The following is a 144,179-nucleotide window of genomic DNA, read 5'->3' on the forward strand; positions in this document are numbered from 1 at the left end:
TAAAGATTCAGCCCACCAAATAAAAATCAAATCTTGACCAGTATAATGAAAATGTTCAAGTTCTGCAACTGAATATACCTCACGGATATCGGCTGTATCGACGGACCAGGGACCGTAAACCCCTTGATAAACTGTGGGTGGTTCCAGTAAACTATCATCTCCAGCAGCCTGACACTTGATCCCAAATGAAGTTGCTCTGTGTTTATGGGTTTGGGATGAGATAGAAAGCCTAAAAATATTGTTTCTGTAGTAATTGGAAGTTGGTTTTTGATAGCTAAAAGGAGAAAGTTTGGAATTAGGGAAACAAGTAGAAGATAATGATGATGAACAGACAGTAACCATAGCCATTGTTTGGGGGTTTAAGTTTGGGTGGACACTACTGTTATAGTTAGTTGCAAAAATTACCCAATTGTATCAAATTTTTTTCCAAATCGTTTTTTTTTTAGGGATGTCGCAATATACTTGCCATAAAGTATTCTAAATGATTTTTAGAAAATTATTGAAAACCTTTATTTTTATGTCTATATAATATCTTATTACTTGTTATATTTGGGTAATTAGGATTTCATGAGCCTTGTGTCATTTTTCATCTCACACTTACGTTCTTTTCTCATCTCATTTAGGAGATGGTGTAGCAAATGGTATCACGTGATATCATGTTTCTATTTCTCCCCATTCCTTCCACTTAGAAAAAAAAAGTCTTTTGTTTCCTATAACATTTCATACCACCACATCACGCGATGCGACACATCAACGTCACCTTAACAACATACATAGCACCTAATAACCACATTATATCCGTAATAATAAAAACATACTATATTAAAAATATTTTTTTTAAAAAAAAAGAGCGACTTAACCTCACCGTGAACTCATTCAATTTGTAACTTCCACACCAAATTCACTTTGAAGGTGTAATGATATCACACCATGTCGTCAAGCTCATAACTTCCACCGTGTCCACACCATACCCAATTACAAATGTTCCAAGTCTTAAGTCATAAATCATAAAGGAGAAAAATATATTATATACTAAAATTCCCGAGGTAGATATTATTTTAAGCCTAAGAAAAAATTGATGATATTTTTTGTTTCCTCACAACATCTTCGAAATAACATTTTATTTTAAGCGTAAAGAAAACTTCCTATAATATATCATCATTCATATTTGTGTTTTTTAGTCCAGTAAACTTCGTAGTAGCACTACAAATTTCAAAGTTTCCTCAAAAAGAAAAAAGAGCTTTTATTTGATGTCCAACAATGGTTGGAATCTACTCATAATTGCAATGAGGACATATTCATATATCTCTGTAAATGATAAACGATAGTCCCGTTTGAAGATTGGAACTTTAATGATTGAGTCGGCCATTTTGGGAGTATGATCATAATAAGTTTCTTCAATATTGGCTGATATCGAACAACGTCAAAAGAGGCTATCTATGGGTATATTCGTTATAACTATCTCGAATAATAATATATGCTAGAAGAGACTTAAAAAATATCTATTGACCTAAACATGTAGCCCCATTGTTCCACCATATATATATCTTTTAACTTTTGTAAAAATACGTGTGTGGAATTGAGCATTTTTACCTTTTGTAAATAAATATAAGAGAATGCTCAAGTTATTATAAAAAGTTTTTTCATCAAAGAATAATTCCAATGGTTAAACCTCAAAAAAAGTCTTTTAATTATTTTTAAATATGAAATAGTGAAGAGAGAGAGAGAGTGTGTCATGTTCTTGTAATCATTTAAACTTTTTTATGCTGTGTTCTTGAGTTTTTTGTTGAAGAGAAATGAAGAGAATATGAAGGATTTTTAAAATATTCGTGTTCTTGAGTTTTATTAAAGAGAAAAGAAAAGAAAGGAGTTGGAAGGAGAAATTAATACACTTTGGTTATAATTTTTTCCTTCCACTTTTGGGATGATTTGGAAGGAAGGAAAATTCACTCCTTCTCTTCCATTCACCTCTCTTCTCTTTTTTCCCCTTCCTTTAAAAAAAAAACTCAAGAACATAGCATTAGGCTAGTGGGAAAAAGTTTTTCATTTCAATGGCATAAAACTTTTGCAAAAAGCTTTTTCAAATAGTAAAAAGATTTATAAAAAACTTTACAAAAACTCCATTGGAGATGCCCTAAATAAGAACGGGTCAGATATAAATAAGTGAAATTATATCCGTAATCGATTTATTATGTATCTTCCATATATGTTTACTTTCACTCCATCCATCTATGCTCCCTTATAATACAAATTAAGTATTTTATTTTTAGAATCTCTTAATCTCTTAAAACATTTATAGCATACATCTTTTATTTACTAAATTACCTTCATTAAATCCTTAAATAACATAATTATTTTACATCAATTATCTATTTTACTCGCCGTCGTTGCCACTACAAGTCGCCACCGCCACCACCGACACATCGTCGCCCACACCACCACATTGCGCGGGTATTCCTCTAATCTATCTATATCTATATAATTGTTGGAGTAATAGTTTATCATTAATAAAAATTCAAATCAGGTATTCGTTGATTAAACTCTTACGACGTGTACTCTAAAAAGGGTACACTTATAATTATAGGGGTACACTTATAATTATAGATGACAACGGATCGGGTTGAGCACTTAGCACATTTGCATCTATTTAATCTCAAATTGTTTATCCATATCAACATCCATGATTTGAGATACATAATGGATATGTGTTATTAGTATTATTACATATCAAAGAAAACGATCACAAGGCTTCAACGTTTATATTAAATTGATACATAGTCGTGATATAGACACAACATAACGCTAAACTTGTTTTTAAATGATCAAAAGTTCAAAACTTTGGTGATTGAAAAACTAATACTACCATCATTTCGAAACAATACGTATATAAACTCAACAAGGAATTACCCGCTCCTAAATCTGTATCTATATCTAGTATATTTCAAAGTTGAGATTTCTTGTAAAGATGTTCGGATTTTAACCATTAAACTACTTTAGAAATAGTCACCTTGTATATTTAAATGTGTATATCTATCTTAAGATTGATTTTGGTGACAAGTAATGAGTAATCTATAATTTTGTAGATCTGAATCAATCATCCCCAATATATGACCGTGATAAGTCAATTAAGATAAACTGCTTGAAATTACTAGAAAATCAAGATCTTTCTACCACAACTTAAAAATATATGTTAGAAATGTTGAATGTTCTTTCGTTAGTTTGTTTCATTTACCCACTACCCTAGTATTTTCTTGTCTATCCAACCATATATGTTTTCTATGGAATGTAACCAAAATATATTTTCCATCTTACCTTGGTTCTTTCCTTTCAATAGAGACGATATATCTACCTTTGCTTTGATACATAGATAAATCACATTATTGTATTGTTGGTTTACATTAGACGGATAGTCTCAAAATATATTAATTAAAGCTTGAAAAAATTAGAATTCAATTTTATTAAATAGATAATGTAAAAAAATAGAATACGTAAAAATCTAACACAAAACGATTCAAAGTATGAACTATTCAAAGTAAACGACATATTTGAAGATTAAATTGTCACAGCTTTTGAAGAACTTCTTTGTAAACGACGTTGATTGTACGATTGGTTGGACGTCCATTTTCATAACAAATAGATTAGCCAAGTCATATAAACTCAATTAAAACGAAACATACGAAAATTAACTTCATATATATGTTGATTCCAGTGTACCCCTTTTTTTCCAACTATTTAGATTAGCCAAGTCATATAAAACTCAATTAAAACGAAAACTAAAAACGAAACGTACGAAAATTAACTTCATATATATATTGATTCTAGTTTACCCTTTTTTTCAAACTTTAGTTAAATACAAATTGACAGTTTCATATATTCTATAAAAGTGTAAACAATATAATTTGAAAAAATACATACCAATTCATCAACAAAGACCATCTCGAACGTTTTGATTTTCTTCGGGTTGTTCCACTCCGGAACAGTCCATACATGCACAACACGGAGGCGTAGATGATGGTTAACATGTGTTGGTTTAAGCTCTTCAAGATGAACTAATGTGGTTTTATTTTTTGTTGTTAACGAACCTATAATGGACAACAAACTAAGTTAAAATTAGTAATAGTAACAATAATAATTATTAATATGAAGAAATCTTTATATAAATTATATGAACAAAAAGTCGGATGTAACTTATAAGTTGAAGAAAAAAGCATAAAAAGACTCAAGTTCATAATATTGATTAATATGAAATTATAATATGTATTAAAGAAACCATGGTAGTCCAACCTATAAAGTCGAACTTCCATATAAACTTACAAAAAACCATACCAATACTCAAGTTTATAATAATGATTATGAAATTATAATATGAATTAGAAAAACCATGGTAGTCCAACTTACCTTGATAGAAGAACAATAGTTGAATGCTTTTTTCTTCTGAACGAAAAAAAATTAGAACGTAAATTTCTTTTTGTGCGATAGCTATTTGGGGTTTTTTGGGTTTATATGTATTTATAGATATAGATAAAAATAATAAAGTTTTTTTAATTAAAAATAATAAAAGGGGTCGGTCATATATAGATAATAGATTAAATATATTAAAAAAAATAGAGGATTAATGAGAAGAGAGTATTAGGCTCAAAGAGGAAGATTATGGGTGCCAAGTTTACCCCAACCCCCTCTTTTAGTTATATTATAGATAAACAAAAAATAGTACGAGTAATATATTCCTTCCTTAAAAACCTTTCATGTACAAAAATAAATTGCTATATTGCATATGAAAATGAGAATATTCTTTCCACGTAAATCTTTCCAAAACTGCTCTTAAATGAAAACTCTCTATATATCGATAAGAAATCTAATTAAAATACAATACAATTAGTATTATAAATAAATAAAAATAATAGATTTATATTTACTAAAAATCATCGTGTACCATGAAAATTATTGTGCATCAATATATATACTTGTGCTTTGTGAATCTTCGTGCATCAAATTTATCACGATCTAAAGGTCAAGATCCTATCCTATTTATATTACTTTAATACTTGTTTTATAGTAACCATATTAATATATCATGGTTTTATAACATATAAAATATAAGAAAATGCTAACTCCAATTATCGGGCGAAAGAGTTATTTGGCGTGAACTCAGTTAAGAAGGTGTTTGAGATTGCGTTATAAAGTGATTATCTGCTAACGTTTGTAAAACGCAAATAATCTAAATAAGTGTTTGTATGGAAAAATGATTTTTGGCTATTAAAACGCAGTTTTGAAAACGCATAATCTATTTTGAAAACGCAAATTTTGTTTTGTAATTGCAATACCAAACACCCCCTAAGCCAACATAGGCTAGCCCCATCTGCACCTGTAAAAAAAATTAGCAACTTAACGTGTATAATAAATTGTATATTTTCATATCAAAAAGTATTTTTTTTAGTTTTATGATAAAATCATAAAAGTATAACTATTTTATTAAATGTTTTACACAGCTTACCTTATTTAATGAAATTGTATCTTTCATATCAAAATTCACATTTAATTTTATGGTATTTATATAATTATTTAATTCATTTTAATTATAGTTCTTATGTTTTATTTAACAAAACCTTTATTATACTATACTATTACCCACTATATATCTCTTCTTTTTATTCACCAACAAATCTATAAAAACTTTAATAAAACTATTGACAACATTCACATCCTTTAATTATTAAAATATTTATATTACCCTATTTTAAATCAATTATTTTTACATTAATAATCATATTGTTATTATCATCATTACCATCACCACTGCGAGCGTGTTTTATGTATTAATAATGTGACTAGTTATCCTAATCCTAGTAATCATAGAGTGTCCTCTTATAATCAAAACAAAACGGCCCCTAAAAATTCGAATAATATATAACACAGAACTTTAGAAGACAAAATTATAGAGACATATTCCCGGTAACTACGCAAAAGGCAACCAACCAATTTCTTCTATTTTTCAATTGCCGCCGTCTGCATCTCCACCGCCGAGCGGCAAAAATAAAACCCCCTCCCTCCTAAAATTCCGACCGACTTTATTCAATAATAATTTATGGCGGCGACCCTGCTCTTCATCTCCTTCTCAGGTATTCATCATTCATTCAATTTATATATTCTTCATAGTTTTAAAATTTTCAATTTAATCTATTATTTATGTAAACATCTGCGTAATAGTCAAACTGTAATTGTGAATTTAGTTTATTATCATTTAGCTGTTTAAAATTCTGGTTTTGTTATAAAATTGGGTTTTTTTTTTTTTTTTAGCATAAGGTTGGTTATATTATATCTGAGGAGATGGAAGAGCCAGGGCAACTTAAAAGGGCTTTTATTGATGCTACGGCTGGTTCGATTTCGGGTGCAATTTCTCGGACTATTACGTCCCCCTTAGATGTTATTAAAATTCGCTTTCAGGTGATAATTTCTTCACTTGTTGTTTTTATACATTAGCATTGTTTTAGGGAATAAATTTCGATACTTTATCACTGTCTTTGTATTGTTGTAATGCGAATATGAATCTTGTTCACAGTGGTTATAGTAAAGTTCCTAACTTTGGGATACCAATCGACATATTGAATGGTTAATGCCGGTTTATTATTGTGTGTTTTGTGATTAAAATATATAATTACGGTTGTGCATACTTGGTGAGATTATTAGACAAAGTTTAAGCGACTTAGTAGCAAGACACTTGGTAGGGCAAGCAATATGTTGCTTCAAAATCGAAGTGTGTTTGATGTGGGCTTATGGCTTTATGTGTTTGTTTGGACTTTTATTTGTCTTTTTTGGAGGCCTTCCGTAAAGGAAATGGGTGCCTGTTATTTTGTTTACTAAATTAGAGTTTTACATGTGGTTGGGTTGATGATAAAGGGGTATTCTTGCTGCTTTGTATATGAAAGGAGTTTCAATCTGTTTAGTTACAAATTTTGTAATGCAATTATGCAGAGGTTCCTTGATTTCATTACATTAAGGCATTAAGCTTAGAAGTATTGATGCGTAGTGGCAATCGCTGGATGCTCAAAATATAGTGCATGAGGCCGGTTAAGTTTAATAAAAGATTGAAAGAAAACTGTTTTAAGTTATCTTTGGTAATGATGGATTTGAGGTTTCAACTGTATCACACATTTTCTGGTTGTTCTTATCATCAGCGACTAATATTTAGCATTATCTACGTTGATGGTTGCTTTTTGCACTTCATTAAAATGTGTAATTGTTTATGTATGCTAATTTTGGTTGTTTGTTAAACGTGTAGTTATAGCCAGGATTAAATAATTGTTTGTTATATTTTCAGGTTCAACTGGAACCCACTACTTCGTTTGCTTTGCTTAGCAAAAATTTATATGGGACCTCAAAGTATACTGGAATGGTTCAAGCATCCAAAGATATCTTTAGAGAAGAAGGCCTTTCTGTATGTTTCTATCAAGTACTTTGAATTGAAATAGTCTGGTTTCACTTGAGTTTTTAGAAAGTAATCGCCAGTGTGCATATCATTTAGTTTGATGGGGCTAGTTGGTCATGATTTTTTAGTGTTTTTTTTTATGCCAGAGTTATATACGATACATTGAGAACCTTTTTTCTGCTACTAATTTCATGCTCTATTTCACAATTGATGGGAGCACTTCATATTTCTAGGTTTGTTTCGGGTTTGCTGCTTCTCTTTTAGAGTTGAAAATTTGCACTTTTAGGACACGCATCATCTCTTTGAACCCTAATATACAGTGATCTTTGAAATTCATACTTCTCCTATATTGGTTTAAGGTTCCAATTATACTTGTTGGCTTTGTATTTTTAGGTCAGGATGTGTCTGTCAACTTATTCGTTATCAGCTAAATTAGTCAACATCCAGTTATACTAATCAACATATATGCATCTATACTCGAAGTACATTCTTCCTTGACCTTGCTTAACATAGTTATTTTCCCATATCAGGGGTTTTGGCGTGGTAATGTCCCAGCTCTTCTCATGGTCATGCCATACACTGCTATACAGTTTATGGTGCTGCATAAAGTGAAGACTTATGCCTCTGGCTCTTCCAAGGCGGGTATGTTGAATATGAACCTCCATAATAAGACTATAAGAGAATCTTTGTTGGTTTGTAATTGTATGAGATATGACTCTTGCTTTAGGATATAGAGTTTCATTTGTTTCATCTATTTGCTGGACAGTATTAGATTTTCTTATAAATGCATCTGGATCATTATTGTATTATCTTGTCTTTTAGTTACTGTATTCTATTACAGCTCTCAAACATGGATTTTTCTGATTTGCAGAAGATCACATTCATTTAAGTCCATACTTGTCCTTCATGAGTGGTGCACTGGCTGGGTGTGCTGCTACAGTTGGGTCCTACCCCTTTGATCTACTACGAACTATATTAGCTTCGCAAGGCGAGCCAAAGGTATGCTCATTGTAACATAGGAATTTTATTGCATCTACTTGTTGCAGTCCAAAGTTCAAAGCTGCATATGCCTTGTTTTGTCTCTTTGGACCTATTGTACATGCTAAAGGTGCAAGCTATAGAGGGCGGTACTATTTGAGATTCTGCATATGCGATATAAAGGGGCTTAATGGGTATATTATTACATGTATGTTGTAGTGATATGACATCTATAAGGTTCCTGTTGCTTTGATTGTTTCACTGGTTAGCAATACAAATGTTCATGTTCCGTGAGCATGGTTATGGTGCAGGTGCATTAACATTGATTATGTAGATCAAGCGTGGTATGATTTCTCAACTCTAAGGAACTCAAATGGAGTAATTTAGGTCCTGAATAATATATCTTCGTACATTATAAAAAGTCAACGAAGCAATTGGTGGTTCATAAAACCTTAGTCATTAGTCAAACTCTTATTACTGGTTCCTAACACCTTATCTATGTCAATGCTATCATCTGTCCTTCATCTGTGGTTCGTCATGTGTTTAAGACTTCCTCCATGTGTTCTGTTTCCCACGAATCTTGGACCATATAATAAATGATCTAATATTATTCAAAAAAGGTTTAGCTGTCACAGTGCCTTCTAATTTTTCTCTCTAAATATATCTTTTATTTATGTAGATATATCCGAATATGAGGTCTGCATTTGTTGACATTATGAACACCCGTGGTTTCCGTGGGTTGTATGCTGGATTGACACCTACCCTTGTTGAGATTATTCCTTATGCTGGCTTGCAGTTTGGTACTTATGACACCTTTAAACGTTGGACCATGGTACTACATTATTTCTCTCTCTATTACGTTATAAGTTTGTAAAACGACTTATCTCGCTATGGCATAACATATTTGGATGTGAAATTTCAAATGTATCTCATTTTCTCATCATTTGAGTTTTGACAAGTTCACTTATCTGGTAACTCTCCTATCTGATTGTTTAATTTAGGCGTGGAATGCACGCTTGTCTTTGGATCCAACACCATCCGAAGAATCTTTATCAAGCTTTCAGCTTTTTCTTTGTGGCATTGCTGCTGGATCATGTGCCAAGGCTGTTTGTCATCCCCTTGATGTGGTAAAGAAGCGATTTCAGGTAGAACTCTTGGTTATGTTCTATAACGTGTTCAATGGGCAAAAAAAAAAAAAAAAAAATAGCTTACAAACGAGAGGGTCAAAAGTTGCTTAACTCTTCTTGTTAAGGCAAAAAGCAATTTGGCTCCTTCCTAATTTTGCTAAAAAATGTTAGCTTTGGGTAAAAAGCAATTTGGCTCCTTCCTACTTGACCTGTGTTGATTCCATTTGTTTTGACCTGTTCCCAAGCTACCTCATCTGTCAATTTTGTCACTGTCACATCTATGCTTAGTATCTTATGTGGGAACCCTTTTTACTATATTGACCTTTTTATCAAATGTTAAGGGTTTATCTTATAAAATGAATTTGTTGGATTTTTTTTCTTTCCTGATAACAGATTGAAGGATTGCAAAGACATCCGAGATATGGAGCTCGAGTTGAGACCCATGCTTACAGAAACATGTATGATGCACTTCGGCGGATCATGCAGAAGGAGGGGTGGGCTGGATTATACAAGGGGATAGTGCCATCAATAGTGAAGGCTGCACCAGCTGGTGCTGTAACATTTGTTGCTTATGAGTATACGTCGGATTGGGTGGAGTCTGTCTTGACTTGATTTTTTGATAGTTTTTTCCATATAATTTTTTTTTTGTAGCAGCGGAATGAACCTATCTTAAATAGGTTTAGTCTCAATAAACTTCAATGTGATTCATCCCACCCCAGAAATTGTAATTTCAGGAAAAGCATAATCGCGATCATTTCTTGAAACAATCGACCTTGAATATGGTAGATAAATATACAAATTTATACCTATGTTATTCATGTGTGATCATTGTTTGTCATCTGTTTCATGTGTGCTTTTTGCGCCGAGTCTCTCACAACCTATTAGATACCGCTCTTCTTGACTGCAGCCTGACTAGATTCAGCAAAATCAAGACAACACTTTTCCTTTTTCTTCTTATACTCATGGGTCATCAAATCTGTCATAGTTTCTTTTCTCGAAAAACATTCATCTTTGTTGTACGTTTTGATTGTTGTATATTATGTACATAGTATTCATATCTGAACCAGCATTCATGACTTTCTATGTCGTCAAGTTCTCAACAAGTCACCGTAATTGCAATTCTGATTAGCGTTGGGGTTTCACTTTCCAAACAATCTCTTCTTGATGGAGTGATTATTACAAGACACTCTGGTTACTTTAACTATATTTTTACAACTACTGTAATATTAGTTTTATATTATATTACAACTGATCGATACCTTTAAAAGTTGGTTATATAAACGTTAATGTTGGCAGATAGTTTTAAAGTTTTGCTACGTATCTTGGGCTTTTGATGCCTTGGAAGAGATGTTGATGCATCGTCGATTTGTGCCAAAGGAGCCAACTATCCACCATTATTACGTACGTTGTGGATCTCTTGCTTCTGGTACACCTTTGAATCCAGCTCTTGGCATGTAATCTTAGATCTTTTAAGGGGGTCTTCATTTGATAATTAACATTAGTTTCATTTCTTTTTTAGTAGAATTGTTGATACACTAGTAAACATGCTGAAGGATGGGCGGTTGAGAATGTTAGTGCATGATTATGTGTATAGTACGTAATAATGTTGTAGCCTAGATACATTATAGACTGTATTTAGGTTATCGCCCAAATTAAAGGGAAACTTAAAAAGAAAGAAACTGAACCCTTTGACGTTTTTAAGAAAGGGGATAGTAGGCGTCTTTTGATGGAGTAATGGTAATTTTCGTTTTGGGGGGCTAGACCCAAAATCATTGGTCATGGGCTAAATAAAATCTATTGCAATCGGGTCTCTTGTAGCATGTAGGGAGCCTTGCAAAGTTGCACCCCCCTATAGCCCCTCTTTCAGTTCCCCCTTGCTTGGTTCGGTTGAAACCTAAGGAATGAAAACGTTATCGACAAAAAATAAGATATTCGTTAAATAAAAAGAATCGAACCAAAAAACGAGAATTTAGTTTTGGTTTATCCTAGAAAGCCTATTCGGTTTATTATGAGAAAACCGATGGATAAAACAAACCGAACCCAAAATATATTATTTTATATTTTTTTTAATACTTATTGTATTTAAATTTAGAAGTTTTCACAAATTATATATATATACTAAAAACTAAAGTTGGAATGTGAGAGGAGTTACTGTAGCTAAAAGTACTCCCATTTAGCATAAGGTACAAGCCTTTAAAGCATCCAACATAATTAACAGACTTAACGACGGTTAGGTAACAGACTTAACGACTGTTAGGTGACGGACTTAACGACCCTTATTTTCTTTTTTTTTACTACATAACTTTTACTTTTTAAACTTTCCACCAATTTTTTTTTTTTTACATTTCCCCTTTTACCTTTCGTCACATAACTCTTGCTTTTTAAACTTTCAACATACAAACTTTGTTTTTAGGTATAAAGTTTATTAACTTTTGTACTTTTTTTCATATAACTTTGTTTTTAAACTTTGCTCTGAAAGTTTCTTTTATTTTATTTTACGATATAACTTTTGATTTCTAAATTTTATTACCAAAATTTCATTTTCTTTACTTTGAACCACAACTTTTATTTTCTTAACTTTTGTCACGCAAATTTTGTTTTTTGGCTTAATGTTTTTGTAACTTTTATCACCAGAGTTATGTTTTTCTTCCGAGGCAACGCCCAGGTAAAAATACTAGTTTTTTACAAAAAAGAAATATTACAAACAAGGAACTTTTATCTTGTAGAAATAGTAAACTTTTAAGTTATATATTAGATAACGTATTTACATTTACATGTAAAATATAATAAAAGGGGAATGATATTGCTACACAACATTTAGCCATCTACAATAACAGTTGCATTATACAATTTTATACTGTAAAATGGAATTTATACCTTTGTTATAGATACTTAACTTATGTCGTAACAATATTACCACCCACAATAAAAGATCTTATAATATCTTTTGTTTTTAAAAGACATGTACATTAGGTACTATTTGATCTTTCACCTGTGTACCATTTGAATATAACTAGAATATAACTAGAGATAGACGAAAAATCTTAAATAAAAACAATATGATAAACCTGTAAAAATGTTTGACATATTAAATATAACTTTTTTTTAAAAAAAACGTTAAGCAGGCTAGAATGTAAATACGTAGCTACCTGTCAGCCTGTTTCACTGTTCATCAGTTTCACTGTTCATAATTCGTTACCTCTTAATAGAGGTATATAATATTTTATATTTTCATGTATGTGATACATTCTATTTTTAAGGTGTGGCTAATTTGCTCGGAATAGGAGATCTAGTTTACGTTGTCTTAACCTGGTCCGCATAAAGAACCCTCTTACCCTCAATAACTAGTAGGAGGGGAAACCTCTAACTAAACCCATGAAGACACGATATTTAATTGAGATAAAATATACCTCTTCTACAGGACTCAAAATATTTATGAATTATTAAAAAAATTTTTCTCATGTATTGAATTCTAGACTTCAAAACATATAAAATTGATACTCAATTACTGAGCTTTGTGATATATAATTTTAATTTCTCGCATGATCTTTAGTATGTGAAGAAAAATTCCAAAACTGTTGAAGTAACAGGCCTGTTCTGATGATGAGTTGTAAGAAAGGCAAAAAGGTCAAAAGGACATTATGCATTGTCAGCAGCCGCAATGTTTGAATCTAAATTCTTCTTCTTCTAGTAGTTGCCGAAAGTCATCCAGCTATTATTATTATTTCCTTCCCCTCTCCCTCTTTGATTTTATTTTTTATAGTAATTACTTTTTGCTTTTGCCATATGATGCTGTGCTTTTGACTGAGTTTATACAACTATATGTGCAACAAATATTTCATTTTAATTTTCAAGCAAGCGAAAAAAAAGAAAAGAAAAAGAACATAGTTTGAAATGTCTAGTTAAAGATAAAAGATTGATTTTATAAGTGTAAACAACACTAAACAATCTAGCTAAATAAACTTAATGTATGTCCCGCACGATGCAATGTTAATTATGGTATGGCTATTAATGTAAAATTAATTGGTGTATAAGAGAGTTGTGTAATAATTTTAAGGGGTTGAAAAATCTATTAGTACAAATATATTAATTGGAATTATTTAAAATTGTTAAATAAATAAGACAGATGAATTAATTAGATTGGATGAATTTCGTAGGGAAAAAAAAATGGTTGGGGACTCTTTAGTTATGGACAATGGAGTATAGATATGCATTTAAGTTAGATTTTATTACAAAGAAAAGTGATGTCTTTCTTCTTAGTTAGAGTATATAATAATTATATTAGGAGAAAAGTGAATATAAGGTTGTTCGGTACCTAAACTTAGGTGTGGAACTTTTCACATATTAATTTTTTAATATTTGTTGAATTTTAAATAAATCACATGGCCCGTATGAATTTTATAAATTAAAAAAACAATATGCATGTGTTTCATACCTATTTTAAATACCTACAGACTTGTATTCCAATCCCCTTCTATTAAACATGCATGCATTGTTGTTTATGGGTAAACGATAGATATTGTGAGGATATCATTTTTTATTTTAAATGTTCAGATATATAAAATGCGAATAAAATACGATTATATGATCTAAGCTTAAAAAAACTTGTTTTAACGGTGAGCATCAGTTGGCTCAACCAGATGTCATTGGCACGACAACATCGGTGAGTTGATTTGGTGAAGCGACGAATGAGTGATGACGAGTGGGTTTCGAATTTCAAAACAAGTTTCGTTTAACATGCATGTCTTCTTAATTAAAAAAATTAGATGATAAGAAAAAGATGATAACGGAAGTGATAAGTTGTTGTTAAGGATTAATTGGCATGTTAGTTTATAGATGTCGACATGAGATGAATAGATGATAAAACATAAACGAAGTGATCGATGTCCATCATCCCCAATGTACGGGTGATGGCCTTTTCTTTCTATGGACATGGAACTGGACTCGACCTCCATCATCCCCATTCGTGAACTGTTCGAACTCCACAATGACCTGAGCATCAACCACTACTTGAGGAAACCCATCAGCTTAATCATCCTCACATATGTATGGGTAATTTGGAAATCCAGAAATGATCGCATTTTCTCAAACAAATCATCATCTTTGCGCTTTTTGGTAAAGGAACTCAAGTCACCTAGCTTCCTATGGTTATCGCATAGAGGCTCAAAACCTGGAATTAATTGGCAAAAATGGTGTAGCTTTAACTTTTGATCCTATATTTTTCCTAAGTGTATGTTTTTATTTTGATCTTTTGTACCCTAGTTTTTCGCTTGTTTTTATCTTAATAAAATTTTTTGAATGTTAAAAAAAAATAAAAAATTGATCGATGTCCGATTTTCGGAAAGAAGAATAAGGATCGAAACGAAAGTATCCCACGAACTTAAAAGTTGAAGATTTCATAGGTCACCTTTTTTCTCCAATAATTAGTGATATGTGGTTGATGCAACCCCTAATCTGACTGCCTACTTTAATAAAGCACATGGGACTACTACTAGGCCACGCTCAATATATCAAGCATGCATTGGACAGATTTGATGTTATCTTTGATATGATGTAACAAAAGCTTAGTTACTCTCAAGTTGCCACATGCCACTAAATTACTCTATAAGTTTGTTAGTCTTTGATTCGATATTATATATTTGGGGATGGGAATATAATATAAGGCTGTCGGGTATCTAAGCTTAGATGTGGAACACTCACATATTATTTTTTTAATCCATAAAAATCATGAGGTCCATGCATTTATTTATTAAACAAGAAATAATAAAATATTAGTATGTGAGGGGTTCTACACCTAAACTTAGGTGTCGGACAACCTTACATTCCCTTTTCCCTTATATATTTCACAAAGGAAATATATATATAGCTATATCACCATATATTCGATCCTACTCGTCCTTTTTATTTAACAAACAACATGTTTCACCTGTCTCAAATATCATTGATTCATTAAATATACATAGCGAGTCCATACAATGGAACGACGTGATAATAAAAATAATTGACGTAAAAATAATTAGTGTAGTTGTTCTAAAATTTTAATAATTTCATTAAATATATTAATTATAAATATATTAAATGAAAGTATTTAAATTACTGAATAAAAAAAGACATTTCAATGATCAACCTCCTAAATGAAAAAAGAAAGAAATAAGTTAATACTTTATAATGTAAAATACATAAGAACGTACCATTGAAGGAAAGAAGTATATATATTTAGACAGTGAAAAACGTAACTGTAAATGTCTAAACGAACTATATACTTTTGAAATGTCACCAAGGAAAAGGTTCATGTGAGAATCAATTAAATTGAAAGAACCATGAAAATCTTTAATTTATAATTTGATGTTCATATGTTAATTGTATATGTGAACAAATTCATTCACATATAAACTGATCAAATGTACTTAATATACCTATGTTAATATGTGAATGATTCTCACGTGAACCTTACCCATGTCATCAACACAATAAATAAAGTCGCAATACAAAAGTAGCAATTTGGTTCAAGTTGCAACCTATAAGGATATCTCCAATAGATAACCTCATACCCCATGTTGGTTTAGAAATTGGCGGGCAAACCGGGTTTTAGTTTGTTGACATTAGAGTGTCGGTTTGTTCGCAGTTGTATGTTCTGGAAGCAAACAATATATGTGGAGCCACTTTTCAATTTGTTTTTTAGTTAACGTAATGTGCATTTTAATTAATACGAATGACGACGTTGTTTTTGAATAAATTGAGTTTCCATTGTATTAGGTGGGAGGGAAAATAAGTTCAGTTTATTAATTCTTTGTGCTTGAACAGTTCGATATTGTTGAGGTGGTTAATATGCTTCGACAAATTGATGAATCAAATGAAGATAGCCTTAAACTTAGTTTGCAAATGCCTTGGTCCAAATAACCCATGGCAAGTATTGACATGTTGGCTCCTTTGCACCTTTTTCATTGGCAATAATGGGCAAGTAGCACGGACAACTCCAATAGGCCATATCTAGCCGATTTTGGTAAGTATTAGCATCTTTTTTGGCTCGTAAATGCAAGCTTGTGATCCTTTCTGTGTGTGTGTTTGACAAGTTTTGGCATTTTGGCACACTCTTCAATCTGGTAAGATTTTGACAAAAGTTGGCAAAATTCTAGCTACTAAACACATGGTGTTATACTATTGGTGGAAAACATTACAAAAAATTGTCAAATTACCAAATTTTGACGGTGTATCCTTGTCCCTTAATTAGTCATTACACCTTTATTACATATAATTTGTGTGGGGTAGAGCAAATAAATTTCTCATCTGGCGCATATATATATATATAAGCAAATATTTTTTATGAACATTAACTAACAAATACTGGAACAAATTAAAACAATTCAAATTAAATTAATTTCCACCCATATCTCTGCATGCATGGCATACGTTGCGCAGCTGGCCGTAATGGACTCGATCACTTAATTAGCTTGCTTAATTAATTGAGGGTTAATTAACTACTTAATGCATATGCAAGCAGCTAGCTAAATTAAGACAATATATTGTAGTAGCTAGCTAGCTAGTACGTACAGTAGTCATATATTTGTCATAACTCAATATATTCAAGATCAATTTCTCCTGTTGGGATGATCATACGTAGTGTAATCCTGCTTCCAATGTAATTGCTGATCCCACCCCGACTCTGATGAAAAGGTACTAGGAATATTATCACTCAAGTAGTTTTGCTGATAAGACGATGTTCCGGAAATCATCGATGATGAAGAAGATTGTTGCGAACCGTAATCAGCATAACTACTGTTGTTATCATTTGGATTGAAAGTAGTACTACCCGGCGAGCTGGTGAAATAGTTGGCTAATTGGGCTTCATTATTATTATTATTATTATTATTATTATTATTATTATTATCGTTGTTGGAAAGGAGTTGGGCATACTGGAGAAGGTCAGGGTAATTGATGGCTTGCTGCTGTAACATTATTCTAGGATTATTAGTGGCAGCTGCAGGTGGGCGTCGCGAAGAAGTGGTTGTGGTGATGTAACGTAGCTGGGATTGGCCTTGCACACAACGTTCCGGAAAATTGAGTTTGGCTTTGGATCCTTTGAATCGAAGGGCAGCCTGATCGTAAGCAAGAGCCGCACCCTCTGCTGTTTCAAAGGTGCCTAACCAAACGCGGGCGCCTTTGTTGGGATCTCGGATCTCCGCTGCCCATTTTCCCCATGGTCTCTGCCTTACTCCTCTGTAATGTCTTTTTACTACTACTGTCGTCGATTCTTCGATCATCAAATATATACATACATGCGCGCATACAAAAATAAATCAAACTATCATAATTAGTCGATGACAATTATTCTTCAAATATATACATACATGCAACATATATATATATATATATATATATATATATATATATATATAGTATAAACAAACTTTAATTTTAAACACTTGGCTTGTAAGTATGCAGCATGTTTTTGTCTTGCAACAATATGTGGAGTTAAATACTCTTAATTTTTATTTGGGTTTGCTAAATACAGCCTTTAGGATTATGTTTAAGGTGCATAAATTGTTTGTATATTTACCATGAAAATCAGAGGATGGACTTTTAATATGGAAGGTACAAGTTTTTTTATGCACGTTAAATATAGCCCTTTTAGCATTTCCCATTTTTATTTATTAGTAATTAATACGCATGTTGTCAAACGTACGATTTAACTTCAAATTTTGTGTAAAAGAGTGTTAAAAAGAAACATGTCAAACGATATAACTTCGATCGAGTTAGTTTGTTTCCGTTACATGTTTGAATTTTATCATCAATAAATATATATATATATTTTGAGAGTGGTCAACGAAATGATTGTCACAATTAAGCAAAAACTAACAATCTCAACTAGCTAGGCTGATATATCTAATAAAAGATAAAATATACTCGTAATAGTTTGCCATTTATGAGAAATTCAAACAAAACCTCGCCCAAAAAGTAAAATATAATGGTTTGTCATTCATGAAAAGGCTAATTTTTAAATTAAATGAACACGAATAAAAAAATTAATGGCTTTTCATGTATCTTTAAAAACTAAACTACTCATGTCTTATAAGTAAGGTATACATGGTGCATTGCATCCCATGCATCCAATTTTTGGGGTAAAAAAATAGCAAATAATAAGTTACAAAACTTAGAAGATTTTGAATGACCGGAAAAGATATGTGAAAGATTTACCAAATAATCAAGATACTAATATTAAATGGTTCAAAAGTTAAAGGTTAACCTTTTGTTTTGTTTTTGTATAGGGGTAAACGTGGCATGTATCGAGTCATCATAAGTACTAATATTGAGAAAAGCCAGAAGAGGGGTGGATCAAAAGGTGAGGCTGTCCACCGATAGAAAATGACTAAATAAGGTAATGTTGGAGATTTGATGCATGGTGATCAAATGAAAGAATAATGGGTGGGTGGGATGTATATATTTATTGTCATTCAAACCCAAATTCTTTGTCATTCTGAATCCCCATGTGGCACCAATAGTGCGCGCATAAGTACATTGCATGCTCTAGATAGCTACAAACAAATGTAGATATACACATATATAATTATATAAGTTAGATATGCATAAATAGATATTTATATACACACTTACAAACTTTTGTTTATATATAATATTTATATAAGTCTAGCGTTTCCCTCAAACTACACTAAACTTATAGAGGGCCAAAATTATATATACTGGCATAATTCACAAGCATACAATAACTGTGTAAATCTAGATATATTTTATTAATTAAACAATTAATGCAAATTCACCACTACTTGTACGAAATATTCTAGAGAAGGACAAAAGAAAGTTGGGCAAATATTCATATAATAGCATATCTAAAGATATGTTCAAATAAAAAAAAAAAACATAGATCTAAGATCAAATATTAAAAAGCTCACATCAGATACATTTTCCCCCACCAACTATCAATATTAGTATTTGGGAGAATTGAATATGTGACTTTAAAATTTTGAAGCGGGGAAAATGCTTTAAAAAAAATGAAAATTGGGATTTTCCAAAATTAGATTTCTTCTAAAATTACAGTTTGAATAAATGAAAAGAAATGTAGCTAATTAAGTTTAAATTTACTTTAGAAAAAGATACATTTTAATTTCTCTTCAAATTCAATATGTATATATTTGTAAAAATAGTGAGAATACTTAATAAGGCGGTTCACGGACACCGGACACCCACTTGAGTGTTCCCGGAGCACATACGTTGTGATGTGAAGCTGTTGAATTGACTAAGAAATTTGATAAATCTAAGTGAGAGTGATTGAAAAATGATATGCTCCATATTAGATACTCCATATACATATTTTTGTCATGTCATGACGCGCAAGTGTGTGTTGTGATAAACATGCGGGCAAATGAGAGAGGCAAAAGGGTAGTTGTACACGGAAAGTAAAAACATAATAATATCAAATGCATTGAACCTGTCTTATAAATCCAGCTTGCAGCATTTTGCCAATGGATAAGTCCTTTCCGTTAACGTAATATAATTATGCTTTCACCTATATGAAACTAGCTAGCTAGTTCTAGAAACAACATCTTTCACCATATATATAAAATTAAACACATTATTAATTTGCATTATATATCATTTCATTAATTAATTTCTAATAAATCTATAGAACTCTAGCTAGCTTGTTATTACATACTCACATTTTTCACTTATATATGTATGGCTAGAAATAGCTAAAACTCTAATTAAAAGGGTGAAGACATGCAGCATAAGAATAGGAAAATAGGAAAATGCTAACTAAAGCCTTAAGTGCACGAATTGTCTATTAAAATATTATAAAAGTTCACGCTTAAATTTTTTAACATAAGTACATTTGTACATTAACGGCAATCCTCTGTCACTAACAAAACCTAAAACCCAGAAAAATTAAATAAATTGTTGAATATAAGTGGTTAAATAATACCACAATAATTTATATTTATATATGTTCTCGGTTTTATCTTTTTTAAAGACAGTAACGGATAAATAACTAACAACATATTTATTTTCACAAACAAATTGGGAAACAAAATATCTAGGGTTAGTAAGTTAAAGATGGATCTACACATCACTATTTTTTTTTTTTAAAGGATCTACACATCATCTTAATTAATATAAATCTAACATATACAATAACAAAACAAGTGTTTATTAGTTGCTAGAAGTAGACGTACAATAGGGAGCTAATATATTAAAGAAGTAAATATATACTCGTATTAATTAAGAGTACCTTGTTGACTATGATGATCATCAGCTGGTGGTGGTGGTGGTGGTGCAATTATCATATGTTGATTTTGAAATTGATCAGGTATTATCATCAATGAAGAAGGTGGCGGTATGCTGCTGCTCGAATACTGAGGGATATTAAAACCGGCATACGGCATATAACTATTATCTATCGTCGACGTTGTTCCAGTCATCATCATCTGATTATGATGTTGTTGAAGATGATCATCAAGGCTGCAGTTAGCAGACCACTGGTTACTGCTACTTTGACTTTCTTGATTACTATTATTATTATTATTATTATGATCACGATCTTCTTCTTCTTCTTCCTCCTCCTCCTCTTGCTTATTGAATCTTTCAGTACTATCCATGTTAATTTGCAATTCTTATTAGCTATATATATAGATCGAATGAATTAATGATTAACTTAATTTATGTGATTATACACACATATACATGTATGTATGTCTATATATATATACAAGTTGAAGAGAATGAGTTAGATATTAGTAAAAATCTGTGATATTCCAGTTGTTGCAAGTTGCAACATCACACGAGATGCATATATATATGCACACACTAAAAAACACAGTAGGTTCTTTTTCATGAAGGTGTGGTGTGTGAATAGTGATAACTTAAAGCTAGGGTAGCCTAACTAGGTCCTCATTTACCACCTTCCTATCACCTTCCTAATCTTAATTTTTATTATATATAAAAAAAAAACTTAATTTTTATCCCAAAAAGATATAGGGCATATTGGGAAGCTTTTAAAAGCTTTCGGAGAAGTTTAGCTTTTAATTTTGAATAAAAAGTTTTAATTATGTCAAAAGTTTTGTTTGGAAGCAACTAACTTTAACTTTTATTTGAAAAAAAAGCTCTAAGATGAAATGCTACTTAAAAAAACGTTTCAAGAGCTTTATCTTTTTGGTAAAGCTTTTAATCTTTAAAAGTTACACAAATACCTTTTGAAGTTGTAGCTACAGCTACTATACCAAACATTTCTAAAAAATAAAAGCTCTAGCTAACAACTTTCCGTAGAAAGCTACAACTACAAGATACAACTATCAGCTACAGCTACTTTTATTAAAAATATCCATACTCGTATCAAATTTAATGTAATATTTTTAAAAAAAAAAGTAAATAGATAAAGTTTATTTTTTTAGTATAAAAAAATAAAATAACTTTTATCTTAAAACAAGCTTATATATATACTCAAAATGTTCAAAACAATAATACTTCATTCAAAATTTCTCGATTAAAGAGTCAAATTTAGTGGTTAAAGAAAGAAATTAATATTATTTTATTTTAGCTACTTTATATATATATTTTTTTTATTTTATTTTTTGTGCATATATCACATCTTTTCCCAAGTAAAAGATTTTCAATACATAAATATGATATTTCTAAAGCATGTTCATTTGCAGAATATAGTTGTGATATATGTACATTTGACAAAAGCTTTTAGAAGAGTTTTATGAGAGATTTAGGGGGGTTTGGTTCGCAAAATTCTCTAGAATCTGATGAAATTGGAATCTGAATTCCATTTCATATCCATAAGGTGTTTGGTTCATAAAGAAATGGAATTGATATCCTTTGAATTCCATTAAATGAAGGAATTCAATATTCCTTAGCAAAATGGATGGAATGTTCGAAATTCCAAATGAATTCAAATTATGATAAAAATTAACTTTTTTTGTAATTGTTATTTAATTATATATTTGTTATAATTATTATTACTATGATTTTTGAGACTATATTTATCAATTATTATAATAATTATTATTATTATTAATTAGATTTTTTTTTAATTTTATTAATTATTAATCAGAAATAATTACAAACATATAAAAAATTATTGTTTTTTTATAAAAGTTATTTAATTTAAATAACAAAAAATATTTTATTTTGTAAAATATTAATTTTAGTTTATAAAATACTAATATTTTATAAAACTAGAAAGAATTACAAATTTACAAAAAAGTGTTGTTGTTTTATAAAATTTATTTAAGTTAAATTATAAGAAACATTTTATTTTATAAAAATATTTTATTTTATAAAAATATTAATTTTACTTTATAATATACTATAAATTTTTAAGAATATATTATCTTAAAAATTAATATTATTTTATAAAATAAAATAATTTAAAATATTATTTTAAAAAATAATATTAATTTGTAAAAAATAAATTTTAAAAATTTTTCTATAATTTTTTTATTTTGTAAACACATTTATATTATCATTAATTAAAATATATATATGTTTATTTAATATATATATATATATGTTTATTATGAATTCCATTACATTCCAATCAAACAAACACATATAGATTATAATTTATTCAAATTTCAATTCCATCAAAAACCCTCTGCGAACCTAACGTCCCCTTAGTTTTTAATGTTAAACAATAAACTTTTATGGTGTTAAAAGTTTTGTTTGGACGTAAGTTGATTTAGTTTTTATTTAAAAAAAAAGCTCAAATTTGAAACGCTACTTGAAGTATAGTCAAAAATTCTTATTTTGGATAAAACTTTTAATTTAAAAAGATTGATTGAGATCATCTAAAGTTACAATGAACTTTATAGGTAAAGTTGATGTATATGGACCATTGGATTAAAATCAATGAATAATATTTAAAAATTATTTTTAAATCTTAACCTTTGATTTTAAACTAAAGGTCAAGATTATCCTAACTTCACCTATACAGTTATAATAACTTTAGAGGATCTCAATCCTAAAAAAATTATACAAATAGTCAAATAACTCTTGAAGTTGTATCTACAACCACCATACCAAACACTTGCAAATAATAAAAGCTCTAGTTTACAGTTTTACATAAAATTTATAGCTTACCATTACAACTAAAAGCTAGAGCTACAGACTATATAAGTATCCGCTTTTGTTACTTTCGATAAACGAGAAGGTTACCCGCGCAATGCGACGGCAGCGACATATAGCGTTGGTGTTGATGACCTAGCAATTTGTTTATTAATTTAAAAATAATTATTTAATTGGGTAATGTAATAGTAATTAATCTTATTAAAAGTATTATACATAGGTATATTAGGTAGAGATATTTAAATTAGTTAATAAAAGAAAGCGGTAATTTAGGTATTTTAAAGACTGAAAGTTTAAAAATGAGAAAATGATGATTTTCTTTATAAGGAAGTATAAATATACTCTATGTGTTAAAATATTATGTTCCTTTCAATAAAGAAATCATGTAAGATTGTTAATTTTTTTACATAATTTTCCTTAATTAAAAAATTGTCTTTAAGACTCAATTAATTAATAAAGTTTAACTTTTCGGTAGAAGCTTAATTTATAGCTAATGAGGCTGATAGTTTATTGGTTAATATTTTGACATTTTAAAAATTCACATGGGTTTGAATTTCAATCTCCACATTTGTGAATGTGGATTATTGAAATTTTTTTGAATCTCCTAAATTGAATCCTAGCTAGGCATTCATGTAGTGTAGAAATATGAATAAAATAGATTGTCGTTATAAGTTAAAGAAAAGTTTTTACAATTTTATAAATTTAGTTTAAGTGGATTTTTATCCAATAAATCTATAAAGTATAATAAATTCAGTGTAAACTTAATTTTTCAAAAATTGGACTATCCTAACTCAAAAACATCTATAACTTTATTGATTTAACTATCTTTATTATTATTATTATTATTATATATAATAAAAAAGGATTGTTTTTTAAACTATTTTTAAAAACAATTATGATGTGACATGTCTACAAATTTTTTTATTTTATTTATGATGTCATATCTAATTAATAAAATTTTAAAGATAAATAGCCCATTAAATATTTTTAAAATGTTTTATTTTATTTATGATGTGTACAAATTTATTTATTTTATTAGAAACAAAATAAATTCTTTTTTATATAATATCATAAATGTCTTTTTATGTTTTATTAATGCAATAGGTACTAATATATATAAATTGTTGTGTTAATCAATTTAATATCTTCAAGCCGAGTTATAATATATCAATAACAAAATTTATATACATTTTTTTAGATTTTTATGCTTTTAAAATTTTAGTAAAAATGTACGGGTTGAAGTCGGGCTGATTGACTGGTTATAAATTAAAACAAGTTTTATTTGATATAAAACCATTAATATTTAACTCTTAAATATGATATCTGATTAAAAAATAGAAAATTTGTAAAATTTGAGGGATAAAAACAAATTCTAGATATTTTAACACTTTTATCTCAACTTAAATATCTATACACGAGACTAGAATTGAATCTAAGGGAGCAATACCTATGTAGGATAGTTCGACCAGATCATGAGCCTTTAATTATATGTGCAATGAGAGAACTAGGATCGAATACAATATATTTTTAAGAAATAATACACATATAGTAGCGATAAAGACTGAAGTGGGAAAGAGAATGAAAAACTGATTATTGTAAACAAGACCTTAATATAAAGCCAGAATCGAAGGCATTGTCATGGGGAAGTGAAAAGTACGTGGCATGGAAATAGAACCAGATTCTTAGAAACAAATTGTCTTGAATTCATTTCATGTGACGGGTAGCACAAGTTTTTTGGCACTAACCTCGTATATGAAAAAAAGACTGTGTACAACTCATGATGGTACACCTTGCCTGAGATACGAAGCATGCTACGAAGGCTATATGTAGCGAAGGTCACGCAGGAGATAAAAGGGATAAGAATCGTTTCCCTATAAAACCGGGATTTGTTCTTATCAAAAAGGCCAGTAATTATGGGAATTACACTCATAGCTTCTATCATGAAAACCCCAGATTTTGGCTTATTCTCCAAGCCGGAGCCCTCCCTATAAAAGGAGACTCATAAGACTTCACGAAGGCATTATCATCATTATTCATTCTTTATACACGATCAATCAGATCTAAAAACTCATTCAAATAGCACGATCATGATCGGCTAACATTACATACATACGATTGGCGTAAAGAGATTCACTCTACCTTCGGGGAATCGCCAACAAACAACCAAAAATAACCATCACCCATTTTCTTAACCTAACCTCGGTTTGGTGTACAAACAGCTCACCTCTTCCATACCCCGCTTAAAGATTAGGTACAGTTGTTGTTGTTGCTGCTGCTCGTATATGAAAAAAAGAAAAGAAAACCAATAAGTGTTAAGAGTGTTATGATTCTCAACCATTTTTAATTGTTTATTTAGTTAATTACTTGTGACCCGAGCGAGCCTACCTTTAATCCCCGTTCCAGCTGCAGTATGCCAAAATATGAACCAAAGAACATAAAATGTACGTTGGTTTAATTGCTGTCCAAATTTTATTAGAATACGTAATCGTTTTGGAATTATTATCACATGAAGATCGATTTTTTAATTTAATTTCAAGATAACTACAAAAATGTCACCTTCTTTAAATTCTTTGAGTGAATATCTGAAATTCCTCCCCAACATATTCCTTTAAGAACATTAATTAATATACTTTTTAGAAGAAAAACAATATAATCGCGTGGCTAGTTTAAAAGCAAAAAGTCATATAACTTTGACACTAAGCGATCCTTTCCATCCTTGCTGAATACATCGATATGTAATATGTTAGCCCGTTGGTCTAATACCGGAACTTTGAACAAATGTCAACACTGCTTCTTTTCTTATGCAAACAAGCCTACTATAATGACAAGGAATACCTTAATTTCTTCTTATTCCTACTCTCGGAATGCTCTCTCTCATCAAAGTACAACTCAGATACTCCATATTGTAGTAAGAACCAACCCACTCCATCACTCCGATCGACCAATGTTCTTGGTGGTGTTGCACCATTCTAAAACCAGATGTATGTTCTCTCACGGCGGCGAAAAAAATACCATTTAATTTTCACACACTCTTAAATATATATTACGACACCCTTCTAAATTAAGTCAATGTGACATCACCTGTATGCTACTTCTGAGAGTCGTAAGGCTTCTATTTTTTGGTCAATATTCTAGAAAATGGTATTTTTTCTAGAGAAGTCATGGATGTTAGATATTTATCTGCAAGTAGATATATTCCAACTTATGTTTGTTTTTTTTTTTTTTTTGGACCAAAAGATAGTTATTTATGTCATTGAATTTAGCTAATTAAATCTCTAGCTAAAGATCGATAATTAGACGTAGTTACTTTTATTAGCTAAATCATGGTTTGGTACGTAGTATTGTTCTCAACCGTAAAATGGGATATTTATATTGGGCATTAGAACGTATTTGATTAATAATCTTGCTTCAGAGTTCAGACTATATATGAATTATCCATAAATCTTCCGACACTAAAATAGTAAAATGTCACATTGGTTCTTCTGTTTGTTCGCTACAACACTTGATTTTCCACCCGATGATTCCTTGGTCTCTTCTGGGATCGCTCTTGAATATATGATTCTTATATGTTTAGCCTCTTTTTCTACTTTTAGATTATCCTGTCTTCTTCTACAAGCAGACTAGTGCGGAATATAAGCTTACTGTATAAGTCTACAACCATCTATCTTCCGTTTCCAAAAAGGGGTAATTTAATTGTATAAGGAGATACATATGACCAAAACGAAAGCTTCTAGCTTTTCTACTTTTTACTTGTAGTTGGACATATATGTATACAGTATACACAGATATGCATGATATTTGACGTTGAGCGAATACTACTCAAAGCCGGTTACAGCAATTTCTAAAGGTGAAATTGTCATCTTTTTAGGTTCAAAAAAGAAGTAAATAGAAGATAATATAACTTGGTATAGAAATTTACTTATTGACGAGCAGTCAAGGATGATATCTAAAAGTCACTGCAAAAGTTGGGTTGCAATTCTTACAAGAAGCTTTGCTCCAACATCTCATTTTTGATAGAAGTAAAAAGCAAGAGAAAGATGACATAAAAAATGGTTTTAATAACTCTTTCAAGATAACCCATGTCGAGTTCCTATTATTGGTATTGAGGTTCCTTGAGATCGAACGTACTACAATCTTAGCCACCACAATATTAGTCCATGAGTTTTTGGATCGTCAAAGGGAGCCTCAAAAACATAAAATCTATCGGATTGGGTCCTAAGGAGAGCTACTGATTTCTTCTTTCATGGATTCTGGACGAGGCGAGTTATTCACCAAATCTTAATCACTGATTAAAAAATACCACGCTAAGGAACGTTTTATCATATAAGCATAATCAAGATCGACCAAGTTAAAATTTGAAACAAATCAGCCGGAACCTATTTGCCCTGTAGTTAATTTGCAGGCGTCAGTATGCCAAATGTGTATACAATATGACAAATAGCCTCTGCTCGAAATCACCCTTGTTTAGGTGCCAACTGCCAAACGAATATTACTGCATACTTCCATAGCTCCATGTTATACATTTTCAATTATTTTGTACCAAATATAATCTCAATCCTTCCATATCTATCAAGGACCTACTTGCCCTCCTATCTCTCTCTGACTCATTTTTATTCAAAAGCAAGCATGGTTACTTTTTATTTTCATACTGAGGGCGTTTGTAGAGGCAGATGGATTTTGTCATTGATGGAAGAATATATTTTATTCGAACATAAGTTGAGTAAAGCAAACCCATCTTTGTTAATGCAAAATGAACTTTAAGAAAACCAGTCTTCTAAATGATTCTTGAAAATAAGCCTATGGTCTATGGTTTCTTGGAATTGATTCTTTTTATCGTTTAACCAAAACCATAATCCATTTTCCATGAGCAATATTTTCCTTGAATTTGACAATTTGAACCACAAATCTTATTTGTGCCTTTCAATTTTAGTAGTTTAAAAAATCGAATGCCGGATTCCCAAAACACTTGCAGTTTGGGCACGTCAGGCTCGCCACCATCACGAGTCACCACACAGCCAACTTAATCCACAATCCATACCCTTCTCCCCAACTAGTTGTCTCTCCGGTCTCCACCTTTTTTCCAATTCTGAAAATCTAGACCAACATTTTTTAACTTGAAATGTTTAAGTTGTGATGTGTGTATTTGTCAGCAGTGTGGGTATAGCCCTCACATCATGGTTGGGCGGTGGAGGTGGAGGTGGTGGGTTACTTGAACTAATTCTAAGCGATTGTTTAGAGCCAATATCACTCCCCAAAATTTAACCAAGATTTTCAAGGTTTGACAGCAAAATCATGCTCGTTAGCTCTCCGGTAAAGTAATGCCGATGCTTCCACCCTGTTATATTAAGAACATTTAAAAACACAAGAACAAAAGCAATAACTTCTCTTGAAGGCGAAATTATTTTTCATACCAGCCAGGATGCACCACAGGTCTACCAGTAGCAAGGGCCCAATTGACCTGATACAAATGCAAAGAAATCCACATTCAATAGGCAATTAGTATGTTGTGTTGATGGGAATTACATTACATCAGGTGAGCATATACCATAAGACATGATACCTTATCAGTGCCAAGAGAATTGGCAACCACATGGGTGACTTGTTCATCTATTTGATTAGTACATACAGCACCAAACTGTTCAGCAGTCTGCCACAATGGATGCAAGTGAGGACTGGCATCACCAACAGGAAACACCCTGCTGAATACAATTCGGCAGCCGCCTAAAATCTTCCTCTGCTCAGAGGCTAGTATGTTCCTAACATCGGCGTCATCCAAAGATTTCTCCGAGAAAAAGTTTCGATGTATTTTCTCAATAACCTGCATTTCAACCACCAATACTATTATGAGCAGGCATAATAGGCTATGAAAATTCTCACAGCGCATCAAGGTGTTCACCGCCAAAGAAGATGCCAAAGTCCCGTCTTCTGGCCTCTCATCATGATCAATTTCAAGAAGTGAAGGGCCCGGAAGTCCAAACTGTCGCCTACTACATGGAAAATATATGTATCTGAAAAACAAACAAGAATAAAAGTTAATCTACTGAAAGTGATATAAGATAAAATAAAAACTACACTTTGAATCGAGGCTGTTTGTACCTCTCTACAACTATCAAGTTAAGCTTGTTATGAGGCCAGACTCTTATAGAATCGTCTATGATTACCACTGACGACTCCATACCCAAAACACCTTCCAAGTCCTTGCTCTTGGGATCTCCATCAACATTATCGCCATCATCACCTCTTGATATAACTCTCCCATTGAAAAGAACTCCTTTAGGATCAAGCACTTTTGCCATCTCTGTAGCGTATAATTTGTTTCCCATTGTGTAAAGATGCAGCTCAAAGAGCTTACTGGCCTAAGGTTCAGGAAAATCAATAAATTAGAACTTTTGATTCCGGTATCACCAGATTTGACTTTCAAATTTTAAGGGACAAAGCGGTTACCTTTTCTAAAAAGTTCCAGATCCCAGGTCGCAGTTTTGTCCACATACACATGTGAGGAAACTTAAAGAGATGTCTATATGGCTTATCACGGTCTTGTTCTTCTTTCTTTTTCAACATCTCAATATGTCCCGGTTCAATTTCAGAATACTGGGAGCATTTACATAAGCAATTAAGCACATATATCTCCACAAACTAGACTATAGATTCAGAATATAGAAAAGAGCACTACCTTAGCTGAATTAAGAAGGGTGTGATCAAGATCTAAAACAAGGCATAGCTTGCGGTCAGCAAACATTTTTTTCTGCTCTTCCATTCTTTTTGACCTCTCCCTTTGAATAGCAGCCCGTTGTTGGTCATCAAACTTTCCAAAATATTGTTCAACATTTTCCCAATTGTTCTGTGATTGAGTGGTGCCTGAAGCAGCTTGTTCAGATGTTTCTCCGGCCTCATTCTGAAAGGCGGCTGACTGTGATGGTGGAGCTTTCATATTTACAAAACTTGAATGGACTTGTGCTGGTTGTGATGAAGGCTGGACAGATGTACTCACTGTTGTAGACACAAGATCAGCAATATTTTTCAAATTCTTGGTGAACTGTTGAGTGATATCTGGTGCTGAGATAGGTTGGGATAATACTCTTGGATCTGCTTTCTTTAAGTTACCCTTGGTACCCTCAGCAGTAAACGAACTGTTGATTGGTTCTGGCTTTTGCAACGACTTACTGTGCAAAGCACGACGAGGATCACGAGGTTTCATTCGTACTTTTCCAAAATCATCCTGAAAAACATCAAAATGATAGACCGCTTAGTCAAAATACATCGTTAAACATCATATGGCAATAGCTTAGTACAGGAAACAAGGCCTTATTCACAAAAGAATGTGAAATAAAAAAACGTTGTCCAAAAGTCCAACAAAGTTTTTCAAAACCACACATGAAAGATTTGAAGGCATTTAAAAAAACAAAAGAAAGGAATCTTTGGCACATATAGAGCCTATAGAATGCTAACCGCTGAAGCTGTCTGAGGTATTGGAATCTCAGCTGTTGATCTCTGCCCGACCACCAATGGTTGAGACGCAGATGAAGTCATTGGCATAGAACCCAACACAGATGTTTGGTTTGGAGATTGTGTCACATACTTTACAGGATCAACCGACTTATGTTGTTCCATGCTAATCAAATTCATCAATTGTGCAGGATTCACTACAAGATCCTTCAGAAAAGATTGTAAGGAAGCTGAAGTGGCATTGACAGCTGTTGCGGGGATATGCATACTCACACTAGTAGTGGTGGGCAAACCAGAGGTTGTTACTGCACTTTCTAAGCCTCTAGTTTGTGAGATAGTCCCAACGTTGCTAGGACCAACAGATTCTGCGAGATTGTTTTTTAGCCTTTTTGGTGCAGGACCATCTACAAGAACGGGCTCATCAAAAGTCTTCTGTTTCCTTACACCTGATGACCTATCAAGTGGTTCGATTGCAGGTTGTTTACTAGATGTTTGTAAGTTGCCATGGTTGGTATCTAGGGAGTTATCAGATTTGGCTAATCGGAGTCTAGGGTCCCTTGTTTTGTTTGATACCCTCGTCACAGAGCTAGATGTGGAGTACACCGGAGCAGCACTCCTGGGATTTGCAAATAATTGCAAATTGGGTCTCTCATTGCCAGAGGGGTTTCTTTTTTCTGAAGCAGACGATGAGGACACAGGAGCAGAACTCCTAGCAGTTGCATATATTTGCACGTTAGGCCTTTCAGGATCTGTATTGCCAAAAAAATCTCTTTTTTCTGAAGTGGATGTGGAGTTCATGGGAACAGAACTCACAGCAGTTGCAAAAAACTGTACATTGGGGCTTTCAACATCAGAAATGCTAAAACTATTTGTTTTATCAGAAGTAGCCTCAGTTACACAGCTCAAATTCTGGGCTGTTGAGAAACTAGAAACCTCCCCACCACAGTCCCCACCTACATCACCATCACTTCCTTCTGACGGGGTTGGACTTGGGAGATCACTCGAAAAGAATGAATGTCCCCCGAATTTTTGTTGATAGGTAGAGACCGCTTTAAGAGCATCAGTATCATAGCGACGCACTACTGCACGAGGAGTAGGCCACTCTGGTCTTATTGATGCATCCTCGCCAAACAGTCCCCTGCCTAAAGGTAAAACATTTGAGGTTTCCCGTGTTGGTGATGGAAGACTATCCATGTCATGATCTTTATGAAGATCAAGCAGAGGAAGCACTGCCCTATTTTTGGGATTAGATGTTTGTACTTTCAAAGCTTCAAACTTTTTAGGGTTTTGATCAAAAGTTTCAAAGGGCGTGGAATCTAAAACAGGTTTCTCAGTTGAAGAAATCACTTCCTGACTCAAAGAGGTCGGTTCCTGTGTCACAATAACATCCCGATCCTCTTCATTGTCCTTGGAACTCGAAGAAACAAAATTCAAATTACATGACTGAAACATAATCTCTACCTATTGAGACAAAAGACATACAAAAATCAATATTCCATCACTAAGACATACTCAGCTGCAAAAGATGTCTATGTTTCAAAGCAAACCTCTTTCAAATGTTCAGTGGAGAATATAGCAGGCGCACAGCTTTTCACCTTAGTCAGAAACCTGTAAACCATATAGATCACATAAGTTATAGTAGCCATGTCATACAACAAAAGAGCATGCAATACAAAATATGCAGATAAAAACCTGGATATCACATCCCTGCTCTGCTCCTTTTCGTTCTGGCCCATGGATGAAAAAACCTAAATCAAACACACATTACCCCTCTTGTCCAAGACTAAAAAGTTTTACTAAAACAAAATGCAGTTTGGATACAGCCATTCAACTAACCAATGCAACAGTCCTTTAGCGAAAATCTTACCGAATATACAAGCTGAACAGCACAATAGGCCAACTGAACCAAATCATCTTTATTAGACACAGAATTCTCCGAAAGCAACGTTTTCAAGCTTTCAATCAACTCCTCAAGCCTTGTACACACGCCATCAAACGATCTACACAAAACCAATCAATCAAGGAAATTTAACAAACGACTTTTCATAAATGCCAATATAATTAAGTGTCTAGACTAGACTAGACTAGATGTACTTACTTATTAGCATCATTCAAAGTTATACCCTGCAACCCGATTCGGATAACATCAATCAACTTTTCAACATCATTACTACCCTCCTCTTCTTGTTTACTCTTATTATTCATATCAACATCGGTATCGATATCTAAATCAATCTCACCTTCTTCAATTTCCCCTTCTTCTTTCTCACTACCATCACCACTTAAATCCATCACAACAATCTTATCATTATCATCATCATCATCATCAACAACAACATTAACTTCCTTATTAGCATTATTATTATTCATATTAGTCAAATAATCATCAAGTGGTTTATTCTGCACAGCTTGTGCCCAAGCAAAATTATACAATCCGGGCGCATAATTTCTAGACATCTGATACTTGTTTTGATACTTGACCAGATCCTCCATTGTCCACACTTGTTGTTGCCGTGGCTTTGACCGGTCAACGTTTTTGTTCGGTTTACTCTCCGGTTTATTCGCTGATTGAGATTTATTATTACTATTATTATTATTATTAGCTGATACAAAAACCTCTTCAGTTATCTCTTCTATAGATCCAGAATCCGATATCTCACCTTCTTCTGCCAATTTATTATTATTTTCTCCTTCTTTTCCCATTATATATGTATATATATAGATACAGATTTATTGTATGTATAGATTAGCAAATTAGACTTAGTATCGGATTATAATTGAATTAAAAAAAAAAATACAAACAACGGAAAATCCGGAATATATGTAACGAATTTGAATTCGAATAGTTAGGGTTTTGGAATGTATTAATGGTATTTATTATTTATTTATTTACTTTCGTATATATCAAACCCTAATTTAAATTGTTCGTAAAATTGAAATTAAAATTAGAGATTTGAATCAAAAAAAAAGTTGAGATTTTATTTGACTTGATTTAATTTGGAATCGAATAGAGAAAGGAATCTGAAGATTGAAAGGAAAGGAGAGAATTGGGGGAAGGAGGGGGGTCGGGAGAAAAATAGCAACGTATTTACTAGAGTAGATCTATGATGAGGGTGAAGGGAATTTAAATTGGATCTTGGCCGTACACGTAAGAGATTACATACGCAGACACCATATGGGGGGGTTGAATCTAGGAAAGTCTGTGACAGGCTAGGCTGCTGTTTTTTTTATGTGTGTGGGTATTGGTAAGAATTTACAATCATAGACCTGTGTCTTTTTAGTTTTTCTCGTATACACCCTGAAGGTAGTTTCTGCTTTGGCTTTTTATTGAGAATTTTTAGAGTAAGAGTGGCGAATGGCGATTAGAAGTAGGTCAAATGGCCAATGTTTACAAGATAACACAATAACAATACTCTATTCAACTTGGAATAGATTTGAAAAAACTGGGTTACGATTATAAAATATCGATTTGCAAACCCGAATAATTTATATGCTAATTTTTTCAAAAATATATTTTAGAAAAATTGTTGAAGAAATATGGCATAATTTATTATATTTAAGAAAAGTGTGTGTGAGGCTGTTATGCACCCAACTTGGTGAAAAACCCCTCACATACCAATATTTTAATATTTTAAATAAATATTTGGCCCCCATGATTTTTATGGTTTAAAAAAAGGTATGTAAGGGGTTTTTCATTCAACTTAGGTGTCTAACAACCTTATATTTTCTTCCCCTATTTGGTTATATTGTATTAAATATAATGTGGTTGTCATGTTACATGTACGAGCATAGTGTCCGCGCATTGCAGCGGCTAGAAAGTGATGACAATATAAAAGGGAGGCGGTGGTGGAGAGCGAGGTAGGCGGTTGATAAGGAGAGCAGCGGCGGAAGAGGGTGATAGAAAGTCGATGAGAGTGTGTAATGATTAGAGAGAATGGGGAAAGGATGGTATATAAGGGTATTATGTTTAAGTAGGGATATTTTGGGAAGAAAAAAATGTTGAATTTAAGAAATTCAATACTCTTTATAAGGGAGTATAAATATGTCAATTTAAGTTTTTATAAAGCCATCATCTAGTTCAAAACAGATAACCTTAAACTCATTGAATTCAAAATTCATCTCATTTGACCTGAAACTAGCCTATGTGACCTAGGGCCAACCGGCCAACCCACTAGGCTATCGAGGGTTATGCGATAAGTTAAAGGCTCAAATTAACCAGAGCTTAAATTTACAAATGATAAAATAAAGGGAATATAAAAAGAGTATAAGACTCCAAATAAGAGTAAGTAACTAAATCACATCGAAAGGGAAATTGAACTCATGACCTCCCTATGATTGAAGTCATTAAGTACCTCACAACAACCATTTAAATTAAAATATTATTTATTCTTTCAATAAGTATGTAAATTTAGGTGGTTTAACTACTCAAGACTCAATAATTTCATCTTGTAAGCCGTATTGACAAACTGATATAATTTCTTTCTATTTTTTCTACTAAAAAGCATATACATTTTTTCTCTTTGTAGATATTTTTGGTTGGCATGATTTTTATATGCAATGGAGTTATTTTTAGCTAAGTTTTCAAAAGCTACCTTTATTGTTGCCTCAATGATGAAAGGCGAGTAAAACACTCTTGATATGATGACAAAAATACCCGTACTCGATAGGAAACCTGATACTCGCACCCGATTTGACCGGGAAATCCCCGAGTTGACCGGGGATGGGGATGGGTATGGGGATGTAAATTTAATCCCCGATGGAATTGGGGACGGAGATGGGAAACCGTAAATCCCCGATCCCCATACCCGAACCCGAAAATACTATATATATTTATTAGAATCACTTTAAGTCTTTATCTATATTCTAAAATCAATTTTAAGTTTAGAGCTTTTATTTAATAATTTTTATGTGTTATACTTTATTAATCATTTACTTAACATATACATTAGTTTATACATAGAAAGAAAATGTCGAAATACTCATTCTCCTACGTATTTTTTATCAAGACGGGTATGAGGATGTAATTTAATTCCCCGACGCGGATGGGGATTACAAGTGAAAATCGAGTACGGAGATGGGGATTAAGATCCCCGATAATCCCCGCCCCATTGTCATCCCTACGCACAAGGTTTGTCAAATGTAATCTCAGAATTTCATGTCGGGCTCTACCATTTATAAGTTTTTTAGTTTGACGATCATAAGCCTGGATAAATGTAGGTTTTGTTAGAAATGTTAAAAAAATGATTCCTAAAATTGTCACGTATGAATCGACTAAAAAATTAAGCCCGCCCCAATATGACTTCAAATTAACCCTCTAACCCGCCATGTCGTTTTAACATAGTAATAAAATTCGTTTAGTCAAAGTTAAAAGTTTTATAATAGAATTTTTGATGATTTATAATATAGTTATATATTTATGCATCAAATTCAAAGTAACCTGTATTTCTCATTATAGCTCAATGGTTGAGTACCAACTTTACATGTTGGAGATCTCGAGTTCGAGACATGAAAAAAGACATTTAAAAGGATTTTCACAAAAAGTCCTTCAGTGAAACAGATTTGAGTCCTGTAGAGGGGGGAGAGTTTTACCCCAATTAAATGTCGTGCCTTCGGGCGGTTTAGTTGAGGGTTTATTCTCCTACTAGGTATTGAGGGTGAGTGGGCTCTTTAGCGCGGACTCGGTTAAAACAACGTAAACTAGATCCCCTGTGGCGAGCAAATGATCTACACCATTCAAAAAAAATAAATTATTTTGTGTTTTTTTGTATACAAAGTGCCTATCTATCAATACAAATATTTGAGATCGAATAATTGTAAAAAGAAAGTTTTCTCCCTTTCTCTTACTATTTTATAAATACATATAATTCAAACATCACCTCTTAAGATTACAAGATATCCAACTTGACTCAAATTGTTGATGACAACGTAAATGCTCATATTTGAGTACAATAACGGGGGTATTTATACCAAAAATTAGGTATATAATATTCACATACTCACTTTGCTCATATTATATATATATATATATATATATATATACTAGTTAATCAATCCGAGCTCAACCCGGATATGTTAATTAAAATTTTAAATTATAAACTATAAACAAAATTATGTAATGTTTTTCTTAAAACATTATAACTTGATATAAATCTAATCACTTAACTAACACAATAATGATATAGTTAATAAATCAACTAAATAAAAAGACATTTTATTTTGTAATATTGTATAAGAGATATTTTTTATTCTTTAAATAAATGATTAATATATTTATAAAACATGTAAAGAGCTATTTCTATTTTATTTATATATGACATCATAATTAAAAAAAACTTTTTTAAGATGAAATATGAATTTGTCACATCAAAAAAACTTTTTAAGAATACTTGTAAAAAACAATCTTATTTTATTATATATAGAGATAGAGATATATATAAAATAATCGATCATTTAATCGAAGTTGAAGTTAAACTTGAAATTTAAGACCGATATACATTAATTAACTACTAAAACTTGACAATGAAGGCTATATGGATAGACCATAAACTTGAAAACGAGCTATAAACACATTAACTGCAAACCTAAGCCATGTGGGTTTTTTTCCTTCTGCATCGTTGCTCGATTCGTGGTAAGAGACCCGGTTTAAATAACCGACTACTCGTTCTCGAGTTATGAGTTCACCTTTTGATGGTGCGATAGTTTGTTTGTATTCAAAAGTCACATATAGAAAAGAAGGAAAATGGTAAATCTTATTAAAGAATAGCCTAAACATCCTCCTAAAACTATAAGAATATGACATGTGTTATCCACTAATTTTCTTTGCTAATCTTGCCTCCTGATTTTTCTACATGTCATCATCCCGTGATTAGAAAGATTTTTAGGCTATTTAATTATGAGGATTAATCATTTTTCAAAAAAAAAAGAATGTAAACTCAACCCACTAAACCATTAAAAACTTGAACCATTCAATATGACTAACGCACAACACAATAACACAAATCTCACAAACCATTAATCACATGAAACAACTTAACCACAAGTCACATAAACCAATAAAACAAACTCAAGTCAACCACAAGCCACATACCCGAATGACAAACTACTAATTAACCACAAATACCAAGGCTAACACATTAAACCTAAGAAATCGACCGAAAAGACAGTAAGTATGAACTGAACCAAGAGCTCACTAAAAGTCACAAAGGGTTATGTCAACAACTTACCAAAATGACAACTCAACCAAAACAATAAAGATAAAATTAAAACAACCGAAGTTTGGTACATCAATAAAAAATCTAACATTGAATGCATATTTTACTTGGTTATTGCTTTAGAACAATTATCATGATTCATAATAGATGGTTTGGCATCAAGAAAATTTATTAAATCACCTGAAAATGTTTATATGATAATTACAGATTTGTATGAGCTAGTTTAATTTAGTACCCAACAAGTTTATTAACATAAAGTAATCCACAGAAAGAGTACCAGTCTAATACCTAATTAACCATGTAATAGTATATCCAATTTGACTGCCTAAGGGGGAGAGAAGTACTGGTGTAATGATTTTTTCCAACCCTCTCAAATCTTACCAATCAAATACCTCCAACTCAATTTTTCTTTTCAACCCTCCCAATCATTTTCAATGGCATTCATCACCTTCTCAACCATCCGGATTTTTTTTTCTTTTTAATTTAATTTAATCAAACAATTTTTAAACAAAACAATATAAATAAAACATAAACCATACATACTAAAATTAAACAAAGTTCATTACACACTTAGATAAATAAAAATTAAAATGTTCGGCACATGAAAATAAACAATAGATTAAAAACATAAAAATCACTCATTAAACTCCCATCCATACTTCGCCGCATTAGCCCGTTTTTGCTCAATCGCCCACACTCTACTTTTTGGATCGGAGTTCGCATGTGGAGTGTTGAAAAACTTGCAATAACTCCTCTGACTCTTGTTACTTTGATGCTCGAGTTGTAAGTCCAGCAATATTTGCTTCTTCATATTGGCTTCCTCCATATGTTGTTTTTTCTTCTCTGCATACTCCTCCGTAAAAGCTGGAAAAAGGCTGTAACCTTTCATTTGTCTCTTTGATCCCCAAAGTTGATTCTCCCCTTTTGATTTCAGATTATCGGCCCATCAGTTTGGTGGGAACGTTGTATAAAATTATATCAAAGATCTTAGCTAGTCGTATGTCAAAGATCATTCAGCATATTATCTCTCCTACCCAGTCTGCTTTTGTGAAGAATCGTCAAATTCTCGATGGCCCTTTAATGCTTAATGAGGTGATAGACTGGTACAAGAGAAAAAACAAGAAACTTCTTCTTTTTAAAATCGACTTTGAAAAGGCATATGACTCGTTATCTTGGAATTTTCTCTTTAAAGTTATGGAGGCTATGGGATTTAGTCAGAAATGGATTGGTTGGATAAATGGTTGTTTATCATCGGCTCGCACTTCTATTCTCATCAACGGCAGTCCTACGAAGGAGTTTGATATTCAGGGGGGGCTCAGACAAGGCGACCCTATGGCACCATTTTTATTTATTATTGCTTTGGAGGGATTTAATGTTGCATTGAACCGACTTGTTAACAATGGTTTGCTCTCTTGTGCTTTGATTGAAGGTATCTCAATCTCTCATCTATTTTATGCGGATGATGCAATAATTTTATGTGACTGGTCTTCCTTAAATCTGGATGTCATTTGTACGGCCCTCAAAACTCTCTATCTGGTTTCGGGTTTAAGAATTAGTAACAACAAATCGTCTATCATTGGGGTGAATGTATTAAAAGAAGATGTTGATTCAATGGCTGCAATGTTTGGGTGTAAAGTTGAATCCTTACCAATCAACTACCTTGGTATTCCTGTCGGTGAAAGAATGACGAGAATTAATGGGTGGAGACCCATTATAGATAAGCTTAATAAACGACTTTCTAGGTAGAATGCGAGCCTTCTCTCTATTGGAGGACGAGCCACTCTCCTTACTTCTGTTCTTGGTTCACTTGGTACCTATTATTGTTCTCTGTTTAAAATGCCTCGTTTTGTGATCAACAAACTCGAATCAATTTGAATGAATTTTTTTTGGGGCGGCAACAAAGATAATAAGAAGATGGCTTGGGTCAAATAGACAACAGTTTTATCCAGCAAAACAGTTGGAGGCCTTGGTTTTGGTAGCTTAGAGGCACTAAACCTTGCACTTATTTACAAGTGGAGATGGCGTGCCCGTGCTCATCCAGAGCTTCCTTGGGTTAAACTCATTAGTGCTATTCATGGTCCTACTGTGTGGGATGATTTCAAGTGTGAGGGTAACGGCATGTGGGCTCAACTTTGTAAAACATTCACTCATGTTCATGAGCTTACTTCTGTTTCTCGTGATATTATTACAAAACAGGTCTGTAATGGTTCCAACACGAGTTTTTGGACAGACCCTTGGCTTGATGGTGACATTCTTGCAGTTCGGTTTCCTCGTCTTTTTGCTTTAGAAACAAATAAAGGGTGCAACATTGCTAGTAAACGTGTTGGCCTGAACTGGTTGTGGTCTTGGAGAAGAATGGTGAGGTCGGGAAGAGAACAGGAAGAATTTGATGCTTTGTTAACGGTAGTTGGCGATTTTCAGTTGTCTTCAGGTAGCGATATTTGGGTATGGAACTATCGTGGAGAAAAACTTTTTCAAGTTTCAAATTTCCGCCATGCTCTAGATACTTTCATACTACCTACTCTTAACTCTTCTACTGTTTGGAACTCTTGGATTCCTAAGAAGGTTAACATCTTTTCATGGCGATTACTTCGTGATTGTCTTCCTTCTCAAATTAACTTGGCTTTACGTGGGATCCCGTTCATGCCCTTGGTCTGCCCCATATGCTTTTCGGGTCTAGATATGATCGTTCATACCTTCGTTTATTGCGAGACTGCTCGCAAAACGAGGGCATACCTTACTTCTTGGTTGCAGATTGATATTCCTCCATGCAACCCCACTGAGTTGTCTTATTGGGTTGAGACTCTACATTGTGCTTCTCCCTACAAGAAGGTCATTCATGGTATCCTCTCAGTTTGGTGGTGGTTACTATGGAAGAACAGAAACGAAGCGGCATTCTCATCCAAGCACGAAACTAGCGAGGCCATTTTCCAATCTACTTTGTCGCTTTCATTTTTATGGTTATCACCTCGTTGTAATAAATTTAGCTTCGTGTGGCCAATGTGGAAAATTAGTCCATCTTATTTGATGTAATATCCCCCATCTTTGGCACCTTGCCAAAGTTTATATTGAATAATAAACTTACTGTTCAAAAAAAAAGCTGGAAAAAAAAACCATTTTGTTTTTTCAACCCGCCACCTCTTCTTCCATATGTTACTTCTCCGCCACCTCTTCTTCTTGCATCCGTTTTGTTTATTCAGCCAGCCTTGGAAATTTCTTTTTTGGTACAACTTCTTCTACTAATACATAAACAACAATTGAACGTAATAAATAAATATATATATACATATATACACATGTATATGTATTTATAATAAACGTATAATAATAACATATAACTAAAAAACAAACGTAATAAACATATATAAAGTATAGGAATAATAACATGTAACTACTAAAAAAACGTAAACATATATAAAGTATATTAATAAACATATATATATATATATATATATATATATATATAAAGTCTAGAAACAAAGTTTTATACCTATTTGAACTTCTTGTGTATTGGGAATGGCCTCAACCTCATCGTCGGTGGGGAGGGGAGTCGGTGCTCGTGAGATTTCAAACGGATCAAAGGACTCCAAATCAATCTCGATCATTTGATACCACTCATACTCTTGGCCGTGGGTAGGGGGAGGAGGATGCATTGTGCGAGAGGGAGGAGGATTCATTGCGCGAGGGGGGAGGAGGATGCATTGCGCGAGGGGGGGGATCGAGGAAAATACGTTGTATGAGATTGTGAGGCGTAATGATATTGAGGTTGAGTAGTCGGTGGTGGGTCGTGAATATAGTATTGTGAGGGGTTGACTTGTTGAGGTTGATATTGAGTCCGTTCTACTCTTCGTGGTAGATGAAAGTTGTCTCATGTCGGTGCTCGTGGCCTGGTAACATTTTCCCCCTCCTTGGATCCATGGTTGATTGTGAAAGTAGAAAATATGTTTGGTGTATGAAGAGGTATAGTTTTTTTGTTGTGGTTGTTTGAAGAATAAAGGAGAATGTACTTATAGATAAAATGAGGTATTTATTTTATTTTTTTTTTAGTTCCTAACGACTATTTGGTCAAAGGGGTATTAAATTTTATTTTATTTTTTAATCCTAAAACGTTCCTGGCCCCACGCTCTAACATCTCTTTTTCCTCCAAGCCGTGCAGGGCTTAAAGCCCGTCCAACTCCATGCTGTTGGCATGCCACAGAGATAGCGGTGATGTGCAGTCAGCGGCTTGGCCAACCCGCCAGCCATACAACTATCACTCCTCTCCCCCTAAGTATCAATCCAGAGTTCGAGACAACTAGTAAACACAAAGAAAAAGTCAGTATGATGTTTTGGTCATAAAAGAAAAACGATACAAACTAGAAACACAATTCACATGGACAATACAAGTATATAATTCACAACATATCAACTTTTTATGATTAAAACCTACATTATATCACTACGTACGGTTGGCAATTTGGCATTACACAATCATTGATATACCTTTTATGTCTGCCATATAACATTACATCCATAAACTTATGATATAAAATACACATACACATTATGCAACAGTACTTTTGTGGATAATAATACAAAAAGTATACTTAAATATTCTTGTTCTTTTACATAGATCCAACTCGACCTTACATCTTTTGCTTAAATCGAATCAATTGTAAGTGGAAGCATGTGTTAAGTGTTGATTATTTTCAAAATGTGTATTTTGCATTTCAAGTTATATACATTTATGAAAAAGTGCATCTAATGCTCATTTTCAAAATCTCACTACAAATGTTTGGTAGCCGAGTAATATTTAAGAATATCAATAGTTCTTGTTAATGACACCCTAAATTATCAGTTGAAATTATTTAGATTCATTAAAATTTATATTTTGTTTATGAATATTTACGAGAATGGTTTTTATATATGAAGTATTAGTTTTTATGCATATAATAATTAAGGTACTAATGACAACCTCTTAAACCATGTTACTCGTTTGCCTCTAATAAGGAAGTTGTACATTACATGTATAATGTATTGATGATTCATTTTCATTACACCAAGTAAATCCAGAGCCAGAGGTTGACATTGTTTCAAGAAGAAGAAAAGAGGATGCCTTTGTATCTACAGACAGCACATGTTATATATCAAAAAAATGTGTCTAATCAAAAATGGAAAATCTTCCAAAAGAGACGTCAATGGTACAATGATATCACTATAAATCAACATAATATCATATTCTACACACATATAATTTATCAATAAATACTGAACTTTACCAGTAATCGCCACAAGAGCAGACACCATCTTCAAAGTGATGAAACCTATTTATATCTCTCATTATAATTTCGCGTTGCACAATCTTTGATATAAACTTGAAGACGTCATGGCAGTCCAAACATATTCTAAGATTTTTCATAATACGAATTGGGGATCCTGACGGTGTACTAACTAAAGCAAACGCTAGAGCTAACCTTTCACCGTGTACCCACAACAAACGTGCCTTTTCATCGTCTTCAACATCAAGTAATATGACATCATGGTTAGAAACATAGCCAGACCTATTGCTTTTCAAATTTAACCACTCCAACATACCATGGATTAGTCTGATGTCACGATGCGAAGAATCACCGACTGTAAAATAATGAACTATTCCCTGATTTTCAATCCAACTGAGGCCAGGCTCCTTTTTCACTCTTTTTTTCTTCATATATCTTCTAACCAAAGCTACATTATCCCATCTTTTTGCATTTGCATATATGTTTGATAATAGCACATACGTAGACTCGTCTTGTGGTTCCAACTCAAGAACACGTTTAGCAGATAATTCACCGAGCTCAACATCTTTATGAATTACACAAGCTCCAAGTAAAGCACGCCATACCATTACACTAGGTTCACCAGGAATTTGATCAATTACCTTCACAGCCTTGACTAGTTGACCCAGTTTCCCAAAAAGTGATACCATACAAGTATAATGTTCCATACAAGGTTCAATATCATAATCTTTCGTCATGGAGGCAAAATAGGCTTCACCTTCATCTAATAAACCTATGTTGCTGCATGCCGAAAGGACACCAACAAATGTTAATTGATCAGGTTTAATATCCGTCTTATTCATCATTTTAAACATACCCAGGGCTTCTTGACCAAGACCGTGCATGGAATATCCTGAAATCATTGCATTCCATGACACCACATCTTTATGGTTAATCATGTTGAAGACCAAACGGGCCATCTTAATGCTGCCACATTTGGCATACATATCTAATAGAGAATTGGCAACAACTAAATCGTTTACATAAAGGGTTTTGATCGTCAAACAATGTATTTGAATGCCAGCCTCCAAGATTGTCAAGCTAGCACAAGCACGGAGAACACTAGAGTATGTCACCTCTGTAAACTGAATCCGATCTTTCAGCATATCAGAGAACAGAGTCAGTGCCTTATTCCAGTTGCCAAATAGCACATAATTAACAATTAGTGTGTTCCAAGAGACCTCATTTCTTGTTTTTGAGTCTTTAAACAGTTTGACTGAGTCATCTATTAATCCACATTTAGCGTAAACATCCATAAGGGCATTAGATACATATACAATAAGATCAAGACCAACCTTCAGTACATGGCAATGAATTTGCTTCCCTAAGGATAAGTTCTCCATTGTTGAACATGCTTGCAGCACACTAGCAAAAGTGAACTGGTTAGGAACTGCGGGTCCTTGTCTCATCCTACAGAATAGTTTCACAGCCTCTTCACATCGGTCACTCTGGGAATATCGTGCAATCATAAAACTCCATGGAATCACATCTTTCTTAGGAATCTCTTCAAAGACTAGCCGTGCATCTTGAATGTTCCCAGACTTGGTGTACAAGTCAAGCAACGAAACACTAACATAAGAGTCAATATCATAGCAAGATTTTATAGCAGACCCGTGAACACTTCTACCCACTTCAATAGCCTCGAGGCCAAGACACGCCTTTAGCATGCTAGCAAGTGTGAAGTTATTAGGATTAAACCCTAGCATACGCATTCGAGAAAATAAGTGAAAAGCTTCATTGAAATAATCATTCTCAGCATAACAAGTAATCATCCCTGTCCATGAGACCATATCTTTGCAAGAAATACAATCAAAAACTTCCTTCGCCATATCTACAAACCCACTCGACGAATAAGCATCAAGAAGTGCAGTGCCAACAAAGGCATTAGAATCATGACCCAATTTATAAATCGACCCATGAACATATCTAGCCAATTCACCACATTCCGTGTTCACAAGCAGCTTCAAAACAGAAGTGAAAACAAAGGCATTAAGCTCATGGCCTTCTCTATGTAACCTAATAAACAATCTTACAGATTCAATATTCGGAAGCAACTCCGAAAACCCTTGAATTAATGTAACGAACGAAACTGTATTTCTGTCAGGCATTTCATCAAACACTTTACGTGCATCCGACAAAAGCTCAGACTTAACATACAAATTCAAAAGTATATTCCATCCAAACAAGTCCAAGTTACCACCTTTTTTCAAGATTTGACAATGAAGAGTCTTTCCGGATGCTAAATTACCGGTGACGATGCAATCTTGGAGAAAACGAGCACTTATATGAGCGTCGAAATCGGGGTTTGGTGTTATATAGTTTACATGTTCTTGGGGGAATTTGGTGTTGGTGGATAGAGATACAGAGAAGCCACATTGTGTGTAAGGATGATTCAGAAACTGGGTTAATAGCAAATTGGTCAGTGGCCGTTTTCTGTAACGATAACATAATTTTATCATGAGTTTGAGTTAGAGAAAGAGAACGCGGCAAATTCATGAATTTGAAACAAGATTTAGCGTCTTGTTACAGAATATAAGTTTGACTCCAATAACAGTACGAGATTCGTTTATATTGCCATAATCGTAAGCTATTCGAATTGTTTGACTCCAGTCGAGCATGGTTCATGGCGAGTTTCAAAATAGTTTAGATACTAGATTGACTCTTGTCCATCACTGGACATTAGACTTCTCGTTGGACACGAGCCGTATACATTTAACTCATACGTAATACGAAGTATTAGATATACACTGGACACTGTCGTTATTAGCTAACACATGAAATTTATATTGGTTTGGATTTGAATTCAATGAAGATAATGATATGGAGTTTATATTGTGTATTTTCCTCATATTAAATATTGATTATTTATCTTTATGGTTGATAATTATCTAATCTAATATTATAGAGTATAGACATTGGACAAGGAATGGATTTATTTTAAATATACCATGAACAATAATTATGTACTCGACATTTATACCTATAATTATGTTTTGATTACGTAAGAATTATCTAAGCGATAGAAGTAGTCGACATCAAAAATATATTTATCTATATCTATATGATAAAAGTCAATAAAAGTCAAAATTAAAAAATTGAAAAAATCAAGAACTGTGATTGGTCAATAAGCTATTAGAGCAACTGTATTTTAGTATAATAAAAGATGATCATATGGGTAATGATCACTTACTTTTAGTCGTACATTATGTTTTAAAGTATTGTATAGTAAAACACCCTAAAGTACGTTTTATGATGTACGATTAAAAATATAAAAGTTCACGACTCAAATTCAAATGTATAAAAAAATATATATAATAATAATTAACTATACAAACAAATTTATTTTATAAAATAACAACAATAAACAAAAGAGAAAAATGATAAATATAGCCTTAAAGGCTAAAGAATTGTATCTTTTATATCAAAACCTCCATTTAAATTTTCATAATAAATATACAAATATTAAATGCACATTAAATATAAACTTAAAGGTTTTGTCTAACAAAATCCAACAATTAATATTCTTGGTATCTCTTTAAAATATAGGCCAGTAATAAGAGTTGAGTTTGTTCCTCTTCAAAGTCATCTAACAAAGTAAAATTTGAATGATTATGTATGATTGTATATATCTTTGTTATATTGCGTTTTACCTGAAACTTTCATACAGTCATTTGGTCGCAGATTAAAATCTAAGGAAATTCAATGGCTCAGGTTTCCATTGACACTGAAGGATGTTTTACCTTATAAGAGGGGAGTAGAGCTGGCAATTCTCGACACAGACCTGTTAGCATGACACGACCTGGTTTTTTCGTGTTTCATGTTTGGCCTTAACGTGTTTCGTGTCTTAATAGGTCCGAGCCTGTTAAGACACGAATAATTGTCGTGTCCACGATAAGACAAGTAGTATATATATGGACATGTTAAAGACACGTTAAAGACCTGTTAAAGACATGTTAAAGACATGTTAAAGACACTTTAAGGACACGTTAAAACACGATAAGATACGTTTTCAGGTCCCTTAACAGGTCCCTTATCGTGTAACTTTTAACAAGTCTCATAACAGGTCTCTTATCGTGTAACCTGTTAAAAATCGTGTCGTGTTCGTGTTTGGAAAAACTGACACGATTAGTTATCGTGTCGTGTTCGTGTTTAACCCTATCGTGTTCGTGTCTTATCGTGTCATGTCAGACACGATATGCCAGCTCTAGAGGGGAGGGAGTGGTCAAGGGGAAGGGGTTTCCCGCTAGCGGGCCGCGCAGGCACGCTGGCGCCGACGGTTACCCGCAGGAGGGAGAGAGAGAGAGTTTTTTGGTGAAGAACCCCGATGGGGAGAAGAAAAGAGAGAGAGAGTTTTTTGGTGAAGAACCCCGATGGGGAAGAAGAGAGAGGGAGGAGGAAGAGAGAGAGAATTGAGAGAGAAAAATGCGGAGTGGTGTGATTGGTTGAGAATTTTAATAAGGGACCCATGCTCTTTTTTTTACCAGTTCCTAATTTTTTAAAGAAAAAAAAATTATTTCTTAACATGTCTGCAAAAATCACCTTTTTAACACAAATACTACCATTTCTTCAACAAATTTATAAAAATGGATCAAAAAAATAAATAAAAGAAGTCCCTTCTTTAAAAAAAAAATCAAGATTGTTTGTTTAATTAATTTCGGTTTCTTTTTTCTTTTCTTTTTTTCTTTTTTTAGGAAATGTGTTTTTATTAATAGTTTTTAATGAATGTTTAATGTTTTAGTTTATATAGTATTTGAAATTATATAGGATTAAAAATAAATGGAAAAGAAACGATGAGGTGGAGATTGGAGAAAGTGAGAGAAAGTGACACCAATGATTTGGAGAAGGTGGAGAAAATTGAGAAAAATTGAGGTGAAAGATTTTAATTGGTTAGTGTTGGGTAAGCTGGGTGACCACTCCCTCCCCAAAAGAATGAACTTGACCAAGTTTGCAAAAAAGACCCATATCACCTTGCAAGAATCTTAGATCATGATTAAACAACTTTAAGAGCCGTAGTTTGTTTGAATGTTTGACAAGGCTTTACACTGGTCTTATGGGAATATATAGATATAGATAACAAGTAAAATAAGAAGAATAAAGAATTAAAATACGCAACTTCATGTCTTCTATAAAAGGCAACTTTTTGGTTGCGATTTTCGGAGCTCTAATTTATGCAAGTAGATAAGTATGTAAGGTGTGGCCTTGGGGTGCTTGTGGAGTACCCGATTTCATTTCTCGTGTAAAATTTGTTTAAAATTTCTATTTTTTCTAATCTACAATTAAACAAATTTTTTTGAGTAATTGTCATAATGGTCACCGTGGTTGGTAAGATTTGAGTTTTAATCCATGTCCACAATGAAGCTTAACCCAAAACATATAGCTTCATAGGTCATCACCACAAATTAGTTGATTAGCCGCAATGATGTTGCTAGTTAACATGGTTTCACAAAAGCTTAATTCGCACCAATTGGCTCGGTGACAAGTTTTTAAGTCATTAGGTAGCTTTGTAACATTCTTCATAACATGCGTTGTGCTTTGTGCAAAGTGACATCTTTACTTCTAAAATCACTTGGGGCAGTTATGTAAAAGTTCAATTCAAGATGAAGTTACGGATTTGACAAACATCATGTATATTTGTGTTTAATTGGAAGAATTCAAGAGATGAATGTCACAAAAATATTCACATATTTTGACATCACTCCACAAGCTGGTTTTGTTTCCTTCATAAAATATCAGATCAGCTAACAATACATTTAAAGTAAATTACTACAAGATTGAAGCACATCAAATATCATAAAAAATAAATAAATTAACAAATATAAATTTAAATATGAATTGTCACGTTTGCGTCGGTCAAATTAGTTGTTCCCTTGACACGCTTATTTAAACGGCAATAATTAAAACAACGTGGTCATAATATTCATATGTAATGTTGTTGACCAACAAAAAGTCCACCTAATAAGAATAAAAAACATACTGGTATATATCTAAACTTGGCCTAATTTCACCAAATGCCCATGTGAAATTGTGAATATGTGATGCTGCCTAATAATAGAATAAAAATCAAATTAAGTCTTGTGTATATTCATATCATGGCTGGAATTCCGATACGTATTTCTTCATTGCTAACATTCGCTTCCTTGTGAACACGCGTATGGATTTATGGTCACCTGCCTGCAAATTTGAACAAATTTTGAATTAGTTTTCAATTGTCATTGTCATATAGTACAATAAAAGGTTTTTGTTGGTTTCGCCTTTTTTGTTGGATAGTGATTTAGTTTTATGAATTTATTTTGATGTTCACATTCTAAAAAAATGATGTTGATGAATTTAGTTCTAAAAAACACAGAGTTTTATTTTTGAATTATATTAATTACAGTTATAGTTATTGACTATGAAACTTGCTCTAATGTTAACTAACATAAAAGTACGCCATAAACCTACCACGAGTATACGGATTCATTCACAACAAACAATTCAATTTGTTGTTGAAAATAGCAACTGTATAAACGCCATAAAAGTACGTACGCCATATACCACGCACAATTAATGGAAAAAGTAGAAGATAATTATGTGCAACAGAAAATAAAAGGTTGCTACGTCTATAGTATTTTTGTATATGTATAAACTAATTTAAAAGGTTTTTTTTTTTTTTAAAAGTTAGTTTCAATTCAGACGTGTTGGAGACAATTACCCCCTTATAAAAATTACCTTGGATGAGAAATCGAGACCTTGAGGAAAACTCACCTCCAGGACCCACAACAACGGAGTATTATCGTTAGGAAAAAACTATTCACTTTTCATTAACTTAGTTTTTAGTTTTGAACTATATATAGCTCTCTGATTTAGTTAGGAAAAAATTATAATCATACAACTAGTTACAATTTCTTTGATTTAGTTTTTAGTTTTGAACTATATATAGCTCTCTGATTATTTGTTATTACTCTTTATTAAGTTTTGAAATCTAACATGCATAAATTACAATTTCTTTCATACGACTAATAAATAAATATGAAAATATAAATAATAATAATAATAATACTGCTAAAAAAGGAAAGAAAACGAACCTTTCTTTACGCTTTTCCAAAAATCGTCTCAAAGATTTCTTCCTTAACATCGGAAGATCTGAACGGCCAGCCAGCACTCCACCTAATAATTCCTCCCCATTATTATCATTATCATTAATACTATTATTCTGATGATTATTATTAACTACTTCACCACCATCAGTCTTAGAACCCGGGCTTGCATTTTCAGCAAGTTTCATAATTTTGTCCGCCTGATCAGCAGAGACATCAAAAACCGAAACCGACCCGTTATAGAATATGGTCAATGGAGCAACATTATTATGACTTTTAACATTATTATTATTATTATTATTATTATTATTATTTCCACAATAATCCTGCTTATTATTATTATACACCGGCAGAGTTTGAAGAAGAAGATGATGAGGAGGATGCCAGCTACTAGTTGAGTTCTGCTTCACGAAATGAGTAGTTGTCTTCTGTTTCTTAGCAGACGCGGATGCAATGGCGGTTTTCAATAGCTCCGGGTTGATCTTTGATATCACTCCTTGTATATCTACAAAAATAAATAAATTATTAACATACCAACAAATTATATATGGCCAAATCCACAAACAAGAAATTAATAATTAATGCGAATTAATTAATCAATGGAAATATACCTCTACTACTACTAGTAGTAGTACTACGGTGGTCAGCAAGCTTCTTATTGTGGGATGATGATTCTTCGTCTTTGAGACGAAAGAAATCGATTTCAACAGCTGTTGGGGAGCCTGACATGATTAATGATTTATTAAGAAAAAAAAAATACACAAACGAACAATGGTGTTTGATTAATGAGATGAGAGGGAGGGAGGGAGAAGTAAAGGAAGTTGAGAAATTAAGAATGATATTGTTTGAGAAATTAAGAATGATAAATACTAGAATATAGTTAATGCGCACGAGATAAATGTGAGATCATATAGATATAGGTGTTGTCGTGAATTCCGTGATAGTTTGTTTGTTGGAGTATTTCAAATTTCCCCACACACGCTTTCCTATTTGCTTTTCCTTTTATTATTATTATTATATTATTACTCGTATTATTTTTTTTTTCTAATAGGAGGTAAGGAAGAGTCAAAGAAAGAGTTGAAGGGTGGTGGTGATTCATTCGTATTTTTCGGTTACAATAATGGGACTCTAAACTGATTTAAACTAATTTTTAAATATATAAACACATGGGTTATACTTTTTTTAATCATTTTTAGTACTCGAGTAGTGTATATTCCTATTCCTATTATTTTTAAACACAAATCTTCAATCATAACTAATTATCCGCAACATAATCAACCCATTTCCTCAGCTACGGCTTCTTTTTGTTTATGGGATTAATGTTTGGTATACACACGTTATTAAACAAAACTACATTTACACTCCTATCAAATATACAAAATATTTATGACTTTTAAAATATAATGAATAATCAAATATAAGTAACAAAAATAATCTTGTAATAATTCAAATGTAAAACTATATGCAAAAATGAACTGGTAATTTTTAAGTGTAAAAAAATTAATAAAAGATGTAATACTAAAACATTGAATTGGTATGTATGATAATATTTGACATTTAGTGATGTATGTATGTAATTTTTTAAATTTGGCTGGATAAATATGTAATATTGGTGTTTAATTAACTATACTATAATTAACTCACCCTATGATTAATAAATACATTTTTTGTTTAGGTAATAATTACTATACTAAATATTTTAAAATAAACTTTATGATAATATTATATTATTATTTTTGATTTATATATCCACTTAAGTTAGTAACACGCGGTTTCAATATTTTATGAAAAATATAAAAAAATTGTTAAAAGTATGTTGAAAAATAGTTATCATATTAAATGGTGAAAATTCTTTTTTTTACTCAAGTTGAATATTAGAAAATGTAATAATTGTATTTAAATCAAGTACTGAGATAAAAATAATATTTTTTAACCAATTAAGTTTTTTTTTTAATGAAGTTGACGCTAACAAAATAATAGTTATATTTAAATTAAGTATTTAATAAGACCTTTTCGTTTATAAAAAACTTAAAAATGTAATTTAATGATAAAAAAATACTATAATTTAGTGAGAAATTTTCTATACAAATATATATAATAATTTTTGTGTGAGTCCATAGTTTTTTATTTTAATTATAAATTATGACATAAAAAAGGTTTTAGTTGATAAAATAAAACATTATGATTGGTTAATAAGTTTTAATAAAGATAAACAAATAAAAATTATGGCATATATAAAACTAATTTTAAGTTCATTATGGCATATATAAAACTAATTTTAAGTAAATTAATTAATTAAGCATTCGGATTAATCAATAAAAATTATGGCATATATAAAACTAATTTTAAATAAACAGTTACTAGACGGATGTCCGTGCGATGCAGCGATGATGGTGGTAGCGACGAAGGTGACAGTGGTGGCGTCGGTGACGGTGGTGGTGGCGTGGTAGTGAATGTAAACTAATTGATGTAAGAGGGTTTAATATGTTTTTTAAGGGTTAGAGGATATGTTGTTATTTATTTTATTAAGGGTATTATAAGTAAATAGGTAAAAATGTTTAAATTAATGAATAAAAAGGAAGGATAATATTGTTATTTCAAAATCTTAATTACTAAAGGGGGATGAGATAGTTTGTTTTATAGAGTAGTATAGATAAATAATTATGAGATGAGATCATTCAGAATGGGCTAAGAGAGTGAATTTGGACATGTCTTTTTTTTAGTCATTAAGTGTTGAAGATATTAAGTGTCTGAATGTATAAATAATGTTTGTATGTATCAAGTAAAAAAATAGGTAATTTATAGTTATGTTTTTTTTTTTAAATTAAAAAAATATAAAATTTGACTGAATACATTAAGTTTTTAATTATTAAGTTTATTAAGTAAAAAAAACAAAAAACAAGACCTTAATCTATATAAAAAATAAATTAAATATACATGGATGCACTAACACATTAATTAATTAACTTTTCAAGCATTTCGATTGTATAATATAATATAAATTATTGAAAAATGTTAATATTAATATTACAGACAAATAATCTAGTAAAAAGAAACTAAAATTACAAACAAATAAATTAACTTACCATATCCATGATTATCTATGAGCATGGTATTCGTGTAATGCGGCGGCGGTGGTGGGGAAAGCGGTCTAATGGTGTCGGTGATGGTATTATTAGTTGTAGTGGCGGTGTCAAGTGGTGTAGGTTGATGTAATTGTGATAGTAGAAATTTTTAGAATATAAGGACTTAAAGTGTTAATTATTTAAATAAAAGTTCAGAGTGTAAATTATAATTTATTAAGGGCAAAACATGAAAAGTCAAGGGTAATTTTGATCATTCAAAGGTAAAATTATCTAAAATAAAAAGAGGTTATCTATAATATAATTAAAAGAGGGGGTTGAGGGTACACTTGGCACCCTTAATCCCTCTCCTTTAGCATAATATTTCTTCCTAATTAATCCACACCTATTTTCTATATTTTAAATTTTTTTGGCCGCCTATTTAATTTTCTTAATGTTTTTATTTTTTTTAATTCTTAAATCTCTCCAAAAAATAACTATATATACAACCTAAATTTTATTAATCATTCTATTATCTTTAAAAAACCCTCACGGTTCTTAAGAAAAAAAAAGGTTTTTTTAATTTGATATTTTGATTTTTTATGCATGTTTTGGATGTAGGGACAATTCATGATACAATCAGGTAAAATCTTTATCTAAATTTTTATCGGATTTTTCTTTTGCATGGCTGATTTTTATTATTAAATGTACGGATGATTCATGATAATGTAGAATTTTTTTACGTTTTATTACTTGGGAATGTGGGGTATTGTTTGAGAAATCACTACTATTTATTTATGTCTTTTATTCTTATATTCAAGTCAAAAGTTTGGATTTTTAAGATGCAGGGAGAGATTTGTTATGAATGTGTAATGTTTAGTCATATTTAAGTGTTTTTTTATTTGAAATTGAATATCCCATTGATTATTTGATGTTCTCTTTTGCTGGGCTCTGTCTTTGCCTACATGACACTCGGTGTCATTCTTTGATGTGCCGAAGTGAATTTTCTAATCGTGCTTTTAATTTTAGAGCAAAACTTTTTGTAAAATTTGTATTCTATGTTACCTTTTTTTTTAAACCATTTTCTTGAATCTATGGACCTTTATACTTGGTTTATTAATTTTAGTTAATGTTAGTTGTTTTCAGTAAAGTACATCTTTTTCAATAAGAAGAACAATATATATTAGAATAAGCAAATGCTACTTTTGGTATGTCTTGGAGTTCCTGCAACAAATATGTTTATTGCTAATAAAGTCAAAGCACGATGGTGGAAAAGGTCAATCTCTGGTTGTTTTTTTTGGATTTGCAGGCAAATGCTACTTCAGGAATCGGTGTTTGCTGACCACTATAAAGACGCGTTCTAGGAACTGCAACCTTATTTTGTTGACGTTGGATAATCCTTCGGATGGGTATATGTCAATCTCATTCTCCGTATTCTTTTTCACTTTATTTAAACTTTCTATAAAGTTTGCTTGCAACAAAGTGTATATAGGTATGGTTGGCTCTTTTCCTTTTTTTGGATGGTGCTGAAATCAAAACTTCTTTTGAGATGGTCTTTGCTGATAAATTGGTATGTATTTTTCAAATTATATATTTCGTTGCAAATTTTTTATTTAACTGAAGTTGGGAAAGAAAAAAGGGTAAAATAAAATCACTATTTATATAGAGTTAATTTTCATATGTTTCTTCTTTAGCTTTCGTATTGATTAAACTAAAGTTGAAACAAAAAGGTAAACTAGAATCACTATTTATATGGGGTTCTTTTCATTTGTTTTTTCTTTAGCTTTCGTATTGATTAAACTAAAGTTGAATAAAAAGGTAAACTGAAATCACAATTTTAGGGAGTTTATTTTCATATGTTTCCTTTTTAGATTTCGTATTGATTAAACTAAAGTTGAAAACAAAAGGGTAAACTAGATACACTATTTATATGGAGTTAATTTTCATATGTTTCTTTTTTAGTTTTCGTATTGATTAAGTTGTGATATTGTTCATATTAATGGTTTGCTCGAATCATTTTGAAAATACCTGAAAACTAATTTCTTTTATAAAGGAGTAAACAAAATAAAGATAAATACTATATAAAATGTAAAAGAAAACCAAAACAATGATAAGAGAACAAATTTCATTTAACAACATAGTGAGAAGGAAATAAATGAATCACTAAAAAGAATAAAACGACATAGTGGTAAACTAGTCATTTGTGTAATCTACAAATATTGAAATTGAAATTAAAATAGGAAAGCACCCCAATAACCAATATGAAGGAAGTTTTATTGTAACAGGGCGCGGATATAAAAGGCATAGATGTCGACTAAGCGGTCGTTTTCTATCAATTCTTCGGTCGCGTCTTGTTAACAAAATTTGATGAAATTGAAATTGAATTTCATTTCTTAACGCGGTTGGTTAAAGAAGGGTGAATCTCATTCCGTAGAATGTAAACATTCCATCATTTGATAGAATATTTATTCCTTAGGGATGAATGAAGGAATTTCATTTCTTCCATCATTTGAATTTTTATAAAATCAAAATAATTCCGTCAAATTACATTCATTCGAATTTCAATTCAGTTGAAAGATTTCATTCATTCCAAAAACATTATGTGAACCAAACGCACCCATAGAAAGACGTGACAATTTAACATTCAACCTTTCGCCTAATTTATGCTCCCTAATTGTCAAACAATCTTTTTAGGAAAAAAAGTAAATTGAAATGCTTCGTTTTTCATTGGGTTTAATTAAAATATAAAGTGATAATATATGAGTATAAATTAAAGTATGGACGTAAAAAAAAGCCAATATAAGTAACGTACATTTAATACAATTTTGTTTTAATATATAGGTACTAGCTAATTAACCCGGATTCAACCCGGGCTTATTAAAAAAATGATGTTGTCATAACAATTGTCTTTTATATAATGTACACGGACTGGCTGATAATAATAAGACGAAAAGAGATGATAATACTATTTTTAAAAATGGACATATAGTCGTTTCAAGAAAAAAAAACTAAATAGTCACATTTAACTTAAATAAGACTTAGGCTAAAAAAGAAATAAATCATAAATTAAATAGAAAATAATTAAAATTTAAATATGATGATGTCATAAATCATAGAAAATAATTAATATGAAAAAGTCTTATAATGACAAATAAACATTCATTAGAAAATAATGATGTCATAAAATTTTGTTTTATTTATATAAGAGATGATGACATCATCAAAAATTAATTTGATAGAATAAAAAGTTGTGATTGGTTAATAAGCTATTAGCTTAGTTGTCTTTTAAGATATATAAAGATAGAGATAAAGATAAAGATAGATATATAGGTTTTAGGTAAAATAAAACAAGTATTATAGTAAAACAAATAAAATAATAGGTTTTTATTCAGTGATAATCACCGTGCATCATGAAAATCATCATACATCAATTTAACCATGATCTAAAGGTCAAGATCGTGTCTTATTTGTTTTACTTTAATATTTGTTTTACAATATTCAACCCCTAGATATATAAATATAGAGATTATTTAATTAAATATATATTAGTTATTATATTATTGGATAAATATTAGCTATTATTTTATTCTATTGGATTAATATTAGCTATTATTTTAATCGATATATATTAGTTACTATTATTGATTTATTATATTAAAATTATTGGGTAGAAAGTGTAAATTTGTGATGGAAAAGAAAAAACTGTAAATTAAAGTCAAAATTAAAACAAAAGTCAACATTAAGAAATCAAGAGCCATGATTGGTCAATAAGTTATTAGAGAAACTGTGTTTTAGTGTAATAAAAGATCGAACTCCAAATAATACCAATGTAAGTAAATAACTTTTTCCAATTTTGTTCAAATGTCAAATAAGAAATGTTTACATGACTAGCTACCTCTATGAATTGTCTCACTGTTATAATAGACAACTGTTGGGTTTGTAACGGTGCAACAACTGGTGATGGCGGTGACGGCTGGTGGTGATGGTAGTGATGTGAGTATTAATGTAAAATTGATTGATGTAAAAAGGAGTGATATAGTTATTTTAAAGGTTGAGAAATGTTAGTATATACTTATTAAGAGTATTATAAGTATATCATGTGAAACGTTTAAATTAGTGAACAAAAGAAAGAAGTATATTTTGAGATTATCAATTACTTAGTTGAAAAAATTGAAAGAAAAAAATACTTTATATAATGTTGTAGAAATAAACAAATATTATATGTTGAAATTGGTACAAATTTAAAAATACGCACATCATTAGTGTTTTTCAGAATTCATTACATATTTTGGAACAAAAATGAAATATAAATATAGTCAATTTAATTTAGAGTTTAAATCATTTCTGATTTTCATACTCATAACTTAATCACATTACTAACTACAAGTAGTTTATATATATATATATATACACACACGAGAGTAAGTACCCGCGCGTTGCGGTGGTGAGATGGTGGGGGTGATAGCTAGGTCAAAGAGTGTGATAGTCAAATGCCTACGACCTACGGCATCCGCCCTCGGATTTAAAAATTCGTCGAAAGTATATCGAATGACATCTCTAATGAAAGAGCATGAAATTTTAAGAACACCCATACAATTTTTATAATTTATTGACGTATGATTTTTGAGATAAAAGATTTTGAATGAATTAAAGGAATAAATGATTTATGGAGGAGAGAGAAAAAAGATGATTGGTTGAGATTTGAAGAGAGAGAAAGGGTATTATGGTTATTTTAGATAAATATAGAATAGATGAGAGGAGTATTTTGGGGATATACTTAAAATCAATATTGAAAATTTCAATTTAATTTTGAAAATCTGGAAAGAATTTACTTTATAATATAGTATAGATATATATTTTTAATCGTTTTGAGTTAACAACTTAGTATGATATTTGTTGGTTGGTTAATTAAACATTAAATTACAACGTGGTATATTTTATAAATGAAACGAATAAACTGAAGAAGTTGATTCATGTTTTCAAAGAAAATCAGTATTCAACTCGGATGTATGTTTCACTAAACCTGCTATGCGTGGTTCCGGAGGAGTTTACTCAAAGGTCTTGAGTTTGAGCCTTGATAGGTTTTCCTCGACGGTATTTTTCAATTAAGGAGGTGGTATGGTGAGAAAGACTATTTATGATCCGCTTAGTGCGAGACCCTTTCGTTGTGCGATTAGCACACATCATACACGTTTGAGGTAAATTTCACTTTGATGTATGTTATTGAACATAGGTATGTCCGCTTTTATACCTTCCAGCTATGATGCACCGAAACTCGAAATAGGTAGGCATACCCATTTCGGAAACTCCATGGGAACGAAAACACGTACGAAACGTGTACGGAATGTTTCCTGGAAGTTTCCATATATACTGAAACGTTTATGTGAAACCTCCATACCGTATCTAATTAATGTTAAGGTTTCAATGAGCTTTTCTATTCCAAAAATGACTGTTGTCTTGCGATCATGTATACCCCCAAACATAAACCAATTACATTATACAATTGAGATCACCATCACGTTTAATCTATTCCAAAAATGATTAGTAAAAATTTAATCCGTGATCACCGGTCACCATCAAGTATATGTTATAAAATTATACATATATAATTCTACATAATCTCAACTTTCAAGTCTATCTCTATATAAAATCAATATATTTTTATTTTTTATATTTTTTATTGTCGTACCGTATCCTAAAATATTTAATTTTGTCATTCCTCGTTCCCGTGCTTATTTGTCGTATCCGTTTCGGTGCTACATATCCTTCCAGATTATTTAATCGGATTCGAAGCTAAAACCTTCTATAAAGATAACAAGATCTTAAATTACCAATATACCTTCAAGTGGTTGTTATTTCTTTTAAAACAAAGAAATTTTCTTTCCCATTTCAGAAACGTGGTCGGTGTTTGGAACTATATTTGCGTCTCCGCGAAAACGAAGGCCCAAACGTGCCCGGCTTGTAAATTTCCATGAAAGTGCTATGTGGAAAATAAAGTATTAAACTATTAGGCATTAGCACGTCTCTTTACTCGTCACTTTCTATTTACATATAATGATAAGATAATAATATAGATATACATAACGCAAGTATATAGCGACAGAGTTTAATTTAGCTATATTAAAAACGTGTACGCTTATATGTTTGGTTCATTCTTTAGTTTCTCAATTATCTTCACCGACTGCAAATGTAAAAAGTAGAGTAACGTATCTCCAGCATTGAATCCAGTTTGCTCTACATTTTTTTTTGTTGTTGTCATGGTATAATCTTTATATATACTAAAAGAAAACTGACATAATAACTTATTAACCAATCAGATCTTTCAATTTTTCCAAATTAAATCATGCTTATGTCATCATTATTTTTACAATTTAAATTTTAATTATAGATAACTAATTAAATATAAAAATATTATTATATATCCACTCATCATGCTAATATCCAAAAAATATTACGAGTAATTATTATATTAAATTACCAATCAAATTAAACTAAAAAACTATATAAACCTTTCCTTTAGAGGCTTGGAGCGTCGGTCCTTCAACGCGAATTTTCAATGTCAAATTATACTTCTTCTAGCTAGCAGTATGTTAATAATTTGGTTATTCGTTTGTTTTATTTTTCCTCTTTTCCTTATTATTATTTGTTACCTTTTACATGTTTGAAGTTCAAAATTTTAAACGATAATCAATGTTCATCCGGTCAATAATGCACGCCAAAATTTATTTTGGTTTCTTATACGTAGTAAAATTTAATTTGTTGTTTATATATCGTAAGAGGGCTTTTAGAAACAGGCTTTAACTTTTCTGTTAAAATAGAGGTATCATCGATATATGAATATTAGTTAATTTTATAGGTACGTTCGTAGGCAGTTGACTTTAATGAGTTTTGACATTCATGACATGCAATAAGAACAACTTTTTTAACTGTTTTTGTTTGTTGTATTTTTAACTTTAAAAAAATTAGTGAATTGTTAAACTATAATTATATAGAAGTTTTTTAACTGTTTTTGTTTGTTGTACCTTTAACTTGATAAAAAATCGTTAACAGTTGAATTATAACTATATAAAAGTTTTCTTTCTTCAATTCTATGCAATAGGAACAACTTTTTTAAATGTTTTTGTTTGTTGTATTTTTAACTTTAAAAAAATTAGTGAACTGTTAAATTATAATTATATAGAAGTTTTTTAACTGTTTTTGTTTGTTGTACCTTTAACTTGATAAAAAATCGTTAACAGTTGAATTATAATTATATAAAAGTTTTCTTTCTTCAACTCTGTTTAGTTAAGTTGCAATTTAGCCGAAAATTATAGCTTTATGTATATAGAATTTAATATAAAAAAAGAAATTCAAAAACATTTTAGGGTTAGGTACATCTTGATATATTACTCTTATATATTATCTTTTAGATATTTTACATTCATTCATGTGTCTATCTATACTTATGTCATGAAGTTATTTAAGTTTTATTTACCATGTAGAACTTTTATATAAACCCGTATATTTATACGGGTCTAAAATCTAGTAAATTAACAAACTGAAACATTTTTCACATCCAAATTAATTACACATTAGTTTTCGGTTTGTTAGTACAAGTTATAGCTAATATTAAAATTAAAATACATTATCTATATCTATACTACCTATATAAACAAACTATCTCCTACCCCATTCAACTATCTACCTTTGAATTACCTAATATAACCTCTACATTTAAACTACCTCCACACACTTAATCCATGAAATTCTGAAATTACCCTTAATAAAAAAACCCCACAATTACCTAAAACCCATATTGTTATAAAATTCTCATTAACTCTAAAATTATTGTTGAAGATAATGTTACGAATAAGAAAAAAATCTTAATTATCATAGATTATATTACAAAATGTTTAAACAATAATTACATTTTCATAACTCACGAAATTACGAACCAATTATGTCCTTTGTATATTCGTATTAAATTTTAATCTTTGACTATTTATTTTTTTAATTGTCTTGGTCTCCTCCCCTACAATTGTAAGTGATTATTTTTTATGGTTAGTGTTTGCACTTCATTATTTTTTGCACCTAATACGCGACTTATTTTTAGAATGATATATATGGTTAAATCATGCATTGACACATCTCATGAAAGTAAACTGAACGTTATAAACTGTTACGGTGTCTAGAGCGTTATAGACCGTCGCCGCTGTAATGCGCGGGCACCACTCTAGTATTAAATAAAACACAAACACATCTCATTAATAATAAATTTTACAAATATATTAATTAAAAATAATAAAATAAAAAACTTAAACCAATAAAACATAAAATAAAATAAAATAAAACATATGCCTAATTTTAATATATCTATATCTATACTCTCAAGCAAACAGGCTTTAAAGAGTAGGAATCTGATATTACTAAAATGTCCTTCAACTTACTATATCTATACTCTCATATCTACCCGTTTAGACTAAACTACCCTTGATATTAAAAAAAAAAACTGTCTCGATCCCTTCTCTTTCAGAAACATACACAAAAAATAAACCTTAACAATGTATTCTTGAGTTTTTATTAAAATAAAAGAAAAAAGAAGATTGGATAGGGGAAGAAAGGATAAATGATTACATAACAAAGAGGCATTCTCGAGTTGAAAGAAAAGAAAAGAAAGTTGATAGTTAAATGTATTCTTGAGTTAGAAGGGAAGGAAAAGAAAGGATAAAAAATACAATTTTACATTTATAGCCTTGTAGTAATTAAAACCTTTATATAGTTTGAGGGGCATAATAATAATTTCACCACTTTTCCTTCCAAATCTTGCCAAAAGTGGCAAGAAAGTTTTGGGATCAAAACATCCTATTTTTCTCTTTCTTTCCTTTCCCTTTCTTTAAAAAAAAAACTCAAAAATACAAAAACTAAGGGTGCGTTTAGTTCAAAAAAACTCCCATGTTTTCCATTTTCATTTTTCAAAAAAACATAGAAAACAAGAAACGCGTTCAAATTGTATTTTTTCTAGAAAAGTTTTCATAGAAAATGAAAATTCCCCTTTCCAACTTTTGCACTAAAATTAGAAAACTGTTTTTTTCAGTTTTTGTTTTCACTTTTCTATTTTCCAAACCTTTTATAAACCTAAAATTAGAAAACAAGTGAATTTGAACATGTTTTCTAGTTTTCTAAAATGGAAAAATGAAAACTCCATCTTTTATTTTGAACGCATTTTCAAAATTTTCAAGGGTTTTTTAGAAATGAAAAACCTTTTCATTTTCTAAAAAACTAGAAATGAAAAACTTGAAAACATTTTCTCGAACTAAACGCGCCCTAAAAGTTTCTTACCCTTTCTTTTCTCATCTCTTCAAAATAAAACCCAAGAATGCACTCTAAATTGATCGACCCCTTCCCCATGTTTCTCCCTAAATTGATCCAGCAAATGATTTTCCATACTGCAGATTTCGTCGAAACCATTCATCGATTCGTGATCAGTCCATTTTTACACCCCGAAATCTCTATCTGACACACACAAAGAAAAAACCTTTCTTTGTTGATCGCTTAAAAACCCTTTCTCAGGCGTACCCATGTATCCACTGCCATCGCATCTCAACCCCCCAAAAATTCGATCCAATGGCGATTGATTACAAAAATTGCGGTCAGATCCATCCATCACACCGCCATCTATCGCCACCACTCACAGATCTTGATTATAAAGGTATTAGGGATGTTGTTTTTTTCCTCCTTTTTTGCTCAAATTGGATGATGCATATTATAAAAACTAGGATATTGTGCTATACGTATGATATTGTGATTCATATTTTTTTTTGCTTAAGTTTTTCATTTTCGTCACAGTAATTAGTTTAACAACATAAGGCTCTTAAAGAATTGAGTGTGCATCCCTAATTGTTAAAGATTTGTATAGATGATGGTTTGAGGTTTGATTTGCAAGAATTATGCAAGATGTTAACAAAATTTACTTCTTGATTGTTTTTGCAGTGATGAACTTCTCGAGGACTGCAGTTTTCAATGTTAACAACGTACAGGAAAGTAATCAAGGATGATTATCGAGTATGGATGTTTAGGTAAATTACTTTATTTTACGAGTATATAATTGTAACTAGAGGTCTCTATTTCGACTGTTTGCTTATGAATGGAATGATTCGAGTAGTGTTTTCTCTTTAATGGGTCAAGCCTTTTAAAAAAGTAGATCGCTTTCACTGTAAAATTGTAACTAGACATATCAGTTTCGGCCCGTTTGCTTATGAATGGGACCACTCGAGTACGTAATGTTCTGCCGTCAATGGGTCAGACTTAGACTCAGACATGTTACAAAATGAACTAAAAGGAAAAGACTCATATGGACTAAACCTCTTACGTCCATTAATTTAAAAGATAAAGTTTTTCGATAAAAGGTGGTTCGGGTCAACCTGGCTTATCTGTTTTGACGCATACCAAAATTCACATGTTACATAACCCGCCCGACCCGCTCATCTTGACAACTCCATATGTAGCATATGCATTATAGAGATCTAAAAACTATAGGGATCTCATGTTATAACAAAGTGGTGACACATATTCGGTTATACCGGGTACTGTCACTTGGACTTCATTGAGCTAGTCAAACTCATTCTCATGGTTAAGACACCATGATACTCGAGAGTTGAGAGGCCAGGTTCCAAATTAAGATGCTTAAATCTTGATTAAGAAGTTTTGTTTTTTCTTAACTATAAATGCAGTTTTAAGTGGCTAATATGTGTCCAGACTAACATGTTGGAGGATCCGAGGATGGACTGGAGTGTATCAGGGACTAGGCTTTGCTGTGGTCCTAGGAAAAGGTCATTAAGTCTTCTCGAGCAGGATAAGCGTGTAACGTGTTTGTTTGAATATTTTTTATACTTTTTCATGCTTAATATTGGTGAATGCTAGCGTTTTTAATTTACAATGGTAGGTTGGAGCGGTTATGATTGGAATTGACAGTATATAAATTACTACAACTACAGTAGCATATCATAATACCAGAGTAACATATCCTACCTGATCTACTCATAGTTACTATTTAAGTGATTTTTGCTTGAGCTTGAAATACTCACAAATTGAACTTGTGAAAAATGTGTTATCATGCATGGAACTCTTTGCATTCGTGACAATCCAAGAGGCAATTTTTATAACTACAAACCATGGTGCAATTGGTAATTTGACTGATGTGCAAGCATGACCTGGGCAGGGTGTATGGTTGCCGCGGTTTGTGGGGCAACAACAAAAAGAGCCTATTATAGATGGAAAATCATCAGTAAATAGTTGTTCTTCTTTTCGTGGGTCAGCTGGCAATATCGGTTTTCTTTTTCCTCCGACATAAACTTAGTTTTGTGTTATGTATTTGCTACCATTGTTTTATACTACATTGTTTAGATTGTGAATTTGTTTTTGTATGATTTCGTTACATCACGTGTGTATCATGTTACATACAATCCATGAATTTGTTCGTAAATTCACGCAACAAAAGGTACCGCCACATTTAATTACAAGCATTTTTAGAAACACCACTGCAACGCGTGGGTACTCTTCTAGTATAATATATTAAAACTGAAAGTACGTAGCTCCGTGCAATTGGTGCAAAGAGCCAAAGATAGTAACAGATTGGCTGATTCACCATTTCACCTTATTAATTTCTGGGCTTGCCATATCCATTTCTTTTGGGCCTATGCAAACATTAATTTCAGTTTTCATTTTAATACATAAAAAAACATGCAAAAATCTAAAACATTTCTTTTGGTTGGATTAGTTAAGTGCAAATGTTAGTGGTTGAAAGGACCTGCCTTATTCAAAAGAGGTCTTATATTCAAAATAATAAGAAATCTTATTACAATGGCTTGACCGAACAGGCTATTAATCGTTGTGCCTTTGGGTAGATTTGTAAGGGGTTTTTCACCCATCGGTGATTAGAACTAGACATTTCGAATTCGCGGGAGCTCTCTAACGTGAACCTGGTTAAGACAACGTATGTTACACCTCCCGTTGTCGAGTCGCAACACGAAGTTTTTAGCGAAATTCATCTTTTCAAAAAAAAAAGTTAAGTGACATTTCTTTATTGCTTCTTCCATGTCAGTGTTGCGAGTTTGAATCTTGCTGTTTTTTTTTATTGATTAACTCTTTTCTTTTTAGCCATTTTTACTTAATAATTTATCTTTTTTCATTTGAATAACTTATTCTTTTTGAAATCATATATATAATATTTTCTTGTTTTAACTCTTTTACCACCAGCGAAAAAAGGTTATATGTTGCCAATAAACTTTCCCCAGGTGGCAAAGAGACCAACCCTTGGAACATACTACAATCTACAGCCCTAGGTGGCGAAGAGCGGATATCGAGGTGCAAAACCTTCCCGTTGATGTGAACTTACCAAAGTAAAGTTTGATATAAACGACCAGGATCACAATTTACACCAGAAGAAGCTACAACCCAATTATGAAGTACATCAACAGATGTTACAATATTACGTAGATGACTGATGTTACAATATTACGTAGATGGCTTTTGGCTGGTACAAGCACTTGATTATCCACTTTGACTAAACGTAATTGACCTAATTCTTTAGTGCTTTTTAAAAAAAATTTTTGTTGTTATTTACACAAAAATTTTTAATCTTAGACATTTTTACAACTGAGTTTTATTTTAAATTGTAAAGACAAAGGAATCGTTTTCACTTTCAAACAAAAGTTCTAATTTTTATTTTTTAAAATGACACCATATGTTATTTCTAGTTTTAACTCTTACGTACAATTCTCTAATCCCCCTACATTGCTCGAGTGATGTTACTCAAATTGTTTGCAGACATAATGATCAGAGCACCAAATCATATCCTCTACAAGCTTCGTTCTTAATTTTATGCGTGAATTTGACTTTCTCACCCTCTATAGAATGATGTAGCTTCAACAGCAGCTCTGTCTCAAGATATTTCAATGCAACTCCACTGTTAAAAGTAAAAATTGTTTTGCATTCCCCTATTGATCTTACATGCATGTATTCAGAAATTTAGACGTACTATGTCTTATCTTATTCAGTTTTCTTGTAATATCACAGTATTCTTCTTAAACTGAATAACATGTTTTTCCTATTCGAAAATGCAACCCATAAGTGTGGAGACAAAGAATTAACTGTATATCTTTAAACTTCAAGCTGCATAGATTTGAATTGAACCCAACAAAATATCATTGTCCAATCGGTTAATTTAATAACTTCATGGAATGAGTAAATATCATACATGTCTTTACTATCTCTATTTTTGTATTCTCATGTCTCGATCTGGAATTAAATTTTGTTAGCCAAGTTGTAAGATGACAATATATGTTTGTTTTATACTCGTATATCTTTAAGAAACAGTATTCTGAGAGTCAAAAGAATAATAACAACACAATTAGTTTTGATGCTTCTGTCTACTCTGCAGTATCATTAATTCATAGAAATTGGAATATGTTTGAACAGGTAAATAATGAATCCTATGACATTAACTGTTTGTAAATGCAAAAGTTAATACGCTACGACCGCGATTCACTGAAGCTAATCAACCACTACCAGTTTCTCGTACTCCTCCTCTGAAATGGCTTTGTCCATCACGTCCTCGGGGTTTATGGTTTTAGTCTCTACTTGTTCCTTGACATTCTCATCAGGGTTTATCTCTTTTTCTTGGTCCACCTTGACATCCTCCTCAAGGTTTAAGTCTCCCTCTTCCAGAAACAACTTCAACAGATTCTTTGAAAACCCGCTAACAAGGGCCACCCCTTTCTCCTGCGCTGTCACCGGAGTACTCTGTGTGTCTCTAAGATTCCAAAACACTATCTCTGGCACCGCTCCTCCGTATCCTTTCTCTGTAAACTTCCTTTTAATTGCTTGATAATCTGTCTCCCAAGGATTTAGTGAAGCTTGGTCAAATTCCATGTCACTAAATACAAACACCCTCTTGATCATCTGACTTTCTGTTAATCCTGCGTTCGTTGCCACTTCAAGAATCAGATCAAACACCTTCTGGAAATCAGTGTTAAGATCCCAGGCCATGTTTTTCACGAACTTAACCTTTGATCTTAGATCATCTCCTTCCACCATCTGCAGCTCCGGTTTTTCACTAAACGTGATAAGCTTCCCTTTCCATGGCTCCTCGCTTAGTTCAGAAACAAGTACTCCAAGAGCCACAGAAACTTGAATAGCAACCCCTTTATTCCAACTCATGCTCCCCGAAACATCACATATCGCCAAGCAGTTGTTCAACTTTCCTTTCTTTGCCATATCGTCCACCATACTTTTCCACTGAAGCTCTGCCACCCGACCACCATCGCGATGGTTCAAACCTGAAATGATCTTGTGTGGTAGCAGTGTACCAGCTTTCATCTTGGCCTTACCCAAACTCACATTATCAAGATACTCTTCAAACCTCAATTTATCGTGCTCTAGAAACTTGTTCTTGTAGAGCTCCGTTGCTAGTGAAGCTACTCTATTATATGGGATCAAGTCCCATTGATTCTTTTGCATGTAAACCTCTGGTAGCTCCAATGCTTTTCGAAGAGGCACCAAAACTTGCTTCCTTATCCGGTCACGAACACGATAAGCATAATGTTCTTCTTCCACACCCTCATATTCTGGGTACTCTTCCCGTGGGAACACTTTCTTTGCGATGCTTTCGCATAGCAAAGTTGATCTGTCGTACGCTGAGTTTACGGATGGACACCACTTGGCAGCAAAACTTATTTCTCTCAACCTCCCTTCTGCCAACAACTTGATATCAGATCGCATACGCTCAGCAAAAAGATCTGAAACACGCTCGTGTAACATCTTGTAATCCGGATCACTGTGATACCGTTCTATAGCTTTCGTAGCCATCGTCACCCTCTTCTCTTTTCTAAGCTTGCTTGCATTTGACTTAACCATCTCCATCTTCTTCATCTCTTCCATAATCCTCATTTCTCTTGGCACATTTTTCTTATTTGCATCTGAATCATCCCTGCTTTTGGTTCGATATTTTAAGCGTCTCAGTCGAGCTTCTGTTTTTCTCTTATGCTCCTTCGATTCCTTTTCCCGAACGTCAAGTCCTTCTAGAAGTCGAAATAGTATCTCTGGCAAGTCTTTAAAATACCCAAATTTCGCCAAAGAAGCCACATTGCAGGCAAGAGTTTGGGGATGGTTTTTATGAAGCCATAAAGCCGAGGTATAATACCCTTCTTTATCTGATTTTCCCGTCCCTCGAACCCCACGAAGATTGCAGATTAGTTTCAAAGTTTTCAACGGGTCGTGGTCCCATGATCGTTTCAGGCGTTGGGAACTGTCGGGGACAACATGGAAAAAGAAATCGAGACAAGGGTTGGCGGTTGTGAGATAGGTAGGAGACATGTTTTCGGTGTAACCCATCATGGGCGGTGGTGGATTTTGGATGCTAGTGGAGTTAAAGCTTGAGACCATTGCATCAATGAATGGGTTGCAGTGGGAGGGAGAAGGCGGTGGGGGAATGATGTCATGAGTTTTGGGTCAGAAAAGGTAGATCTCCGGTGGACCAAGGAGAGTCGATGAGGTAGCCACTGATGATGATATGGAGTAACTTCTTTTGGGTCTTATGAATTTCCAAGGCCTGTGCCTAAATAAAGTATAAGCCCTAGTAGGAAATTAAGCCATACAAGAAAACTCACAATCCGAATATGTATATATCCAATCCAGAACATATATAGATTGTTATAAGTGGAGTAAAAAGTAACAACTATATATATGCACATATAGGGTTGTTGGTTCATCTCACAAAGTTCACACAATTAATATTTACTGTGAAATCAAATAAACAAATGTTCCAACACAATTGAAGGATCCAAACAGAGTACAAAGCATAATTAAGTAACTGATGAATGACATTAATTGTACCTGGCTGATTGTACTGATGATTTCGCAGATAATAAGTAGAATGCCATTAATCCCCCTTTCTTGCTTCTTTTGATATTTTACAAAATCACGTACTGCTTATTAGCTTCTGGATCAGTACCCCGAAACATAGTATAAATTTTTGGATAGGCCTTTCCAGGATTCTGGCCCCCCATATTTATTTATTTATTTTTTTAATTTTATTTTTAATAATTACTTGGGGAATACGTTTAAGTTTTTATCTCAATATATTATCTTAGTCTGAATTGCAGCAACGGTCCCTGTGGTTTGGTCGTTTGCACCAACAGTCCTGACTTTTTAAAAAATATGAATTAGTGGTTGCCAAACTTTGACTGTTACAGAACCTACTCTCCATGAAGCTCTTTGACCAACTCAATGAGCTAGCCCAAGAGATCATCTTACAAGCCACTTCGCAGTCTACGGAACATGTTGAAAGCGGTGTTATCTAACCTGGTATGGTTGTGATATTCAAACCATCCTGCCCACCAAATTTAAGTCGGTTGACCAGGAGGCCCGTTGGAATTAAGCACTACATTGTGAAAGTGTTTTGATTAATGTCACAAACCTTATTGTCAAGGATCACAAGTGTACGTGGTCATGTTTCATTCAACTACAAAGATGACATTGCTACAGTTTCTTCGAATCATAGGTCATTATCACAAACCATCCGGGCCAGAGACTGGAGATGATTATGCTCCAGTTCTTGACTGTCACTCAACCCACATTGCTATCAAGTTTAGAGAGATTTTGAGGCAAGGAACTAGAGAAGGAACCCGACCAGGTTATTATAATTGGATAATGGTGATGATGGCAGGTTAAGATTAGAGGTGGTAAGATGTATGGATCGAATCGGGTTGGACGGTGGGTCAAAACGGGTCCATGTCAAAATGGTTTCTGGTCAACATGTGTAAATTTTGAAAACAGGTCAAAAGGATCCAAGTCAAAACGAGCATTCAAGATATTTACAAAATGATTTAAATTTAATGCTATATTTTAATAAAAAAGCAGAAAACAATAGTAAATTCCTAATCACATTTTGAAATTTGAATAGAGCTTGTCTTGGGTTCTAAATGAACAAGCAGAAGACTTGGAGCATTGGAGGTAACTATTCAGCTCAACCTATATACTTGAAATCTGAATCAAACCATGGTAGATAGTTAGATATGTTTGTTGTGGACATGTGTTAGGAATATAGTTTTCCTATTAATATGCTGGAACAGAAGTGCAAATATCAGTCCAAAATACATACCTTTGGTCAATTCATACATCTTTATAACTCACTGAGTGAAGGAATATAGCTTTGCAACAAGTTGGTATTACCTTGTGATAATGGTGCTTTCTTATGGCTTTAAAAGTTTTGTACCTGCATTTGTAATTATCATGAAATGGGTTGATGTTGTATGGTTTACCCAATGCATACTTAGCCATCTGTTTATTTTATGGTCAGCTATGAAATTTTGACTTTCCACCAAGATACACTTGCTAGATACCTTGCAAAAATTTTTAAATGTGCTTACTGTAAAACTCAAAGACTATATTTAACGTCTGTTTTTTAACATGTGAATACAAGATTAATGGTCATGGAATTCCAAGTGTTTGGGATGACATTGTTGAATGGTTTGTTCACACTAGTTACCAAGTGTCCCAAGACTGTATGGAATGTTGCTTAAAGATTATGGTTGGCTGTAATGTTTACTTGTTCAAAGGTTAACGTTGTCCTAATGATGTATGGAATAGCAGACTTTTCAAACATATTAGTACACCAAGGAGAAACTAAGGGACAAGATTCTAGAAACTATAAAGCTTAAACCGCGCTTAAAGTGAAGTCTAATCATTGCAAAGCCGATCAAGAGTTAAAAATAAAAAGGGAGATGGAATAAATGAATAATGTATGCAATGTGATCAGATGCAAGTGACTTGAAGATACCAGAATGCTGATGAAGATTATTTGTTGCAGCTACGTTGTGTATTTTGTATTAGTTGTCAATATTCGTTCATAGGTTAACACTAGTAGGGATGGGATTTGTCTGTGCCCCGAGTTAACTTGTATACATGTAATAATCTATGTTTACTTAACCTGTGCCCTCGAAGCACATGGTAGTGTATATTTAATATATATCGAGTTAAATGATTGTATACTAACATTTGACTAGAGATAGTTGTCTGTTTTCAAAAAAAGAAAAGAAAAGTGGGTGTTGATCCCCCCAAACCTGAGAACTGAAAATAATGTACGTACCTCCATGGGCCATGGCCAGTTAGTTGTTGTCAAGATCGACTTTTGTACCATAAAATGTGATATCATGTTAAACCTGGCCCAACCCGCTTTGACCTGTAGACTCATTTTCCTGAAATGACCCGTTTTCACCATACACGTTTAGACCCGCACCCATTACCCATAGCCGCCCATTTTGCCAGGCCTATTAATCATGGTCACGTAGGCGACAAAGGAGGGGTTGGTGGTGCCATGCCCAGTCAAAGATTTTCTGAGGTTTATATAATATGGCACTATGACCCTTCCAATGAGACAAAAAAAATTCGCTCCGCCACCTCATCGCCAGTTCATTAAGATCAACTTTTGTAGCATACAATGTGATATTATGGTACTACGTTAGGGATAATCATAATCAACACCCACATTTCTCTCTTTGTTCATCTGTTGGCCTCTCCGTGTCTGGCTAGACCTATGGCCAGTGACAAGCTACCCCCTCTACCTACAAACATGTAGAATTTTACCATGTCTGCTTTCACATAATAAATAATCTTTTTTTAAAAAACTGCATACCAACCATTTGATACTTTGCCCATTAGAACTTGCAACCCATAATGTGCAGAGCCATTTTGATTTTGGAGTGAACTCGAAGAGACCTACCTATTTTACAATTGCATGCTTTCACATACTGTACATAATATCAGATACAATCTGTCATTCAAATAATTATGTTGGTTCTTATTATATATGTGAGCCCAAATAATAAAACTTGTATATTAGCATGTTGATCGTGCATTAGACAATTTTGTTCCTTGTTATTGTACATGACCTCTTTCGTTATTATTTTTACATCTCTTGTTCTTACGGATCAGGAATTGTTGTATTGCAAGGATAACTAATGCTGCAGTCTTGTTAGGACACTTCAAATAAGCCTCTTATATAGAGGCAGATGCTTGTTGTTATGATGGGAACTATTGCATACTTTAGTTGATTCCAATGTATGTTAATACCATTATATATGCATATTCTACTAATCCATGTAACATTTCACACGAATCAGGATATATATTGGATATATCAGCAAAGAAACAAAAAAACACACAGACATGGTTTTTATAATTATAGTTCATTCATACTTAATCTGCTGATTATAATACAATTACTAGATCAATACATATACATTAATCAACCACCACCAGTTTCTGGTACTCCTTCCCGGAAATAGCACTGTCCATGACACCCTCAGGGTTCAAGTTCCTTGCTCCTTCCATGAACAAGGTCATCAGATTCTTTGAAAACCCGCTGACAAGCGTCACCCCTTCCTGCTTCCTTGTCACCGGAGTACTATGTGAGTCTCTAAGATTCCAAAACACTATCTCTGGCACCGCTCCTCCATACCCTTTCTGTGTAAACTTCCTCTGAATCGCTTGATAATCCGTTTCCCAAGGAGTCCGTGAAGCTTGGTCAAATTCCATGTCACTAAATACAAACAACCTCTTGATCATCTCATCTTCCCTTAATTTTCCTTTCGACGCCACTTCAAGAATCAGATCAAACACCTTCTGGAAATTAGTGTTCATCCCCCATTCCATCCTTTTCACGAATGCAACCTTGGATCTCAGATCATCTCCTTCCACCATCTGCAGCTCTGGGTTTGCACTAAATGTAATAAGCTTTCCTTTCCACGGCTCCTCGCTTAATTCAGAAACAAGAATTCCAAGAGCCACAGAAACCTGCATGGGAATCCCAGACATGCTACCCGAAACATCACATATGGCCATGCAGTTGTTCAACTTTCCTTTCTTTGCCATATCGTCCACCATTCTTTTCCATTGAAGCTCTGCCACCTCACCACCGTCGCCATCTTCCAGAGACTCTATGATGTCGTATGGTAGCAATGCACCCGCTGTGATCTTGGCCTTACCCGACCTCACATTCTCAAGGAACTCTTCAAACCTTGGTCCATCGTGCTTTCGAAACTGCTCTTTGCGCCACTTCATGGCTACTGACGCTACTCTGTTATATGGGATCGAGCTCCATTGATTCTTTCCTATGTAAACCTCCGGAAGCTCCAGAGCTTTTCGTAGAGGCACCAAAATTTGCTTCCTTAGCCTATCACGGACACGATAAGCATAATGTGCTTCTTCTACGCCCTCATATTCCGAGTACTCTTGTCTAGGGAAGACTTTTTTTGCAATGCTTTCGCATAACAAAGTTGACTTGTCAAAAGATGAATCTATTAAAGGACACCATTTGGCAGCAAGACTGATTTTTCTCAAATTTCCTTCTTCCAAAAACTTGATGTCAGATCTCAGAAGTCCAGCGAATAGATCCGAGACACGGTCGTGTAAGAACTTGAAATCTGGGTCAGCGTTATACCGTCGGATAAGCTTTGTAGCCATCTTGATCTTCTTGTCTTTTCTGATCTTGCTTGCTGTTGACTTCTGGGTCTCCACTTTCATCATCTCCTGCATAATCCTTACCTCTTGTGGCACTCTCCTCTTTGCACTCCGATACTTATTCGCTATTTTGTGATACCTTGGACGGCGCGGTTTTGATGAGGTTCTCAGCCCACTACGTATTCTTATTTGATACCTGGGGCGGCGCCAATGTACCCCTCGTCTAGTACGTTTTTGCTCCCGCGGATCTACCCATTTATTTCGTTTTAGATGCCTCCTCCGATTTTCGGATCGTTGCATACGTTCCTCTTTTGCTTTTTGTCGAACATCAGCTCCTTCTAAAAGTCGATACAGTATCTCTGGCAAGTCCTTAAAATACCCAAACTCCGCCAAAGAATCCACATTGCAGGCGAGAGTTTTTGGATGGTTTTTATGGAGCCACAAAGCCGAGGTATAGTACCCTTCTTTATCTGATTTTCCCGTCCCTCGAACCCCGCGAAGATTGCAAATCAGTTTCAAAGTTTTCAACGGGTCGTGGTCCCATGATTCTTTCAGGCGTTGGGTTATAGATTCGGGTGGAGTGTCGGGGACAACATGGAAGAAGAAATCGAGACAAGGGTTGCCGGTTGAGAGATACGTAGCAGACATGTTTTCGGTGTAACCCATCATGGGCGGCGGTGTATTGGGGGAGTAGGTGGCGATGGAGTTGAAGTTGGAGACCATGGCATCGATGAATGGATGGGAAACGACGGTTGAAGGCGGTGGGACGGAGGTTTTGGATTGGGAATGGTAGATTTCCGGTGGACCAATGAGGGTTGGGGTATTAGCGGGTGCCATATTGTGGGGTTTCGAATGGCTACACCTTGAGACGAATGGGTTTTATTTACAGAGTGTTAATACTTGGGCATCACGTATACTTGGGGAATTCGGAGTAATTTTTATTATAGAAATTGGAGACATAAAGTAGTTTTCGAAATCCTTATACAAACGGAAGTTTGTTTTTTTGTTTAAACACATGTTCGAAAATGTATGATAGTGTACAAATGTAAAATATATATGTTTAATTGAAAAAAAATGTGGCAAAACGAGGAAAAAAAAAGAATGAAAACATACTAAAACTATACTATTATATGTGAAATATGATAAGAAATGGAATATATCATATAAATCAATGGAATATAACATACTAAAACATACTAAAAATTTTTGAACACTAAAACTGTAATTTATGAAAGTTAGGAATTAAACCTACAAGCTTGGTATTACATCAGGGACGATTTTTAAAATTAACTCTTAATTGTAAAAAAGCTAGCTAGTACTTTATATATCAAAAAATACTCTATGAATTTTCACTTAGCAAAATACAAATTTTAACACACTCATATAGTTTATGCTAACAAGCTTTAGGAATGTCGTGAAGAAAACCCTTATTTGCTATGATAAATATGAAATGGATGTTCACAAATAATTTAGTAGACATTTTAGAGATCACAAAATTTTGTTAGAAGATTACTTTATTGAGGAATGCTCAATTGTTGTAACTATATATATATCTATTATGAGATGAAATAGATGAACTCTTCATTCTCTGTTTATATTCTTGTTATTTTTAATGTTTATTGTATATAGTAGTTTTTGGAGTTTGAGTTCAATTGTTTTATAGATAGCTTATATATAAATATTAGTTATTAGGAAAATTTTAATGAGAAGCTTAAAGGTTATCATTAGTAACTCTCTAATTATATAAAAGTTAGTACTTTATACATAAAAACTTATTTATGAAATTCCACTTAACAAAAAATGTTAATACACCTAAATAGCTTGGTAACAATATCACCAACAAAAACTTTATTATTATTGTGCTTGTAATTAATGGAATTATAGTTGTACTCAAATTGTTTGAATAAATGTCCAATTTAAACAAAACAGAAAAACTTCAGTACGCATATTATGAGCGGTTAAAAAAAAGTTAAATGAAACTCTTAAACTTCAAGTAACGTGCAAAAAAAATAATATATTTTTATATCAAAAATTCATCCTTCAATTGTATGATAAATGTACAAATATTTAATGCACATTAAAAAAAACAGCTGCTTCGCTTATTGAACCCCAAACAAATAATAATTAGGAGCTGTTAAAAAAGATTTATGAATCTTTATTTTGAAAATGGAAATAATTAATCCTTAACAAAATAGCTTAAATATTCTGACATGTGGAAAAATCAGGGGCTTAAATATTCTGACATGTGGAAAAATCAGGGGTATGATTGGAAAAGAGAATTAATAGATAGCTTAACATTGTTTTAGGAAAATTAGGGGTTTGCTAAATACAGCCCTTAGAATTGTTTATAAGGTGTATAAATTATTTGTACAATTACCATGAAAATCAGGGATGGACTTTTAATATAGAATGTTAATATATTTTTTTATACACGTTAGCATTTTCCGGAAAATTAATACATTGAGTACCTGTGTTGGTATAACGTCATGCTGCCAGCATTCTTTCCAACTCACCGCATGATTAACAAAGAAAAAGTTCAAAAATAGCTAGAAGCAGCATCATGCGCATGTAAGTCATTCTCTATAAGAAAGATTTTGATCATTTTCTTGATTTTGTTACCAGGTCAAACATGAGGACGTTGATTAAAAACCGTTGAAGAAAGGTAATTATGCATTGTTGTCAATTACTTCCCCTCCCTCTGAAACCAAAAACTATTAATTGTCGTTTCAGTACCCATGAATTCCTTACCAATTAGTTTAGTTGTTGTCAATGCGAAATTTTGTAGCGTACAAAGTGAAACATGCGCAATTTAGATCATGTCTTTTTTTTTTTCAAAATTAAAACTGCATACCAACTGTTTGATACTTTGCCCCTCAGGAAATGCAACCTAAAGCCCAATATTATTATACTGCAAGCTGCAGTGTTTTTGGAGTGAACCCAAAGAAACCTACCTATTTACAATTCCATGCTCCTACATACTAACATACATCATATCGGGTACATTCTGTCAATCAAATAATTTTAATTTGTTGCTTCATTTTTATGATACTCTACGAGCCTCTCTTCTCTTTTTTCTTTCTTTTATGTGTGTGTTCTTTTGGATATAAAATTTTGTTTTCTTTAGTTAATACTAGGTATGTTGCAAGACAAGAATAACAATGTTTTGTTATGATGGGAACCATTGCATACCATGAGTTAAAAGTGTGATAATAATACAATTAGTTTTGATGCCTCTGTATCTAATGTCTATCTCTTGCAGTAGCATTCTATAAAATTGGAATATGTCTCAACAGGTAGATAGAAATATCATATGACATTAACCGTTTGCAATCATCACATTGTAAATGCAAAACTCATAACGCTTCGATTCTTTTTTATACACAATTCATTAAACATTAATCAACCACCACCAGTTTCTGGTACTCCTCCCCTGAAATAGCACTGTCCATGACATCCTCAGGGTTCAAACTTCCTCCTCCTTCCATGAACAAGGTCATCAAATTCTTTGAAAACCCGCTGACAAGTGCCACCCCTTTCTGCTTCCTTGTCACTGGAGTACTATGTGAGTCTCTAAGATTCCAAAACACTATTTCTGGCACTACTCCTCCGTATCCTTTCTCTGTAAACTTCCTCTGAATAGCTTGATAATCCGTCTCCCAAGGAGTCCGTGAAGCTTGGTCAAATTCCATGTCACTAAATACAAACACCCTCTTGATCATCTCATCTTCCCTTAAATTTCCTTTTGACGCCACTTCAAGAATCAGATCAAACACTTTCTGGAAATTAGTGTTCATCCCCCATTCCATTCTTTTCATGAATGCAATCTTTGATTTCAGATCATCTCCTCTCACCATCTGCAGCTCTGGGTTTGCACTAAACGTAATAAGCTTCCCTTTCCACGGCTCCTCACTTAATTCAGAAACAAGAAGTCCGAGAGCCACAGAAACCTGCATAGGAATCCCATTCATGCTACCTGAAACATCACATATCGCCAAACAGTTGTTCAACTTTCCTCTTTTTGCCATATCGTCCACCATTCTTTTCCATTGAAGCTCTGCCACCTCACCACCGTCGCTATCTTCCAAGGATGATATGATATCGTGTGGTAGCAATGCACCTGCTGCGATCTTGGCCTTACCCGACCTCACATTTTCCAGAAACTCCTCGAACCTTGGCCCATCGTGCTTTTGAAAGTGCTCTTTGTATAATTTCATGGCTACGGAAGCTACTCTATTATATGGGATCAAGCTCCATTGATTTTTTCCTATGTAAACCTCTGGTAACTCCAAAGCTTTTCGAAGAGGTACCAAAATTTGCTTCCTTAGCCTATCACGGACACGATAAGCATAATGTGCTTCTTCTATGCCCTCATATTCCGAGTACTCTTCTCTCGGGAAAACTTTTTTTGCAATGCTTTCGCAAAGCAAAGTTGACTTGTCGAAAGATGAATCTATTGAAGGACACCATTTGGCAGCAAGACTGATTTTTCTCGACTTTCCTTCTTCCAAGAACTTGATGTCAGATCTCAGAAGCTTGGAGAAAAGATCAGAGACACATTCGTGCAAGAACTTGTAATCTGGGTCAGTGTTATACCGTTGGATAGCTTTTGTAGCCATCTTGATCCTCTTCTCTTTTCTAATCTTGCTTGCATTTGACTTCTTGATCTCCACTCTCTTCATCTCCTCCATAATTCTTACCTCTTGCGGCACTCTGTTCTTTTTTGAGCCCCTCAACCGATTGTGTGCCCAATTACTTTTCCTCCGGCACCGATGATTTGATCGTTGCATACGTTCCTCTTTTGCTTTTTGTCGAACATCAGCTCCTTCTAGAAGTCGATACATTATCTCAGGCAAGTCCTTAAAATACCCAAATTTGGCCAAAGAATCCACATTGCTGGCGAGAGTTTTGGGATGGTTTTTATGAAGCCATAAAGCCGAGATATAGTACCCTTCTTTATCTGATTTTCCCGTCCCTCGAACCCCACGAAGATTGCAGATTAGTTTTAAAGTTTTCAACGGGTCGTGGTCCCATGATTCGTTCAGACGTTGGGTTATAGATTCGGGTGGAGTGTAGGGGACAACATGGAAGAAGAAATCGAGACAAGGGTTTCCGGTTGAGAGAAACGTAGCAGACATGTTTTCGGTGTAACCCATCAGGGCCGGAGGTGGACTGGGGGAAGTGGCGATGGAGTTGAAGCTGGAGACCATGGCATTGATGAATGGGTGTGAAACGACGGTTGAAGAAGGCGGTGGGACGGAGGTTTTGGATTGGGAATGGTAGAGTTCCGGTGGACCGAGGAGGGATGAGGTATTTGCGGTTGCCATGTTGTAGGTTTGGAATGGGTAGAACTTGAGATGAATGAGTTTAATTTATAGAGTGTCATTTTACTTGGGCATTACGATTACTTGGGGAATACAGAGTGCATATTTATTTTATTAAAAGAAACTGGAAAGAAAAATAATAATTGATATTATGTTTAGTACTTGTATTACTTTATTTAGTATCGTTGTCATTGTTTTACTATTATGTTTATTAATATTTGTATTTATATAGTCATGTTATAATAATATTTCTAATTAGCACTCAAATCTAGTTTTTATACCTTGAGGTCGACTTGTTAGATATTTCAAACATAATTTTTGGGTTATAGTTTGTTCAAGTTCATTTTTAGTAAACCAAAAATGCAAACTCAAATTTAAATAATTCGGTAAACAAGGATGGACCAGAGTTAAAATCTTCTCTAGGACAAAAGATGTGCTAAAGTTTTGTCTTGTGCAAGATTTTTACCGCTTTTCCTTAACCAAATCTTCATCTCGCTCTGAACCTTAATCTAAAAGATATCCCCCATATGTACGCGTTTTGGTTCCAGCCCACGAACTACAAACATTTTATTATTATGTATATATAGTCCCTAAAATAACAGGTACACCTTCTCATCCAAAATACAATCGTCAAACATACATACATACAACTGATCAATCTTTACACAAATCATAACCATAACCATGACAGGCACACCTCAAGAAGCACCATCATCACAAACAACCACACAACCATCATCATCATCAACAACAACTACTCCGGAATACAGCGAAAAATGGGGAACCCATCTCATGGGACAGCCTGCAATTCCTACCACACATCCCGACAATCAAAAAGCAGCTACATGGAACGCAGCTGACCATCAACAAATCTATCATCAACAATCATCACCTTACCTAGTTTACTCCCCTGTTGACAAACCCGTGACTAACCCACTAGAACCCGTCATCAATCTTTTCAACTCATGGACCACTAAGGCTGACTCCATCGCCCGTAACATATGGCATAACTGTAAGCCTTAATTTGTTACTTAATTGTTTATCTGCTTAATTAATTAATTAAATATTGAGTTTTCTAAATATACACTCTGAGATTTTCCATGTTCTAGTGACAACGGGATCTTCTGTGACGGGAGCAGCATGGGGTAAAATGAATTTAACAGCGAAAGCAATCACAGAAGGAGGGTTCGAGTCCATGTTCAAACAGATTTTCGCACCTTCTTCTGACCCAAACGAGAAGCTAAAAAAGACGTTTGCGTGCTATCTTTCCACCACCACGGGCCCTGTTGCCGGCACCATCTATCTATCAACTGCTCGGGTCGCGTTCTGCAGCGATCGGCCGTTGTGTTTCACGGCGCCTTCTGGTCAAGAAACGTGGAGCTACTACAAGGTCATGATACCGTTAGGGAATATTGGGACGGTGAATCCAGTGACAATGAGAGAAAAATCTTCGGAAAGATATATACAGATAGTTACAGTTGATGGACATGATTTCTGGTTCATGGGATTTGTTAATTTTGAGAAAGCTTCTAGGCATCTTATCAACAGCTTGTCTGAATTTAATTCAAACGTGGCGGCAGCAGCAGCGGCACCACCGCCTGTTACTGTTTAATTAGGTTGTTTTTTTTTTGTTTTTATTTGTAATTTGAATTAAAAATCCGGTGGGGATTTTTTGATTTGTGTTGTTTTTATATCATATGGTTGTAATAAAAGTGCTTTTACTAGATGTTTTAGATTAATGTGTGAGATTAGAAATTTGTGAAAAAGTTTTCCTTCCGTCTAGAAACATGACGATACAAGAAGATAGATCGATGAAAAATCTGGAATGTTGTGGTGGATCTCTCATAGTTTTTGGTTACCTACTCCTCAATCAAACTTTTGGTGCTAAAACTCTTTCGCTATTTGCCAAAATACCCCAAAGACTTTTTAACGACATAAAGACAATTCTTATAACAGTTTTTATTTTTATTTTATTTTTTGTATGTAAGCTCATGAAAAATATAACTCAACTATTCAGATTTTCAGATGAACCATGTACACCAAATGTAATTGTTTTTACTTTACAAAATAAAGGAGACTTATCCAGATGAAAAAGTATTAAAATGTCAAAGTAATGAAAGAAAAACAAGAAATTTTCTCTGCCATTAAATAATTCTAGAATATTTTGAAGTTTCAACTTTTTATTTCTCTGTCAATCTAAGAAGTTGCATATCCTTTTCGAGATGTTTTAAATTTTATCTACTTCAATGATTTTTAGTCTGTTAAATATATATTAACAATTAATTTTCATTTATTATATCAGAATTATAAGTTAAAAACTATAAATTGATGATAAAATTATTATTTTTTTTAAAAAGTACAAACTAAATCAAAATTAAAAATAAAAATCAATTTAAAAAAATCAATAGCTATTATTAATTGACAAGTTATCTATACTACACAATAAAGCAAATCTACCCCTATTAATTATTTCTGTCTTTGAAATACCTTATTTGCCTTTGGATATTTTTTATTCCCACAATACCTTCTTCACCCTAAAATCAGGCACGCTCCTACCAGTGTCTCTCTTTTGTAACCCGCAATTTTGTTATGGAAATTACTACCATCAACTGCTGTCATTTCCGCCAACCACCGCAGTATACCACCGCTGCATCGTGCGGGTATCCGTCTAGTTTATTTACAAGAAAACTACTAACTTCGTTTACAAGTTGGCGGTGATATTAAATTGAATAAAATTAAAATATATTGTTGGAATTGACGTGATGAGCCATAGAAAATAGACTTGATAAACCGTCAATATATATATTGGAACCTTCGTCGCTCACCGCTGCTGACAATTACTCTATTTATTTATCCCTAAAATTCCTTTATCATTCTTATCATCATCAAAATATATTGTTCTCCATAAACCCCTGCAAAAAACTCGTAGAATAACATTACGTTTGGTTCATCATCATCATCATCGGAGTAAAAGAATTAATTTGATTTGATCCGACGTCGTTTTGATGGAAAACAAGAAGGAAGAACCAGTGATGGGAATCCCATACAATCCAAACTACCAGCAGCAACAACAACCACCGCCACCTGTATATGTACAGCAGCAGCAGCAACAATATTATCATGTCGGACACAATCCGTACCAAGCTGGTCAGATCCCACCAAACGCGGTGTTTGGTGATCCAAAAGGGATTCCCATCCAACAGACTATTTATAGAGATACTCCTGCTCCTATTAACTGTGCTTTCTGTGGCAGTTCCGGCCTCACCACCGTCAGGTATTCCCAATTTTCATTCTGTCATTTTTTAAAATATAAATATTATATCTAAAAGATCAATTCTGCGAGTGTTTGTTATTGCTTAGGGACAACAACTATCTTTAGCTATAACACTTATGTAGCTTTTATTGTTACAAAACTCTTGTTAAGATAACAATTAAAAAGTGACTGCTTATGCTGTTGACAATTGCTGCCTTGAGTGTAGAGTTTGTTAATTTGGACGTATTGTTTTCGTGCATAAATGGCTTATTGGGGTTTATGATTGTGAACCAACTGAAAGATATATTATGCTTATTGACATTTTGTGAAATATAAAGACAACTAAAAATGCAAGTTTATTGGCAATACTTAAGGTTTTACCAAATGTATGAAACCATTTTTTTCAATTACCAATCCAACATGTTTCCAAGATAAATGATTGCTGGTGCTTGACCCTTTAATCGCCATTATATTAAATTCTAAAACTATAAAATCCACATACGAAAATCAGTATCTTCTTTTATAGCTATGCACTTTCCTTGGGCAATAATATATGATTGAATCCCAAAAAATCGAATTTTTTGATACCTTTTGCATCTTGAAATTTGTGCTAAACTATGTTTCCATCCTAGTCATTCGTTAGATAAGTAGTCCTTGCTCATTAATCAATTTGTATTTCTCTAAACTTTTCAATATAATTTTTGGACATGATGATGTTTTTAGTCTTTTGATAAGACTTGCCTAACAAAATAAATCATCCAAAGTTTCTTGGTTTAAAATCTCCATTGCTATGCTTTTCCTCTCTTTGGCATACTCGAAATGCTACGAAATAATTGCAGACCTAAGAATAACTGAAAAACATTGTTTTAGTGGTTAGAACAACAATCTGACCACTAAAACATATTATTCGTCGTTTTACCATTTTTTCATAGCATCTCGCGTTAAAAAAAAAAAAGAAGAAGAAGAAGAAGAGGAGGTAGAACATAGCAAAGGAGCTTTTAGACCAAGAAAATTTTGGTTTACTTGTATCTAGTCATATGTGAGTCTTGTCCAAGCTCAGGAAGTTCAGTATAGCCCCAAATTGGTATTAAGTTTGGGGAAATACCATGATTGGTGACATTAACGTATGTGCTACTTGTATAATGAATATGATCAACTAGGACAAAAACATTGGATTCACTAAATTTAATATACAAAAAATGAGCTTTAAAAGTTTTTTTTTACCATTCGGTCGTATATCATCTTCCACGGATTATTGACATAATTTCAAAAAAGCCTTATGATTTTCATGTGTGAAAACTTTATGGTTTTTGAGTTTAAAACAATGGCAATTGTAAGGTCAAGGATCAACAAATTAAATCGTGTTGGACTCGATTGGTAAATGAAAAAATGATTGTATACATGTGTAAAACCTACGAGCAAGTTTTGTTTTGCAAATAAACTTGCATTTGTTGTCTTTATATTACACCAACACTAATGTGAATAAAATGTATAGAGGAACACATGCTTTTATTAACTGTGCTTTCTGTGGCAGTTTTGGTCTCGCACTTTCAGGTATCTACATTTCATTTCATCTCTTACCCTAAAGATTATAAAACCTAGCTGGGCATTGAGATACATCTTGTTCTGCTTTCCCAAAACTTTATCGCTCTAGTGTAACTGAGGGTTACACAGTTTTATGTTGAGTGTTTACTTATATGATCCTTGTGTTTTTATGCTCGTGAATCTAATCAGTGATAACTAAAGGGTCAATTATGCGTTGAGTTTCGGAGAGCGTTTGTGCTTACTAGCTGTTAAATAAAAATGAGCACTTAGATTCACACTCAAATAAGCAGATCCTAAACACCACTGAATTCAACCATTAGGGAGAGCGACTATGCTTAGCTACTTGATAAGAATTCTGCATTTTGTCAATGTAACTGTTATGAACAACATAAACTGGTGACTGATTTATGTTGTTGAAACCGTTGCCATGAGTATAGCTGTTGGGAATTGGGGGCTTATTGTGCATAAATGGCTTACTGAGGTTTATGGTTGGTAACTACTTAAAAGATTTTGGTACCTATTCAATTGTGGACTGGACTTTCCTGACTTGATTTAGTTAAAGAATTTCTTGGAAAACCCTGACCATGATTATTCAGGCATTTCTAACATGTTGATCATGTTCAGGTATGAATTCATGATAATAAAAAAAAAAAGAAGAAAAAGATATTAAAAAAGGATCTCTTGTAGTCTTTTGTAAGGTCCAATGGGTTGCAATAAGAATGTAAAGCTTGAGAATCAGATGCTAGAAAACATATTATTCATGTGGAGTCTGTGACTGATCGGGTTGTTTATTACCCGAAATTAATAAATTTCCAAACCCTTTTTTCTTGTTATGTTTTATAGGTCAAAACCAAGTCTGGCTGCTGTTGTTGGTTGCATGACGCCATTCATGCTTGGAGTATGCTTTCTTTGTCCTTCAATGGATTGTCTTTGGCACAAGTATCACTATTGCCCTAACTGCAACGAGAAGGTATGACACACTCCTTACAGTGTTCTTTTGCTCTGCAATTGAACATTAAAATCTATAGAGAAATAAACATTATCAAATGTTGATGCAGCTTGCTGATTTTGAGAAGAATGATGCGTGTTTGGTAATGGATCCTCCAAGTTGGTGTCTACCAAGTTTTGCGTTGCCTGCTTAAGCATGTATGATAAATGCCGATTGTTCCATTGTGCTCTTGAGCACTTTGATGCTGAACTTTTATTGTATCTGTAAGTATGAGTGAAGTTCAAGTATTCAAACATAACAACTTGATATCGATAAATGTTGTGAATTGTAGTACTAGTATGTGGATTCTGTGAGAATGAGCAAGCTTAGCATTGTTGGAACTTGCATCTTGTATAGCCTTACTTGTGTTTATATACCTATGTGGCTATGTATACTAGCAAGGAGTTTACATCATTCTCATATTGATGCATCATTCTCAATTTCTCATGCATTATATTGTAAACAATCCTTGGGTGCTGTTTAGCCGGTACACAAAACATATTAACCCACAATATATTAAACAATCAATATTTAATTTGTGTAATAGTTATATGTATTTTATCATTTTAGATAAACAAAATATATCTGTTACATAAGAATATTTAGTTGCTTCATATATCTAATCATTATCAATATCTAACTTATCCAAATATAAAGTCTTAATGATTCAACTTGTAAATGTGTAGCCAATCTCTGTTGCACAACCTTTGAAAAAATTAATCTTATTTCAGTATTTTGAATAAACATCGACAACGCAGTAATCAATCAGAAGTGATTTACTAATCTAGCAACACTAATATAGCGATTCTGACGAACAAAATGTGAAGTTCCCGAGTAATTTAACTACATCTATTTTGAGTCATTTAAAAGAGAAAGTTACATTTTTGGTCCTTGTAGAACTTTCAGTTCTCGCTCTTAAGTGAATTAATTACAGAAAAACTCCTGAAAATTGGTTAATTTTTTTAATTTTTACTCTGTGTCAAACGCCGTCTATTTAGTCCGTTAAGTCAGAGGCAGATTTGTCATTTCGTTCTCCTTCATCTTCATCCATGCTCAAACACCACTAGGTCAAATCAAAATGAAAATAGTATCTATACAAAAAAAACAAAACAATCAATCTATACATACTTATCTTCATCCAAACAAATCCATCTTACCCAACCAAATCCTAATAACAAAACAAGATCTATATATAAATAAAAAAATCCATAATATTTAGCCTTTCTTTATCTATTATCAAAATTCATTTTACCAAATCAAATCAAAATAAAAATATAAAATCACCAACACATAGTTTTTGACAAGCTGTCTACGACATTGACAAAATAAAACATACAATTGCTTATGGCCACTTTGAAATCAATGTGACACCATAGGCACGCTCTCATCGGTACTCAAATTTTGTGCCTCTTATCAGTTCTATAACAATGAAGAGGAGTCAAGATAATGTTGGGTCTCCAACCATTGGTAGTCACTCGTTTATTTTGCTTTTTAGTATTAATAAATAGATAATTAAATCATTAAGTGAGGAACTATTGCTTCAAACTACTACTAACTAATGACGTGAAATTGAGACGCTAAGTAATAACACTGAATTAAGAAGAAGAAAAAAACAAGAATGATAGAAGCCCAAGCTTCATGAGGTGTGGGCCATGATAACATTGTGGACATTATTAATTGGGTCGAGGACGGTCCATTCAACAACCCTCCCTCCCTCTAAAATACATAGTAATATCGCCTCTTGCCCTTGATTCCGTCTAAAATCAAAAGGAGAATCAATGGCTGCTTCTACTGCTACGAGGGTCCAAAGAGAAATATCGCATTTTAACCAAGAAAAAATACTTGGCATGACGTTAATGGTGGACGAAAAGAACATTCGCCACCTCATCGCAACCATCCCCGGCCCCGTTTGCACTCCTTACGAAGGCGGAATCTTCGGTGTTGACATTCTTCTTCCAGGTTTCCCTCCTCCCTTCTTTCTGTTTATATCTATATCTATATACACACACATGTTTTGTTGTTTTTATGGACAGAAAGAGAGAGAGAGATATAGATTAGGCCCTAATGTTTCTATTAATGGGTGTGTGACCAATGACCATATATACCTAGGGGATTTCAGGTTTCATGCTACTGGTGTGTGAGAATACCCTAACGAATGTGGTGGTGGTGGTATGTCATTTGCCACCGTTCAGCTAGGCGTAACTAGGTCTGAGGTGATTGTCGTTTGGTCGTACGTTCAACTAACAAGCCCTAGAACCCCGGTTCAACCTTGTTGTCGAGTCTGAAGAGTATTTCCATCTTTATCCACACAAGCGTTACCATCTCAGTCCAATACCAGAAAGCTAACAATCCAATTGATTTAGAAATTATCGCTCAGTCATTTTAGGATTGTATGTATAACGGTCCTTAAATGCGTATAGAGTGAACACACTTGCTGTCTATTATATAGCATAACCAAGATCACAAGCAATCTGCTTGATTTAGGTAGTTTAATACAACTTAAAGCTTTACTGCCACGTCTATCAAGTGTACCCTGACTTCCGTCAGGATACACGGATATGCCATAACTCTTGCAACTATTTAAGCAGGAACTTTTCTTGAATTAATCAAAGGTCTGCATTCCTCGAGTGGTTTAACTTATTGGAACGTGATATTAAAAATGTGTTTATAGAGCCTACTCACTTCTGCATCTTACACGTGCCTTTTCATAAAGTCTTAGATTTTCAAGCAATTATGTATATTCTACTGATGATGTATCAATTTTATATGGTATGCGAGTGATAAAAGAAATATATGTTAATTAGTCTTGTGGGTTCTTATTACGGATCTTACCCTACTCCGGCTTAGGTCGTGCGTTCTATGATTTTTTTAGACCTTATGGCTCTGTTATATACAGTCTCATGAGTGATTAGATTAACTCTGTATGGTTTTCATAAGAGTTACATGTCAAGCTATATATGATTCTCATAATTGCTCTACTTGATGAAATAACAAATGCACACATCTAGCCTATGTTCCCTTGTACAAGAGCGGGTTGTTTTTAGCAAGATGTTTAGTGATAAAGGATCAAGCATGATAGAAAATTCAAACCCACACACATTACCTCCCTAATAGGAATATAGGATAGCATTACCTTTAAAGGAAAATTGTTAAATATCAAATATTAGGTTTATGTATTGCTGGAAATTGGAAAGACTAGTAATACGAAATTTCCACTAGACATAGGTCTTCCAGATTTGATCAAGGAGAAGAGCTTGATATGTTACTTTCTAAGTTAATCCCTACCTTTGGAGGCTTAATATTGGTTGAAAATTATACATCTGTACCAAATACATGCCAAGGTTTGGTTTTTTAATGATTAAGTGCATGTTATTATAATTTAAGGAACCCCGTGTAGCATCTATTGCTTAGATGTATAATTAAACCTATACATGTAAACTGAACTTGCAACTTGATGAAAGCACGTGCAGACATTGATATTCTGGGAATGGCCTTAAATGATTGCTTGGTCATTAGGTTTTTTATTTTCCTCTAAAAAGTTGGACTTGTGGTTTCTCCTTTTGCTGTAGATGGTTCAACATTTCAACAATAATTTGAGATGTTTCATGCTAATTGGTGATTGATCATAATCAATAGATCATCACTATTGGATTATTCAGAAAGCCAAATGCTTCAAGTAATAAGATGAGGGTCCTTCAGTTTCCTTGATTTTATATGTTATGGCTTGTGTGTGTTTTCAGTTATATGCCATCTCGTTCTTTGGGAACTTTAAATTTACGACTAATTAGCAACTTGAGTTTTTTTAAGAATTATAGAGACAGGCCAAGTAGTGCTTTAGAACAAAGATGTATTTTTGAATTGAAAGGTTATGTTATATTATCATCTAATGTCTATTATAATCTGTATGATCGAGGTGAGAGATTGTATTAAAGCCATCACTAATATACGCTTTGATATTACACGTCACCTGATAAATGTTTATTTTCCTGATGTTTTGCAGAAGCGTATCCCTTTGTACCTCCTAACATGAGGTTTACTACAAAAGTTTGGTAATAATTTAGCATTAACTCCTTGGGAGTCCAGTATTGAAATTTAATATAGACATATAGTTTTATTTTGTTAGTTGTGGAAAAATATACATTCTAAGATGTAAACCTTTTTAAATCTAAGGCATCCAAACATCAGTAGTCAGACGGGGGCTATTTGTCTTGATATTCTAAAGAACGACTGGAGTCCAGCTCTAAACCTGAAAACTGCTCTGATCTCCCTACAAGCTCTGTTGTCAACCCCAGAACCCAACGATCCCCAAGATGCTGTCGTTGCCAAGCAGGTCTTATATTTTACCTTCTCACCTAGGCTTTTGTTTTTGACCTCCTTTTCAACTGACGGTACTTACTTTCCCCCTCTGCAGTATCTTAGCGATCATGCTACATTCGTTACTACAGCTCGGCGTTGGACAGAGGACTATGCAAAGGCTTCATCCACTCGGTTCAATGCGAAGGTATGATCTAGAGCTTTTCGACAAAGATTGTTTATATGTTTATAAATAGGAACTTAATTGTATCTTAAACTTTATTCGTAATCTGGTTACTTGTCATGTAGTTGCTAGATTAAGGGTCAAGTGAGTGGTTCCCACTCATTGTTGGAGTCTTGTAAGTTGCAACTATGTGTATGAGTCTGTAATAGTCGACTTAGCAAGCAGCTAGTTGCCTGATTTTCATGTTATTTTATAACCAGAGTAATATAGAGAACTTAATTTGCATGAGCTGTTGGTTGCAGGTGCAAAAGCTTGTTGAAATGGGTTTTCCAGAAGCGTTGGTAAAGAAGACATTGGACGCTGTAGGCGGTGATGAAAACATGGCGCTAGAAAGGCTGTGTTCAAATTAGAATCGTGCTAGAAAGGCTGTCCAAATTAGAACCACCTGCCTATTATGGAGTATATGTGCTTTTTTGTATAGCCGGTTCTCTGATTTCATATATAATAAATTCTGGTAGCTTGCCATTTGATTGAAGTTAATGAAAGGTGAATTGAAACTCTAGTTTGAAACTGACTTGATCTTTCAAATCTTGTGAATTTGGAAATGTTATTGCATACATACTGTGTTAGCCTTGATATCAGCTAGAGATTCACATGTAATTTAGTGTGCTACCTACTTTCATATACAAACCAATGTGGCAATAGCCCAGTGTTACCCGTCACCCATGATGCTTATAGCCCACGCGAGATGTCTTAAATGACAAGGGTTCGATCTTCAGGAATGCCCATATCTTGTGGAAATTATGTGGAGGTGTTTCACTGGCACCAAAAGCCTAACGGGGTGGTATAGGTGGGTATCCAAGTTAAGGGATATCGGGGGCAGGGTCCCTTCAACTTTTCTTTTTTTTTTTACTTTCATATACAATAAGAAAATTCAGGAAAGTACAAAAAGACTCTGAAGGAAAGACTGTTGCTTCCTTGGACAATGAAATAACGAAATACACACAAACTTTAGTAACTTACGTGGGGATTGTAACCCCGAAAAAGTTATATACAATTTGGTGTTTGCTCTACAGATTATTAAAGGGAACTAGATGAGCTCCAAATTATGTTTTGCTTGAGCTGCATCAATTGTACAGAAAAGTCGGTCAGACATAACAAGAGATTGCCCGGCTCTCCAAAAAGCACATATACTAAAATTATGACCTCACTCTGCCTTTGTAACGACTTAATGGACTTGCCATATGTAGACTAAATTATTGAGTTGAGGATTCTATGGGTAGAACAATTTCCCCTTTAATCATCCCATGAGTATGAGAATTCTAAGCATGTCAAATTTTACTTGTGTAAAAGAGAACATAGGACCTAAAAACCTCTACCAGAAATATCATTATACAAAATTTACAGGTTTACACATATGGAGGATATGTAGAACTAAGCATTCCTATAATTCAAAATGACAGACACTAGACATCACTAAAGGTGATTGGTGACAGAGGAGGTGATGAAAACATGCCCTTATCTTTCCTCAGATCCAAAGTTTCTGTTTGCTTTGATGTCAATGTTGCATCACTTTGATTTCTGGAGGGTACTGGAAGTGTATATGATGCTTCAGACACTGGCAATTTCTTTGTGTCAATAATATCTGGCTCACCTTTAAATGTCACCAAGGGAGCCGAGAACCCGACTTTTAAAGGTTTCTTGGAAGCCACTTTTGCAGGAGGCCTTGGAAGTTCATGGAGTTCACTAATTACAGGTAATGACACCACACTGGCACTAAGCGATGGTTCTAAAGTTGACAACGGCTGAGTGAATGTCGTCCGTAAAACAGAGCCAGACATAGGCAGATGTCGTGGTGTTGATCCTATTGGACCACTCGCATAAAGCGGCATTTTCATTGACTGTGAGTCACCATTTAATGGACCAGAAAATGCATATCTTTTTATTTTCTTGGCACTAGAAACAGAATGGGGCTCCATTTGGACTGTAGGACGCACTTCTGTTTGAGGAGCTGGTAATGGAGTGGGTTTTCCTGATAGCTTTTGCAATGGCATTGAATGCCATATATTAGTTGGTGGTTTTGGTTGAGGATGCTGAGTTTCAACTGTTGGAGCAATTGAATTCTTCTGGAAAGGTGTTGGGAGAACATAAGTGTTCAGCTTTCGTGTAGATGACTGGCGCATCTGTCGATATCTTTCATTCGGGTCAACAGAAGTCTCCAGAGAAAGTGGAGCTGATTTGCTTCCTTTGTTAACATCTATAGTGAATTTAGATGAGTTCCATACAGGTTTTTCATTCATATATACCTGCAAGTCCAAAATGATATACCTGGTGATGTCAAAATACAAAGAAGAGAAAAAACAAAAGGTGAAACAAACATCTAAATGTACAAACAATAGGCTTGCTAGAACAAGAAGTGTCGTTTACCTTGTCTGGATTCACTGGAGCAACCTGTGGAAAGATAACGCCTTCATTATCCAACTGCATATATATAAAAAACAAATTACTTAAAATGATCAGAATGTTTTACCATTTAAAAAATTACAGAAAATAATAAACCTAAATCACAGTGCAGATACACAAACCATTTAGTTACACAGTCAAGTTAGTGTTTAATTTAAATACATGTCACTGTTATGTTTCAACAGTCCAATTTTGTTAAGTATGTCATAAGTAACAACGGTATCGGTGTAGATATTGAGAGATAAACCAAAAAGGCAAGTATCTCAAAAACCATCAACCGACCTTTTTTTACAATACTTCTATTGCACATCATTATAAACTTTGAAAATAAATTATTTTTGTTTGAACGGCCAACAAATTGAATCATGTAGGTACTCCATACGGAGTGACCCATTGGCGAAAGCTCACCGCTTAGCTGGCCAATCCAGCCAGACGGAGCCATTAGGTGCCCCAAGTTAACCACTGGCTTAAACCCCAGTGGCCAGGGGTGTTTACACTTCCCACTATGTGGGGCCCCGATGGGTTTTCTCCCAAGGTTGTGGGTTCGAGCCTCGACTGACACAATCCTTGGGTTTCCCATCTAGGAATTTTCCACAAAGAGGGGGATTGAGAGACTGCAGCGTATGCTCAGCATCTCGTGAGGTCCAACGATTGTTGGTTAAAATTGCCTCCAACCACGTTTGAGTCGAAATACACCTTTCAAAAAAAAAAGGTGCCCCAAGTTACTCCAGATCCAAAAAAAAACTCAATAATTTGCCCGCCCGTGGACACGACAAGAAATTATCGGTAAAACCCGCTCGCCTCAAAGATCGAACCCTGGTCTCTAAGAGAGATAGAGAGAGAGAGAGAGTCTCCTATCATTGGCCTCCATACCGATTGAGCTAAGCCCAATTGACTTGTAAATTGATCTCCTAATATAAGTATAAACTGTAAAGGTTTTCTAACTCGGTCAAACATAGCATAAAATGAAATTCTTGCCTCCATTGATTTTCCTGTGGTTGAAACCTCATTCTTTTTAACGCTAGTGCAGCGGTCAATAATCAACTCAGGATCTTCGAGTGTGTCATAGTTATCATCACTGTCATCTTCGTTATCTTCATCATCAGTCAGAAAAACAGAATCTCTATCATCATCTTCAAGCCCACTAAAGTTGTAATCAATATGCTGTTGTTCAGTGGTTAATTTAACATGTGGCTCGATTGCTTCAAGAGATTTAAGAGCCTTCCTGAAAAAACACATCTGTTTTCCAACATGTAAGAGGGTATCACCAAATAATCATTTATAAATTTCATTAACATTTTAAAGATGAAAACCTGAGCAGCATAGTGCCGAGCTGCCTGCGTTAGAAGACTACGAGATTGGCCACTTTTTAAAGATTTCATGCGGAAAATAAATAAAGTAGCATCTTCATCAAATTCATCCCGGGCTGATTTCAGCTGGCGAGAAGAAACATGTTCTCCTTTGCTGCTTTTCCACCTTCCAGTGTCATATTGTATTTTCAACGCTTCATATTTAGTCCTGGGAATAGAACGACAGGGCAGAAATATGTATAAGTAACAAAACTAATATGAATAAAAAGCATGAAAAGGGCCAAAAAAAACTCATTTCAGACCTTTTTTCATCACATTGCCTTTTCATCTCCTGCAAAAGAATGGACAAGAAATGTAAAATTATACTATAAAACTGATGCACGGTATGTTAGAATACGAAATGAGAAACTACAGACCTCGACTATACGTAATTCATTAAGAAGAGATTCTGAAGGAATTGTGATTGTCTGATTAATATGTGAACGCTGAAAGAAAAATTCAGATGGTCATAAAAAAAGCATATAAATGGAAATCTAGCAAATTAATTCACATGTACACTATAAGAACCCACATAATTATCAAGCTGCTTCTGGACATCAAATTGCACTTTTCCCAGCATTAGCAAGACTCTGCCTGCAAAATGATTGTACGTAACAGAATTTGAGAATATGAAGAAGCTAATAGAGACTAAGTTTCATTAATAACTTGACAATGAACAGATACATTGTTAACTTCCACTCACCGCTATCTTCATCATCGCTCAGTGCAGTTTTTTCAAGAAGACAACCCCCCATTTCCTGAAGTGATTCAGAGAATTCTGAAACAGATTGCCAGGATTAGCAAAGATGCAAGTAATACTGCCCATGATGATGGGGAGACGAACAAATGAACAATAATATTGAGGAAGCTGAGGTAAAAAGCATCATGCTTGTAAGTTGTAAGAGCTAAACAAGATTAAAAAAATAAAACATAAAAAAAACAATTGACCCGGTACGGACAACTTTGAAAATTCTAATGTTCTTAGTGACCTTAAGATTTACGTAGTTAGTCAGATAACTAACAGAACAAAAAAAATGATAAGATTCCAAAATTTTCAGGTGTTCCTGGACCAGAGTTATCTTGCTGTTGTTTACATCATTGCCTAAAAATGGAAAATATAAGTAAATTGGGTGTGTTTAGTTGTAAAAACTTGGGTCACGTATTCGAAAATATTTAATCATTAAAAAAAGTGAAAACTAAAGCTTTACCTGAAAAAATGGGCTATAAGCTATCAAGAGATATCTAAACCTATCCTAACCAGAGGTAAAGACAAGTAAATAAACTCTCCAAATTGTCCAACATATACAAGCAAAAGTAGAAAAGATTCATCATCAGCCTTAACGAATGATTAACTGTAGCGGTCTATAGCGTTCGTATATGCTTTTATAATCGAATTCCAATCAATTTTCGTGTCAAGCAACGATGCAAACAATTCCATAACCGGACAATAACAAGCATACAATAGATAAATAAATTTTTTATAAAAAAAATACCATAAGCATTGTTGGTAGTAGTGGCAGCAGCAGAAAGTAAACTATCATAACAATCTCTCATATCTTCCATATCCTACACACATGATACATCATTCATAACAAAAAGAAAAAGTCAACATCAGCCACCCTGCCTACTCAAAGTTGACCAATTGTATATTTACATCAGATAATAATTCAACTATAACTCTTAATAATAATAATAACAATTCCATTAATAAATGAAAATTCAAAAGATGTAAATCTTACAGTAAATGATATAATTGTAATCAAAAAAAAAAAAAAAAGTAGTGGCACCTGAGAAGCTTGAGCAAGCTCATCATCTAATTGAGCAAAAGATGGTTGAATATCGTTACGGTGACGCTTGTGTAACCCTAATCCACGTACTTTTCTGAACGGGCTCTTCATTTTGAGTTTGATTTAGAGATTTGATTATAAATAAATTAATTTAATTATATATAATAATCCAATAATAGAATGGAATGGAACAGAAATGGATTAAGTTAGAGTTATGTAAGATCTCAGGGAGAGATATTAGATATAGATATAGATACAGATATTGTAATAATAATGAAGAATTTGGTTGAATGAGTCGAAAAAATGAAAATCAAATGAATGAATTGAATGAATGAATGGGAGGAGTCAATGCTGTGTTATTATTATTATTGTTTGAATTGTGACAATATAGATAAGTTTCTCTTTCTCCTGTCACATCATATTCTAAATCCGCGTATTATTATACGAGTTATAATTATCTCACTCCTTTTTTATGAACCCTCTATGTATATTTTCTTTTCCTTTATACTTATGTTTTAGGATTACTTTATTAATTTAGGAAATATTAGTCGGTTTCCTTAGAAAAGATACTCGCAAATTACAACGTACATATAATATTCATTTCATTCTTTGTTTACGCATATAAAGAGTGGATACAACAAATGCTAACTATTAAAACCGGAAAATACTCATGTTTACGGAATGAATAATCAAAAAGTGTCATTTATTTTACACCAAATACGTATCTTTATTTTATAATCTGATCAAACGAGTATATCAAATTAATTCTTTCACTCATAACGGTGACTCATAGGTCGTATGTCGTAACTTATGCATTCCATTTTTTTCTTATAAAAATATGGCTTTATATAATATTAATACACGTAAAAGAAAAGTAAGAAAATTTTTAAATCTCCACGAATGATTGCGAGTTGGTCGCTTGATGGCCATGACTCGTGGGTGATTAGGTTTGTCATGGAAGGATAGGTGGGTTGTGAATGATGGTTGGTGAATAATTGGTGTCAATCATCTAGTTTATTTATGGGTGTTATGAATGTATCACAAGTGAATACTTAACTTTGATAAATTTAATAGTCTCAATAATAAAACTAATAAAATAATGAAATTATATATGTAAGGAGTATCACCCGTGAGTCAAAATTATGATTAAAAGATTGTTTTGATATACTTATGTTTAACTGAAATATTTGATATACTTATGTTTAACTAAAAAAAAGTCGAAATTCAAGTAACTTTTTTGGTGCAATCCTCAAATGTTTTCAATGTTTGCAATATATACAATTATACATGTAACTTTTGCATAAATTTAACGCAAATGTATACTTGCAAATCTTTTAGTCTTTTATCTATTTAAATGTTTTTAACATTTTAGGGTAAAGATACGCTTATTTGATCTTTGTAATAGATGTATCACTAGATTTTAGACCCGTGTCTGATACTGGACACGGGATTTACGATATTATCAATATTAGATCTTCATACATTTAATTCATAAAAATTTATAATCTGGAAGATATACGGTTCTAAGTGATATACTTAGCAAGTTGTAGTACAATAAACACATGTTCGTCACAGTCATTATTAACTGATACACATTGATGAGATGTTTGTAATAGTCATTCCACAAGGCACATGCTACAATAATTTCTCTATTATATAAATTTTTGAAACCAATTGTACTCATAAATGTAATATTATTATGAAAGATTATTATGAATTAAAATATAAACATACTTGTGATCCCGTATTTGACATTCAAGTATACGTGTTTGATTATGATACGACCCATAACATGAATATGTTTATTTTCAACCACTGTCCAATGATAATTAGATAACAATTATGATTGTTTTCATATTGTTTGATAACAATTAAGACTTTTGATTTGAGTGACAATTGTACCTTTAAAAAACTAAATAAAAATACTTTTTGTAAATTTTTAAAAAAATTTAAGAAAAACTTCTCAAACTGATGGCTAAAAATAAATATAATTTAAGTATTTAGGGTTAAAAAGTGTAAATTATTGATGGAAAACAAAAAAAATGTAAATTAATGAGACTTTTTTTATAAATTAATATAAATACCAATATAATAATATATATAGATAATGCTTATTAGGATTTCTAATTTATAGTTTATCTAAATGATGACATAAGTGAGAGTCAATTTGATACAGTTGAGCGATTTGACTGGTTAATAAGTCATTAGTTCAACTGTCTTATAGTATATATAAAAATTAAAATTAAAATTGTATAATTACTACTAAAATCTTAATATATTTACAATAAATTTAATTTATTTTTATATAATTAATTTTATATATATGATAGAACATATTATTGGATATATATTAGCTATTATTTTATTGGATAAATATTAGCTATTATTTTATCGGATATATATAAACTATTATTATTTATTTATTATATTAAAACTATTGGGTAAAAAGTATAAATTTGTGATGGAAAACAAAAAAGTGTAGATTAAAGTCAAAATTAAAAAAAAGGTCAACATTAAGAAATCGAGAGTTGTGATTGGTCGATAAGTTATTAGAGCAACTATGCTTTAGTATAATAAAAAGTTCAGTTGTAAAGGTATATAGACTCTCTCTAATGTTTACACTATAATATTAAACTACTATTTAATGTAGTATATTCACATGTTACATGTATACTATATTATAAAAAATAGTCCTATGATTGAAAACCATATAAAAAATTGTTTAAAATGTCCTTAATGATTAAATTATACTACCAGTCTTTATTTTTTATTAACTTTTTAAATCAATTATTTTTACATGAATTATTTACACTACTCAACGCTGACTCTGCCACCAATAGTCGTCCCTACCACCACATCGTCGCCGCCATAACCACCATCTCATTGCGCGCGTACAGTACTAGTCTTTCATTAGTATAAACTAGGTAGTTCGAATCCCCGCGTTGCGGGGCTAAAATTATCCCATCTGCGTTTTCTTTAGGACAATACCATAATAGCGACAACCTAAAAGTGTTTATTCCTGCAATAACAATTTTGCGAAACATAATGTTTAATAACCCTTTAGAGAAACAAATCCAAATTAAACAAATGTTTACTTAAGGGCAAGACCCCAACCACATTATCAAGCGTAAAAACATTATATAGAATAAAACGTTAAAATTTAAAGAAATATAGAAGAAAATAGAATAATTTTAAAAATAGTCTAAACTTGCTCTTAGCTTAAAAAAAATTATTATTGATATAAATAAATTAGAAAATTAAAAGAAAAAAACAAAATATTCCAAATAAAAGCAAAAATAATCCAACACATGTTAATGTTTACTTTCAAAAATAACAAAGAGAAAATGTTTTAATTTTTAAGAAAACCAAAAAAGAAAAAAAATTATAAAAAACTTTTATGTTAAAAAAAATCAAAAGGTACATAAAATAAAATATTACAAAGTATAAATCTCAAAAATGGTAAAAAACAAAATAAAGAAAAAAAATGATACAACTAAAGTTGTTAAAAAAATTTAAAAATATATAGCACAACCCAGGGGCTTAAAAAGGAAAACAATAGAACAAAAAGGGGTAAGAGACAAAAAAAAATATAGGAGGGGGGCAAAATGTAAGTTTGAAAAGGAAAGAAAAAAAATTCAAGGGAGAGAGGGCTGCCTGGTTTTGAACCTGCGCCTCTTTAGAAATTTTAGGAGGCCTAAACCACTCCTTCCAAACTATATTTATGTTGGTAAATGGTATTTGTTTTATTTATGGGTAAAGGTTAGGTAAAGCATGCAATACCTATCTTAGATAAAGCAGGGGGTGATTATGTAAAATTCATGAGAAGTTTATGTAAAATTCAGGGGGTTATGTATGTTTATTAAATTCAAAGGTTTAATATGTAACTTTTTTTAATATGGCAGTAGCTAAGCTTAGGTAAAGTCTGCAGTACGTATCATTTTCCCTTTATTTATACATGAAATTCATGTAAGGACAGAAATATTACTGTTCACAATCAATACCTTTATTAAAGTATATAATTGCTTCATCATGTAATATAAGTCGGTTAAAAGATAGTGTATATGTTAAAACCCTTTTGCTTATAATGTAAAGCATAAGAATGGGTCACATTTCATACTGTCTTTCCTACACCATAAACTCTCCTCTTTTATACAACCATTTTAAAGCTAACAAAAAGCCTTGGCATCTGTAATTCGTTTTCAAATGATAGAGGCACCATGCTAATATAGTGGTACTAGATTATTGTCTCGCGTAATACGCGAGATAACATATTTAATTAGTGACAAGTTATCGTTTCACAATATCATACATTGACAACCATATATAAAAGATGTTGAAAATAGATTAATTAGTATCATGGTGCCAAAGTTGTAAATTAATTAGTATCTTGTTGTTAATGTATGTCTTTATATAGAAAAAAAAACCATAAAATTTCATGATTTTATGTTTCTATAAACAATTAGTAACACTTCAAATTATTGTGTCAAGTGATAGTTTGAAATTCAATATAAACAGATTTGTTTAGCGGAATATAAATAAGAGTTCTATATGGATTTGACTTCTCTTTAATTAGTGTAACGATATTAGTCATTTTTTTACAATTTTCACGTAGTTTAATGTTTATATAAATATACATATAAAGAAAATTTAACAAAACAAAAGTAGTTAGCATTTGAACTACACATGTCTGAGATGAAACCCAATATTATTGAAAACCCTCTTAATTATCCACTCATACAAACTTCGAAAGTGTGATTTATACCTTGATGGATTTCCTTAAGGTTTAAGACCTTACTAGTAGCTCACCTTTTGAAAGTTTACTTTTTATGTTTATAGTTAACCTTTTGAAATTTTTAAAATTAATTTCACATCAATATATTGAGGTTTTGAAATATGTACTTATAGTTAAATTTTTAGAAATTTTCAAAATATTTTTTTAAAATCATGGTTGAATTTTATTATTAATATTAATAATATTTGAAACAAATATTGGATTTATGTAACAAATTTAAAAACTAAAATATTTAGGAAATTAAAATCTTAAACTTTTAATTTTTACTTTAATTAACATAACTTATGTAAAAGCAAATTATAATACAATAATTAAGATTTGAAAGTTCATAATATAATCTTATAAGAGACCCTAAATTTCAACTTCTAGATTTATTAGGAAAAACATATAATGAATAACTTATTAAAAAGTGTCAAGTAATAAGTTTTTCAATTTGATAGGATCAGCAATATAAGTAAATGTTAATTAAATGAAATAAAATATTTTAGTTGGTTAATAATTATTTAAGAAAATCGTATTTTTGTATATATAAAAGTAAAATTATATTTTTTGTATATTACGCGAGACAATATAAATACGTGAAATAAACACAATAAGTTTTAAGAATAACATAATTATTAGTTATAGATAAAAACATGTTAAAATACAATTGTATTGTTATGTAAAGTTTTATTTGCATCAAAAATGGCTTTTTTAATTTTTTTTCTTGTAATATTTTGTCAATATATAAAAGGTAATTGTTCTTGCATTAAAATTTAAATATGCGTACGAAATTAAACCAAGTTAATAAAAAATTTAAGGCATGTAATGAAAAAATCAAACTCATTATGTGTTTATAATTATATACCATGTATTCAATCTCTCTATATAACTAAGAGAGATGATAGTTTCATAGGTGACACTTTTAGTTTTTTTGTCACATTAGATTTTTAAAGAGGTGTCATATTTTCCATTTAAATTGTTATATCTATGTTGCCATGTACAATCTTTATCATCAATTTTGATCATAATCATTAATCATAATCCTAATCATTAATATTTAATTTTCCATTTTATATATAAGTACAAAGATTATATATATTATACTACTTTTTTTTTAATTAATTCAATGATAGTTATCTTTTATAAAATAAGATTGTTTATTATATTATGTTTATTTTTTGAAAAGTATTTATTATATTATATTTAATAATTATATACCATGATATATATTATACTACTTTTTTTTAATTAATTCAATGATAATTATCTTTTATCAAATAAGATTGTTTATTATAGTATGTTTATCTTTTGAAAAGTATTTATTATATTATATTTAATAATTATATACCATGAGAAAGACTTTTATGGTTTAAATATTTGTGTTTCATTAGTCTTGCTTTTATACTTAGCGTATATAAAATATTCATAAATTATAATTTTATTTTTTTTATCAGTCGTAATCTGATAGTTCTTTATATTACCATAACTATGAATAATAATGTAACTATCAATTATTGTTTTTATATTTTTGTTCTCAATTATCCCGCACAACATACGAGTTTAATCTAGTATCTAGTATATATAGTGAATGACATGTTTTTTCTTTTATTAATAAATTAATAGTTATCTATATTAGTTAAATAATAATCGGATAATCTAAAAGACCTTTAATGTATATAATATAATTGTAAATGATTTGATAACTTAATAATACGGTTACAATATAAACTCATATATGCATGAGTATATATATTAGTTCATTGTGTTTAATCGATCGATCTATGGCTTCCTAGGTATATACATACTTTATTAAATATACAAAATTTAATTATTTCAAATACAAGGACTAATATTGTGTTTTCTTAATATTAGTGATTAAATATTAATGGTGAAAACTGTAAATTAGTTATGGAAAACAAAAAAGTGTAAATTATCCAAAGTAAATGGACTAATGTTGTGTTTACTTAATATTAAATTTGGTAATGGTACTATTATTTAGATCTAAGGGTTGTAATTAAAAGTTTGAACTCATCTAACGGTCCTTATTTCTCCATAAAAGAATTTAGGACCTTGTTATATATATTGGTAGATTATGATAGGGGATAACTTATATGATGTTAATATCATTTAACTAGATGATGTTCACCTCACAAACACCATAAAATTCATGGGGGCTATTTAACATGTGTGTATTTGATGACTGATGTGAGTGCATCACCAAAATGATGTTAACATCTTATAACATTTTCCCATTATTATTATATATATAAGTTATATAAAAGTTAGCGGACATTTTAAATATAGTATCTGATCATCGTATTATTAGATCCAAAAGATTCAGGGGGTGCTTGGTTCACATGGAGGAATGACAAAGGGAAAGGGAAAAGGAATGCCAAGAAATACTTTTATTGCATTAACGTTGTTTGGTTATATTCAGGAATCAATACTTGATATATAATAATAATAATGATGATTATTATTATTATATGTAATATATATAAATACACATACAAAACAAAATTCTAAAACGCATCACCCATGATGATTCAAGAATATGAATATGAATAAAGTGCTTTTCTTTTCTAGATTGTCAGAATCAAATTCAAGAATACAACATACTTGTATACAGTATATAACTTTATGCCATAGATCTAACTTCCCTATCTCTCTTGTTTTCCTTTAAACGGTCCCCTCTCTCTCTAATAATACACATCTCCAACACCACCACCCACCCACCGTGGTGACTGTTGGAGATGATGTCGGATGGTGAAGTCGGAGGTGATGTGTGAAAAGTGGGTTAGTTGTATTTGTTCAGAGGATGTGTGGCGGCGGTTGTGGAGGTGACTTCAAGTGGCGGAAGTTGGAGGTGATTTTGGGTGGCGGCAGTTGGAAGGTGGCAATGGTGGCCGGATTCCAACCGTCATGGTAGAGAAAAGAGAAGAAAGAAGAAAAAGAAGAAAAGATTAGTGGGTAATGATTACCTTAACCCCTTAATTTATTGGGTAATACTCCAATATCCACTTTTAGGTATTAAATACCTTTCCTTACTACTACCAAGCATGTGTATTCATTATCTTTCCCATTCCCCACCCCCAAAACCCCCCAACCAGGCACCCCTCAATATTTTCATACTTTATTTGATAACATTTAAAACTCGTTACTTGTTACTTTGTTAGTCATGTTATTAAATACACCATTTGAGTTATTATATAAAACATATCAAAAAGCTATAGCATGTCACCATCAGAATTGAAAGTTACACCAAATCATGTTAATAATAATAATAACTACAGTAAAACCTCTATAAATTAATAATGTCGGGACCGAGATTTTTTATAAATTTATCGAGATATTACTATATCGATAAATTAATAAATTATTAATTTAAAGATGTCCATGTATGACCTTCAAAAGTCCCCTTTTTAACTTTCATTTTCAATTTATGTTCACACATTAAATTAAATGAACTTGTCAAGTGCATTGTTTTAAGTTAAAGATAGATAGTTCAATGTACTTAATTCTAAATTTTTCATTATAATATGTCAAAGAATAAATTTTAAAATCAATTAAACTATGACTTATAAACTAAAGAAATCAACCATGACCAATCAACAAAGAAAATTGTTATGCAAGTATAAGAGAGATCATCAAGGGTGTACTCAACAAGATTTGGTGTAGTGGGGTGACAAAACTTTCGATCAGAAAGTTAGTCAAACTACAATATCAAAAACTCTCAAGAGATTATCGGCTACAACACTTCACAACTTTTTGTTACAATACAAGAAGACAATGCCTCAACTCTTAAATGTAATGAGAAAATTTAAAGATGAACTCAATATAGATTCCAAGTTTTAAAAAAATAAAATAAAATCTATAGATTCATTTTTGCTAGACAATGTTAGAATTTATAAATATTTAAGTAATTATTAATTTATAGTTTTATTGGGACTAATATATTTACATTGAAGTTTCAAAAAAATTATTATCTTATTATTATATTATTTGAGGTCCAATTTTGTACTGGTCCCAAGTTGGGACTGGACAAATTATTAGTTTTATCGAGGTTATTATTTTATCGAGTAATAAATTATAAAGGTTCTACTGTAGATTAAACTCATGCGTTGCATGGTGAATAATTATAGTCGTAAAAGTCAGGTTAAGATAGATAATCCATCTTTCAAATTTGAAGTAAAAGACTATAGTATATTAACAAAAATATATTCAAATATAAACCACTAATATGAGGAGATTAATAGACAACAAATTCAAGTTAAATATATTCTAGAGACAAAGGTTAGATCAAGTGATTAACAACTTTGATGGTGATGGTTGAGTTAGCAGTGGAATAGTGGATGGTGGGAAGAAAATGATAGAAGAAAAAAAAACGTATTATTGAAATTTGTACTTTAGTTATTAACTAATTTATGGTTTTTAAATAAACATTTACCATTATTTTATACTCTTCAGTTTTATAAACTTGATGTATTATAATCTAGATGACTGTTTTAATATAAAAGATATTCTTAAAGTCTATTATCTATACTCCCTTATAAAGCATTTTGAAATTTTATTTATGGTATGTCTTAAAGAATTAAGCATAATTTTTTTTTTCTTTCAAAAAACCCCTTTCACTATGTATATGGTTCTCAAAATGGTCCTCCGTACACTACAACACTGAATTACCGTATCTACCCTTATAACAAATTGTCACTCCTAAAACAAAATTCCGCCGCAACGTGCGGGTAGTATGCTCGTATGAATAAGAAGTAGTATTTTATATATTAAACATCAATCCTGAATTTTATAAGGTCATCGACTCATTAATTTCTATTATGGTCTTTACATTATATGAAAATAATATGATGTTTAATTTGATATGAACCACGCGTGGAATGATATCTCATGACTCATGTACTTTCAACATAGAAACGTAATCATGTTTTTTTTTGGGAACTCTTTTCCTACACCTAAAAAGTAAATATACATAAAATAACAGTTATATTAACGAAAACAACGAGTAACAATGATATAAAGGCATATATATAGTATGGGAAAATGATCGCTGCAGTCGATTGCAACTTCCATGACCGCAGTTGCACTCACATATCATTTAAGGGATTGATCTATTACAAAAATGTCCCTCTGATTTTCATGATAAAAAAACTCCGCTACATGTGCAACCCGCTGCAACGATGCTATCCCCATATAGCATACCAGCGTCACATGTAACCAAATCTCTTTCTCCCTGCTCTCTCCTTCTAACGGCTCTTTTATCTCTCTAGATCCAAATCTAGATCTGAGATTGTGGCTGAGATAGAGATTGAGAGGTTGAGATTAAGAGTTTGAGATCGAGAGTTTTCCTTTTTCGGTTTTGGCGTCGCCGGCCGTTGGGTATTTTTGCAAGGGTTATAGCTCTGCGCCGGAGGTCCCTTCCACTTCGGTGGATCTGGAAGCAACCTTTCCATCTTTGAGTAGGGTAAGGTCTGTCTACATCATAATTCCCCCATACCTCGGTTTATGCCTGGATTGAGTACCGTTATTGTTGCTGTTGCTGTTAATGACACGTCAATAATAGTTAAACACTGTCTTTTTATAGTCATGTACAAATATAGCATTATAATAACACTATGCATAACAAAAAAAAAAAAAAAACCATGTCAGTTGTATTGTTGTGGGAGTAGAACATTTGATAGATTACAGTTGAAGCATAGTTTTTTTTTTTTTTCTTAATTAAAAGTGATATTTTTATCATAGTTTTTGATTTATTTATTACAAATATATAACTTTTGTAGTAAAAATCATTTTTTTTTTTACAAGTATACAAACAAACAGAAGAATCAATACTGGACTATTTTTACAAGTATATAAATTAAAATTTGGTCACTGGATTTGGTATGGTCAAAAGTCAAAAATTTCTTTGTAACCGAGTCCTTACTTTACATAACAAATCAAAGGGACAGGTAATTGTCTAATCCTGTATTATTTTGACTAAGCTAAGTTAAATCTTTTCTATGGTTACTATTTATTCTATTCTAGTATTGTATGAAAATGAGCCAAAATCATAAGATTCCAAGAAGGAATGGTATTATACTATTATGGTAATATGATGCAAGTATTGTAAATTAATAATCAAGGATGTTTGTGTTGGTTTTTCTATTTAAGGATTCACAGTTATCTGGAAATAAATATGAAACATCTATTTCAAAAAGGGGAAATAGTACTTTAAACCAAAAAATATTACAAACAAAATTATCACCAATAAAGTTATTTTCTTTTACCCTGCTTGGCATTGGGCTTTAGTTAAGCCTACATCTTTATTTTGATTTGGTTTGAAAGAAATAGACGCATTTTCATTCAGGCAACAAGCAAAACCCCATCGACATGTCTTTCTTTGATGGTTCATGTAGGCTTGGGTCTTTCATTCGGGCCCTCTTGGGCATCTATCCCCACTATCTCCGAATTCTATAAGCCGTAAGAAGTCCGTAAAATGTGCTCTTTAACTTGTCTCATCCGTTTGAAAAGAATTGTTGCTTGAAAAAGTTATATCTTTGGAAAAAAGTTATTGTGACTTAAATAAACACATTATTAAGAGCAAAACACTCGGTAAAATATTTAGACTCTTTTAGGACTAATAACTATCTTTTGGGACTTAAGTCAACTTGAATGCAATTTTCTTAATCAAATAATTATAATATGGTTAGTTTATGAAACAGCATTATAATCTAATGGCAAAAGCAGTAGTAGGCGTGTAAGAAAAATCAAGAAAACGTGTTCAACAACCCACGGCTTTCTATTCCTCTTTTTCTTTCTTTTTGTTTGAATGTATCCATCCATTTTTCCTACAAGACTTTTTACATAAAGCAATAATTTTCAATATAATATATATATATAGTATATATATATAAACGATAGATTGATAGAAACCGTTTGATCCCATGTACCGATTGGTACCCACATAACCCCGATATATATATAATATATAAAATACTTTAGAACATCCTTTTAATTTAATGCCGAAAATCATAGTAGTTGTATGTTCAATGCATATAATATGTCTAACACTACAGCTGAAATCCACACAGTGACCTAAAAAAATGAATTTTCGACTTCATGCCATGATGAATTATTAAAACGACACTCCGAGGCAAACTCAAAATTTGCTTCCCTTATAATCTAATTATAAGAACAGCGTTACAGCCTACTTGTCTTTGCCTCGGTAGGTATTGTTTTATTTCTACACTAGCTGAGAAACCTTGAATATCAAAGCGAGATACATGTATTAATAGTAAATTAAGCAGTTGCAGCCGTGGTTGCTGATCTGTAGCAGGATCTCTTGGCTGCACGGACAATATCCTCGATCTGCCAAAACCATAGAAGACGAGGTGTTTAACAATTGAAACTCAAAGATCTAATGTAAATAAAGCAAGGCAAAATGGACCATCCCAAAAGAACTCTAGAAACTTTTAGACCATGAAAACAAATTGGAAAATTGTAACGAATACATTACCTGAGGAAAAGCTAATCTCTCAAGATTAGCAGCGTATGGAGTTGGAACATCAGCCCCTGCAATCCTCTCTACTGGGGCATCAAGATAACCAAAGCTATCCTCAACCACCGTTGCACTACACATAAAGAAACCATTACATGATGTGCTGACTATCTAAATTTGAGATTAGTATTTCCATCTATCTGCACTTTCTAATAACATACTGAACAGGCTGCATATATGTCCTATTTACAGGTAAAAGGGTCGATTTGGGTAACATAAACCAGTCAAACGGGTAAACTCTAAAAACTTCTAGAGAAATTAAATGTCATACAGACAGTAGATGCTTTACAACTCATAAATGGCATTATTAAAACATAGATAGAATGAAAGTGACGACAGATCAAATCAACCAGCCTGATCCGTTTCTAGACTATCAAGTATCAATGCTGACCCATTACCCAACCCACCTGAACTGCGCTTTGTGTCAGGTGGCTTAAAAAGGGGGCGAATGAGAAATTAGTTAGTACCAGATTTCAGCACCAACACCGTGTTGACGGAAACCTTCTTCAACAGTAACCAGTCTGTTGGTTTTCCTGACTGAAGCATTGATTGTGGCTCTGTCAAGTGGCCGGAGGGAGCGCAGATTTATTACCTCAGCATTTATTCCCTCCTTTTCAAGTAGTTCGGCAGCCTAAATGATCATACAACACTGAACATTAGAAATTTAGAATCACTCAATATGATGGACTTTTAACTCCAAGGAAATACAAATAATACTATGTTACGAAAAAGACTCAAACTAGTATTATCAATACCCAAAGACAAATATCACACTCAAGAAGATGGAGACATACCTTTAGAGCAAAGCCGACCATCTTAGAATAAGCTGTGATTGTAACATCTTTACCTTCTCTTTCAATCTGTCAACCATAAACAATGAAGAGTTTTATGAACTTAATCAATGCCAATACAAAGAGAATAATTCCCAAAAACTGTGATTGGAAAATTTAAGTACTGTCTTAGCATAAAGGAATGACCTTGGCTTTTCCTATCGGAAGAGAGAAGCTTGAATCAAGAGCTTCAGCAGAAACCGGGAAGGACTCACCATACCTAAATCACATGTATTCTAATAATGAAAGATATTACAAAGAAGAAACAAACATGAAAGAATAAGTAAAATTTTACTCACAAGATCTCATTTTCAAGGAAAACAACAGGATCAGGGTCTCTAATAGCAGCTTTTAAAAGTCCACGAGCATCTTCAGAGGAGTAAGGGACAAGCACCTTCAAACCAGGAACTGCAGCATACCATGCACCATAACACTGCATTTTACATTAGAAGTAAAGGAGCATTAACTTTCTTCATGAAGCACTGACAGTTAATTCTAAATTAATGCAAGTGGGTAGCGAAAGGGTTAAGAGTTAAACTTGAACACAAGATTCATCCACTGGTTCCTATATTTTAAATCTATTTAAAGACACCGGAAACTATTAACAATAGAAAATTCTTCATGATAAAGGAAAGGTTATCTAGTAAGGCTTTGCAATTGGCTAATAAGTTGGAACGAGTTTATAAATCCATGTGGATTAAATATGGCAATTGATGAAAAACAACAGAAAAGAGTGGAAGAACCTTACTTGGGAATGTTGGGCACCAACACCAGCAGCAGCACCATTTGGACCCCTGAAAACGATGGGAACATTAATCTGGCCAGCAGACATATAGTTTGACTTTGCTGCAGAGTTTATAATATGATCAATTGCCTGCAAAAAAAAACATTAGAAGTTTAAAGACCGGGTCAGATTCATTTCCTTATTTCAAGGATACATACATATTTCATACTATAACTCAAGAAGTAGTTATTAATTTTCTTGAGGCGGAAATAGATCAAAAGACACATGATAATGTATCAACGTTCAGCATAATGCATATAAAAGGGGTGAGAACCACACACACATAAAGATACACACACACATTGGTATATCTAAGCAAAGTCTTGTTAAACATTTAGTGAGGATCATGGGAATACAAGCAAACCATATCTGTGGGTGCACGAATGTACGTAGATCTACCTAATAGTAGGCTTTGAAGTTAATCTATATAGCTATCGTTGCGGACTTGTGGTAACCCAAACCCACAAGCTAGGCCAAACTTCTTGCAGATACACAAGAGCTTGCCAAGTGCTGCTGGGCTTGACTATCATGTCATGTTTGGCTCTAGACAGACTTGCTGTTATTGGAGATACCTTAAAATATATTGCAGAATAAAGTGATTATATGATAGGAGAAACTAGGGTCCAAAGTTAGACCCGAGCATCCATTCGGTTTTAGATATAACTTTTTATAAAAAAAAAAATAGAACTTTTCAAGCACAATACATGCCTTTACCAAACCTGCAGAAATCCAGTATCTAGGCTAAGTGACAAAACGGCCAAACACATCATTGGGAAAATAGAGCAAGTGAGCAACTAATATCTAACATCATAACTCCACATAAGAGATAACGTTCATTTCTCTTAAGGAAAATTTACTTTTAGTTCCAGTTTTATAAACTGAAGTTAGTCAACCCATCCTCCTCCCTTTTTTATGTTGTCCATTATATGACAACTTCTATATTCTAATTTTATAGCATATTATCTTAAAACATTTGATAAAGAATAACATATGCTAATTGTGTAATGTCTTATAACAGTTTAAAAAACATGATACAAAAATTAACATAGTTAAAGAGATCATAAAAGATAAGGGCTCTAACCTGCATGGAGAAGTTGAATGTCATGAACTCTATAACAGGCTTTAGACCATGATACGCAGCACCCACACCAATGCCAGTAAAACCAGCCTGATAATTCAAGCAAGTATGATCTATTAAGTTATTTCTCAGAAAGCACTGAAAGTCTGAAACTCACATATTGCTCATCAATCAAAACTGATAGGAAAACTAACCTCTGTAATAGGGGTGTCAACAACTCTCTCAGGCCCATACTTATCCAACAGTCCTTTGGTTATCTATCAAATTGAAAAGCAAGTCTAATCATGCGAGACCATAAACACACACAAACAATTCATTCATTGAACATGATAGAAGCAAGTGGAAATTTCTTTAGATTCAAACCTTATATGCACCTTGGTATTCTCCAACCTGCCACAACAAATGAAACATAAGCTCAGGATAGATAAAAAGCAGGGCCATAACCTTTCATGATATATCACCGAGAAACATGATAGTAATTAGTAATCACCTCTTCACCCATGATAAAGACATTAGAATCAGCAGCCATTTCTTCATCTAGAGCAGAGTTTAAAGCATCTCTCACTGTCATCTGTAACCACAATTACCAATGTAATGTTCGTTGCCGTAACTGAAGGTCAAACCATGGTTTAGTAAAAACTCCCATACAAAAAAAAGAACTAAAATATATATGAGAAATATTATGGAGTAGGGTTGCGTTCAGGTAAGAAGGGGATCATAGCGTCGGAAGTGTTCTACCTTGTGCTTCCACATGTCCCCGTCCACGCCAGCCCAAAGGCTTACTTGATGCACTTTATCAACATTATGACCCCTTTCAGGCGGAAGGGCGTAGTCAGGGATATGTTTACACTTCCTATGTTAAGACTCCTTTATACCTGAACCAGGACGTCATAGAATACCCTCTATTATATAAGATATTTATTTTCTGGGCTCCTTCCAACATTTTAAAAAATGATCTTAGAATTGAAAAAAGAGAATGGCAGCCCTTGGATCATCATCGTTCGAATTTCATATATTTGTAACTAAGCATTCTATATATTAACCACACCATATCAAAAACAACACAAGTATACAACTCATAAAAACTACATACTATACACCTACAAAAACACATACTATACACTAAAATCTAACCAGGAAGTTTTCCCTGTCGGGGCTACTCTTCGACTCAGACTCAGATGTACGACCTAACCAAAGTGGCAAGGTATCCCGTGACTGTTTCCGAACCCTTTTCCTGACACGTACCCAGCGAGGTTTGAACTTGAGACCTCTTATAAGAAGACATGTAACCACTAGGCCACCTTTATGAAGTGGTGGTTATGTTCTCTAAAAAACTAACATTAATTATCTAAACTATTGAGTATATGTTTTGTCAGAAAATATATATATATATATATATATATATATATATATATATATATATATATATATATATATTACCTGCTTGATTGCAGAAGAGTAATGTCTAATGGCTGATGATATAGTAGGTCTTAACATCTACATACATACAAAACACAAAATAAGAATTTAAAAAAAAAAAATACATCAATTAAATGCCAAAATGAAAATCTGTATGTAATTACCGGAGCTGACAGGCCTCCTCCTGAAGGACTAAATTTTGATTTTATAATCCCCAACATCTTTATTTTCACAATTCCTTGATTAAACCTTAAAAAACAACATATTATATAACAATAATTTTAAATCAGCAATATATCTCTTTATCTATAAATAATAACAATGATTTTTTCAAATAAAATAACATGAGTGAATTAAAAAATTGCAACGATGGGATAATACCTGAGATATATTTATATTTATTTTCTCAGATGGACAGGGGATTAAATGGCAAAGGTGACGAACATATATATTTTGGGAGAGCTATACAAATATACAAGTGAATCGTATTCCTTTATGTGTGTGTGTGTGTTTTAAGTTTGGCCAGTGACAATAAAAGTTAGTTAAACGATTATAAAAAATAACAAGCACGGTTTAGGATGTTACACTTGTGACCTATTCAGCTTATTGATCGTGAATTATCGTGACAGATGGAATAAACAAATATTGATTAGTATGTTGCAATCATTTTAAACTTCATAATAACATATGTTATTTGGATAAACTTCGTATTAATTAGCATATAAAAACTACCAAGTGGCCACAATCTAGACCTTTTCTCAACAAGTAATTTTAAAAAAGCTAGAAAATGTTAAGAAACCATTACATGCAATTAGATAGCGTACATTTAAGTCAAATAGATTTGTTTTTCTAAATTAACTTCATCGGTTTCGTATGTATATTACGAGTATCTTATAAGGAAGGAACACTTTCTTTTTTAAAAAAAAGGATAAATGATGAAAATATCTCTCTCTCTTATTCACTAATTTAAATATCTCTACCTAATATACCTATATAATAATAATACCCTTAAATCTCAACTACTCGTTTTTCTCTCTCTCCTCAAATTAAAACCACTTATTTTTTTTTTCTCTTTTATAAATCATTTTATTCCTCTAATTCATTCTAAAAAATTTATCTCAAAAACCGTATATCGATCAATTATAAAAGTTGTATACGTGTTCCTAAAATTTCATGCTCATTAGAGATGTCATTCGATATACTTTCGAATAATTTTTAAATTCGAACTCGTACGGCTAAGACATTTGGCTATCATACTCTATGACTTATCACCTCCTATGACCTATCAACCCACCATTTCACCGCCGTAATGCGCGGATATTATCTCTCGTCAGCATAAAATGTTGACTCTATGTTCTTAGATTTGTGGCATAATTCAATACCCTGTTTTCAAAAGTATCTCATCTTTAACAAATTCGTCTCTAGTTAAGAAAAATAATTAACTTCTATGATAAAATGAAATGGTAAAACTGATTATATGGCCAGCAGGCCAGGCATGCCATGGAGCAAATATAATATAATGGCTTATGGGCTCATTAAATTAAGGAGGCCCATGTTTATTTTGGAACAAATATCAAATAAAAATGTAGGTCCAGATAAAGGCCCAACTTTTTAATACACATTTTAACCGTTTATCCTTACAGTTAGATCTGAAACAAAACTTTACTTGCAATTTGTTACAATTTCTATGTCCCAACACCTTTATAAAGTTATCATTTAAAAAAGTGGAGCATTTGAGAGGAAGATGAGATCAAATGAACATTTGATTTCCTCACTGAACTATTAATATTATACAAAATACAATATCTGTTGAATGTGGATATGAAACGATTCCAAACAGTTTACAATAGCCCATGGGCTTTACAATTATATTGATGGGCTTTGATTAATAATCAAGATTCTATTATTCTTACTATTCGATTGGTTGTACTTGTACCCAATGGTCCTTTTTGTTATTAAATCGTCTCATAGTTATGCACTTGTGCTTATTTAATTACTTTATTGAACGTCCAATTCCAACCCGTTAGGTGATTGTTATTTGCGACCATCCTTTCCTTGAGTTGCTTTTTGGCAATCTGGCTGTAGAAATAAGAAGATTTTTAGGATGTTTCGTTTACAAGTTGGTTTAAGATTTCATTTGTAGATAAACTAGTTTTCCATCATCATATCATAGGAAGCCATATTGCTTTTTTCCAAATGCATCATAAATTTTTCGGGACTTCTGGGTTATGGGCACTACCTCACAGTCTAGGGCGCGTTTGGTTCACAGAATGTTTTTGGAAGGAATTAAATCTTTCGAAGGAATTGGAATATAATGGAATGGAATTTGACGGAATGTTTTTGATTTTTGATAATTCAAGTGACGGAAGGAATTCCATTCCTTCCTCCATCCTCAAGGAATGGAGATTCCATCAAATAATGGAATGTTTACATTCCTACAGAATGAGATTCCTTCTTCTTCGAACAACCAAACTCACTAAGGAATGGAATTCAATTCCAATTCCATCAGATTCCATCAAATTCTGTGAAACAAACGCGACCTAAATGTTTGAGGTGAGGTACCTAGTGACTTTATAATGCGGAGGTCATGGATTCAAGTTTCAAATGTGATAAAAAATGAGATTTCATGTTGGGTCATGAGTTTTCACTCACTTATGTTGAATTTTTCTCGCTTAGAATGCTTGCCGACTTACTACTTCTCGATTTTTAAGGTTCCCGACTCGGTTATAAATGATTTGGAGGCCATCATGAATAAGTTTCTATGGGGTGGGTCAAACGATAAAAAGAAAATCAATTGGGTTACTTGGGATCGTATAACGTCTCCAATCTTAGACGGGGGCCCGGATATTGGGAAATTAAAAGATTCTAACATCGCGTTACTGTCTAAATGGGTGTGGAGATACAAAACTGAATCGGAGGCTTTATGGAAAAGAGTTATAGATTCACTTCATGGTGACAACAGAGGGTGGAAGGCGATTCCTTTTTCTCAATCTCTTCCAGGTATATGGACTAAGATTATCTCAATCTCTTCCAGGTATATGGACTAATATTATGAAGACAGTGGACAAATTCAAAGTTGAAGGCAGGAATTTAATTAGTCTGTTTAAAGGTATATGTGGGAAAGGTGATCACATACATTTTTGGCTTGATCCTTGGGTTAATAATACATGTTTGAAAGACTCCTTTCCTGGAATTTTCAGTATAGAAAAAGAAAAAAAATGTCTTGTTCGGGACAGATTCGATGTCGACTACAAAAACTTCATAAGTTGTCAAGAGTGGTACTCGACACCACATTCTGCTGACTTTGTTGAAGAATGGAACAGATTCACGAATTGTTTAGAGGGGATCAAACTTTCAAAAGTAGAAGATCGATGGGTTTGGCTTGGGTGTAGTAGATAGATTTTCTCGGTTAAAAGTGCGAAAAGATTCATCAGGAGTAGCAAAGACTACAGTGATCGATTCGTTTTTAAATGGTCGAAAGTGGTTCCCAAAAATGTAACATCTTTTTGTGGCGAGCTGCACTTAATCGTTTGCCTACGTATGTCACCCTCATGTCGCGGAATTGTAACTTTGGAACCACTCTTTGTGGTCTATGCGATTCATGGGACGAAACCATTGAACATCTTTTGTGTTATTGCCAATTTGCAGCGGCAGTATGGGTACTTGTCGGCAGGTGGTGTAAGGTTGGGACACTCATTTTCTCTTCGGTTAAAGAACTCGTTGAGAAGGCTGATCAAATGGGATTAGGGAAGAAATCGACTAAGATTATTAAAGGTATCATATTCGTTATTAGTTGGTGTCTTTGGAAAGCGAGAAACGAGAAGATCTTCGATCAAGCAACAATTAGTGTCAAGAAAGTATTTTTCAATGTCAAGACAATAGGTTACTTGTGGTTCAAAAGTAGATTGAAAAAAAGATTGGTTACTTGAAAGGATTGGAATAGTTTCAATGTAACTTGATACGTTTGTAATTTTACTACTCCGTAGTTGCGGAGTAAGGTGAATATATAGAACGACTTATATTTATAAAAAAAAAATGCTGAATTTTTCTCATATGAAAAGTAGAGATGATCGATCATGTAGACTAATAACACGTCAGTGATCTCAAATTCTTGTCTAAAAAAAAAAAGAAAAAGAAAGCAAGCAAGCATGAACATTTCTAAGCCGCCAAAAGAGAATAAATGGTCATAGAAGTCCCTATCAAAGAAGTCTACTTGGAAGATATTAAAAGAATAAGATAGCAAATCCTTATTCTCCTTTGAGTTAGTGTATGAACAAAAAAATCAAATACTTTATGAGTCTTTTTGTCACATTATTTGTTGGTTTTTCTGTTTTTGCACGCAACAACGAAAGTTGCACCCCAAGTGGGAGACTTCTAAACTTTGCATTTTTATATGATTTTTTATATTTCACAAATAACTACCCTACTCATCGATTTAACCCCGAATAGGATACTACTAATTGCAAGTATGCTCTAATTGTCAGTCTGATTCTTGAATCAAAATACCACCTTTCAAGTAATCTCATTAATCTAATCTTTCATAGGTTAATGGCAAAACTAGCCTCATGAGAGTTGGATAGTCAATGCATCAATTTGGTAGAGGTTAGTGTTGATTCGAAACCTTCTTTGTTAAAATAAATGAAAATTTTAAAAAAATATTAGTACATCATATCCGACCACAGAAAATAAAGGCTTATTGGATGAAGAAAATAATTCTAGAGATTCTATGCATTGAAAGTACAGATTTAACTACATTTTATATAAGGTAATTGTAGTGTCCTACCTTTGCATGTCTTTGAGGACATGTACCGAGGGAGTACAATCGAACTTGTTGGGAATTTTTTTTTTTCGGTTGCTAATTTTAATGTAATTTTCATATAGTCTTAATTAATAACATTATTATTAAATTTATTATTACTATTAATATAATTCTTGTTATGAACCCTCAAAATTTACGAATAAATATAATTAATTGAATCGAATCTACTCAAAGAAAATGTTAGCTCCGTCCCTGGATTAACCTTTTACATTTATTTGATGTGTTTCTTTATAACACTAACTAGATTTTAGACCCGTGTCCAAAACTGGACACGGGGTTACGATATTATCACTATTAGATCTTTATACATGCATTTGAGTCATAGAAGCTTATAATTTTGAAGATATACGTTTTCAAGTGTTATATTTTGCAAGTTGTAGTACAATAATCATAGGTTCGTCGTCATTATTAGCCGATATTGATGGAATTTATGTCGCAGTCATTCCATAAGGCACATGCTATAATAATCTCTATTATAAAATATTTTTGAAACCAGTTGTACTCATAATGTGATATTATTATGAAAAATAATTTAGAAATTAAAATATAAACATACTTTTGGTCATGTACTTGATCATGTTGCGGGTGTTTATCTTCAATCACCTGTGTTATGATAATTGGATTACAATTAGGATTGTTTTTATATTTCTTTGATAATATTTAGGACTTTTGATTTGAGTGGCAACTGTAACTTTAAACATTAATACGCAAAACTAATATATAAAAAAGAGAAAATTATGTACCTTTTTAATTAAGAGATCGAATGAATCTTGAATGGAATTCATATTGATTTGGATTTAGTATGTGGTCGTCCCATATTTTGTGATTCCTATTGTATTTAGGATAATGATGCTGTATATCGTCATCTGTTATTATGTTTGGGATATGTATCTAGAGTTCAAATTGTGTTTATATCTAATATTAAACTAAATATTAATATTAATATTTTATAAAAACTTAATCTAATATATATTAATAAGTCATTAGATTTTGAAATAAAGTTTTGTAGACAATATTTCATATTCTGAAATGTTTTTAATTAATTAAATGATTGTAAATTTTAAAAAATTCTCCTAAGTTGATGACTAAAAATAAATATAAATTAATTATGCATGGCTAAAAAGTGTAAATTATTGATGGAAAATAAGAAAGTGTAAATTAATGAGACTTTTCTATAAATTAATATAAATACTAATATAATAAAATATTATGATAATGATTATTAGGATTTTTAATTCGTAATTAATCTAAATGATAACATAAGCAAGAGTCAATTGAGCGATTTGATTGGTTAATAAGTTATTAATTCAACTGTCTTATATTTGATAAGTTAAATATGTTTATGTATCCAGAATCAACTCAAGAACAAAGAAAACGGGTTCGAGTATGTCAAATTCTTGTTTTTGTTATTGTTGAATACGATTGGCATTTTAAGCTACGTATTAAATATGTCAAATTTTTTCTTGTTAGTATTAAATTGAGATTAGGATTCTCTAAAGTTACTCCAACTTCATAACTTCATAGGTAAAGTTGGAGTAACTAGAAGATGAAAAAAGTTAGTTGAAAAGGGCATGTGAGTGTTGGAAACCCAGTTTGACAAATAGAGAAAGGATGAGGGCCTACTAGTATTTAGAGCATTAATAAAACCTGTGTTGATGTGTAGTAGTGTTGTTAATTGAGACCCAATATTTGAAATGTGGAAAGGTCGCTGTTGCCGTTGCATAAATTAGAAGCAACTTTAAATATTTTGTCCAAAATAAACGGCATTTAAAAGGTAGTTGGATACTTGGATTCTGAATTGGTCAAACATGGATGATTAATTGATAGACCATCTTTTTGGTTTCTTTTGTTTTCATTCTTTTTATCGTACTTGTACAGCTGTACGATTTTCTTGTGTTATACACTTATACTCGGTACTTTTATACTACCACTTTACATTTTCCACCCTTCATCTCTCCTAGATTACTAGCTAGCCCGTGTTGTCCAATAGTAGTTATGTCTGTCAAAAATGTTTAAACTCATGCAGTAGTTAAATAGTTACTTTATATACCGTTTTTTATGGTTATGTGTCTCAATAACGTGTTTGGTGATGTATGGCGCAGTTTGAGTTATATAAAATCTTACATTTACTTAAGTTAAATCGTTTGTTTTTAGTATCTATCTTGCAAGGATTAAAGATCGGAACCACTGATCTATGTATCCAAAGATAAATGTATTAACTACATGCTTCTCGCGAGATAGCAGTTAAAGAACAAGAGAATTATTTAACTATGTTATCCGTATGAATTCAACTAAGTTTGTTGTTACTAAGTTCACAATACATGTATAAGAAAGCAAAGACGGTCAAACTATTAGTCTACCGTCTGTTAGAAGGTTTTTATAAAATGGTTAGGTTATAAGATACAAAGGTTTTAAAGGTGATTATCACTAATTATAAGAAAATATATAGGGCATGGATTGGTGATTTATTTGTTAAACTTTAGCTCAATGGTTGAAAGGTCATCTTCTTTTGCATGAGATTTTGTGTTCAAGTCTTGGAGAGAACATATGAATTAAGTCTCTTTATGAAGGCTTGACTTGAGTATACCCAAGTTTAAGTATGAGGGGGCAGGGTTTACCCCTATTAATCGTTGTGCCTTCGCGCGGATTAGTAGGGGGTTTTCCTCCTATTGGGTATTTGAAATAGACATTTCTAATTCGAGGAAGCTCTTTAGCGCAGACCCGGTTGACAACGTACGTTAGACCTTTCACTGTCGAATTGCGACACAAAGTTTCAAACGAAATTCACCTTTCGAAAATAAAAATTGTTATAGGGGGTGATCGAAGTGTTAGATATTGGTTTTATGAAGGGTGTCTTAAGAGAACTATGTCGTCTTAATTAATTTGTAGTAGTAGTAGGATATGATCGATGCTAATATAGTACGATATATATAGGTCGTTGCGTTCGCATACGTATACGCGATTGATGTTCTGTTACGAAAGCCAGGTTTCTATGACACCCTTCCTTCCCACGTGATTGACCTAAAAAGTCTAACCCAACCCAAAGGATTCGTACGCTGGCCAAAACTAGAATTATTGTACGTTTTAATACCAAATTAAAGCTTTACACCTTTTGAGCGAGGTTCATGTGAAAATTCTTCTTATTTACAAAGTACTACTATGAGTTATTGTTCTAATTTAACCGATGGTTAACATTTGTAGGGAAGTAAAACACACACTCATTTTCTTTGAAGGGCAATAACTTTTTCATTAATTATTAAGTTTCTTGCAACGATCGATAAATGTATCTTATAAAAACGGTTTTTTTTATATATATATATATTATTTTTTTGAGGCTGGTTTGTAAAGTTGGGTTTATACCCCATAATGATTCACAAATTGATGCATCAAAAACGTAAAACACAGAACTTGTAAACTATATATTGGTCATATCCAAAAGATGTAGGAAGGAAACCCGATCTGGAACCGCATTGGTTTCAATACGAGCAGGCGTACAACCCGTATCTCTGTGAAATCTCTCCACCAAATTAATACTCCATAACAGAATAATTCCTCATGTCTGTAGGCTGAGATTCGAACCTGCGACCCATTATCCAATAGGGTATCGCATGGCGGGGCCCGACTTTGCTGGGGCGGTTGCCCACTGGGCTAACACCTAGTGGTTATATTGGTCATATATATATATATATACATATATATAGGGTAATACTCCAGTGAGAACAGTCTTAAAATAAGAAAGGTGATAACACTTAAAAAACATCATTTTGATGCATTAAAAGTCCATAAAACTAACATAGTGCTTAACTAATTATCATTATTTAAGTGTATAACAACACATTGGCCTGTCAAAATCAAGAAAATCATGTTTTTTGTTTTGTGCATCCATCTTGGATGCATATTCTTCAATATAATGCATCCACCAAAAAACGTGATTTTTTCAATTTTGACGGATCAATATGTTGTTAAACACTTAAATAATGATAATTAGTTAAGCACTATGTTAGTTTTATGGACTTTTAATGCATCAAAATGATGTTTTTTAAATGTTCTCACTGTTCTTATTTTAAAACTGTTCTTATTTGATTGTTTTCATATATATATATATATATATATATATATAATATATATATATATATATATATATATATATAGTATATTTTAGCTGCTTTTGAATCGCAGTAAATGCTTGCTAAACCCTACTAGTATGGAATGATAGCAAAGTCAACAGAAGAAGCCTAAAAACGATAAAATCTTGTGTTTGGGGCATTAGAGTAAATTTAATTCCACCAATTTACTTGTTCAATCTATATAATTAAAGTGAAATTCTCTTTGCCGTATCAATATGCATGTCAGGACACAATTACATAACAGTAAATTGAGTTAAACGTCATCCATGAAATTAAATAACTATATAATTTGACAACTACGTTATCTTTTATATTCGATGATATTGATATCGATGATTATAAGACTAGACTTTAGACTCGTATCAAATACACGTATTTTATAACATTATCAATATAGGAAATGGAATATGAAACAAAAAAATACCTATACATTAAAATGTAAAATTATACTTTCTAAATAATTGAAATATTAAAATGTAAATATTGAATGTTAAATTATATTAAGATAATGAACTGCATGTTATATAGAGCTTTAAGAACTACAAATAACAAAATCCTTAATTAAATAAGATTTTGTTAATTTCGTACTCAATGTTTGTCTAACGAACATTAACGAACGCAATATAGGCTTTCCAATTTCTATTGGTGACGAGACACACATAGCAGGGTGCAAAAACTTTGCTTTATCATTAACTAGCTAATTAGCCATATTAATGAAAGTATTTTAAAAACGTAAGATCATCAATGATTTGAGATGAAATATTTATTATTATTATTATTTATATATATACCACCTAAAAAACCTCACATATTCTCAAACCAAATAAAAAAAAAACTTACGGCCGAAAAGAAAATTATGATCGACTACCAAAATGGTTTTTTTATTTATATACTTTGTTCATTATTATTATTATTATTATTATTATTATTATTATTATTATTATTATTATTTAACATTAATTTCTTATGTTATTGTTATTATTATCTCTTTTAATTTAGTTTGTTGTCTATTATAGGTTCATTATGACTTTTTTTTCAGCAACATAAAATAAGATCACATTAGTTCATCTTGAAAATCTTAAGCCAACAAATGTTAACCATCATATTAAATTCCATGTTGTGCATGTATGGACTGTTTCGGAGTGGAACAACCCGAAGAAAATCACAATGTTTGAGATGGTCTTTGTTGATAATTGGTATGTATTTTTTAAATTATATACTGTACACTTATTGTTTCTCTTTTTATTTAACTAAAGTTGAAAAAAATGGTAAATTGGAATCAATATTTATATGGAGTTAATTTTCATATGTTTCTTCTTTATCTTTCGTATTGATTAAGTTGTGATATTGATTATATTAATAGTTGCTCGAATCATACCGTGTAAATTTTTAATTCGTCTATAATCAAAAGTTGTCATCAATAATCAATTTATTAAGAATATACATAGAGAGATTTATGAAGCAGAAACTTACTCATCAAAAATTAGTATTTGATCTTCGTACGCAATGCAACTTCTTTATTTTTTAATTATTAATATATGTTTATGTTTTGATAATGAGTATGATTCCGATATGTGTGATAGGCCTTCCCCGAAGGATTAGTTTATTACGTATTACTTTTCAACATTTTGTCTTATTTGAATCGTTTTATGTTTTATTTTTAGGTATTTTAATTTATTTGGTATCTATTTAATATCATTGAATTGTAATTTTTTAGCTTTGATTAATATATTTTGAGACTACATGTCCATTAGACGGGTCTGAATACAAGTATATATATCTCTTATATAAATAAAACAAGATTATTATGACATCATTATTTTCAAAATAATGCTTACATGTCATTATTAGATTTATTTATATGAGTTATTTCTTTTTATCTTATTGATTTATGACATCATCCTATTTAAAGTTTAAATCATGTTTTAATGCCTAAATCCAATGTAAATTAAAATGTATTTATCTAATTATTATAATGCCTTTTTATGAAGAAAAAAAAGGTTTTATTTTGTATTTTAAATTTTCATCATCTAAATAGTTTTATCATAATAGATTTTAAATTATCCGCATATTATGCGGACTAATAAGCTAATTATATGTATTTGAAATATAAGGTATACTATTTCGAGGTTATGAGTATGGTTAAACTATCTCATAATTTTTAGACATAAAGGTAACTTAATATTACAAAACTTATATTAATAAGCCCGGGCTGAACCCGGGTTAATTAGCTAGTTAAAATAAAGATAAATATTGTTGGAAATATATATATATATATATATACATATATATAGGGGAAAGATAATTTGAGACCAACTAAAAAAAGTCCAAAAAAGGACCATTGATTTTTGTAACTTACACACTACCATCATCATCTACTACGATATACAAGACTTTTTTGTAAAAACACTAAAACTTTCCGGTGACGGGCCCACCAGGAAATTATGTGTAAGTTAACTTACACATGATTTTTCTGTGGGTCCGTCACTGGAAAGTCTTAGTGTTTTTACAAAAAAAAGTCTTGTAAATTGTGTGTTTTATGACCCAATCAGACCCTGACCCCAATCTGACCAAACTGATCATGTTGACCAACTAAGCTAATCAGAACCCAAGCTGACCAAAAACTGACCCAAGCTGACCCAACTCAGAACCCAAGCTGACCCAAAACCCATAATCTACATTTTTGTAGATTATGTGTAAATTGTGTCAAGCTGACCCAACCTGAACAGACCCCAACCTGACCCAGACCCAAGCTGACCAAACTGATTATGCTGACCAACCAAGCTGACCCAGACCCAAGTTGATCGGAACCCAGACTAATCACTTCAGAAAAGTTTGATTTATTTACCAAAATGCCACCGCGCATTTTTTTCATTTTGACACATGTCGCGTTCTGATTGGTTCATAGGACCTTTTCTCCCTTCTCTCCTTAAGACACATTCTTCCAAGATTTCTACCCTATATATACATATATATATATATATATATATATATATATATATATATATATATATATATATATAGGGTAACATTCCAGAGAGAACAATCTTAAAATAAGAACGGTGAAAAAAATTAAAAAACATCATTTTGATGCATTAAAAGTCCATAAAACTAACATAGTGCTTAACTAATTATCATTATTTAAGTGTTTAACAACACATTGATCTGTCAAAATCGAGAAAATCACGTTTTTTGTTTTGTACATCCATCTTGGATGCATATTCATCAAAATGATGCATCCAACAAAAAACGTGATTTTTTCACTTTTGACGGATCAATGTGTTGTTAAACACTTAAATAATAATAATTAGTTAAGCACTATGTTAGTTTTATGGACTTTTAATGCATCAAAATGATGTTTTTTAAGTGTTTTCACCTTTCTTATTTTAAAATTGTTCTTATTTGATTGCTCCCATGTGTATATATATATATATATATCTATTATGTGCAATTACTTATACTTATCGGATCTCGAGTTGTCTCTTTGTGCCGCCTTTTATAGTTGTAGCGGCCACTTGTCACTCTTAAGTGGTCTTAGCAAAATCCACTCATGTCTCTTCGATCTTATTACATATCGGCGATATCGCCAAACGCATCTTTTAGCTAGCCAAAGAAGATAATGATTTTATTTTGAAATTGGCTAGCTTGGCATCACCGGCCAATAATATTGCTCTTTAATCGTACGTAGTTCGTTTTTCATTACTGACCACTCATTTAGTAACAAAACCCATACTATGAAAACGCAAATAAGTAGATCTGTAGAAAAATGTCTCGTGCCTATATCAATTATGTGATTACAAAAAATGTAGTGCAAATTATTATTACAACTACTATTAACTAATGAAAGCTAAAAATGGATCCTAGCACAACTAGAACAAAACTTGACCAAAGACAAATAAGAATAAATAGATTGTTAGTAAAAAAGAATGACAAATCGAAACACTTGATTGAATATGTCAAATGAATATCGGTTGTTTAACACATAAGAGATCGAAAGGTGTATAATATCTTTATTAACCCCTTTTAAACCAAACAATTTTATATAAATTATCTATACCATTTGACACCTTCGTCGCCATCATCACCATCTGTTGCCGTCATCACAACGCCGCTATCGTTGTCGACTTGTCGTATTGTGCAGGTAACATAATAAACATCAACAAATACAAATATTAAAAATTGAATTTTGATCTTTTCCTCGAGAATAAAGAGGTTTTACCAATTTGGCTAACTTCACGTTGACGATTATACTTGTTCTTGCCCTAAATTGGTAACTACTTGTCCATATACGACTAGAAACGTTATTCATAGTTTGGTTGATTCCCTATTAGGTGTTAAATGTTGTCACTAGATTTCAAGTAATAGCATACCCCAATTGGAATAAGTCAAAACGTACACATTATCATTAGAGTAGATTGTTTTTGCATGTAAAACAATCCATTTCTCTGCATAACACGTTATTAATTATAGATCTTAGCAAGAATATATCTTTTTCTTGCCCTACATCCTTAATATACGCTTTTCCTTCTGGATTTTGCCTTTTTGGTATTAAGTATTAACACTCACACTCATGCATGATATGATATATCAAAGTTAAAGTTTTTCTAAATTAATTAAAAGAAAAAAAGGAATCCGTATGATATTTTGAAAGAAGAGAGACTAGCTAATAATATAAGTGTATACAATTAATCGCAACTTTATTAAAACAATTTTTTAAGAATATTTAGTCTTGAACGTATAAAGTTTTCTCGTCATTTTTAATCACAAACGAATCAGCAAAATAATTATATAAATTCAATACCAATTTCCCTATATATAATTTCATTTTATAATAGTTTTTTTATGATAAAAAATTGACTGTTGCACCTAACTAGTATAATATAACAAATAGGTTTAACAATAAAATTAAAGAAATATGACAATATCAAAGATATATACGAAAAAGTATATTATATGATTGAATATATATGACATGTTAATATCGATACATGAATTACTGTATATCTAGTTTATACTGTAATACTTTGGGTGCATGCAGAGGCGGTACCAGGAAAAAATTCTAAAGGGGACAAACTTAGAAAACTTATGAAAAATAAATCTAAAAGGGGGCAAAATGTTAAAAACCTATAGAAATTTTTTAAAAATTTATGAAAAATTTAAAAATACATGACAAAATTTAAATTTAGAGGGGGCATTGGACCCCCTTCCCCCCTTTAATACCGCTCCTGGGCGCATGTGTTATTGGTTACCTAAACAACTAAAGGTTTTTTTACCAACTTTTTTTTTTCTTCTAATGACTAAGAAACATGATGCGTTTACAAAAGATTTCATATTTGAATTTTGTTAGGTAACATTTTGGGGATGGCAATATGATTAAGAAAAATATGAAGCGCCCCGTCAAAAAATTGTCATAAAAATTTTGTGATTATCTGAATCATAAAAACTCAGCCCTATCAACGACCTAGCTACTCGTAAACTTTTTTTCTAGTGACTAAGAAATTACATGATGCGTTTGCAGAAGATTTCATATTCAAATTTTGTTAGGTAACATTTTGGTGATGGCAATATGATTAAGGAAAATATGAAGGGCCCTGCCAAAATATTGTCATTAAAATTTTGTGGTTATCTGAATCATAAAAATTCAGTCCTGTCAACGAACCTAGCTACTCGTAAACAAGACGTTCATGCACTTACAAACCGATATTTTTGTTCAAAACTCATTACTGTCCAAACTTGTATTGGAAAGAAATGCTAGTGTATTTCTCATAGGAAATGATCTTTACACAATTCTTTTGTTATTATAAATAAAATAATTTTTGTCACAAACTCACAACTCACATAGTATACATTTTTGTTGGTTCTAAAGAAAAAAAGTTTGGATAAAGATGATTGTCCGTTTTCTATTGTTAAGTTGTCAAACTAGATGTACGGATGGAATCTTGTTATGGTTTGGAGATCACTTCTTTCTTTGCCCAAAACCAACCCTCCCTTGATCCCTTCCTCTGACAAATCTTGCAAACTCCCAATTCTTTATGATTTCTTTCTCCCTTTCCTTGATATCTTATTTAATTTGTTTATTTATATATACAACCCTTAAAGACAATTTGAGATTAAGATACTGGTTTCGGTTTTGGTTTCGCCTTGCCGGTCAAGAATATTTTTTCAAAGGGTAAAACTTTAGGTCGGAAGTCCTTATGAAAACAACTTTTTTTTACCTTTGGACATATATAAAACTGTCTACATTATACCTTCCTAATGCCTACCCGTTTTCATTCTTCCAACTTGACAAACATTCAGTTGCAAATGTAGAACCAAAAGACAAAATAAAAACTGCATAACTTAGGATTACAGCTTAATTTCTAGTTAAACTAAATTCCGGATTAAAACAGTAACTTACTAAAGATTACCCACTAATATATACTACAATTAAGTGATTAACTCATTCTCAACTCATCTATTTATAATTGCTATTCTCTTCATCTTCATCAGCAACTGTGATCCCACTTGAACAAGAAGATGATGCACCACAACCAACATCCAAATTCAAGTTCAAATCCAACTTTCTTGAACCTCCCAAAAACTCGTACAAAATTGGCCCATCTGTTTTATCGATCTCATTTTTCTCTCCACACTTTCTTGCTGTTTTCTTCAAAAACAGTCTACAAAGCACCCAGCTTTCCATACCCTGCACAAAAATCACAACTGGGATTCAAAATTATGAATCTTTTTAATTTTATAAAAAGGATACTTTTTATAATTTTTATAATCATTATACCTGGGTAGGATTAGAAAGTTTGTACTCATGCATGATCCAATTGGTTTTATACCCTTTTGGGGGTTTGCCTCTATAGAAGACCAAAGTTTTCTTGAGACCAACAACTTTTTTGTTACTAGGATCAAGAATTTTCTTATCTAAACCAGTTGCCTTCCAGTAGCCAGATGTAGTGGTCCTATTGGCTCTTTTCCCCTTTGGATACTTGATTTCAGTTGTGCTAAAAAAGTACTTTTCTTGCTCAACATGATCACCTAATAAAATCTCAAACACAAACACACAAAATTTTAAAAAAAAAAGAAAAACACCTCACCTTGCATTTTACTGAATTGTTTTTGTTTCAAAGTGACAAAATAATCAAGAAATTAAACAGACTAATTAATGAACCTGGTAAATCCCATGGATCAGATTTGCAAACTTCTGCTTCAGGGATAGATACAGGGAGATGAAGGGATTGTACCTTGCGCTTTAAGTAATGTACAACAAGCTCTTCATCAGTTGGATGGAATCTAAACCCTGGAGGCAATTTAAGGAAGCTTTTTTCCATTTTTATTGTATATTTTGATAAATTAAGAAGAAGGAGAAAAGGTGGGTGAGAATCGAGAGATATATGACTTTGGGTCAAGTCACATTATTATTATTTTAAGAGTAATATAAGAAATTGGGGAACAAGAGAAAAGTGTGTTTGTTTGTAAGGAAGTAGAGAAAGGGGGGTGTTTATATAATACGGAGGACTAGTAAAAAGATTATGATTGACAGAAGAAAAGAAACAAAGGACTAGCTAGTGTGTGTGTGTGTGTGTTTGTTGCGTGAACCGGACTCATTCTCTTCTAGCTTTCTCCATTGACGCAATTAATATATTTATTTTAACATGTTGTTTCGATGAGTCAACCGTACATACATCTTTCATATAGTTAATAGTTTAATTAATACGTATCTATATGGGTGGTCTATTTTGTATACTTTTTTTTTTTTTTTTTATCACAAAGCAAAACATACAATAAGGAATAGAAAAATAAACATGTCTAATTTGGTTATGTTTAATCTAGGTGATCGGTTTAATTTAATAACAAGTTAGAATTATTATATGATATGTCTAGTTAGTTACTTGATCGAAGTTTTAAACTGGGTATCCTTCAAATCCACTATGTGAGTCTCAGAGGTGAGTTTTCCTCAAGTTCTCGGGTTCGAGTCTTGGGTTTCTCATCTCAAAGTATTTTTCATGAGGAGGGGGTTGGAGGTCCAGTGAATTGTTGGTTAAAATTGCCTCCAGTATGTCTGAATCGAAACTAACTTTACAATATATATATATAAAGGAAAGATAAAATGAGTCCAACTTATTTTGAGTCTAAAAAAAGTCCTAAAATTTTCTTCCATCTCTTCCAATTCCAACCACCTCCTACCACCACCACCATGATCATCCGGCGACGGCGACCATCTCCGGCAAGACTTACACATGTGTAAGTACAACTTATGTACACAACAATGAAGGTTAATTAAAGGCGGAGCCCGTCAATCCATGTCACTATGGAAGTGGCCAATGGCGGAGCCCGTCAGTTCAAGGCGGAGCCATAACGGCTAAGGGCGGAGCCCGTTAGGTAGATCACCCATTACCGGTCACCCCCTATGACCTATCACCCTTTATGACCTATCATACTATGACCTATCACTCTCAATGACCTATCACCCCCAACTAGCTTTGGTTTATGAGTATCCTTAAGGGCGAAACCCGCTCCGAATCATAATTTTTGACAACCACCACTAGCCACCATCATCGTCGGAAAGTTAACTTACATATGTGTAAGTTGTATTTACACATGTGTAAGTCTCGCCGGAGATGGTCGTCGTCACCAGAGGATTATGGTGGTGGTCGGAGATGATGGTGGTGGTGGTGGTGGTGGTCTGAGTTAACTTACACATGTGTTATTTATATGAACTTTTTTTGGACTCAAATTAGCTAGACTCAATTTATCTCACCCCTATATATATATATATATATATATATTAAGAAAGGCAAGTGATTTTTCTAATATATATATATATATATATATATATATATATATATTACTTCTCATACTACACAAATTTTATTATTACGTTTTTATCCTTAACTTTATTAAATTTCAGTATTTCACGCAATGATTTCACCCTGCACCCTTCATGTTACACCTTCATTGCCATTTGTTATTGCTACGCCAGGCATAGCACAACACTTCATATATAAAATAAGGGTAAAGATCAATCTTCCTAAGTTGTTAGCCTAAAAATTCTCTTAATTAATATGATTGTGACATGTGAAAAATGAGGGGGTGAGATTAGGAAAGAGAATTAGTGATATCCACATGTCACTATCTAAAACTATTAGGAAGATTTTTAGGCTAGTTTTTTAGGAAGATAAATCATTTTCCATAAAATAATGATTAAAAGTCATTTGATACATTTCATTTGATACCTCAATCTGTTCCATTGCTTTGGAATTCCACTTGGGCTTTGCCAACTTCCAAGTAATACATGTTTGGTTGAGTTATAATTAAGTTCATTGAAATCCAGTATATACAATCTCAAGTACTATGATAAAATGGGCCTCATTGTCGATTGTGAAAACTATAAAGGTTTACTGAGGTATTTATTTTCAAATTAGTTAAAACTTTTGTTATGGTTCATAATGTCACATGTGAAATGGTGAGAGTGATAAATCTAAAATAAGTATTAGTCATCCACGACAACACATGTTTTACACGGTTGTATACCCTGCAGTGAAATATACATATACATATTTGTTATAAATGACTAATGATTGTGGTAATTTTTATCATTAGCAATTGAAAGTGATCTATTAGAATATAATGACTTGTTTCTAAAATGTTGTAAGTATTTTTTTTAAACATAAAAGTACAAGTTTTCGTAAATTAAATTTAAATTTTAGTTATAAAAATTTTAGATAGAAAAGATATTTTAAATAAGCTGACTAGTCAGTTATATATACAAGCTTGATTAATTAGAAAATGGACCCAAAGAAGCCCTACTACTAATGGGCCTGGGCCGAGTTATCTGATACGCATTCCCTATTGAGTATTGGCTATTGAGACAATATGAAGCAATTTATTCTTTTGCTTCATTGAAAAAGAAATTGTCATTTGTCACTGTAACTGTAACTGTAACTTTCAAAAGAAATTTTTTATTGGTAAATTTCAGATTTAATTGATTCACAATATTCACACATTCACCTTGGAGCTTGGACATACCCCAAGGCAAGCATGAACTAGAAAAGTTTCAAACGCTATACATTTTCCCACCATTAGTTCATATACACTCGTCTGGAGTCTTGATTGCTCAATACGTGCTGCAAGATCCTCCATGTCTCAATGCCCCATATAATGTGTCACTTTCTGTAGTAGCAGATTAATTGAGATTTAGGCTAAATAACTTGAGTTTGACCACAATAATTATCTACGGCCGGGCTAATGCTCCCAAGCCTTTCCTTTTCCTTGGAAAATACTTGCATTCCTTTCCTAGCTTCCAAATACGAAACACACATGCAGCCAACACCAATCTTTGAACGATGCCCAAATGTTTCTGTTACATTGCCCAGCAACCATATTCTTGATAATGTCCTCCATGAATCTGGAGTGTTTGGCATATTAGCCAATAACTTCAACTAAGCCCAAACTTCCCTCTTTGAAAGATAAATGTGATTGTGAGTCTGTAACTATTTTGCAAAATAGACTAGTGACAATTAGGATAGAATTTTACTATCAAATCAGTTTAGACAGCATGACAAACTGCTTGAACTGAGAACTGCACTTTCAGCCCATGACAGTTTGTCCATATCCGCAACACTGCAAGTATCTAAAATTCTTGCAGCGTATGATTCCCTTTTGTTTACTACAAACCTACATAAGGGACGTTGGTCATTCCACTAACCATACACCAATCTTGGTCACTGAAGATATCCTTCCCATTACCAGTCTTACATTATCCAAAATACATTTCTCTCTTTCAATCTTAGAGCATTTCTCCCTTAGGCACTTCCAGCTCCATTGGGTGTTAACCTAACATGACACATCCAAAATACATTTCTCGCTTTCAATCTTAGAGCACTAATCCAAGAAACCAATAATGTATTCTTTTTCTATAGCAATATTCCGTAAACTACCTTTTTTTTTGGTACCAAATTGGTCTCGTTCCACTAATTAATGTAAACAAATCATTGTGTCTTTTTTAGTTTAACTCCTTGACACCACAAAAATCCTATACAAATCTTTTCAATGTCTTTTACCATTCCCATTGTAGCTTGTAGGATATTACGTGTGAATGAATCATTACGTTCTCAAATCTATATGATGAATCAGGAATAAGTCAAAGCTTTAATCAGGTTACAAATGCTTCAAATGCAACTTTCATGAATAACAATCCTATTATTAATTAGTTTCTTAGTTTTTCTTTCTCTTGGGGTATGTTCTTGAGTTTTGTTTTAAAGGGAAAGGAAAAGATTGTAAAGGATTTTAAAAATATTTGGGTTCTTGAGTTTTATTTAAAAGAAGAAGAGAAAAGAAGGGAAAAGATTTAAAAGGAGAATTCTATAGATTTTGTGTAAGATATTTTCTTCCCACTTTTGGGATGATTTGGAAGGAAGGAAAATCGACTCCTTCTCTTCCATTCATCCCTTTTCTCTTCTTTCGCCTTCCTTTACATACAAACTCGAGAACACAGGCTTGGTTTTCAGCTACCGCTAAGAAATTGACTCTGTCTTGGGCTTAGTGGCCTAAAAAATTCATTTCTTTTAAGGTAACAATTTCGTTTAGTTTCAACTTTCAAGTGAATCCTTTCATTTCGCGAATAAAACTTTGCAGCTCAAAAAAAACCAACCCTATTAGTTAAAATGTGAATCATCAAACATCACTTCATTTTCTTTTTTCGTTTTTTTCCCTCTGTATTACAAAACTCAGTTAAGCACTCGACAAATGGTGAATAACATATGTTATATCTCTGAATGAAAAAATAAACTGTAGGAAAATGGATTAATAAATTGTAGGGTTAAATTGTTTTATAAAATATCTAAACTTTTATAAAATAGTATCTATAAAATAATCTAAGAACCATCTTTCATAATGCATTCCAAGGCTACCTGCATATTCATCTAACCAGCAAGTTTTCTACACTATGGGGTCTTGTTCCCCTTTTAATTCCCATAACCTTCACTACTAACATATTTACACACAACAACGAACACGTATGATTACTGTCATATTCATAATGAACACAACTTATGGGAATCAATTTCGTAAAATGTTACATCATATGACTTTGCCCAATTATAGTTGTACTAAATTTGGAATCAGCTTCATTAGGTTTGAAAGTTCATAATGTGAGCACTTGATGTCATCACTTTCCCCCTCTCTAACAACTCCATCTTTTTCAGCCTTTTTGCTAAATTCTGCAACCGCTTCGGTTATCTCTTGAACCAAGTCTACAATCACCCCATCAACGCCCATCAAGATTTGTGCGTGCACCACCTCTCGAACGTTACTGCAATGTCAGCGGACATTTCATTTAATATAGATGTGTAACATAGCTATGAAAAACATAAAATGCTGAAAACTCAAGAAAATAGGTATTACTTTAACTGGCCATAGCTTATGAGAGATAGATTATAGTCTTTGATTCTTCTTATTACTCCTGGATTTCTTAAAACTGATCTCACTTCAGCAACGATTCCATTTAAACTGCCTGTTAAGCACAGTTTTATTGCTTCATCCAAAGAATTCCTCCTAACATCCGTATATGTCTCAGACCCTCCATTTGTGAGAAAGAAAACCTATTGACAGACATTATAACAAGCGAAGCCAAGTCACAATCAGATGGAGGATTGTTTCATAATGAATCCAATTTTTTTAAATAAGATATCTATTATATTTTTTAGAGAATGCACATATATACATACATTGGTATTGAAATTTGAAACATACCTTCAAACATTTTCTCAAATTCTTGGACTATGAAAATAATAAATACTTGTAGCGGTATTGTTAAGTTATAGTACTATGTTAAAACACTAGATTGGGCATTGATTTAACATGGAACTTACAGGATAAGTGCTTTGGAGTTTCCGGACCAAAAGAGTAGCATCAGGCTGAAAGCTTGAAAAAAATATGGAGCGGTCTTTAGCATACTTGGACACAACCTGTCATAAAAAGAAACCAAAAGCCATCAAAATGGTAATGTATCTAGTTAAAGGGAAACGGTTAAAAGGGAAACTAGAAGACAAGAACATACACAAAGAACAATTTCTATGGCGTGAACCAATTCTTCTTCTTTGTACACAATATTATCATCAAACTTAAACTCGATATTGAATCCCTTGGAGTGGTTGATATTTTGAAACACCTCTTCTAATGTGCATAGATAGTCATCCTTTTCAACTTTCCACTCAAAAATTCTCCCATCTTTTGTTTTTCTAAACAAAGGTTTACCCACCTGATATAATTGACATCACAACGATTAATTAATCAATAAAATTGCTACATAAATCTGTTAGACCACTTTGAAAGGGACAAAAGAACACATATAGAAAGTAATTACTCTATTAGGATCCCTCTGAGGTCCATACGAAAGAAACTCGTCTAGATTCAGATCTGTAACTCTTTTCTCAATTATTTCACCCTGGAATCCAACACGTAAACGGCTCCATGAGTGAATGTGGCACATACGTACGTAAAAGAAATGTATATAATAACACGAATCATGTTTTAATTAAGCGGATTAAAGAGTATACCCGTTTAGGCCTATTATAACGACGCGTGAAGATCACCTAGCTAGCTAGCTAGAGTAAAAACAATAAAGCATATTCTTACATAGTAGTTGAGAAAGGTGTAAACTAACCTTATCTTGGGTGTATATGAAACTGTCATGGAAGATGACTGGGCAACCATCCTTGGTCACCTACAAAAAGAGGTTTTCGTTTACGTTTTTTTGTCTAAGTTTTCCTCCACCACCCAAAACTTAGATCAAGAAATGTACGTTCAAGGAAACACCAAACAAACAAACTAATCAGTTTCTTGAAGGAAATCAATCAAAATCTAAACCACAAGACTTCGAACTTGTTTAGTTTCAAAGAAATTCCAATTTCTTAATTCATTTCAAGTTGAATGCAATTTCCTTGTATATATGTTGCGTACCTAAATTTTTACCTCCTTTTTAGGTGATATGTGTACCACCGGTTTTTGGTGATACACCACCAAATACACCAACACTGTAAAGCACAGTTAGTTGTGTACAGATCGCTTCCCTAAAAATGTCAATTTTTTGACTTTTTGAGTTAATATTTGTCTACTTTGACTATAATTATGTTTATTTGTGTTAGATAATATTTGAAGAAATATTATACTAATGAAATTATATTTAAAATCTTAGTCTATTTGTAATTTTTATATGAAGTATCATATAAATACAAATAAAAAATTCGGCGATCAAATTAAAAAGAAGAAACATTCCAAATGTCAACATAAGATATTTAAATTGGGATGTGGCAGAGATATTTTCTTGAAATTATAATTATTATAATACTGTTAAGTTCTATATTAGACCATAAGTGAGTCATGACGACTACCCAAAAAAAAGGAGGGCTTTCAGCTTTGAGCTGTAATGTACTTAAATTATAAAAGTACTTATCATAAGATAACACAACCAATAAGTTGGTGTTATGGGTGTGTTAATGAGACTAGCAAGTTATAAAAGATTTTCATAAAGTTACAAAAACAGTAGTATAGAACATCGTTTGATATATTTAATATGTGAAGTGGTCCATGACTCATTGCTACCTAAAAAGGGGGTTTTAAACTGTGATGTCTTGATGTACTTTATATATTGTTACTGATTAATTAGTGTTAATATAAACAATAATAACAGAAAAATTAGCTTAAATTTCTTTTTTTATAAATCATAAAATGACGACTTTGTAGATTTCACTAAATCTATATTTTAATATTCTCCTTTTGATTTCATCATCTTATATTTAAAAAGATAATTAAGCTATTTTATTAAAGAGATTTATCATTTTTCCAAAAGGGAAATAATAATCAATAAACTTAGGATTTGATTTTAAAAAGAAAAACAAAAAGAACAAAATGTAACGATCGTAGTTCATGGGCCGTGACCCTACCAAAACACCACCACACACGTGGTTCTTTGTAACACGTACGTAACGACAAATAACGTGTCGTTTTACCAACCAGTTGCGACCATGAATCGCCGCGGTCACCGGCAAACTGTTACCATCTGACATCAAATATTAGTTTTGTTTTACACAACTCTATTTATATATCCAGAAACATAAACTTATACAAACAATTTTTGCTAACCATTTATACATTAATTGATAAGACATCCTAAATGTTTAACAGAAGGTGTTTGAACCGAAATTCCATTTAAAAAAAAAAAAAAAAAAGACGATCTCGAAAGAAAGCTAGCTAGATAGGATGAGAAGACAAAAAATTAAGGAGGATATTAATAAGTTGCTACCTGAACATCGAATTCGAGAAAATGAAGATTTAATTGGGCGGCAGAATTAAAAGCGAGAATAGAGTTCTCTTTGATGGATTTCATTCTAGGATCAGGGGATTGTAATAAATTCATTCCTGTGCCACGATGTCCTATTACCATAAACTCATTCTTCGCGAGCTTATCACGAAACACGTCCGAACGTTTAACGTTGTCGTCGTCATCATTGGAAAGTTGATCAAGATTATTATTGTTATGATTGATGAATGTAGCTGCAGGATTCACGTCGTTGTTGTTTGTGTCATCATGATCAAGAAGAATATTATTATTATTAGGATTTGACAGTTGTGTGACACATGCCGTTTTAAGAGCCATTATTTGTGGGATTTGGATTTGGGAAGAGTTGGTGTTTTGAGATGACATGAATTTAAAGATGTGATCCATGTCTCAACCCCCCAGAATTTACGGGAATATTCTTCTTCAATTCTTATTATTTTCTTTTTTGACTACTTTTACAAAGACGTACGTCTTGCAGGTGTTTAAATTGTAGTTGTTTCTTTCTATTTATATACTCGTATATAGTGACGCAGCTTCAAACTTCTAGACTTCAACTACCCAATAAAAACACCTTACCTAACTAATGACAGGAAAAGCTTCAAAAGATCACGAAAACACTCATTTAAACTCTCATACAAATTAAATTGAAGTCGTTTAACTTAGAGCTATTTATTTTATAATTAAGAACATTAAGTATTTAGATCGATATATGTATTGCATATATGATATGTTCATATGTGAAACGTACTTGAGAATATCATATATATGAAAAGATCCATTTATACGTAATTTGCCTGTATATATGTATAACTTTTGAATGATATTAACAACTTTATACGCATATTATACGAATTTAATTAGCTCATTTATGGTTTTTTTTTCCTTCTGAATTTGTGAAACACTCTTATTAAGTTAGTTGAAATTGAGAGATCGACTTAACAACAATCCAAGGAACTGAGTATTATATAGAGAAGTAAATAAGTTAATTTGTATCATGAATAGTTACGTACGTAACGTATGTATGTGCATAGCCATGTCTATATGAATTTATGAATTATGATGATGATGATGATGATGATGATGTAGTGCTTGTTGGAACCACGCTAGTGTGACTGTCACTGATCGTTTATCATTCTTAATACGATAATTGACGATAACTGAAATCCCTACCCTATGTCTAGTAATGAATGTATAAACCCGAAATCAATTACCTTATTTTGGGAACCCGAAATCAATGGTGAGTATTTTCTTTTGAATCAAATCATGTTAATTTATTCCAACAGTGCCCCGTGTTATATTATACTCGTATTATTTTATGTAAACAAACTAGTTATAATTTTATTACAATTTACGTGGTCATTTAGTTGTGCTTAAAATAGAAAAATAGTATCTTTTAACTTAAACTTTCAAATTTACATTAGTGATTTTAGAAACGACAAATCTCAAGTGGAGCTTGTCCAAACCTTTATTTTCATCTTCGATCTCGACTTGATCAGCTCGGTAATTAGAGTTGAATTAATGTTATAAATCAAAGTTAGTAATGGTAAACTCGATAAAACTGAGATTGGCTCGACTTTGTTTAACTTTTTACGTGACTCGAAAATATTAAGTGGTAATATATTTATGTTGAAGTACATACACATTAAAAGAGTGATTGTAATATGATGAAACAATCAATCAGGCTAACAAGCTTAACGAGCTAGGCGTATTGATATAATGATATTCAAGCTCCATTCTCGGATAAACCCATGCAGTTTGTCTTTATTACACCCCTAATTAATACTCATGCAATTTTAACGCCAAAAAAACGTTTTGATTGTGTCTACTTAATTTACTTAAAAATGACAATAATTAAGAAAACATTTGAGTGACATATTTGTTTGCATATGAGAACATAAATATTAAATGAATGTTTTGGAAAATAATGAAAGGTAAATCATTAGGGGACATGGACAAGGAAAATAGTAGTTGGGAAGAAGATGGCGCTACGAAGTGGACTTGCAAGAATACATGAGTTGGAATTCTTAAACTTAGGCTGAACAAATATTAATTATAAGTCATTTTAGCTTTTTCTCAACAACAAAGTGATTGGATTTGTTGTAAACGACACCAAGGGGAAGTGGGGTGACGCTAGCTTCTTTGACAAGTGGTGGCTTATTTGAGACTTTTTTTTTTTACATCTTTTAGGACATTTACAACAACTATATACCTATATGTCTATATAGTTTGAGTTATTGATTGTAATATACTCGTACTTTTTAATACTTCAAGTCTTCAACTTCCTTTAACACAATATTTTCAGTTAAAGCTTCACCATTAACTCAATAACTCATGATAATAGAATTCCCTAAATACACAAAAAACATCTCTAATGTCGGGTCACGGGTCAAGTTTTTGTGACATTTTCGGGTCACAGGTCGCACGGGTCGGGTCAAGCCAAAAACCGAAAAAAAGTGAAGGAAACCCGTGAACCGCCCGTAACCCGTCCCGAACCGTACCTTCACGGGCCGGGTCACGGTTCCTATTTTTATGCACTTGCGGGTCGCGGGTCGGGCCAGGTTTTCGCGGGTCGGGTCATTTGCACATCCCTGGTTCATAGTCCTCCTATAAATCGCTTGTTCCAGATGCTGTTATGTGCTCCAAATTTATACCTTTCTTTTACTTTATTTTGAGACTTTTTTTACATTTTTGTGGCTCAATACGTGCATCTAAAGTTAATGACATATCACATGCCAATGCTATACTTTCGCAAAAACTCAACAAACATGCTTTTGAACAAAAGCAAATTTAGAGTAAGCTAATGTTTATCAGAACTAAAACCTCAGCGTGCGATTTGTTAAAGTATGCTTTAATTTTTGGATTGATATTTTAAAGGATGTATCATCATACAACATCGCACATTCGCACCTAAAAAACTATCACATCAACACCACACTAAAACACTATATATTATACCCATTTTCAATACAACCACCACAATATATATATATATATATATATATATATATATAAAATAATCTCAAAATATGTCAAAATACTCCAAATAAAACACTTGAAACAAACACTGCTCTTCAACCATCGTGAGCAGCACCATGTCAAAGCCATCGTTGCCGCCACACCAACTTCAGTTATAGAACTGCAGAATATATATATTAAGCCAAATAACAGCTCAAGACGAGCTATCTAAAAGATTACAAGAACAAAAGAGGATTTCAAAGCCAATCCTCCCATAGTCCCATCTGATATATGTTTATGGACCACGTTAGAACCCGGCGTGACTTTTGAATCACGCCAAGAGTTGTCTCCATCGTAAACATGTTAAAAGTTTTATATAAAGTGATTGAATTGATTTTTATATAAAATGATTGAACCGATTATGATGACGAACAGTAGTATGTTATTAAAGTAACTCTTAAAGATTTTTCTAGGGTGTTTGGTTTGAGTGAATCAAAGAGAATGGAAATGTAATAGAGAATGAATATAGTGGGAAAGAGAATGAGTATTTGGAAAGAAAATCGATTACGTCGTTTGGTACAAGCAGAGAATGAATATATAGAAAATACTAAATTTTAAATAATAATCAAATTTAATACATATAACATCACTAAAACAAAAAAAAAATTATAAAAATTTTCATTCCCATCAATTCTCTACATTTCATAGAGAATTGAGGGAATGGAATCGATTCCCTATTCTCGATTCTCTTTCCCATTCTCCATTACAACCAAACATGAGAAGTGTTTCTCATTCCATTTTCACCCTTTCCATTCCATTGTACCAAACACCCCCTAAGGTGCTTCAGGGTGTTGAAACATATTGTTATAACTTCATGACTTTTGACTCGTTTGATATAACCCATCCGATTCTTTTCATACTCAAATATGGTTCCAAATTTTGTACCCATTGTATAATCCAATTTAATATGTTTTTTCATCAAGGTCACTCGTCACTTCTTTCCTACTTCTCACCAACTTCTTCTATTATTTATCAGTTTTCTCTCTTCAAAAACACCCCATGAACACCCCCTCCTTATAATACACACTTCTTCACTATTCATTCACTATCTTATTATTTCATTTTTTTTACACAAAATTTAAAAAAAACACATTTTATTGTAATTAAACACACATTACATTATAAAAAAAAAACACAAAACAATACATGGAAATTAAATATTACATCCTAAAAACACATATTCAACCTGATAATTAAAACACATTTAATCGAAAAACACAAACTACATTTAGAAATCCTTAAAATATGACCCGTACTTATCCATGAGGTTTTTGCGTGTACTCCTGATCTGCTCCAACTCGTCTTCGTCTATGTCGGTCGGAATTGGCTATTGCATCTTACGCTCCTATATTCTCCTCTTATCCTCCTCAATTTTTAACATCTGCTCTTGTTGCATAAAGAGCATTTGATCAAGCTTGCCTAAGGCCTATTCTGACCCACTCGAACCACCACGACTAGAAGTCACATCTGAGCCACTAGACATTTTTCGGCTAACATTACGGCCCGGTGGTTTCCTAATTGGGTCGTCTCCAAACAACTGGTTCAAAGCCACATCCGGTTCCACACTCGGACCAGCCCGAACGTGTCCCTTATATGGAAATCGGGATGGCCCATGATTCTCTACATAGATTTCATGAGCAGTCTTATACACTTGTCTGTCATCTGCACTGCTCTGGCGGCCTTGATCTTGCAATCTCTTCAAGATTGCTCCAAACAGCTTGGTGGTTCTCTTGATCTTGTTCCATTTGCCTTGTAGTTGGCTTTTGTTGCGATCCCCCGCTGGCCGGTTATTGTTGAACCCCTCTATCACTTTGGCCCAAAACATAGTCTCGTCTTGGCTTATTCCCACAACCGAGTCTTATGAAGCATTTGTCCACGCCTCAGCCAACAAAACTGCCTCCTGAGTTGACCACTTCGCCTTTTCCGCTACAGCAACCCCTTTTTTCGTCAACCGTTTAGGCGGGGCAGGAACTTCTTCCACTTCTTCCTCGACAGAGGCGAAACTAGTTCGTGCCGGTTGAGACGAAGTCTTACCTACAGGCCTCTGGAATTGAGGAAATTGTGGATTCTAGAATTGAGGAAATTGTGAGTTCGTAGCTTGAAATTGATTAAATTGTTGCAGTAACATGAACTGCTGAAAACTGTTCGTTCAACAGTGGTGATTGCAACAACTGCATATATGATTGGTTCATAGCACCTGAGCTACTAGATGCCCCCATCATATTAGACGACGACATGGACGGGGGAGATTTCACCAGCAACGCGTCAAATTCATCGATAGTGTTTTGGTATTGGTATTGGTTTGGGTTTTAATTGAGGTTTTGGATTTGGTTTTTGTTACTTCTTTTAGGCATGGTGGATGAATTGGTTTTAGGTTTTGCTAATATGAATTCTAGAGAGAAATATGTGAATATGTGAAATGGTGAAGAAAGGAATGTGAAGAAGTATGGAGATGGTAGTGGTTTAAATAGAAAAAAAAAAAGGGAGCGAGCCATTAAGTTCAAAAACCAACGGCTATGAAATTCAAAAAAATTCTTTTTTTCTTTAGGGGTACCTTAGCCAACAAAACGCGGACCCCACTTGTACCTAAAAACGCACGTCTGAGTGTGGAATAAACCACCGAAACGCAGCACAAGACGCCTCCGTGCTAATTGCGTCCTCCCTTGGCTTCGCGTCTGACGTCGGCCGGCCGACGTCTTATAAGGACGGGCCTAAGTGAAGTAGTCAAAATTGTCACCTAGCATAAGGAAATGGATGATGGATGGACTATGAAGTATTAACTTCCTTTATATCGGGTTAGGCCTGGCCCAATAGACAGAATACATGACTCCCCTAGTCACCGTAAGACCAGAAATTCATTTCAAGAATTGATTTGTTCCTACCTCAAGCATGTATAGTATCCATTCAAACCTGTGGTGGCGTAGTACTCACTCCGTCACTCGCCTATGTGATTACAAGAGAAGAGATGTCAGGTTAAACACACTTTTAAGCAAGCAAGTTGAAGGTGTCCGGGAATAGAAATCGGAAACAGTCAAGAAAACAAAAGAAAGAGAACTTTCCTACTGATCTTGCAATCGGTTGTTGGTAAAACCATTTTATCGAGTGCGCTTGGTTTAGCTTATCACACACACACATCTTTTACAGGACTTCCAGGCAAGCAAAAGGCATGTATTAATCCTTAATTGTATGAGTTCACTATCTAAAAACACACAGGAAAAAGATATAAAATAGACCCATAAAACTCAATAATTTTAAACTTATATCATGTGTTTGGTCCTAGGTAAAATCAATCAATCCGGTAAGTTTTGTGCCTAACTCTACACAGATCTCTTACGAGTACACCGTAAGATGTTTCCATGCTAAAATTACCCATGTATAACGAGTCATTTTTACTCACTAAAATTACCCTGTGACCATTTTCTTAGCCAGCCCAATAATGTTTACCTAAGATGGATTTGAATTTGAGACACTCTTGAGAGGAAACATGTTCCCTAACCACTAGCCTACCTTGGTGGTGGTTACGCAGATCTCTTACGGGATTTGCATGAAAGTAGGCAAACAGAAACTATTTAGTTTCGAACCAAAATCATGTTATGTATCATTAAACAATATGTTACAGAAGAAAAGCATACACCAATAGCCACAAAGCAATAAAATGCCTCATTGTGTATGAGAGGAAAAATTAATAACCATAAACCATCATTAGTTTTCCCATTCTCCCCTCATAGATTTACTATACACTCTTTCTCCAAAGATTTTTCGAAATCCGAGTTTTGGGAAAACAACAAAAAACGAAAACTAGAATCAGGATGACCCTTCGCATCCTTCTAGTGATCAAAGTACCACAACTTACCAATACTCATCGGCTAACCATTGTTGCCATCAAAACTGCCTTGTGCACTTTGCCGTCGTTTTTCTACCCACATTTTCGCCTCTGCAACCGCTCGTTCTCTATCCAGATCCCGATTCAAAATCTTTGGAGTAGGAATTTCTCTAGGAGAATCTCCTTTATCTGACCCTTCCAAGTCCCATCTGCTACGACCTGATCCTCCACCTTCTTCGTTCTTTGAAATTCTTCCATTTCTTTCACCGTTGTATCGGTTGCTTTGACCAGCGGCTGCACTAGGGTCGTAAGCATGGTTTGCAAGATAAGATAATGCAGTGACTACATCTCCGATGAGAGGACGGGCAGCAGCCTGTTCCTGGATGCACATGGATGCCACGGCTAGAGCTTGATAGAGTCCCCTCATAGGATAATGGCCTTCTAGCCTTGGATCCGCCAATGATGCAAACTTCCTTCTATCATTGAACAAGGGACGTGCCTGTAATCACATATAATGCATTCAATTTATTCACAATTCCAAGAATGTAAGTTCTTATCAGATATTGCCAAGGTATCTATGTATAATACAGTACTGATTATGATCAAGATAATAAAATAAGTAAAAGCAACAAGTTGCTGTAATAATACATATTATTAAAGATAAAGTGATAAACAGTAAACAACTTTGACCCTCTTTCAACCTTAATAAGATGATTGTCTAGGTATATGCTTAAAAAATGCACATCCAATTAATGCCTCAACAACATATACTTTTATGGATCATTTCTTACCTTTTTTGTCAAGACCACTTTCTCAATAAACATTCGGTCACTTAAAAGGTTTTGGGCACCTTATTAAAGCATAAGGCTTAAATGGCATGTCTAAGGGGTTGGATAGGTCAAAAGTTCTGAAACTGTGTATTTTTAATGTATAAAACCCTCAAATCATCGTAATCACAATTACTGAAATAATATGATTTTGATAATCACATTTGACACATGGAAACTTAAAATGAATAGAAAAATGGTGATGAAAAGAATAAGTTAGGGGGATAAGAAAAACCAACTCGACCAAAAAATCACCCGTTTGTCCTCTCACCCAACCCGGCCTGACCCTTACTATATAAAGTTACCTGTTTTGACACCTCTAATGGATTGCTAACATAAAAGCATTCTATAATACTAGAAAAAAACAGGGGTCATAGGCTGAACTAGGTTCTAACTAAGTTTTAGGTTCAAGACTTAATGCTTAC

The 144,179-nt window shown here is 32.6% G+C and overlaps 17 protein-coding genes across 18 annotated transcripts in view; 4 read left to right on the plus strand and 13 right to left on the minus strand.

Annotated features, from left to right (window-relative positions):
* The window catches only part of LOC122578760, a 1,911-nt gene extending 1,485 nt beyond the window's left edge, over positions 1-426 (minus strand). The window contains exon 1 of the mRNA XM_043750792.1: positions 79-426. Coding sequence (XP_043606727.1) covers positions 79-348 — 270 coding nt within the window. The 5' untranslated portion in view covers positions 349-426. The remainder of the gene's footprint in view (positions 1-78) is intronic.
* Positions 427-5,945: 5,519 nt separating this feature from the next.
* LOC122578611 (mitochondrial thiamine diphosphate carrier 2-like) lies at positions 5,946-10,345 on the plus strand. The gene is made up of 8 exons (XM_043750605.1): positions 5,946-6,119; positions 6,298-6,444; positions 7,319-7,435; positions 7,957-8,068; positions 8,298-8,425; positions 9,084-9,236; positions 9,406-9,549; positions 9,925-10,345. The coding sequence occupies exons 2-8, from the start codon at positions 6,328-6,330 to the stop codon at positions 10,141-10,143; spliced, it is 990 nt and encodes a 329-aa protein (XP_043606540.1). The 5' UTR covers positions 5,946-6,119; positions 6,298-6,327; the 3' UTR covers positions 10,144-10,345.
* A 6,775-nt stretch (positions 10,346-17,120) lies between these two features.
* On the minus strand, positions 17,121-21,342 carry LOC122610930 (ethylene-responsive transcription factor ABR1). Its single transcript, XM_043783880.1, has 2 exons — positions 20,774-21,342; positions 17,121-17,782 (listed from the first exon to the last, which is right to left on the minus strand). Exons 1-2 carry the CDS (start codon positions 21,138-21,140, stop codon positions 17,121-17,123), a joined length of 1,029 nt encoding a protein of 342 aa, XP_043639815.1. The 5' UTR covers positions 21,141-21,342.
* Positions 21,343-27,617: 6,275 nt separating this feature from the next.
* On the minus strand, positions 27,618-34,018 carry LOC122610027 (RNA polymerase II C-terminal domain phosphatase-like 3). Its single transcript, XM_043782998.1, has 12 exons — positions 33,155-34,018; positions 32,924-33,056; positions 32,749-32,804; positions 32,604-32,664; positions 31,060-32,517; positions 30,284-30,829; positions 30,055-30,201; positions 29,707-29,966; positions 29,507-29,618; positions 29,171-29,428; positions 29,022-29,068; positions 27,618-28,945 (listed from the first exon to the last, which is right to left on the minus strand). Exons 1-12 carry the CDS (start codon positions 33,757-33,759, stop codon positions 28,882-28,884), a joined length of 3,747 nt encoding a protein of 1,248 aa, XP_043638933.1. The 5' UTR covers positions 33,760-34,018; the 3' UTR covers positions 27,618-28,881.
* Positions 34,019-43,344: 9,326 nt separating this feature from the next.
* LOC122579929 (putative pentatricopeptide repeat-containing protein At5g13230, mitochondrial) lies at positions 43,345-46,165 on the minus strand. The gene has a single exon (XM_043752195.1). It carries the CDS (start codon positions 46,021-46,023, stop codon positions 43,522-43,524), a length of 2,502 nt encoding a protein of 833 aa, XP_043608130.1. The 5' UTR covers positions 46,024-46,165; the 3' UTR covers positions 43,345-43,521.
* A 3,185-nt stretch (positions 46,166-49,350) lies between these two features.
* LOC122579011 (protein TIFY 9-like) lies at positions 49,351-51,493 on the minus strand. Its single transcript, XM_043751091.1, has 3 exons — positions 51,252-51,493; positions 50,629-51,145; positions 49,351-49,735 (listed from the first exon to the last, which is right to left on the minus strand). Exons 1-3 carry the CDS (start codon positions 51,367-51,369, stop codon positions 49,687-49,689), a joined length of 684 nt encoding a protein of 227 aa, XP_043607026.1. The 5' UTR covers positions 51,370-51,493; the 3' UTR covers positions 49,351-49,686.
* Positions 51,494-67,087: 15,594 nt separating this feature from the next.
* Positions 67,088-69,696, minus strand: LOC122580100. The gene is made up of 2 exons (XM_043752373.1): positions 69,573-69,696; positions 67,088-69,312 (listed from the first exon to the last, which is right to left on the minus strand). Exon 2 carries the CDS (start codon positions 69,120-69,122, stop codon positions 67,233-67,235), a length of 1,890 nt encoding a protein of 629 aa, XP_043608308.1. The 5' UTR covers positions 69,123-69,312; positions 69,573-69,696; the 3' UTR covers positions 67,088-67,232.
* A 3,233-nt stretch (positions 69,697-72,929) lies between these two features.
* Positions 72,930-75,036, minus strand: LOC122580143. Its single transcript, XM_043752416.1, has one exon. The coding sequence runs from the start codon at positions 75,033-75,035 to the stop codon at positions 72,981-72,983; it is 2,055 nt and encodes a 684-aa protein (XP_043608351.1). The 5' UTR covers position 75,036; the 3' UTR covers positions 72,930-72,980.
* A 2,323-nt stretch (positions 75,037-77,359) lies between these two features.
* On the minus strand, positions 77,360-79,523 carry LOC122579478. Its single transcript, XM_043751659.1, has one exon. It carries the CDS (start codon positions 79,520-79,522, stop codon positions 77,594-77,596), a length of 1,929 nt encoding a protein of 642 aa, XP_043607594.1. The 5' UTR covers position 79,523; the 3' UTR covers positions 77,360-77,593.
* Positions 79,524-79,825: 302 nt separating this feature from the next.
* LOC122578863 (GEM-like protein 5) lies at positions 79,826-81,258 on the plus strand. The gene is made up of 2 exons (XM_043750911.1): positions 79,826-80,531; positions 80,629-81,258. The coding sequence occupies exons 1-2, from the start codon at positions 80,204-80,206 to the stop codon at positions 81,129-81,131; spliced, it is 831 nt and encodes a 276-aa protein (XP_043606846.1). The 5' UTR covers positions 79,826-80,203; the 3' UTR covers positions 81,132-81,258.
* Positions 81,259-82,472: 1,214 nt separating this feature from the next.
* Positions 82,473-85,719, plus strand: LOC122578698 (GSH-induced LITAF domain protein). The gene is made up of 3 exons (XM_043750716.1): positions 82,473-82,793; positions 85,161-85,287; positions 85,376-85,719. Exons 1-3 carry the CDS (start codon positions 82,525-82,527, stop codon positions 85,457-85,459), a joined length of 480 nt encoding a protein of 159 aa, XP_043606651.1. The 5' UTR covers positions 82,473-82,524; the 3' UTR covers positions 85,460-85,719.
* Positions 85,720-86,912: 1,193 nt separating this feature from the next.
* LOC122578624 (ubiquitin-conjugating enzyme E2 27-like) lies at positions 86,913-90,399 on the plus strand. 2 transcript variants are annotated; one of them, XM_043750621.1, is made up of 5 exons: positions 86,988-87,264; positions 89,306-89,354; positions 89,476-89,635; positions 89,717-89,806; positions 90,085-90,399. In XM_043750621.1, exons 1-5 carry the CDS (start codon positions 87,084-87,086, stop codon positions 90,190-90,192), a joined length of 588 nt encoding a protein of 195 aa, XP_043606556.1. In that variant the 5' UTR covers positions 86,988-87,083; the 3' UTR covers positions 90,193-90,399. The 2 variants fall into 2 exon arrangements, with proteins under 2 accessions (XP_043606555.1, XP_043606556.1); XM_043750620.1 differs by having other exon boundaries at positions 86,913-87,264; positions 89,476-89,806.
* Positions 90,400-91,143: 744 nt separating this feature from the next.
* Positions 91,144-95,684, minus strand: LOC122578509 (uncharacterized protein At2g33490). The gene is made up of 10 exons (XM_043750484.1): positions 95,382-95,684; positions 95,088-95,160; positions 94,298-94,372; positions 94,127-94,188; positions 93,972-94,040; positions 93,858-93,886; positions 93,559-93,763; positions 93,224-93,484; positions 92,210-92,263; positions 91,144-92,088 (listed from the first exon to the last, which is right to left on the minus strand). Exons 1-10 carry the CDS (start codon positions 95,490-95,492, stop codon positions 91,249-91,251), a joined length of 1,779 nt encoding a protein of 592 aa, XP_043606419.1. The 5' UTR covers positions 95,493-95,684; the 3' UTR covers positions 91,144-91,248.
* Positions 95,685-107,128: 11,444 nt separating this feature from the next.
* LOC122580054 (pyruvate dehydrogenase E1 component subunit beta-1, mitochondrial-like) lies at positions 107,129-112,312 on the minus strand. Its single transcript, XM_043752325.1, has 14 exons — positions 112,197-112,312; positions 111,980-112,064; positions 111,837-111,893; positions 110,887-110,967; positions 110,760-110,786; positions 110,591-110,653; positions 110,400-110,486; positions 109,283-109,408; positions 108,834-108,967; positions 108,682-108,754; positions 108,499-108,564; positions 108,172-108,335; positions 107,663-107,777; positions 107,129-107,514 (listed from the first exon to the last, which is right to left on the minus strand). Exons 2-14 carry the CDS (start codon positions 112,034-112,036, stop codon positions 107,446-107,448), a joined length of 1,119 nt encoding a protein of 372 aa, XP_043608260.1. The 5' UTR covers positions 112,037-112,064; positions 112,197-112,312; the 3' UTR covers positions 107,129-107,445.
* A 14,766-nt stretch (positions 112,313-127,078) lies between these two features.
* LOC122578618 (NAC domain-containing protein 83-like) lies at positions 127,079-128,230 on the minus strand. The gene is made up of 3 exons (XM_043750614.1): positions 127,921-128,230; positions 127,537-127,787; positions 127,079-127,446 (listed from the first exon to the last, which is right to left on the minus strand). The coding sequence occupies exons 1-3, from the start codon at positions 128,078-128,080 to the stop codon at positions 127,216-127,218; spliced, it is 642 nt and encodes a 213-aa protein (XP_043606549.1). The 5' UTR covers positions 128,081-128,230; the 3' UTR covers positions 127,079-127,215.
* Positions 128,231-132,635: 4,405 nt separating this feature from the next.
* On the minus strand, positions 132,636-136,556 carry LOC122578348 (glycerophosphodiester phosphodiesterase GDPD1, chloroplastic-like). Its single transcript, XM_043750293.1, has 7 exons — positions 136,054-136,556; positions 134,416-134,475; positions 134,116-134,196; positions 133,810-134,010; positions 133,622-133,717; positions 133,155-133,351; positions 132,636-133,062 (listed from the first exon to the last, which is right to left on the minus strand). The coding sequence occupies exons 1-7, from the start codon at positions 136,474-136,476 to the stop codon at positions 132,849-132,851; spliced, it is 1,272 nt and encodes a 423-aa protein (XP_043606228.1). The 5' UTR covers positions 136,477-136,556; the 3' UTR covers positions 132,636-132,848.
* Positions 136,557-142,743: 6,187 nt separating this feature from the next.
* Positions 142,744-144,179, minus strand: part of LOC122611192 (serine/threonine-protein kinase PBS1-like) — a 5,149-nt gene continuing 3,713 nt past the window's right edge. The window contains exon 5 of the mRNA XM_043784174.1: positions 142,744-143,426. Within this exon, the coding sequence (XP_043640109.1) occupies positions 142,971-143,426 (456 nt within the window). The 3' untranslated portion in view covers positions 142,744-142,970. The remainder of the gene's footprint in view (positions 143,427-144,179) is intronic.

Source organism: Erigeron canadensis, chromosome 8, assembly GCF_010389155.1.
Source record: "Erigeron canadensis isolate Cc75 chromosome 8, C_canadensis_v1, whole genome shotgun sequence".
NCBI classification, from domain to species: Eukaryota; Viridiplantae; Streptophyta; class Magnoliopsida; order Asterales; family Asteraceae; genus Erigeron; species Erigeron canadensis.

What these genes read in the sequence shown, in the direction of transcription:
- LOC122579929 (XM_043752195.1), bottom strand. Translation starts at nt 46,023, where the DNA reads ATGATAAAATTATGTTATCGTTACAGAAAACGGCCACTGACCAATTTG.
- LOC122580054 (XM_043752325.1), bottom strand. Translation starts at nt 112,036, where the DNA reads ATGTTGGGGATTATAAAATCAAAATTTAGTCCTTCAGGAGGAGGCCTG. An exon ending in AATACCAAGGTGCATATAAG is followed by an intron (nt 110,654 to 110,759) that starts GTTTGAATCTAA and finishes TCAATTTGATAG; the next exon opens with ATAACCAAAGGACTGTTGGA. An exon ending in AGAGATTAGCTTTTCCTCAG is followed by an intron (nt 107,515 to 107,662) that starts GTAATGTATTCG and finishes TGGTTTTGGCAG; the next exon opens with ATCGAGGATATTGTCCGTGC.
- LOC122578348 (XM_043750293.1), bottom strand. Translation starts at nt 136,476, where the DNA reads ATGGATCACATCTTTAAATTCATGTCATCTCAAAACACCAACTCTTCC. An exon ending in TTCTCGAATTCGATGTTCAG is followed by an intron (nt 134,476 to 136,053) that starts GTAGCAACTTAT and finishes CTCTTTTTGTAG; the next exon opens with GTGACCAAGGATGGTTGCCC. An exon ending in TCATATACACCCAAGATAAG is followed by an intron (nt 134,197 to 134,415) that starts GTTAGTTTACAC and finishes GTTGGATTCCAG; the next exon opens with GGTGAAATAATTGAGAAAAG.
- LOC122610027 (XM_043782998.1), bottom strand. Translation starts at nt 33,759, where the DNA reads ATGGGAAAAGAAGGAGAAAATAATAATAAATTGGCAGAAGAAGGTGAG. An exon ending in CCCTTCTTAATTCAGCTAAG is followed by an intron (nt 30,202 to 30,283) that starts GTAGTGCTCTTT and finishes AAATGCTCCCAG; the next exon opens with TATTCTGAAATTGAACCGGG. An exon ending in CCTGTGGTGCATCCTGGCTG is followed by an intron (nt 28,946 to 29,021) that starts GTATGAAAAATA and finishes TTAATATAACAG; the next exon opens with GGTGGAAGCATCGGCATTAC.
- LOC122580143 (XM_043752416.1), bottom strand. Translation starts at nt 75,035, where the DNA reads ATGGCACCCGCTAATACCCCAACCCTCATTGGTCCACCGGAAATCTAC.
- LOC122610930 (XM_043783880.1), bottom strand. Translation starts at nt 21,140, where the DNA reads ATGGATAGTACTGAAAGATTCAATAAGCAAGAGGAGGAGGAGGAAGAA. An exon ending in TGATCATCATAGTCAACAAG is followed by an intron (nt 17,783 to 20,773) that starts GTACTCTTAATT and finishes TGATGATCGAAG; the next exon opens with AATCGACGACAGTAGTAGTA.
- LOC122579478 (XM_043751659.1), bottom strand. Translation starts at nt 79,522, where the DNA reads ATGGCAACCGCAAATACCTCATCCCTCCTCGGTCCACCGGAACTCTAC.
- LOC122578624 (XM_043750620.1), top strand. Translation starts at nt 87,084, where the DNA reads ATGGCTGCTTCTACTGCTACGAGGGTCCAAAGAGAAATATCGCATTTT. An exon ending in TGTTGACATTCTTCTTCCAG is followed by an intron (nt 87,265 to 89,305) that starts GTTTCCCTCCTC and finishes GATGTTTTGCAG; the next exon opens with AAGCGTATCCCTTTGTACCT. An exon ending in AGGTTTACTACAAAAGTTTG is followed by an intron (nt 89,355 to 89,475) that starts GTAATAATTTAG and finishes TTTAAATCTAAG; the next exon opens with GCATCCAAACATCAGTAGTC.
- LOC122580100 (XM_043752373.1), bottom strand. Translation starts at nt 69,122, where the DNA reads ATGGTCTCAAGCTTTAACTCCACTAGCATCCAAAATCCACCACCGCCC.
- LOC122578863 (XM_043750911.1), top strand. Translation starts at nt 80,204, where the DNA reads ATGACAGGCACACCTCAAGAAGCACCATCATCACAAACAACCACACAA. An exon ending in CCGTAACATATGGCATAACT is followed by an intron (nt 80,532 to 80,628) that starts GTAAGCCTTAAT and finishes TCCATGTTCTAG; the next exon opens with TGACAACGGGATCTTCTGTG.
- LOC122578618 (XM_043750614.1), bottom strand. Translation starts at nt 128,080, where the DNA reads ATGGAAAAAAGCTTCCTTAAATTGCCTCCAGGGTTTAGATTCCATCCA. An exon ending in TGATCCATGGGATTTACCAG is followed by an intron (nt 127,788 to 127,920) that starts GTTCATTAATTA and finishes AGATTTTATTAG; the next exon opens with GTGATCATGTTGAGCAAGAA. An exon ending in AACTTTCTAATCCTACCCAG is followed by an intron (nt 127,447 to 127,536) that starts GTATAATGATTA and finishes ATTTTTGTGCAG; the next exon opens with GGTATGGAAAGCTGGGTGCT.
- LOC122579011 (XM_043751091.1), bottom strand. Translation starts at nt 51,369, where the DNA reads ATGTCAGGCTCCCCAACAGCTGTTGAAATCGATTTCTTTCGTCTCAAA. An exon ending in TACTACTAGTAGTAGTAGAG is followed by an intron (nt 51,146 to 51,251) that starts GTATATTTCCAT and finishes TTATTTTTGTAG; the next exon opens with ATATACAAGGAGTGATATCA. An exon ending in TTGGAAAAGCGTAAAGAAAG is followed by an intron (nt 49,736 to 50,628) that starts GTTCGTTTTCTT and finishes TCAAATTTGCAG; the next exon opens with GCAGGTGACCATAAATCCAT.
- LOC122578698 (XM_043750716.1), top strand. Translation starts at nt 82,525, where the DNA reads ATGGAAAACAAGAAGGAAGAACCAGTGATGGGAATCCCATACAATCCA. An exon ending in TCCGGCCTCACCACCGTCAG is followed by an intron (nt 82,794 to 85,160) that starts GTATTCCCAATT and finishes TATGTTTTATAG; the next exon opens with GTCAAAACCAAGTCTGGCTG. An exon ending in GCCCTAACTGCAACGAGAAG is followed by an intron (nt 85,288 to 85,375) that starts GTATGACACACT and finishes ATGTTGATGCAG; the next exon opens with CTTGCTGATTTTGAGAAGAA.
- LOC122578611 (XM_043750605.1), top strand. Translation starts at nt 6,328, where the DNA reads ATGGAAGAGCCAGGGCAACTTAAAAGGGCTTTTATTGATGCTACGGCT. An exon ending in TTATTAAAATTCGCTTTCAG is followed by an intron (nt 6,445 to 7,318) that starts GTGATAATTTCT and finishes TTATATTTTCAG; the next exon opens with GTTCAACTGGAACCCACTAC. An exon ending in TTAGAGAAGAAGGCCTTTCT is followed by an intron (nt 7,436 to 7,956) that starts GTATGTTTCTAT and finishes TTCCCATATCAG; the next exon opens with GGGTTTTGGCGTGGTAATGT.
- LOC122578509 (XM_043750484.1), bottom strand. Translation starts at nt 95,492, where the DNA reads ATGAAGAGCCCGTTCAGAAAAGTACGTGGATTAGGGTTACACAAGCGT. An exon ending in AGCTTGCTCAAGCTTCTCAG is followed by an intron (nt 95,161 to 95,381) that starts GTGCCACTACTT and finishes TCATGTGTGTAG; the next exon opens with GATATGGAAGATATGAGAGA. An exon ending in AGGCAATGTGATGAAAAAAG is followed by an intron (nt 93,764 to 93,857) that starts GTCTGAAATGAG and finishes TTCTATTCCCAG; the next exon opens with GACTAAATATGAAGCGTTGA.